At 32.2% G+C, this 143009-nt stretch overlaps 15 protein-coding genes and 4 non-coding genes across 23 annotated transcripts; 12 read left to right on the forward strand and 7 right to left on the reverse strand.

The window, feature by feature from the left end:
• The first annotated feature begins 8473 nt into the window (after positions 1 to 8473).
• LOC109806816 (mitotic phosphoprotein N' end (MPPN) family protein) lies at positions 8474 to 13115 on the forward strand. Its single transcript, XM_020369324.3, has 4 exons — positions 8474 to 8695; positions 9513 to 10119; positions 12248 to 12359; positions 12596 to 13115. The coding sequence occupies exons 2-4, from the start codon at positions 9548 to 9550 to the stop codon at positions 12899 to 12901; spliced, it is 990 nt and encodes a 329-aa protein (XP_020224913.1). The 5' UTR covers positions 8474 to 8695; positions 9513 to 9547; the 3' UTR covers positions 12902 to 13115.
• A 647-nt stretch (positions 13116 to 13762) lies between these two features.
• EMB2083 (AAA-type ATPase family protein) lies at positions 13763 to 19772 on the forward strand. Its single transcript, XM_020370846.3, has 11 exons — positions 13763 to 15266; positions 15542 to 15714; positions 15989 to 16090; positions 16183 to 16347; positions 16485 to 16625; positions 17019 to 17177; positions 17983 to 18068; positions 18319 to 18397; positions 18850 to 18972; positions 19168 to 19224; positions 19342 to 19772. Exons 1-11 carry the CDS (start codon positions 13910 to 13912, stop codon positions 19555 to 19557), a joined length of 2658 nt encoding a protein of 885 aa, XP_020226435.1. The 5' UTR covers positions 13763 to 13909; the 3' UTR covers positions 19558 to 19772.
• A 1328-nt stretch (positions 19773 to 21100) lies between these two features.
• Positions 21101 to 22019, forward strand: LOC109809457 (early nodulin-like protein 7). The gene is made up of 2 exons (XM_029273289.2): positions 21101 to 21421; positions 21534 to 22019. The coding sequence occupies exons 1-2, from the start codon at positions 21247 to 21249 to the stop codon at positions 21911 to 21913; spliced, it is 555 nt and encodes a 184-aa protein (XP_029129122.1). The 5' UTR covers positions 21101 to 21246; the 3' UTR covers positions 21914 to 22019.
• Positions 22020 to 22757: 738 nt separating this feature from the next.
• LOC109809040 (Ankyrin repeat family protein) lies at positions 22758 to 31897 on the reverse strand. The gene is made up of 4 exons (XM_020372261.3): positions 30341 to 31897; positions 29348 to 29763; positions 28359 to 28969; positions 22758 to 23447 (listed from the first exon to the last, which is right to left on the reverse strand). The coding sequence occupies exons 1-4, from the start codon at positions 30792 to 30794 to the stop codon at positions 22997 to 22999; spliced, it is 1932 nt and encodes a 643-aa protein (XP_020227850.1). The 5' UTR covers positions 30795 to 31897; the 3' UTR covers positions 22758 to 22996.
• Positions 31898 to 37380: 5483 nt separating this feature from the next.
• Positions 37381 to 39453, reverse strand: LOC109809327 (dihydroflavonol 4-reductase-like1). Its single transcript, XM_020372597.3, has 6 exons — positions 39296 to 39453; positions 38954 to 39123; positions 38511 to 38699; positions 38197 to 38359; positions 37930 to 38122; positions 37381 to 37688 (listed from the first exon to the last, which is right to left on the reverse strand). The coding sequence occupies exons 1-6, from the start codon at positions 39408 to 39410 to the stop codon at positions 37529 to 37531; spliced, it is 990 nt and encodes a 329-aa protein (XP_020228186.1). The 5' UTR covers positions 39411 to 39453; the 3' UTR covers positions 37381 to 37528.
• Positions 39454 to 44188: 4735 nt separating this feature from the next.
• Positions 44189 to 44261, forward strand: TRNAR-UCU (transfer RNA arginine (anticodon UCU)). Its single transcript has one exon. It is a non-coding gene; the product is annotated as a tRNA-Arg (tRNA).
• Positions 44262 to 45945: 1684 nt separating this feature from the next.
• TRNAR-UCU (transfer RNA arginine (anticodon UCU)) lies at positions 45946 to 46018 on the forward strand. Its single transcript has one exon. It is a non-coding gene; the product is annotated as a tRNA-Arg (tRNA).
• A 7306-nt stretch (positions 46019 to 53324) lies between these two features.
• On the reverse strand, positions 53325 to 54833 carry LOC109809514 (Integrase-type DNA-binding superfamily protein). The gene has a single exon (XM_020372849.3). The coding sequence runs from the start codon at positions 54176 to 54178 to the stop codon at positions 53546 to 53548; it is 633 nt and encodes a 210-aa protein (XP_020228438.1). The 5' UTR covers positions 54179 to 54833; the 3' UTR covers positions 53325 to 53545.
• Positions 54834 to 55822: 989 nt separating this feature from the next.
• On the reverse strand, positions 55823 to 60150 carry LOC109807931 (ENTH/VHS family protein). Its single transcript, XM_020370663.3, has 5 exons — positions 59742 to 60150; positions 58831 to 59607; positions 58523 to 58678; positions 57116 to 58075; positions 55823 to 56205 (listed from the first exon to the last, which is right to left on the reverse strand). The coding sequence occupies exons 1-5, from the start codon at positions 59946 to 59948 to the stop codon at positions 56164 to 56166; spliced, it is 2142 nt and encodes a 713-aa protein (XP_020226252.1). The 5' UTR covers positions 59949 to 60150; the 3' UTR covers positions 55823 to 56163.
• A 138-nt stretch (positions 60151 to 60288) lies between these two features.
• Positions 60289 to 73050, forward strand: LOC109807932 (Putative eukaryotic LigT). Of its 4 annotated transcripts, none has more exons than XM_020370665.3 (14): positions 60289 to 60448; positions 60615 to 60681; positions 61000 to 61144; positions 61490 to 61716; positions 62286 to 62323; positions 68727 to 68806; positions 69294 to 69361; positions 69497 to 69818; positions 70238 to 70350; positions 70431 to 70496; positions 71599 to 71689; positions 71856 to 71923; positions 72407 to 72444; positions 72571 to 73050. In XM_020370665.3, the coding sequence occupies exons 1-14, from the start codon at positions 60423 to 60425 to the stop codon at positions 72755 to 72757; spliced, it is 1536 nt and encodes a 511-aa protein (XP_020226254.1). In that variant the 5' UTR covers positions 60289 to 60422; the 3' UTR covers positions 72758 to 73050. The 4 variants fall into 4 exon arrangements, with proteins under 4 accessions (XP_020226254.1, XP_082921724.1, XP_082921725.1 ...); XM_083065598.1 differs by having other exon boundaries at positions 61523 to 61716; XM_083065599.1 differs by lacking the exon at positions 60289 to 60448 and adding an exon at positions 60460 to 60519.
• A 5090-nt stretch (positions 73051 to 78140) lies between these two features.
• Positions 78141 to 79984, forward strand: DELTA-TIP (delta tonoplast integral protein). Its single transcript, XM_020371739.3, has 3 exons — positions 78141 to 78383; positions 78657 to 78904; positions 79400 to 79984. The coding sequence occupies exons 1-3, from the start codon at positions 78257 to 78259 to the stop codon at positions 79766 to 79768; spliced, it is 744 nt and encodes a 247-aa protein (XP_020227328.1). The 5' UTR covers positions 78141 to 78256; the 3' UTR covers positions 79769 to 79984.
• A 1603-nt stretch (positions 79985 to 81587) lies between these two features.
• Positions 81588 to 83364, reverse strand: PNSB3 (NDH-dependent cyclic electron flow 1). Its single transcript, XM_020372638.3, has 6 exons — positions 83010 to 83364; positions 82787 to 82897; positions 82615 to 82671; positions 82126 to 82188; positions 81933 to 81995; positions 81588 to 81831 (listed from the first exon to the last, which is right to left on the reverse strand). The coding sequence occupies exons 1-6, from the start codon at positions 83214 to 83216 to the stop codon at positions 81742 to 81744; spliced, it is 591 nt and encodes a 196-aa protein (XP_020228227.1). The 5' UTR covers positions 83217 to 83364; the 3' UTR covers positions 81588 to 81741.
• A 210-nt stretch (positions 83365 to 83574) lies between these two features.
• Positions 83575 to 83648, reverse strand: TRNAN-GUU (transfer RNA asparagine (anticodon GUU)). The gene has a single exon. It is a non-coding gene; the product is annotated as a tRNA-Asn (tRNA).
• Positions 83649 to 86470: 2822 nt separating this feature from the next.
• TRZ4 (tRNAse Z4) lies at positions 86471 to 92099 on the forward strand. The gene is made up of 11 exons (XM_020353744.3): positions 86471 to 86863; positions 86950 to 86994; positions 87096 to 87150; positions 87622 to 87665; positions 87747 to 88163; positions 88335 to 88600; positions 88692 to 88839; positions 88942 to 88992; positions 89743 to 90146; positions 90246 to 90900; positions 91551 to 92099. The coding sequence occupies exons 1-11, from the start codon at positions 86516 to 86518 to the stop codon at positions 91869 to 91871; spliced, it is 2754 nt and encodes a 917-aa protein (XP_020209333.1). The 5' UTR covers positions 86471 to 86515; the 3' UTR covers positions 91872 to 92099.
• Positions 92100 to 93385: 1286 nt separating this feature from the next.
• Positions 93386 to 101508, forward strand: LOC109809080 (putative ALA-interacting subunit 4). Of its 2 annotated transcripts, XM_020372303.3 has the most exons (8): positions 93386 to 93611; positions 93932 to 93990; positions 94075 to 94149; positions 94247 to 94363; positions 94491 to 94561; positions 99924 to 100227; positions 100345 to 100634; positions 101156 to 101508. In XM_020372303.3, exons 1-8 carry the CDS (start codon positions 93551 to 93553, stop codon positions 101211 to 101213), a joined length of 1035 nt encoding a protein of 344 aa, XP_020227892.1. In that variant the 5' UTR covers positions 93386 to 93550; the 3' UTR covers positions 101214 to 101508. The 2 variants fall into 2 exon arrangements, with proteins under 2 accessions (XP_020227892.1, XP_029129417.1); XM_029273584.2 differs by lacking the exon at positions 93386 to 93611 and having other exon boundaries at positions 93963 to 93990; positions 94075 to 94159.
• A 2168-nt stretch (positions 101509 to 103676) lies between these two features.
• LOC109809185 (protein JINGUBANG) lies at positions 103677 to 105496 on the forward strand. The gene is made up of 2 exons (XM_020372427.3): positions 103677 to 104514; positions 104678 to 105496. The coding sequence occupies exons 1-2, from the start codon at positions 103927 to 103929 to the stop codon at positions 105422 to 105424; spliced, it is 1335 nt and encodes a 444-aa protein (XP_020228016.1). The 5' UTR covers positions 103677 to 103926; the 3' UTR covers positions 105425 to 105496.
• Positions 105497 to 107601: 2105 nt separating this feature from the next.
• On the forward strand, positions 107602 to 114773 carry LOC109809131 (DNA-directed RNA polymerase subunit beta). The gene is made up of 4 exons (XM_020372363.3): positions 107602 to 108074; positions 109387 to 109831; positions 109935 to 110050; positions 114222 to 114773. The coding sequence occupies exons 1-4, from the start codon at positions 107663 to 107665 to the stop codon at positions 114635 to 114637; spliced, it is 1389 nt and encodes a 462-aa protein (XP_020227952.1). The 5' UTR covers positions 107602 to 107662; the 3' UTR covers positions 114638 to 114773.
• A 3740-nt stretch (positions 114774 to 118513) lies between these two features.
• Positions 118514 to 121110, reverse strand: LOC109808559 (auxin-responsive protein IAA27). Its single transcript, XM_020371603.3, has 5 exons — positions 120468 to 121110; positions 119723 to 119952; positions 119271 to 119412; positions 119080 to 119141; positions 118514 to 118841 (listed from the first exon to the last, which is right to left on the reverse strand). Exons 1-5 carry the CDS (start codon positions 120872 to 120874, stop codon positions 118804 to 118806), a joined length of 879 nt encoding a protein of 292 aa, XP_020227192.1. The 5' UTR covers positions 120875 to 121110; the 3' UTR covers positions 118514 to 118803.
• Positions 121111 to 129526: 8416 nt separating this feature from the next.
• Positions 129527 to 129608, forward strand: TRNAS-CGA (transfer RNA serine (anticodon CGA)). Its single transcript has one exon. It is a non-coding gene; the product is annotated as a tRNA-Ser (tRNA).
• Positions 129609 to 143009: the final 13401 nt, after the last annotated feature.

Here is a 143009-nt window from a genome sequence, read left to right on the forward strand (position 1 = left end):
TACCAAATAACCACATAAATATACATTGCATCATGTTATCAAGATGATGAGTTTTAAGAAAATCTTGAATCCACAGAACATGATGAAAACACATATAATAAAATCTTCCAATGATCGCAAATAATTGGTTTAATAACCTTCCTCAACTAAATCATCTTTTTCCTTATGGGACTCTGTCTTTTCCTACAAGAATTTGTTTCTTGATTGGTGTATTGGATCATAATCATGTCTTAAGTTTTAAAGTATTAGGATTTTCATTATCTCTTAATGTGTAAAGTTAGTTTTTGCTCATTAAGCTAATATCAAAATTTTCTTAACAATACAATTGACTCACTAAATTATATTACTTTATATTTAACCAATTTAAATATAAATAACTAATATAATACGTAATTCGCGTTAATTGATTAAGGATTATAAAATTTCTAATAACATTCTCTTACTTAATATATATATATATATATATATATATATATATATATATTTAATGTCTGTGAAAAAAAATCAAATTTTGATAAACCCAACCTCTAACACGAGTAAGATTCGTTAAATCAGGTACAAAATCTATAAAATTTGTATTTTTTAAAATAAAATTTCATCATTAATAATGAGTGTTGGAGAGAGATTCATGGATAAAAAGAAGTGCGGCAAAGTAGGAATTCAACGTAGAAATCTGCAATTCATAATGTGTTATTAATAAATATTTTTCATTTCTTGTGAAAAAATCTATCATCAATGAATGATAACAGATTATACACATCCAGGTATGCATTAACGTGTTTTTACCAGTATTTTTATTGGTTAAGTGTAATTGATAAAACTACTTTAATATAGTAGGCCAAAAACTAGTTCACATAATTGCAAAAAGAAAATATTTTGTTGCAAATCAACAAGATATTAAAGAATTGTTTATACGTAAAATTATAATTATTAATATAAACATTTTTCATATAAAAAGATAATTTTTGTTATAATAAAAGCAAAAATAATATTAATTATTTAAAAATCGAAGTTAATTTACTTTATAAAAAGAGTATATTAATGAAAAATGGTTTCACGGTTATAATTCAAATTTTGAATTAATTTAATAAAAAAAATTATTTTTTTTATTATTATACAGGATTTTTTTTCTATTTTTGAATTTCTTTTTTAATTTATTTAAAAAAATTAGTCTGGCACACTGTCTCCACACTACTTTTAAACTAATTACAGGTTATTTGGCCTATTTTCATCGTACAAGCCTTAAAATAAGTTACGATAAGCATTATGTCTACTTAATTGCACAATTCAACTATATACAAGTTCATATAAAAAAAACCCAAATCTCTAACAAAAACTCTATGCAATATTTTAGATAAACACGAATTTTGGTACCACCACCATAAAACCTTCATTTTGATCATCTTAGTCATTTAAGCTAAGTTATACCTTTCAAATAAGTTGTCTTAAAATTTGCTCCTAGACTCAATTATGTAATTATAAACTATGGAAATCTACCAAATATTTCGCTTCCTAAAGTTTTGCTTGATCCGTTTCAATTCCTAAATCTCCAAATCGTATTAAAAAATTTAAATAGGTAAATTTCACATTTAGATATATATTTTATATTAATATTTTTTTATAACATAATAAGTTTAGATTATAACAAAATATAATTTAAAACAGTGTTAGAACTAATTATCAGCTTCTTTAAGAATTTTTGGTAGAATTACAAATTTTATATTAATATTTAATTTAATTTAAAACTTAAGTTTTTTCAAATTTTTTAGTCTTATAAATTATGTATTTTCTTTAGTTCTACAAATTATATATATACACTTATAATCCTGTATTATTTTTCTTTTATTTTAGTCGCGTAATTTGTTTATGTTTGGCAAAACACCTAATTTGGTCCCTTATAATAATTAATAGTTTCAATTTTGTCCTTCTATAATTTTTTGTTTCAATTTGGTCCCCAATAATTTAAAAAATATCAATGTGAGACTTTTCGTCCAAATTTCACAAACGGTGTTAAATGTAGATAACGTGAATGCCACGTAGATACATAGGTAGCAAGGTCTCATACTCCTTCTTTAATGCAGTTGGAACGGCCGTTCTGAAACCATAACGACTTGTTCTGATCCCACTCGTTGTGTGTTATTTTTGTATCTGAAACGGGATGTTCCAGATGCAAATGTAACACACAACGAGTGCATAAGAACAGGTCGTTCTGGTTTCAGAACGGGCCGTTCCAGGACGCCAACCAGGATTTATATTTAAATTTAAATTTAAGTGTTACATTAAAGGAGCATCGAGCGATGTTTAAATTTAAGTGTTACATTAAAGGAGCATCGAGCGATGTTTAAATTTAAGTGTTACATTTCAACAAAATACAACAATGTGGTTCAAAGATTAAAAACAAAAATTCATAACATAACAAATTCAAATATTAAAATATGCACCAGAGTTGATTTTTTTATCTCTATTTTTTTATCATTGTCCATATAAACCATAAGTTAGTTAAGCATACTTTACTATCTGAGCCGCTACGACCTGAATAATAGATGCAATAAACTTATGCATAATTCTAATGACAGAGCGACGAAATGTAAATGAATTACATTTACCAGCCTCCCATTGTGTGTGACCTGTTACAATCCCCAAAACATGTATGAATTAAATGATCTTGAGTTGTCTTTTCCCTATGGTTTGAAATCCAAAGATACCATTGAATTTCTTCAAATTCAGACGATACTCTATATTAAAAAGTCTAAAGAAAATCAATCCTGGTTCACAATTTGCCTCGGTCAAAATTTTAATAGAGAGAACTAAGAAATCAAGAACAATCATTGGATCTGGAATGGCCCGTTCTGAAACCAGAACGACCCGTTCTGCCTGCATTATTTATGTGTTAATTTTGCATCTGGAACGAGCCATTTCCAGATGCAAAATTAACACACAAAGAATGCAAGCGGAACAGGTCGTTCTAATTTCAGAACGGGTCGTTCCATATCATTAAAAAAGGAAGTGAGGAGACATGTCACCTATACATTTACATGACATTTACGTCATCACATTTAACACCGTTTGTAAAATTTGGACGAAAAATCCTAAATTGACATTTTTTAAATTATTAATAATTAAATTAAAACAAAAATTTATAAAAAAACAAAATTAAAACTATTAATTATTATAAAAGATCAAATTAAATATTTTGATTTTATGTTTTTAATGAAGAGACATTTGATTATTTCTTTTAAAACCATGATTAGACATTTTTTTAATGCACATGACGATGATATGGTATATTATTAACTTTGACATTTGTTGACGTCATGACTTGGAACTTGTTACTGTGAGCAACCATTGGCCACACCAACGAAATTTAACGATTTTTTTTTTAAAATAATATTTTTAAAAAAAATTATAAAAAAATATTTATTATACATTATTTATCCAAATAGAATTCTTTCTTATTCACATTCAGAATTTCACTATGGAAGGAAGTACGTGTCTCACTGTAATATAAAATTAAATATTAGATTGTTGAAAAACTTGAATAACAATTTTCATTCTCACCCTCACTTTATCCAAGGAATCCTATATGATCTATAGCTGAAAATATTGTAAAACTATAAGAGGCAAATCCCTTAATGTTAGCTCCCAGATATTTATAACTAGAAACAAACATCACAAACCAAAAAGAGAAGAAAATGAGGAAAAGATAAAATAAGGTTATATTGAACTTTAATTGGTCTTATATTATAATAAATTAGTTGAAACAATTATTAAAATAAAAACAACAACACAACATCTATTAATATATGAAAACTATAATTTTTTAATTAATGTTTTAAAATTTCATGTATTTACCTTAAACTAATTATATTAGATTGAGACTAAATAAAAATACAATAATCTAATACATTACAAGTGACAAAAACAAAACAAGCATAACTTATAATACATAATTATTTTATCACAATGTCAAAATCTTTGTATATTTTTTGATCAACAAAAGAATTAAAACAATGTTAAATGAGAATAATAATACTCTCAAACTTGTTGCAATGACTTTATAAACATAGCTTTATTAAAATTTTGTGTGACTAAGCATGGTTATATTTCAATCATTGATACCACAAAACATGATTATACATAATTTTTATTTATTTATAAAACTATCAAAACAATACTAATTGATGTTATAAATGCTCTAGAGCGTGCAACAACTTTATCAACAAAAAATCATTAAAAAATAAATAATTATAATAAATATAAATTAATCTATGTATAATTATTTTTAATTAATTAAACATCTTAATTTCATGTTGTCTTTTCTCAATCATGATTTTCTAGTTTCAATATGTATACTAATGAACTTATAAGAAAACTGATAATACAACATCATTAATTAGGGATGATAAATATACCCGTATCCGCGGGTAATACCGAACCCGTCTCGACTTTGACGGGAAATACCCGATTTGACTGGGTACAGGTACGGGTAAAACCCGATATATTAAATCGGATATGGGTACAGGTACGAGTATGTACTTACCCACCCCGTACCCGTACCCGTACCCGTCCCTGTTCCCATTTTTAATTTAATATCCACTTTCAATTTAATTATATTAAAGAATTTTAATATTTTTTTCATGTGTAATTATTTATTATAATATGAGATAAAAAAATAACCTAATTATAACTATAATATAATTAAAAAAACAATTTAAAAATATTATATTTTTAAAAAAAAATAAATAATAAAAAATTTGACAGGTACGGGTACGAGTACAGGTATACCCGATACCCGACGGGGACAGGGATGAGGATAAAAATCACATACCCGACGGGTACGGGTACGGGGACGGGGATGAGTTTGGCTTGCGGGGACAGGGACGGGTATCATGAAACTCGTACCCGCCTCGCCCCGTTGCCATCCCTATCATTAATCATGTGATTCATGTTATAAATAAATATTGATTCTTATTAATTATAATGATAAGTATAAATTAATTTTTAATTATCAATTTTAAAATATCGTATAAATTATGTCTATAAAAAATAATTTATTATTACGTCATGAATAACAAATTTCAAATGTTGATATATATATATATATATTTTAATATAATAGGTTCATAATAACATAATAAATTGATTTAAGGAATCTTATTTTTTAAAAATATTATATTTAATAGAATAAACAGTTTTTTGCGTTTTCTGCTTTTTAAGTGTGTTTGTCTAAACCGTATATTTTTATTTTACGTGTTTCATTTAAAAAACAATTTTTAAAAATCATTTTTATATAAATTAAAAGTTATAAATCAACCATTATTTATAATTAATTTTAGAATGAAATTAATCTTATTAATAATTAGTTTTTAACCTTTATTTTGAATATACAAATTTTTTGTTATTTTCTATTTGGACGAATCTCAGTATTAACACCTTAATATATATAATAAGATAATACTTATTTTGAGTCAACAAAAATTTCTTCCGTTATTCTCCATTTGGCCAAAAAAATTTTGAGAAAAAATTATTTCAAATATTAACAACTTTTATATAATAAGATGAGATAATTCTTATTTTGAGTGATTTTTTAATCATTATTTGTCATTTTTTTAATGAGAAAAAAATACTCTAAATGTTAACATTCTTAGAGCAACTCCGATGGGAGTTGCTTGTCTTATGAAAGAATTCAAGTCCCGATTTTTTGCTATTGGAGGATTCTGACGTGACAACATGAGTTGCTTGAAGAAGAGAAATAGTTATTTCCTCAAACAACCGTTCCTTACCAGATTTCAAGTAGATCTTATTGAACATATTTGGGAATGTTTCGGAAATAATAATGATGAAAATTAATTTCGTATAATATTTATATATTTACTATTGCTTTATTTTATTTTTAATATCTATTTATTGTGTATTTTTTTCTCGTAATTTATTTTCTTTCATTATAGTTTTTAATAAAAATTTAAATTTGGTTCATAAATGATTAAATTTTTTTTCCAAAAGTTAAATTTCTTAAAGTTTTTTATCATTGGAGTAAATTTGTGTTTGAGTTGCTTAATACTGACATGGCACACTAAAGATCACTTTTTTCATTTTTCAATACATGAAGCAACTAAAATAAGTTGTTTTCATTGGAGATGCTTTAAGATTTATATGTATAATAAAAAGAGAAATGTTAGCAACACATTATTTATTACACTCTTTCAAACATATTTTCTCTCATTGGTTAAAAGTTTAAAAAAATATAAAATTTGATGAATTTCACGTATCATTTAATGACTCACTTTCCTAATTTTATAATTTTTAATAAATTATAATTATTAAAAACAAGTAGTGCATTTCTAACATTCCTTACACACAAAAAAAAGAAGATAAAAGTTACACATAATTTAAATTCTTAATTGGAAAAGCCGACGAGTCATAAATTTAATCTTTAGTTATATTATATTAAGGGGGGTGTATTGGATTAGGATTTTAAAGGACTTTTTTAGTTTAAAAAAATCCTGCGGGTTTTAAAAGACTTTGCAGGATTTTCATGACTTTTAAGATTTTGCAGGATTCTACAAGACTTAAAATCAGGATTTTAATGGATTCTGCAAGACTTTTAAATCAGGATTTTAATGGATTCTGTGAGATTTTATGGAGTTTTGACATTTGATAAGATTTTTTTAAAAAAATCATACATTTAAATTTAAAAAGAGTCAAAGACAAAAATAATAATAAAAAAAATAATGTCTAGATAAATAATAATAATAATTATTCATAATATCCTATATTCTTTTTATAGCATCCACTATCAATTGTAACAATTCATCGGAATCCTCCTTGGTCCAAGCTTCATAGTTTTCTTTCTCTTTTCCTTTTTCTTTATTATTTCCTTGTGAATCTCCCATTTGAATTACTAAAACAATATATGTTGAAAACTAGTTATATAAATAATTATGGATAAGAGACAAAATCAATAAAATTATATTATTTTTAGAAGCACACCAATCATAAAAGACCGAATATATCTTAGCTATCCAAATGGATCAAATACCTCAGTCATTATAAAAAAAACATGTAAAAATGGAAATATAGAAACATAAGATAATTTTTTATATAAAAAAAATCAGTATATTCGATACTGAGAAAATATTTAGATATATAATTTTTTTTATATAAACAGAAGTATTTAAATATAGAGAATATATATCTTATATATATATATATATATATATATATTATTTTAGTTATATATTGTATGATAATTTTTAACGATATTTATAAATGTAAATTATTCTAACAAATATTTTAACAATATTTCTTTTTTTAAAAAATAAGCTAATGAAAGCATAAATCCTAAACCCTAAAAAATTAGATACTACAATGTCTTATGTTAATTTTTTTTTAAATATAAAAAAATCTTAATTTCACAATATATAAATAAAAAGAAAAATTCATAGTAAAAAAATAAAATAATTTTTAAGTCATAAAAGGATAAGGAATAAGAGTAACAAATTCAAGGGAAGGAGAGAGTTCGCAATTTTTATGCTAAGAGGGTTCTTCCCCCAATTAAGATCCATTTTCATCTCATTCTACTCATAGAAACCCTAACAAATTCATCTTTTATATATATATATATATTGTAGAGATTGTGATATTAATTTCATCTTTCACCTTTTTCTTTTTTGACGTGTGTTATAAAAAAAATTATCACTTAAAAGTTGAAATTTCAAGTATTTTTTTGTGTTATATAAAGGAACAAATTCAACTACATAGAATAAAATAAAGCAAGTCAATTAAAGATAACGAACAGAAAAATAAAACAAGTTAATGACACTATTATTTACATATTAGAGTTTCACAAAATAGGAGAATGAGATGAGAATAATACTACAATATTATATATGAGCAATGAACAATAGTGTGGTATTATTAGTAGAGAAAAAATGGAGAAGACAGGAGCATAGAAAAAAAAAGATGAAAAAATCACTTGAAAATTCTTGAAACACTTGAAAAATCACTTCAAACAATCCTTCAAAATCCGATGGGTTTGGATGAGATTGTTTTATGAATCTGGTATTTATAGATAACACTATAAAGTCCTTCGAAATCCCTCTCACACAACAATCCTTTAAAATCCTTATATTTTTGAATACCAATAGATTATTTTTAAGTTGTAAAAAATCTCAAATGAATACCAGTGGATTTTAATGGACTCTTTAAAAAATCTTGAAAATCCAGATCGAATACCACTAGATTGTTTTTAAGTGACATAAAATTTTGATTGAATATCAATGGACTTTTTTGCTCAAAAAAAGTCTTTTAAAATCCTACGAAATCCTAAACCAATACACCCCCTAAATTTAATTTTAATACATATACATTGATAGTATAAATATTTTTATATTTTATATTTTCAACTAATAAATATTATAAGATCAATATTAAATAAATCGGCGAGTTTCGAAATTCAAACGCGGCGTTAACAAAAGAAGAGAGAGAGAAAATGAGAATTAGGGTTTTGAAATGTAAAATTTAAATAGAAGCAAAAGTGTTTCGTATTACAAATACAATTCACATTTTCCCCTTCGGCGCGGTGGTCTATTTTCTCAGCGTTCTGGTTTGGGAGGGAAAATTGTAAAAGCCCAAAAATTGAGTCTGAATCGATCACATTCACAACTCAACCTTCAATTCCACCCACCAGGATCAGGTACTCTCTCTCTGTTTCAATTTCTGCTCCCCAATCAGGAATTCAGAACCGTTTGTTTATTTATTTGTTGAGAATGAGAAAACTCGTCATACGATTAATTTATTAATTTTTTTATTTAGTTTCAAGTATTATTGTAGTATCGTGCTTCTATATGCTAATAGCTCATAGGCATGTTCTTCATCCTCCAGTGCTTTGGCCGGGCCATATTCAATTGAATTCTCGGTTATTCTCTAATTTCTCACATTTTCTAGAACAACTTGACTGACTATCTTACCTGGAGATCTTAATTGGCCGATTCCCTATTTTATATACGAAGTTCGTCATTGTTTTAATATGTTGTTTGTTGACGGATTAATAGTACTATCTGCTGTTTGCCTTGTTAATTTTTTGGATCCAGCTTGCTCACTTTAGTGGCGTAAAGTAATCTCAATTGTTGGTGAGAAAATTAGCTGTCGATATTATGTGTACATCCATAAAAAATCATGCGTGTGTTGGAATATTAATCATTAATTTTCTTTTCAATGACTGAGATTACTTTATCTTTACTCCTTTCAGAGAATCAAGTCCTACTGTTTCTTTTTCCTTGATTTAAGTTGCAGGAGAAAATGAAAAATGAATTGCATTAGTAGATAGATTTCATAGGTTCCGAAATGTGCCAATATTCAGCTCAAGGAACTACTTTGTAATCTTATTAGTGAGCTTATGTCTGTGTTAACTGTACTTATTGCTCAATACCGAGGGACCCAACTCCTTTGTCTTAGCTCAGCTCTTTCAGCCAATTTTATTTTAATATATATGTTATTGGTTTGGTTTGCAGATATTAGTTCCAGTCCCTTAAATAGAGAATATAATATGAGTACTACAGTGCAAAGAACTCCAAGATCCGGTAGGCAGTCTTTATTTTTCCAGGATTTAGCTTCACCTGTTTCTGCCTGTAGAGGAAAGTTTTCAAGTCCTGGTCAGGCAGCAGCAGTATCTGCACTATGGCGTGAGAACACTTCCGACCTTCCTCCACCTCCTGTTTTCACCCTGGAGGACAGATCAGACTTTTCTCCTGAATCAGGCATACTAGATTACCAAATGTCCCCCGAGCCTAAGTCAGACAATAAAACTCCCATTCAAACATCAAATAGGGAATTCTCAACTCCAGTGAAAAGCAAATCTGAGGCCAGCACATCTTATGCTTTGAGAGGGTTACAACAAAACCAACAGGGCTCGCCAGGTTTGAGTTGGTGGTCACCTACAACTGCAAAGAGTGGTGGGGACAGAGATGAGAAGGGAAGAAGTTCGCCAGTTGAGGGTGTGGTTCAGCCTGGTGCTTTGATAACTCTTCCTCCACCACTGGAAGTGGCAAGGCCAGAGGTTCAGAGAAATTCTCTGCCAGCAGGGAATCTCAACGAGGAAGAATGGGTAACTGTATACGGGTATGTCTTAAGTCTGCTTTAGCATTGGTGTTTTTCTAATGCTGAGGAGTACATGTGATGTATTCCACTAAAAATCTAATTATAAACAGTTGTTCTTTTAATTCTGCACATTTTCCTACAAACATACCTAGAAAAGTGAATAAAATATCAGCATCGATTTTTACTTCTTTACTCCTAAAAAATCAAGAGAAGTTGCTCCAAACACTTGAGAGCTAATCCATGTTTCCTAAAGAATAAAAAGAGCTTATTCCAAATGGAAAGACTGCTGGGCAATGTAAGAATTAAGAGCAAATTTATAGCTATTTCTGAGTAACAATGGCAACTCATGTTGCATAATTGTGCATATTACTGGGGAGAAAAATCTGTCAATTCAATTTTGTAATATTTCATTGGTATTAATTAGACTATTAGTTTATATAATGATAATTATCTTAAAGGCTTCAAATGGATTGCCAAGTGTCTATGTAATAGGCATATAGGTGTAATAGCCATAAGACGACCACTTGGACAGTATGGTGGTGTTTGAATGGAACATTCACATGGGATTCATGGGAATACCAACGTGGGGGGAGGATTGAGGAAGGTGGGAATTTTGTTAGAGAAATTACTGCAAGGAGAGAGTGGGAGGGTAGACAAAAAGTGGAATTGGGGCCCTTTAGACGGTGAGCAAGTTTGCATCTCAAAGAGCTATTCTAGTGGCTGTTATTTTCCATTTTGTTTCTTTAATTTTTGGGTTAGATTCCCTGTTTTATGTAATAAAAAGAAGTTCCTATTAGTATGTTATTTTCAGTAAGTACCTTGGGAGATACAGCGATTCCTGATTTTAAGGGGTGAACAATACCTAAAAGATTAAGAGTGGTTGTGGCAGTTTCATAAAAGTACGTGAATGGTGTTTTAATGTGAAGAGAGGTGTGGAAGTTTTGGTTTAAAAATAACGAGAGATTGAAATGTGACATTGTTGACAAGGTGCAGATGGCGTCCTATCACAACTGTAATTATTTTATTTATGCAAGCTTTTTTAGGGTGGGATATACATTACATATATTTTACTTGTCTGATTTCATTATAAGACCCAAAATATACTCACTCTTTTGACGATACTTGACCCTTGATGCTTTATTTTTTATACATCCTTTTTTTTTCCCACTTCTATGATCTTCAATTATCTATTTCAATCTTTTGATTGTTTGTTGTTTTAAGCTTTAAGTCTTAAAAGATAAGTACAAAGGATATAATTTGAGTTCCTAGTCTCTCAAGATTTGACATGTTTATGGTTTTAGTCAAGTGTTGAATGTTGTGTTTGATGATAATTATCAAGATTTATTTCTTTTTTTGTGATGTAACTCTGTTTTTGTGTTTTAAATTTATGTCATCTTTTGTCTTTGTATTTTGTAATATTTTATTATTATCATTTTATAGTACTATCATCTTGAATGGATTAAATAAGTTATTTTTTTTTAAAAGTTGTATGACATTCTTTTTTCTACAAAATATAAATGTGCTATTAACAACTAAGGACTGATTTGTTAATAGTATAATTCTTCTTGCCTAGCTGACGAACAGTGTGTATTTTGGGATTTTCTAAGGTGTGGTTTTTCCTTTAAATGTATTTTTTTTTAAGCTTGGAGGATATGGTCTTAAATATTTTTGAGACCTGTAGAGTTTTTTGTTTCTTTTTTTAGATGTCATACGAGTGTCAAGTCCTAAAATCAGCCTCTCCATCTTGTGGGCAAGGTTGTGCATGTCTACCCTCCCGACCTCCTCTCTAGGTGGGAGCTATTTTGATTAGGGATATCAATAAACTGAAGTACTGTTTGTATTGAGAAAGTGTTTGGTTTTCATTATCTATTTTTTTTCACTAATAGACTAATAGTTACAAAATTATTACTTTGTTCTTACTTTTTTTTTTTATTGTTTTAAAAACAAAATATGAAATAATGAAAATAATATTGTGTTTTCACTGTTTGCTAAAAAATCTTTTAAAATAGAAAACAAAGTGACTTTTTATTATTATTTATAATTATCAGTGAAAACAAAAAACTACTTTAATCAAATGGGCCTTATAAGTTAAACTTTGTATTTTCTACATACCAATATACATTCTTCTAACAATGCTCTTTCCGTGCAGATTTTCTCCAGGAGATACTAACATGGTTTTAAGGGAGTTTGAAAAATGTGGTGAAATTTTAAAACATGTTCCTGGTCCTAGAGATGCTAACTGGATGCACATTTTATACCAGGTTCGCAACCTTTTGCTTGCTTGAATGTAATGGTTAATTTTTTTCTTTACGAGGCATTAGTTTTGTTCTATTCCAAGACTATCCATGGTACTTGTCATTTTATCAATATGTATCGGGAAATTATTCCTTTATTTGGTGTCTGCCTGTACATTGCTTAACAAAATTAAATTTCTAGTGTTTTTCAACCAATTTGGTGTCTGCCTGTACATCGCTTAACAAAATTATTGCTGATACAGAATCGTTCTGATGCACAAAAAGCTCTAAACAAGAATGGAATTCAAATTAATGGAGTACTAATTGTTGGTGTGAAACTGTTGGATCCCATGCAACGTCAAGCTTTAAATGAAAGGCTTAACAATCAAGGATTCATGCCCTTACCTCTACCCTCTACTAGAAACTCAGAAGTGAGCACACTGAAAGCTCCTTCTCGACCTTACTATCTGCAGAATGGAAACTCAACTGCACGGCAGACTGGAGGAGCCATTGCTTCCCCAACAAAATCATTAGTGTCCAAGATCATGGACTTGATGTTTGGAGTCTAAATTAGATGTTCTGCTGAATCAAACTAATATTGTTCTGTTTGTTGTAAGCAATGAGTTTACTCGGTTATTCATACACTATGTAAGAAGTTCGGCATGTCTTGTTCATTGGGTTGAGTTGGAATGTTTACTCTGGATTTCAATTGTCAGAATTTATGGCATTTTAACATTGCAATCATATGGATGACTATACAATAAATCAGTACTTGTTAGCGTATGTTTTGAGAAGTGAGAACATAATAATATATAACTACATGATGTAAATCTGATCATTGTCCAGGCAGTAGAGATTTTGGATAAGAGCAGAATGACGTTTATGTTATGCAACCTGATATCGTGTAATGGAATAAGGTTTAGGTTGCGTTATTCTAGGCCCGAGTCTAGCGGGAAGAGACTGACTGATCTTCTACAATGTGGTAAACTCCGGTTTGAATATTGCCGAAATAGGTGTTTATATTTAGTATCTAATTGTGTTTTATGATTTTTGAAGTATGAGTAACAAAAAAATAACAACACTCAAAGTAGATGGAAGTTACATTATTTTGAATCCTTTGATTCATAAGTTGATTGGATGAGTGTTTTTGAACATTGCAACTTGTTTAAATCAAATGCCACAACCGGACGATTACTGCTCTTTAAAAAAATTTCCTTCAACAGAGCATCAAACACGGAAAACGATAAGTGGCTAGAAGTGTAATTAGCAGAAAGACAAATTAATGGTGACGCATGCAAAAAGAATGGGAATATGAGATTTTCCATCATTATTGAATATACAATCACTTATTGTCATGATAAATACTTGAATTTTTATAATAAAATAAAATAATTTTTCTTGGGTTATTAGTTAATAGCTACAGCACCCCTGGTTCCTAAAACATCCAGAGTTAAAACGAAGTACGCAAAGGCACTTACTTATCCGAATACGAAGAGAAGAGAAGAGAAGGAAGTTGGTCTTCGTCACCAATGGCTGCACCAACAAACCCATAGCCGAGAATGTAACAGCAGCATTCCATGGCCTCACATTGCTTCCTTCGTTATCCTTCCCCTAACCCCAAATTCAAAACCCTTCCCAAACCCCCTTACCACCCTTCCGTCTCCTCGCGAATTCAAACCCCACAACCCGACAACGACAACGACAACGACGCCACCAATCCCCAAAACGACAACCGCTTTGACTTCCTCAAACTCACCGTAACCCTCACCATCATCTCCGCCTCCCTCCCCCAACCCGCGGCCGCTGCTGCCGCCACCAGGGGAAAGAAACGGCCGCCGCGAAAACAATCCTCCAAAAAACTCGAAGCTCTCTCGCCGGAGGAGCTCCGGACATGGACTCAGGGCCTCCCCGTGGTCTCCGATCGCCTTCCCTACAGCGAAATCCTGGACTTGAGAAAAAACGGGAAGCTGAAGCACATAATTAAGCCTAGTTCCGCGAACTTGAGGCTAAGGGGTGAAGCAGTTCTCGTGGTTTTGGACGATTCGAGAGTGTTGAGGACAGTGCTGCCTTCGTTTGAGAGCCATAGCATGTTTTGGGATTCATGGGATGAGTTGAAGATTGATTCATTGTGTGTGAATGCGTACACGCCACCCATTAAGAGGCCAGAGTGGCCCCCTTCTCTTTTGTCCATGATTTGGGTGCCCCCTTTTGTGAAGAATTTCTTTGTTAACATTTTTGAAGATAGGGAGAGAAAGCCCAAGAAGGAGTCCAGGAAGATCGCAGAGTATAGGCAAATGAGGATGGATTTGAAGAGGGAGAAGGAAGAAGAGATGAGGAGGTTGAGGGAAGAGAGGGAGACCATGGAGAGGAACATGAGGATTCAGAAGAAGGAGGAGGAGAGGAAAAGGAAGAAGGAGATGAGGAAGCGGAAGTACCAGGAATCGTTGCGCCAGGCGAGTGAGCGTTACGAGAGAATGGCGTATTTTTGGTCGGATTTGGCCAACAATAGCAATGTGGCTAATGCACTTGGGGTGCTTTTCTTCTACATTTTTTATAGGACTGTGGTGCTTAGTTATAGGAAGCAGAAGAAGGACTACGAGGATAGGCTCAAGATTGAGAGGGCTGAGGCTGAAGAGAGGAGGAAGATGAGGGAGTTGGAGAGGGAGATGGAGGGGATTGAAGGTGATGATGAGGAGAGTGAGCAGGGGAAAGGGGAGGAGAATGCTTATTTGAAAATGGCAAAGCAGTTTATGAAATCGGGAGCGCGTGTGAGGAGAGCGCAGAACAAAAGGCTTCCTCAGTATCTAGAGAGAGGAGTGGATGTCAAGTTTAGTGATGTTGCTGGGCTGGGTAAAATTCGACTTGAACTCGAGGAGATTGTCAAGTTCTTTACTCATGGAGAGATGTACCGAAGGAGGGGAGTGAAAATTCCAGGTCTCGTTTACTTCAACTATGATAACCTCTTAACAGAATAATTTGAATGAACTAACTTATTCTTGAGAAAAAATTAATTTTAAAGGACAGTTTTCATGAACTGGCTATCATATTTTGGCAATGTTGTACTTGCATAAATATTTTATTATCTTGTTGTATTTACTTAGTATTTCATTTATCTCATAAAAAAATATAGAAAGGAAGAAACATTTGATTTTGCAGTGCTTTACACTTGACTTGCCTAAGGTTAGAATTTAAATTCGTCACTTAACCAGGTGGCATACTTCTTTGTGGCCCCCCTGGAGTGGGAAAGACATTGCTGGCAAAAGCAGTGGCTGGCGAGGCAGGGGTTAATTTCTTCTCTATTTCTGCTTCACAGTTTGTGGAGATATATGTCGGTGTTGGGGCTTCTCGTGTTCGAGCACTTTACCAAGAAGCCAGGGAAAATGTATGTGATATTTTTTTTAGCCTTTTCGCTGTTCTCTTTACAAATTTTGTTATTTGTTGAAAGTCAAATTATAGGAGTTTGGTTTTTTCCACTGATTTCCACTAATAGTTTTTCTTGTTAATTGCCATATAAACTTGACCATCCTGTTATTACTTAATCCTCATTATATTTGCTTCAAGCTGACTGGAATCCTTTCTTTTTGATCATATACCTATTTCTCCAGCATCAGTGTTTTCATCTAATTGGCTTCCATTTTTTGTATTATATTTTTCAGGCTCCATCTGTTGTCTTCATTGATGAGCTGGATGCTGTGGGAAGGGAGCGTGGCTTGATTAAAGGTTCAGGTGGACAGGAACGTGATGCTACTCTTAATCAGGTTAAGCTGGCAGTGTTATACTTCCCAACTGCTTTTCTTAAGTAAAGTTGTGTCTATATTGGTTGATGTTTCCTGTTGACTGAATGCTCCAGCTCCTGGTGTGCTTAGATGGGTTTGAAGGAAGGGGAGAGGTGATCACTATTGCATCCACTAACCGACCAGACATTCTGGATCCTGCACTAGTGAGACCTGGCAGGTTTGATCGGAAAATATATATTCCCAAACCTGGCCTCATTGGCCGCATAGAAATTCTAAAGGTAGTAGCTCCTCTAACTATTTCACCTGCATGTAGCATTTAAGATTCTGTTATTTTTAAACAGAATTAATAGTTGTTGATTTGTGACAATGGCACATCACGTAGTTTGCTTACTCAATTTGCCCCCTGGTGCCATAGGTCCATGCTCGTAAAAAGCCAATGGCTGAAGATGTTGATTACATGGCTGTAGCTAGTATGACTGATGGAATGGTTGGTGCAGAGTTAGCCAACATAGTTGAGGTTGCTGCAATCAATATGATGCGTGACTCAAGGACCGAGGTAATAGCATCGATATACAATTTTGTCTGATAGTTATTGTTAATGTATTTCCTTAGGCAATTTATATATTCTTTGCTGCATCGAGTATGGCATGACACAGTCAACTCCTTAACATTTTCCAAAATCAAGCATGCAAATAGAAGTATTTATCTGACTACAAGGGCATGCTTCATCGAAAAATGTATTCATTACTTTGTAGTTCTTAAAGGATGATAGATGATATCAACAGTTTCTGTGTCTACACAATAAGTCTCTAAATTGTGGCACAAGAAAGGTTTCATACATATGTACAAAAAGGGAAAAAGGTCAAAGGAGGAAGTGATGAAAAAATGATTAACTATTTGCAGAACATGGTAGCTGGCAGTTATTAATTTCTTCTTCTCACTATTGCAGATTACTACTGATGACTTATTGCAAGCTGCACAAATGGAAGAAAGAGGAATGCTAGATAGAAAGGAGAGAAGCAGAGAGACATGGAAGCAAGTCGCCATAAATGAAGCTGCAATGGCTGTTGTGGCTGTGAACTTTCCTGATCTTAAAAATATAGAGTTTGTATGGGCTTTACACTATCCATTTTGTTTTCTGATTGGGCATATTCTCTCATATTTGAAATCAGGAATTCTGTTAGAATTGAATTGTATTATTTGTTGAAGACCCCAAATCTTTCTCTCCCGAATAGTTCTTGCAAATGTTTCCATTTGCAAATCCCATCTGCATGCAATATTTCCTGATGATTATTTCTGAGCATATTAGATACGAAAAATTAGCCAAAAGCTTATTTTATTACAAAAAATAGATAAGATTGAAGTGAATTTGAAAGAAACCAAGTTGAGGGAAAAAGGAACCAAACAAGATTCGGCTTGTACATCTTAAAAATAATTATTTTTCCTGCCTTTTTCATTTCTATTTCTTGAATATTATATTGTGCCATGCCATTTGTGCTTGAATCATATAATGTGGTACCCGTGGATGATATCTGAAGCTGGCAATATTACAGTAAAAATGTAATGCTAAATAGAATATGTAGACCAAAACATACATTGACTCTTTAACTCTTTTCTTATATTGAATGGAATATTGCTGCATCTAAGGACAATAGAATGCAAAAGTCAAGGTTGTCCTTTTGTTTATCTGGTTATCTGTATGCATCCACAATGCTCTAGAATAGACATTAAATTCATGCAATTCAGGAAGTTGACCTTCAGAGTTTGGTCTTTTGTTCAATATGTTTTTGAAATTTACCTGTAATTGGGTTTATTCACATAAAAACAAACTTTTCTGTGTTATATGAATACTCGTTATCTGACTGTTACTGACAAGAAACATGATGTTTTAGCTTTTTGTTGATTTGGTGTAGGTCACAATTGCCCCTAGAGCTGGTAGGGAATTGGGTTATGTTCGAGTGAAGATGGATTCAGTAAAATTTAATGAAGGAATGCTCACGTATGGATTCTTTAATTAAACCTTTACTCCTTAAAAATATATATTTAGCTATTGGAGAAGGCTCTCCAAATGAAATGCTGTCTGTTATTACTAGCATCAATCGATATTAATGTTTTCAAAGGCTATATATATTGTCTGCATTATGCATTTGATTTAAATTATTTTTGCTTGATCAAATTGCTTCTAATAACTTCGTTTAGTGCCTCCCATATTATTTTCCTCTTAATTGGTAACTGCTAATATCGTGCAGTCGACAATCCCTTCTTGATCATATTACTGTTCAACTAGCTCCCCGTGCGGCTGATGAACTTTGGTTTGGGAGTGATCAGGTAATAGAATAATTTTACATGCTTCCTTTATTTTTGTATTTGTGAAAAAGGAAAACACAGTAGCAGGACAAACAAATAATGCAATGAACAAAATTTATTTCTAGATTTCTAATTCTGTGAGTGGGATTAGAAACACGTGTCCATAAAATCTGTTGGAGAGATCAAAAGGCAAATAAAAAACAAGGGCAAACAATTTATGGACCTCAGATTTTCTGTATGGCAAGAGAAAATGAGAAATGGCTTTTTCTAAGTTCTTTGATTTTGTTAGTTATGATTTATCGCATTATTTTTTTGTTCCATTTTAAAATTACAGTTTTATATCAGTATTATTGTGTACACAAGTTATTTATTTTAAATGTTTAGTTTATGGGTCCCTTTTATTTTGCTTATATCAGATCATGGATACAGTTTAGACATGTAGAAATATTTTAACTTAATTTTCAATCTTTCAGTTGAGTACAATATGGGCTGAAACTGCAGACAATGCTAGATCTGCAGCAAGGACATTTGTTCTTGGTGGGCTTTCCGAGAAGTATCATGGAATATCCAATTTCTGGGTGTCAGACCGAATTAATGTATGGATTCTGTCCCATGTTTTGTTTTCTTATGATGTTTCTTATTTGCAGCTTTGGCGTCAGTTACAATTGCAACTATAAGTTGAAACAAGAATTCCTTGCAATTTATCTTGAATAAACGAGTGTAACGACTGTAGACCAGTGTATCTTGATAACATTTGGCCTAGTTACGATTTCATTATGTTTGATTATTAGGACATTGATTCGGAAGCAATGAGGATTGTCAACTCGTGTTATGAACGTGCAAAAGAGGTATGTTATAATGGAAATAAGGAGAAGGATTAAAGAACTTCATGCCTCTCTTGATTGAGTAAAAAGTCTCAACCTCATTATTCATGACTGTTTTTTCACTTTTGTTTTGCATATTAGATCCTGGAGCAAAACAGAACGCTGATGGATGCTGTGGTGAATGAACTTGTTGAGAAGAAAAGCTTAACCAAGCAAGAATTCTTCCGTCTAGTAGAGTTGCATGGCTCCCTAAAACCAATGCCTCCAAGCATACTTGACTTACGAGTTGCCAAGTGTAGCGAATTCCAAAAATTGATTAATAGTGAAAAGGAAACAAGTTTGAGGAGCCATGCATGAGAAATTGCAGGGGCAAATGCCCCATCAATTTTGAGGAATAATTCTACTATAGGCATATTTACTGCACCTTATTGATGTATTATGTTATATTCTTTACCGCAACTCTGATGGACGCTGTTCCTTGTTTTTCTTCGTTTTGGTGGAAGGCCATGTTAGAACCTGAATTATAAAAAAAAAAAAAATGATGCATTGGAATGCTCGACTTTTATAGTTAACTATTCGTGACTCGTCATATAAAAATAAAATAGAACTGATGAAATTAAAAAAGTGTTCAGTGGACTTAAATAGTGAAATAATTAAATAAATTAGTTGTGGAGTAAGAAGATAATTAAGCAAATTAGTTAAGAAATAAAAAGGTAAAAAGAAAATATGGAAACCAAATCAGAGTATCTCTCTTATTAATGTAATAGATTATAGATAATTAAAAAATGACACTGATAATTTTAATGTAATCAATGTTTTGGTAAATATTAGTTTTTAATAAAGTTGATAGATATTTTTTTTCAATATTATGATAAAAAAAATATAGATAATTAATGATCCACTAAAATGATGATTACAGAAAAAGTAGGTTATTATCCCAGTTTAACAAAATTTGCCTTCGCACTAGTGTTAACTCTCTTGATATGCATTTTTGTCAGAAAATCTACTAGTAAAAATCAATTTAAATTCTTCTTTGTCATCGCATTTAAGAAAGTCTTGATATTTTTATCTCTGTCGGTCATTATAGCGAAGACATCTCATTTAATAATGTCATGTGAAATTTACTATATTATTTTAATTAAATTTTTGCTATTTGTTAATAAATCTTTGTAAATTAAATATTAAGTAATTTTTAATTTTTAATTATATTCTAGACTAGCCACATTACTTCAGGGATTTTATAATTATCTTAGGCATAACGATAACTCAAATATAACTTAGGTTTAATCTCCATTCATGCAATTATTAATTACCTGTAAAAAGAAAATTTCCAACGATTGAAACTTTTCAGGCATTGAATCTGTGACTTTTAGGAATTATAGAGTTAAACAATGATCTCATAGCACGGAGATTTACCTTAAAAAGATAAATTTGAAAATTAAGAACCTTTTGCAAATGTAAGTTAATGTTTTTTATTTTTAGACAATTTTTTTTCTTATAACTACCTCTTAAACCACTTTTTTTCTACTAACAAAAAAAAGGCACTTCATACTTATTTTGTATAAAAAAAATAATTATTTTTGTGCATAATTATTGTAGTTTTAAAGTTTTTTAAAAAAAAAAGAAGAAAGAAAGAAAGAGAGAGATAGAAGTTACTTACAGGAAAAAATAATTTTAGAAAGTTTAAAAAAAATAAGGGAGAAAATAGTCCTTATAAAAATGAAAAATATAATGGTATCGATATAATGTAGTTTTTATAATTTTTAAAAATGTTTTAAAGTGAAAAATTCCACGTGATCGTGAACACCAATTTATAAGTGCACTCAATTGGTCTCATGAAGTGACGTTAGTTACTTAGTAGATACCAATTCAGCAATATACATACATGCATGCCAACATGAACGTGTAACCGCCAATACTGCTCCCACGTTGTCACCACAACTACCCACTTCACTCTCAATATTTCATGTGCTCTTATATATATACTCCCAATCATATTGGTTTATCACCATTTTTCGCTTAAATATTCTTTGCTGAAACACAACCATGGCATCCCTTTTGGTCGTCCTATGTACTTGTGTGATCGTTTTCATGGCTGCCACGAATAGTGTTGAAGCTAGCGTGCAATTCAAAGTTGGTTGGCATGTACCTGCCCCCAACAATACTGAATTTTATATCAAATGGGCTGAAAAGAACAGATTTCAAATTGGTGATGCTCTTGGTAAGCTTGTTGAATCCTTCACACTGCATGATTTTTCTTTGCCCCTTTAGCATATAATTTTTCCAACAAAAAATAGATGGACATGTAACTCTTAATGTTCTTGTTTATGCAGTTTTTGAGTACCAGAATGACTCGGTTCTTAGTGTGGAGAAATGGGATTACATTAACTGTGACGCAAGTAACCCCATCACTGCTTTTGACAATGGAAAGAGCACTTTCAATCTTGATAGGCCTGGAGACTTCTACTTCATCAGTGGAACCGATTATCACTGCAATAATGGGCAAAAACTTGTAGTGGATGTGATGCACCCTCATCCTATTCCCAAATCTCCACCACCCATTTCGCTTCCACCACAAAGCTTTCCACCAATGGCTCCTCCACCATCGGATGATAGCTCAGAGGTTCCATCATCAGCCTCCACGCTTCTTACTACAATTGTTATGTCTTCTTTGGTCACATTTGTTAGTGTCATGATGCTGTTAGCACCCTGAAATAGTTGGTTTTCTTTTCTTGATTAATTGCTTCTGGAATACCAGTTGTTTAGGTTAGGTATTAATTAATTATCATTCCAACTTTTTTTTTTTTTTTTTCTTTCTTCATTCTCTACCAGTTACTTTCATATCATTGTGGTTTTTGTATTGTATTTATGGACATGGCTTCACTTTGTCTAATGTGACCTTTTGATTTTGGGTTAAAGCATTTGTATTAGTTTACTGCATTGTTTAAGGCCATTTGACTTCGAACTTTTCTACTTATAATCGCAGGATTTCACACTCCGTGAGGAATATGCAATACAACTATAAATAATTCAACATTCAAAGTGAATTAGTCATGCTCTAGAATCTGACAAAAAAAGTATTTAGTAAATGATTATGATGACTAGGAAAAGTAAAAACTAGAACCAAACGCGTCATTGCTTTAATTTATTTACCGTTCCTTTTTTTTTTTCTAATCGCAAGGTTTTCCACTCCACGAGCTATATATACAATTAAATAATTCAACGTTCCTAGTGTGCAAAATTCACGCTCTAGAATCTTTTACAAGTTTTCATTTTTTTTTGGTATAGTACATATCACAAGTTTGAGTTTTTCATTTTTTTTTTTCTTTTCGAAAGAGTTAAATTTAGTAAATCTCTAGTTATCTTCAAGTTTAAAGACTCACTCCACCTCAAATTGCGGCATCATCTCTTTTACTATAAGTTTATTTATATCGGAAACAATTCACAAGTAAGGTTAGGGATAAACATTCAAGAGAAAGATGAAGTAAAAATAATTTTCTAATATGGCTTTGACGTGCAAAATTAAGCGCCTTCCAAATTCAAGACAAAAAGTGGTATTTACTCGCAAAATTAAATCGTTTGACATTGATAAAGTTATATTTATACTGCATATCATTTTCCAATATGATTACCCTAGTCTCTGTTTTATATTTTGTTCTGTACTTCTATCTGACTCTGGCTTGTGAAATAGTTTAAGAAAATATTTATGAACAAATACATCACGAACAATCTTGTATAAGTGGTAGTATGCACATTATTTTTACACGTAACATGTTCATTTTGGGAGCCAAATTAATCAGTATGAATGATAACCCTGTAAATAAGAGCTCTCAAAATCTGAATTTTCACTTTCCTTTTCGTAGCTTGCAGCTCCATCCCCACTTTCATTCCTAGTCTTTCTCCATTTTGATTTTCTGAGCCAGTGCTCAAGCAGCATGACACTGAGACCAATGAAGATTGTGGCCAGAGAGCCACCTCCTAGTGCTAGTAGCACAACAGATAGCCACTGCATCCCTTGACTATGTGGCAAGATCACCCATGTGGCTGCAACATAGCCAGTTGCCATAAATGCCACAGCCACCCACATGACCTTGTGAGCGATTGTCAATAGTATTGTGTGTGGTTTTCTTCTAAATGGAATGATACTAACAAGCACAATGACTATGGACAGAGATGTGAATAGTGCTATGTTGTTGCTTATTGCAAAGACCTTGAAGGCTGTTGTTTTTCCCGCAATTGACTTACCTCTCATTTGTTGAATATGGTGTGGCAAATTTAGTCCCACATCGAATAAGTTTTTTTTGATGTGGCCAAATTAGTCCCACATTGGATAAATTTGGGAATGTGTAGTGCCTTAGGTTCTATATATAGAAACCCTTCCCTTCACTTTGAAATCATCCCAACTACAAGTTCATTTGTAACTTCTAAGGCTTGTAGTTTTCTCTTCTCTCTCTATTGTAATATTTCTTAGTGAAATATATTTGGTAGTGTCCGAGGAAGTAGGCATAATTGGCTGAACCTCGTTAAATTCTTGGTGTTCTTTCTTTCTTGTTTTGCTTTTGGTTTAAAATTTGCTAGACGTTTCCGCAACAATTGGTATCAAGAGCCAGGTTATTTTAAGGAAAAAACACTATGCTCTGTGCGCTGTAGGTATTCTATAGTCGGCACATCAGAAAATTTTTCCTTAATCCTGGACCTATTTTTATTATTTGACATTTAGCAAATTTTAAACCTCTGTTCAAATTGAGCTGAGATGGCAAACGAAGAAAATCCACTTAGAATTACATCATCAACTTTGAATGCTTCTTCAAGCATTTTGCAAAGAGCTATTGGTGGGAATCCAAGGTTGATGGTAGAGATTTTCGATGGCAGCGGTCATTTCGGCATGTGGCAAAGTGAGGTTCTAGATGCTCTTTTTCAGCAAGGTCTAGACATTACAATTGAAGGAAAGAAACCAGAAAGTATGGGAGAGGAAGATTGGAAGACCCTCAATCGATTGGCATGTGGTACAATAAGGTCATGCTTATCAAGAGAGCAGAAGTATGCATTTTGCAAAGAGACCTCTGCTAGTAAGTTGATGACGGAGTTGGAGGAAAAGTTCTTGAAGAAAAGCAGTCAGAATAAACTTCACATGAAGAAAAGGCTGTTTCGGTTCACTTACATTCCTGGTACCACATTGAATGATCACATCACCAGTTTTAATCAGCTTGTTGCTGATTTGTTAAACTTGGACGTGACTTTTGAAGATGAGGATCTGGCCCTAATGTTGTTGGGATCACTTCCTGAAGAGTTTGAGTTTCTTGAAACAACTCTACTCCATGGGAAGGTTGCTGTGTCTCTAAATGAAGTTTGTGGAGCCCTATACAGCTATGAACTGAGGAGAAAAGACAAAAAAGATAGCTCAGAGAAGGCTAATGAAGCTTTGGTTGCAAGAGGACGTCCGGTGATCCAGGCGAAAGGAAAGAAGAAGCGATCGAAGTCGAAGGCTAAAGTTGGGAAAGATGAGTGTGCCTTTTGTCGAGAAAAGGGGCATTGGAAGAAAGATTGTCCTAAACTAAAAAACAAAGGTCAATCTAAAACTGTTGCAGATTCAAATGTAGCTGAGTATGTTGATGACTCAGATTGTTCACTTGCTGTTTCTGGTTCAACCAGCTCTTCTAGTGCTTGGCTTCTTGATTCGGGATGCAGCAATCATATGTGTCCTAATCGAGAATGGTTCTATGATTTCAGAGAACTAGAAGAAGGAGTTGTTTATACAGCAAATGATGTTCCTCTTACCACACATGGGATTGGTTCTATTCGATTGAAGAATCGTGATGGAGCAATCAGAACTTTGAAGGATGTTCGTTTTGTCCCGAGTTTATCAAGAAATCTCATTTCTGTGGGAGCCTTAGAAGAGAAGGGTTTCACGGTGCACGCAGAAGGTGGAGTAATGAAGATAATCTCTGGAGCTCTGGTGGTAATGAAAGGAGTTCGGAAAAATAATAGGTTGTACTATTACCAAGGTACTACTATTATTGGAACTGCAGCAGTGGCATCCAGTGACGAGAAGGAGTTGGAGTCGGCCAAGTTATGGCATATGCGGCTGGGACACGCTGGTGAAAGATCCTTGAATTTACTCATGAAACAAGGATTGTTGAAAAATATTCAGGCTTGCAAATTGGACTTTTGTGAGCATTGTGTCAAAGGGAAGAAGACAAGGGTGAAATTTGGAACAGCTATCCATGATACTAAAGGTATTTTGGATTATGTTCATTCTGATGTGTGGGGACCTTCAAAAACAGCATCATTGGCAGGAAACCACTACTATGTCACCTTTGTTGATGATTTTTCCCGGAGAATTTGGGTGTATGCAATGAAGACTAAGGATGAGGTGCTTGGAATTTTCCTTAAATGGAAAAAGAGGATGGAAACCCAAACTGGGCGAAAGATCAAGCATTTTCGAACAGACAATGGTGGGGAGTACACGAGTGATCCATTTAAGAAGGCTTGCGAAGAAAGCGGCATTGTCAGACACTTCACAGTCAAGCACACACCACAACAAAATGGAGTGGCAGAACGCATGAATCGAACGTTGCTGGAGAAAGTTCGGTGTATGTTGTCCAATGCTGGATTGGGCAAACAGTTTTGGGCTGAAGCTGTTGTATATGCGAGTCATCTTATCAATCGCCTACCATCAAGTGCAATTGGTGGCAAAACACCACTAGAGAAATGGTTCGGAAAACCTGCTACAGATTATGATTCCTTACATGTATTTGGCTGCACTGCTTATTATCATGTTAAGGAGTCAAAATTGGATCCTCGTGCAAAGAAAGCAATTTTCATGGGGATTGCATCTGGTGTAAAAGGATATCGTCTTTGGTGCCTAGAGACCAAGAAGACAATCATTAGCAGGGATGTCACCTTTGATGAATCTACCATGTTGGGAAAGGTGACAACAGAACAAAAGAAGAATGGTACTCCAAAACAGGTGGAGTTTGAAAGGAAGATTGTTTTTCCAGCAAATGATGAAGAAAAAACTCCTATGGTAGATGAGGAGTCAGATGAAGAAGAGGTTCATATCCAAGAACCTCCACAGCAACTTGAATCAATTGCATTAAGAAAGCCAAAGAGGACAACCATAATGCCTGCTCGTTATGTTGATATGGTGTCCTATGCATCTCCAGTTGCAAGTGATGACATTCCTACCACTTATATTGAAGCAGTCAAAGGTTCAGAAGAAGATAAGTGGAGAAGTGCCATGTCCGAAGAAATGGAGTCCCTTAGAAGGAACCAGACTTGGAAGTTAGCAAATCTTCCAAAGGGAAAGAAAGCAATTGGGTGCAAATGGGTATATGCAAAGAAAGATGGATTTCCTGACAAGTCAGAAGTGCGCTACAAAGCAAGGTTAGTAGCCAAAGGTTATGCTCAGAAGGAAGGAATTGACTACAATGAGGTGTTTTCTCCAGTTGTAAAACACTCTTCCATCCGTGTTCTGTTGGCTTTGGTGGCACAATTGGATATGGAACTGGTTCAAATGGATGTAAAGACGGCATTTTTACATGGAGACTTGGAGGAGGAAATCTATATGACTCAGCCTGAAGGGTTCAAGGTTGCTGGAAAAGAAAATATGTTTTGTAAACTTGAAAAATCGTTGTACGGATTGAAGCAATCACCAAGACAATGGTACAAACGATTTGACAAGTTTATGTTGAGGCAAAAGTACACAAGGAGCAAGTACGATCACTGTGTGTATTTGCGCAAGCTGCATGATGGATCTTTTATATATCTTCTTCTTTATGTTGATGATATGTTGATTGCTTCCAAGAACAAAGAGGAAATTGAGAAGTTAAAAACTCAATTAAATGGTGAATTTGAAATGAAGGATCTTGGTGAAGCAAAGAAGATTCTTGGCATGGAGATAAGTAGAGACAGAAAATTGGGAAGACTTTGTTTAACTCAGAAAGAGTATTTGAAAAGGGTACTAAAACGTTTTGGCATATCTGATGAATCCAAACCTGTTAGTACACCACTTGCTTCTCATTTTAAACTCAGTGCAAATTTATCTCCAAGAGATGCAGCAGAGAAAGCCTACATGTCTAAAGTTCCATATGCTAGCGCTGTTGGAAGCTTAATGTATGCTATGGTGTGTACAAGGCCTGACATTTCATATGCAGTAGGGGTTGTGAGCAGGTACATGCATAATCCAGGAAAAGAGCATTGGCAAGCTGTGAAATGGATTCTACGGTACATTCTGAACACTGTAGATGTTGGTTTGGTATTTCAGCAGGAACAAGATGGTCAAAATGTGGTTGGATATTGTGATTCCAACTATGCTGGAGATCTGGATAATCGTCGATCAACTACTGGCTATGTTTTTACTTTGGCAAAAGCACCGGTATGTTGGAGGTCTACTTTACAGTCAACTGTAGCTTTGTCTACAACAGAGGCAGAGTATATGGCTTTGACAGAGGCTGTGAAGGAAGCAATTTGGCTTCAAGGGTTGCTTGGTGAATTAGGAATTCTACAAAAGCATGTGAAGGTGCATTGTGATAGTCAAAGTGCAATCATGTTGGCAAAGAATCAAACTTACCATGCAAGGACGAAGCATATTGATGTTCGTTACCACTTCATAAGAGAGATTATCGAAGAAGGTGGAGTGGCTATCCAGAAGATAAGGACCACAGAGAATCCAGCTGATATGTTGACAAAGGTAGTAGATTCAATCAAGTTCCAACACTGTTTGGACTTGATTAATATTATCAAAATTTGAAGACTGCATTGGTGGACACTATCAAAGATGAGAGATTTGAAAATATGAAATTTGCCAAGGTGGAGATTTGTTGAATATGGTGTGGCAAATTTAGTCCCACATCGAATAAGTTTTTTTTGATGTGGCCAAATTAGTCCCACATTGGATAAGTTTGGGAATGTGTAGTGCCTTAGGTTCTATATATAGAAACCCTTCCCTTCACTTTGAAATCATCCCAACTACAAGTTCATTTGTAACTTCTAAGGCTTGTAGTTTTCTCTTCTCTCTCTATTGTAATATTTCTTAGTGAAATATATTTGGTAGTGTCCGAGGAAGTAGGCATAATTGGCTGAACCTCGTTAAATTCTTGGTGTTCTTTCTTTCTTGTTTTGCTTTTGGTTTAAAATTTGCTAGACGTTTCCGCAACATCATTGGTCCCTCTTGGTACACACCACCAGGGGGACTAATGCCAGCAGCAAAAGTGACGGTGGCAATCAAAACAGCAACTATTACAATCGTATTCCTGGCATTTAGCATTGCCTCTTTGTGCATCTCATAGTGCTTATTCCTCTCAGTATAGCAAGTTTGATCTAGATTTTCCTTTTTTTTTTTGTTCTGATGCTTGTGTTTCCCTAACTTTGTTGAGAAGTAATATGGTCTATAGGTTCCATTCTCAATTCTATCACTCACATGAGGCTGAGAAGGTGATCTAGAATGAGTGCTTCTGCCAACTTGTGCTGGACTAGTACAATCATAAGAAATCATTTCATTTGACACTTCCACTACTGGATTAGGTGTATAACTCCTTGACAGAGAAAGGCTAGATGCTACAGGAGACACAGAATTGGTCTTGTCTAGTTCCTGTGAAAAGAGAGAAGATTGGATGGCTCTTCTACCACCAGCTCTGATAAACGTGGCTTGTAAGTGTCTGTTTTCTGCACTATCCTTAGCCTGGTCAAGGATGTCAAGTGCTGTGATACCTTCCCGGTTCCGCGCATTGATATCCACCTTGGTCTTGTTGATCAAGAACTCTGCCATCTACAATCATTATCATAAATGGGACTATAAGCACCACTACAGACATATGGATTCACATTCTAAATCAATAGGCTATTAATTTTGATTGGCCAGGACACACATTAATTGTTAGAACCCCTTGTTGTATATTAGAGTATGTTTGGATTCAAATCAATTTTGATTGGATGTAGATCGGTGGAAGCAACAATTAGTTGTTTTTGGATCACTTTTGATATGATTCTTGTCTAAACATGGATGACGGATGTGGAACCAATCATGCACTTAATTGACGCCAGTTCAATTTAAGGATTAAAGTCCGAGCAATATTTCATCACAAAATCAGCATAATCCTACTAAAGCCATATACACCAATAGATCTGTATGACACTAATTCCTCACCTTATGGCGCCAGCCTTTAACGGCAAGGTGTAAGACTGTGTTGCAATATCGATCTCGACAATTCAATAGACTGGTCCCATTGGTGACATGTACCAAGAATTCCAAAGCATCATAGCATCCATGTCTCACAGCTAAATGGAATACTGTCTCTTCTTCTCTAGTGACTTGGTGAAATGATGCCGCATTGGATGACACAAAATCTTCAAGGATTGAGACTTTCCCTTTCATTACTGCAAGGTGCAATGGTGTATAGCCATTGTTGTTGTATCGTAAAGCAAAATTCGGATCACGTCTTAGTAGGATCCATGCAATCTCTCCGTGTCCTCCATTACAAGCATGATGCAATGGTGAGTTCCCATCATCGTCGATCACTTGAGTAAGCTCTGACCACTTATTCAACAATTCTCTAACAACATCTGCACAGAAAATTTAAAATTTCTTAGATCAATTATTTAAAATTGTTATATCTAATGACAAATTATTGATCTGAGTAGAACTGAGATCAGTTCCTTTGAACAAGGTCTTGAGTTCAAGTTTGTAGACGGAAAAACGTAAAAAAACAGTTTCCATGGATATGATCTACATAGTGTTTCAAAGTTGATAAACAAAAGTTAATCTACACTTATGTCATAGCTTTCACTAACCAAACAATCAAGCATTATTTTAACACCGATAAAAATCGATCTTAAGAACACCAAGTTGACTCTCCTATCTTAAGACAAACCTTATAACCATATTTCAAAAGATTTGTTAGAGGATGAGAGAGATGGAAATGATATGCATATGCCAGACAGAGAGAACAAGTCTAAGAAGGTAACATATTGATAGATAAGAGATGATAAAATAAATTAAACATACTACAATATATAGCTGAACCTATTAGTCAAACTATATGTAACTAACTAACTTCATGATCAACTAACTAATCATATACTCTATTAAATAAGTTCAAAAAACATTCAAACTTAATGGAGTAAACTATTTTATGGTCACCTGTGTGCCCCCTTGATGCAGCAATATGGATACAAGTTTGATCAAACCCTGCTTCCTCTGGCCCCACCATATCAGATAGATTGAGCAGGAGATTCACCATGTCAAGATGACCATGGCTGCAAGCTAGAAAACAAGCGCTTTTACCATTCTGATTAAGCTTACAAACAGCTGTGGAATTGGCATGAAGCAGCAACTTTAAGACCCCAACATTCTCTTGTCGGCAAGCCTCGTGAATTGGAGTCTCCAGGTTTTTATTCTCAGCAGATACCATGTCAGGGCACAACCTCACAATCTCAGACACTATTTCAGTGCAACCGTACCTGGAAGCAACGTGTAATGGGGTGTTCAGGATATCAGCAGTTCTCTGGTGGAGAATTTCTTCATTCTCTTTAACTAGGCTTGAAAATGTGGTTAGGTCATTAGTCCTAACTGCATCATAAAACTTTGGATCCATGTTCCTCAGCTTGAAAATGCTTGAGGAAGTAAGAACCTAAATAGGGAAAAAAAAAAACTAAATTATTCTTTTCTTTATAATCCGAAATATTTACGCAGATAACATAAAGATTAAAGAGAATTGACTTTTGAGGAATTGAGCGTGTGGTTTTGGAAAAATTTGTGAACCTCACACTTGAACATTTTCAAGGAAAATTCGGGTTGCTTATTAAGCGTCACAAAGAAGCTTCTTGGCATGCAATCACCCATGTCATAGGGGCCAACATGCACTATTATACTCCTATACGCTTAGTCAGATAAAATAAGTCCCATATCTATTTTATATTTCTGCAGGTAACTAAATACTAATCACCAATTTTATAAATATTTATCGATATTTATGAATTTTATCATTCCTACATACAATTCATGTGAAAAGTTAAGTGTTTCTTTCCCTATATTATTTAGTTTAGTGGATGCAGATTCTAGAAAGTAATTTTTATCACTCTAATGATTGAAGTAAAAGATGCAATGGTTAGAGCTCTAAAATGTGACAAATAGAGAACTTAAAGACAGTGAAAATGAAATCAAGCAGTATTACTATTACCCTTCTAAAAAAATCACGCACTTTCAACAAAATGATTCTTTTATTGTCTAACAAAAAGTGAAGAGACAAGTAGCATTAAATTCAGCTTGCAATTTATGAGAAAAGAGGGTAACTTGAACATTATGATAAAATTCGAGGAAGCTACGCAACAATGTACACGAATTTTGCACGGGACAACATCAATTCTTTGGGCTTAATTACATTGTCAAAACTCAATATTTCGGTGTGATAGTTATGCCACACACCATTATTTTATTTTATTTTTTCCCATGAGCGGGACCACAAGTGTATTTAGGAAGAAATTTCAAGAATTTATCTTATTTTGAATAAAATAAATTTATTAATACAAAAAATTATAGTTTATTTTCATAAGTTAATTTAAGTAGTTTATAAGTTTAACCTTTTTTCTTTGATTTTTTTTTAATCTTTGGTAATTTACTTGAAATATTTTTTTATTTTTTATTTGAAAATTATTTTGTCTATCTTATCATTTTCTCACTCTCATTATAAGAATTATTTTTTGTCATGTTATATTTATTAGTTAATCTTATAAAATATTTTCAATTCAATCAATTAATTTATTGTTGTTTATGGATGTTGAGAACACGAAAGGATCTGAACTTGTGAGGCGTGCAATGCATTGTCTTAAAGAACTTATATGCAAACTCTCATGCAAGTCTCTCATAATACAATAGGATTTTCCTAATGAATTTGAACTCCTGAGCCATCGTGCTCAGTCCAAACTCCTAGAGGGATCAGTTGTGTCTATAATTAATCACGATAATTAAAACTAATTAATTTTGAAACATTTGATAATTAAAACTATAATGACTAAGTTATTATATCTCATTAAAATTGATATTAATTAGGTTAATATAAGTAATTAATTAAACAATTATTTTGAATTTAAATTTAAAATAATTTCACAAATTAGTTAATCTTTTGAAATATCTCAAAATATACAACACTTATAACTTTATAGATTTTTAACTCTTAACTTATGACTTATAAATTTTCAACTAGCTTATAAACTAGTTTTATTTTCAAACACACCCTTTATGTTTCGACATTAAAACTTATAATAGACTCAAAATAAAGAAAATATATATACAAATAAGATATCAAACAACGTGAAAAAGAAATTGAATAAAGAAACTCTCGAACACTTAAGGATTTTAGATATGTTGGTATCAATAGTAACTCCTTATCTATATATTCATAATATAAAAGTTGAGCTACTCTTTGTTTTGTTGACACGCCAATCTAAAATATATCTAAAATATCAACAAAAATACTTATATGTCATTCTGTACCTGTCTTGAGGGTACACCAAGTCTTCTCGTATTCTGAAGGCCGAACGAGTACTCCGATCCAACGCGAATGAGGGGTTGGTACCTGCAAAAAGGCACTCCAACGCTCAAGTCAGGACAAGCACCAATATCGAGAGTAATTAATGAACAGTGACGTTACCTTTTGACCTGAGCTATTTATACTGACATTTATGGGCCTTGGACCTTATGGGCCGTATACCATATTAGGTAATACACCTTAATTAAGTAATTATCCCTTAAGCATAGATTAACTATCGAGTGATGGACTTATTCAGGTGACCGATTGGCGATCGGCCACCTGACTCTGCCATTCGTTGGCCGATAGAGATATGGCCGAATGCCCCTACCTGTACACTGCCCCCCAGCCTTAATGGAAGGTGAGGCTTCCTTTGAGGGTAACAAAAGACAAGTGTTGGAGGAATGTGAGCGGGTGCACTACTGTAACCGTTGGATCTGAAGGATCTAACGGTTACATATAATTTAAAACTTCAAATTTTCCCGCCTTTTTGAGCTTATAAATAGGTGGTGTGGTAGGGCCAGTCACACGCGTTGCTCTCCGCCGAATTGTGATAGCTAAAGATTTCCTAAGCCGATCCAACAAACGATTGTGTTATTCCGAGCAAATTGGTAAGTTTTTTGTAGCCATGGTTACTACTTCTTTATCCTCTTCGGCAAGCAGCTCTCGGTCGTCGTCATCCGGGGGGTCCTCGTCCAGTGATTCGAGTTCTAAAGCATCGTCGTCTCCTGTGAATGCCGAAAGGCCAAATCGGAGTGGTTCTGCTTCGGGAGAGGCATCTACCAGTGGGAGTGAAGAGATTGAGAAAAAACCAAAGCGAGTATCGAATCGCCAGCGATACGGTCCCTCCGAAATACCTGGATACGAATGGGTAAACGGGGAGGTTACTTCCTACTACTCCCGATACCGAGATACAGATATGATTACGAGACTATTGGACTACACCAACTGTCTGAACTTTGATGCTACTGAGAACCCATACCCGATTGGCGTTCGATCATGTCGGAACAATGCGTCCCCGAATCCCGACCTGGTTTGCCTTGATCAAAGCGGTGCTAGAATGGAGTCATTTTACATGTATGACTGCCTTCTTCGGGATCTTAAAGTGAAACTGCCGTTTGATGAGTTTACCATGGGAGTATTAAGGATATTGAATGTTGCACCGACGCAGTTGCATCCGAACAGTTGGGCACAGTTACAAGGTTTCAAACACTTGTGTAAGTGTGTCGGTATTAAGCTTTCTCCAATTCTTTTTCTGTATTTCTATTCGTCTCGGCCTACCATATTAGCGAAGTGGCACTCTCTGAGCCGAGTGAGTGATCGCTTATTATTGGATAGCTTCACTTCTTCATACAAAAATTTCAAGGCCGGATTTTTCCGAGTAACCATCAGGCCGAATGGGAGACGGTTTTTCTTTGATAAGGACGAAAAGCCTTTATTTCCATTGTACTGGACGCGTACCCCTCGGCCTTATGACGTCGTTCCGAAGAAAATGCTGACAACCGAAGAGCGAACAGATCTTAAGTTATTGCTTCGTCTACCCCGGCGTTTGCCAACTAGGTCTTTGATCAACGTGGTTGAATCCCCCCGTTGGTGGAATGACTTGATAGGTATATTATTTGTCCGAATTAACCTGTAAACTTAATTCCTATTGATATTTTACATAACCTTTTTGCAGGAATCATGGTTACCAGTGGTGCTAATGAGCTGGATAAACATATATGTATATTCAAGAAATTGAAAGAGTTGATATACATGTACGAAGTATTTTTTTCTCTCACTATACTCTTAAATTATTTCCTCTCACATATTTTGACAAATGAAATAATATTCTTATATGAGGAGGGATTCGTTTATTCCAGGAATAAGTCTACCACTCTACCTAGACTTATTTCGCTTAATAATTCATATTTTATATCAAATTTCAATGATCTAACTGTTGAATTTAAAGTTCTTAATACATAGATTAATTCTGCAAATTTTTAAAAAAATTGAAAATTATTTAGTACTTCATTTCATTATTTCAAATTGACGGATAATCATAAAAGTATTTTATACGTGAATTTGAATTAATGAAATGAAATATCAAATAGCTTTCAAAAATTTTAAAATTTTGTAAACTTGATCTATACATTAAAAATTTTAAATCTCTCCTTTTCTTATATTGTGAAATCAATTTTATTTTATTTTTTGTTTTATTTTGATTGCCATATGAGTCTTTTTTCTCACACTTTTCCACGATGCATGTTTCATGAAATTTTGGAACTGAGAGTAACTAAAGTGATTTTTTTTCTATTTTGTTTTCATTGATCTAAAAGAAAATCAAATGTGATTGAATGTGAATGAATTCTTAAAATTTCTATCAAACTTATTTTTTTTAATATATTTTTTATCAAAACACATTTTGTAAAGCCCGATTCTAACGCCCAATTCATATAATAATAATTATATATTTTCTTATATAATATTTTCACAATTATATCGTTAACAATACTTTTTTTTTTTAATAAAGATAAAGATAAAGAACAATCATATTTTGTGAATTTAATACATGATATATCGTTCTAAAATATTTACAATAATGTATTATTTTACACAATATATTTTTCTTTCACTCTTTCCTTTCTTACTTTCTTACTCTGATTTCGTTCACTCCTTCCTATTTATAGCTGAATGAGAATACGGATTTGGGATAACATTCTTATCCCCGTAATAATTTCGTATCCTTACAGCTCATCATGTATCCAGTATATACGTAATAGAGTGAGGTAATTCTGATCTGTGTGTATTTATTGCAGCCAGGTGTATTCATTTGATTGCATATTGCTAGCATGTGTATATATTGACGAAAAAATGCCATTAATAATAAAATTACAAAAATACCCTTATTCCTTTATTAAAATTACAAAATGCCATTAATTACAAAAGTACCTTTTTAAAAAAATTGGGGTGTTACACATTTAAGTTTCACAATCTTTATTTATATATGTGTATTTTTTAGTTAATCAAAAGTTGAATTTTTACAAAATTATAATTGTGATAACTGTGTTAAATAGTATTTTCGTAACTAATTAGTATTAAATAAATGATTTTTGAAAATTATATTTAATTAGTAATTATATATATTTTTGATTATATTAATTTTAAATTAAGAGACTAAACTTAATTAAAATATCATTCATAAAAAATAATAAAAAGCAAATGGATATTATTAATTATAAACAAAAAAGAAAATAATATGTAATTTTTTTCATTTTAATTTATTCCAAAATTTTAATGTTCGTTACAATAAGAACTGAATAATTTGAAACTGTATTAAATGTGTGTGAATAATTTGAAATAAATATCTATTTATATTTATAAATTATAAGTTATGAAGCAAAAATATTATTATAACATTATTATGATATTTATTGGTACATAATATTATTTATTCAATTTTTATGATAAAAGAATTAATTGTAACACTTCATTTAATTTTTTTTTTAAAAGTTAAAAAGTTCCATTATAGCTAAAATCATTTATTAAATAATTAATTTTGTGAAACGAATTTGATTTTAGAGAAATGATTAAAAGTAAGTTTGATGGCTAATAATATCTTTTATTATAATTGCTTCTTCTCTATATTTTTTTACTTTTATTTTACAAGTTAATTTAGAAAAGATCATCAATTTTTACACACAAAATATATAATAAAGTTTGAATTAAATAATTTTAATAAGTGTGCAAAAAAAATATTATATTATATAATTTTTATCTTTTAACTAAATTATTTATAAATTGATTTAAAAATAGAATTACACAATTGTAAAATAAAAATTAATATATATTTTCTGGCTTCTAAATTTTATGACATTATTCTAAGCATATATTTATAGTTTATTTTTCACTTATAACATCATTTATTATTTTTATATTTTTAATTTTAATTATCCTTCGAATCAATTTATAATTGAGTCATATTTTTTGAACTCAAAAAATAAAAATCATAACAAAATTTAATATTTTATTAATTTTTTCTCTTAATTTATCACAAATATAGGATCTTACATATAATTATTATATATTTGTTATTTCAATTTTTTAAAAATTTATTAAATATAATTTAATATAATTTTAATCTCTTTAAAATATAATATGTACATTTCTTTACCGTGCGTTGGGTTAACGTCTAGTTTTAATAGATAATAAGTAGCTTTCCTTATATTAATTATTTCACATTACACTTTTTTCAGAATAGTTATTTTTACCTATCTCGAGATAATACTTAAATTAGACTCCCCTGACCATAAGGTCAAATATATTGGAAAATCTTCATCTAAGAAAATATAGTTAATAAATAGTGAGTTTCTTAATTATATCATGATTTTAATTGTTGGCTGTGTATATAAAGAAATTTTGTTTGGCTGTGTGTATAAAGAAAATTTTGTTGACAGAGACAATAGTTTTCAAATATTGATTAGTATAAATAAAAATTGAAATATTAACTCATAAAAAGAGAGTTTATATTTTAAAATTAGATAAGAGAATATAATTTAAATATCTTTTAAAATAGAAAATTATAATTTAGTCTTTTTTATTTTTAACGAGTACTTTTTTTCTTTTTTTGGGTCATTTGATCTTTTTACCGAGCATTATTGTAAATGAGAGGAACTTTTGAGGGAAAGAAAAATCGGTATTTCCAAGTCTTTCTCAATATAGGGTCTCCCAACAGGGTTCTTGGAAGTAAGAACCATAAACTTAAAAGTTATTGATCATTTGGATTGAGAGTACATTCTCAACTAACAACTTATGGATGTTCTTTAAATTGGACCATGGCCTTGGTGAAGAGTGAGATGGCCTTGCTTCACAAATGACGCAATGCAATCATCAAACATTTCTTCAATAGACTTAAACTTGAATCCTAGACTCCTCAGCTTTCCAGTGTTCAGTTCGTAATGTGGTCTATCTAGTTTCTCGAACCTGAAAGTCAAATAAAAGATAAAAAGCTGCAATTATAAACATTTTTTTTTCTTTCATATTTGTGTTTAGTGTCTATGATTCCGAATGGAACGTAATACTCAACCCAATATAAATAAATCGAAGATATCATGTGTACGATACAAACAGATAATTTAAACGAAATAAGATTCAGATAATTTGAAACTAAAAATATTGGTGATAAGACAAAAAAATATAGTGCAAAGAGAAGGCATTAACCAACCTTGTGGAAATGGGGAGGGTAGGATAACGGTTGGCAAGCAATGCAGCCAAATCATGTTCATCCATAATGGTAGAGCTACAAAGGTATCGACCATGAGAGGCTTCATTTTCATAAACAAGGATGTGGCAAAGTGCAACATCATCGATGTGAACATATCCCATCCTTCCAAGCAGTTTGAATCTCTTGGTTTCCCCTGTTAATTACAATAACCAACCATTATTCAAACAATATTAATTACCAATCCTAGAAGCCATGCAATGCATGTACCTTTGAGCAAGCCTAGCACATCAGATGCAGTTGAACACAAATTTGGTGGCAAGCTGGGTCCAATGATGAATGATGGCAGAACTGTCACCAAATTTATTCCATTCTCTTTGCAATACTCCCACGCTGCTCTTTCTGCCTGTGTCTTTGACATCGCATACCATGCCTTCAATACATGCTACAACTTAGGACCACGTTTTCTTATAAAGCCCAAAAAACATAAATTAACATATACCAAGCTCTAGCTAGGATGGACATAACATAAACATGTTTTTATATATAATATGATTGATTAATTAAGGTTAAGCAATACCTACCTGGAATTTCTCGCAACATTCCAAGGAGCTCCAGGATGATTCATCCAGTGGTATGTTTGGATCAAAATCATCTCTTAACCTAAGTGTTGAAGATGACGAGGTTAACACCACACGTCTAAGGGCTGTGTTCTTTCGACAAGACCGCAACACATTCAGCGTGCCTTTCACTGCCGGTTCCAATATTTCTGACTATTTTGGACAAATTTGATAACCAAATTAAAATAAATGTTATTACCATAAATGTTATTAAGAAACTCAGCTATTTACCAATTGTATAGAACCTTCAATTATATGCTATCATGTATCACATAATTAAGAACATATAAACATAACATAAAAGAGAATTTTACTGCCAGGCCTATGTTGTTGGAACGTGATTGTTTTTGATAGAAAATACATATGATCTGGACGAAATAAACTAGATGGTGACATATTATAAATACCTTGGGATCAGATATAGTACTGAGTACAGGAGAGGCTACATGGAAGACTCCTTTACATCCCTTGATTGCATTGTCAAAGCTGCTTTCTTCCATTAAATCAGCTTGGACTAGTTGGAGTCTCTCTGTTGCTCCTTCTAGACTCCATAAATATTCATACTTCTTCTGATTCCCTGTATGCACCAGTACCATACAATACATAAATGTTTATTTTAATACAATTAAGATATGCTACTATTCTGTGCAAGAAAAAACGAAAACATCTTAGGACACAACACACATCATCTAACAGATGTTGTAATTAGTTAAGTGACAAACTTGTGTAAGAGAGAGTGAGAAAGAAACCTAAATCTCTGACAGTTCCAGTGACATGATAGCCAGACAAAAGAAGTCTCTTAATGAGGCAAGAAGCCAGAAAGCCTGAAGCCCCCGTGACACATACTCTGCCTCCGTGTTCCATATCACAAGCCAAAGCGATTCTACGATGGATTTCCCTACAAGATTATTCGTGAATATATGATATGATTATGAAGCCTCTTTAGTCCTCACAGGGATAGCATGACCAAACTAATTAGCTTACTCAATTAATTCCGACTCTGTGGCCAAAGAAGCATGATCTACCTAATCTAAATTTGTTCAACTCCAAATAAAACTGGAACTGGTATCCAGATTAACATATTTTTGCATGCCTTCTATTTGGGAGCAATGAATTTTATTTTTTCTGGAATTGAGAATTTTGATAGTGACAGTTAATTAACATGTATGAGCTACTTCATTAAGAATCTTAACGTACTTGATTATAACTTCCAGGGTAAGTACGGCTTGATTTGGCAGTGTTTGTCTTTACTACACTGCACTTCAGGGGGACCACAGCCTAGAGTCCAATGTGACTATTTATTTGTGCACATAATGAATAATAAAGGAATAGCATAATCATCTTTTGAAAATTCAAACTACTTACCACATGAGAAGGAAAAAGGGAAAAATACAAATATAAATGTAATGTGATAAAAAAATAAAAAGGAATAAAACGGATATACAAATTGGAATGAGAAAATCATGATGTGTTTAGGAAAGATTTTGTCTCTCTTAATTTTCAGTTGTATTTATGAAAAATATAAATAAAATTACTTGTTAAATAAGTTGGTTATTTGAGATACTAATTTAAATTTATAAACATTTTTTCTTAAAATAAATTATTTTATTAAATCTAAAAATTTGAAATTTTTTTTTTTAATAATTGTTTTCTTTTATATTTAATTTATTATATTAAAACTGATTTTTATTATACTCAAATAAAATTAAATATTTCAAAATTAACTTTCAACAAACTTATCAAAACAAAAATTTATTCTATTTATAATCCATCATAACAACAAATTGATCAGACATAATCGTTTATTCATAACTGATGCAAACATACTTTATATGTCCAAATTAGATGGAAGAAGGAAAATATATTTGTTTAATATGGGTACTGTAGTTCAATTTATTTGATATATACATAGACAGATAATTATTTAATGAATATTTACTGTTAGTATAAAATAATTAAAAATCATACTCCGTCTGACCCTTTATATAAATAATTAACAAATGAGTATATTTTTTATTTTAATTTTAACTATAAGAAATAAATATCTACTTTAAGAATGTTGTAAAAAAAATTATTTACTTTAAGATGTATTAATTTTTAATTTTTTTTATTATAATTTCATGTAAGTACGTACATTTATTAATTCATTAACAAGTTAGTAAACTAATCGGTGGAAAAAATCATCTTTTGAATTAGGTTACTATTATTTAAATCAATCAATTCAAAGAATATTTTTAAAATAAAATTTAATTATATGAACAAAACTTAAAAATAATCAAAATATTCATATTTTAGTGTATTTTGAAATGAATATATTATGTCAATTTTGTTTTATAAAAATGAAATATTAATTCATCTTGGATTAATATAAAATTTTGTATGTATGATCTAAGAGATATGAACTTTCAATCTAACGATTGGATTTACAAAATTCATATTTAATATAAAGTTATTTAACAGTGTAATAGTTAGTAAAAGTTACACCGGTATTATTATAACCCCACTATATATATATATATAAATTTTATTTTAAAATAAAATAATAATAAAAAAATTATAAAAAATAAATATATCAAAATAATTAATACCATAATAACTAATAAAAAAAACCATAGGTTTCACCTCTAATTAATAAATAAGTTATAATGTAAATGATAAATTAGATAAAATAAACCAATAAAATTGAATAAAAATAATAATAGATTTTATGTCAATAAATAAAATAATTAAATATTTAAAAAAAATTCACAAAAGCAACTAAATTAAAATAATTGAAATCTATGATATTAATCAAAATAATTTTTTAAAAACATATTTGTTAAATTAAATTATTCTCCTAAATCATATTTTAAAAAGTATTTAAAAAATTCATGTAAAATATTTATATTAATTTTAAATATTTAACTGAAAAATTTACAATATGTAAAATTTTAAAATACAAATAATTTAATTTCTAAATAAATATGAAATATTAATTTAAAAATAAAAATAGTTTAAATTTTTTACATAAAATAAAAAATATTAATTTCAAACATATTTCCTTCAAAATTTACTTTAAAAAAATCAAATATTTACAAAAATCATATATATATATATATAATTAAAATTATTATTATATATAATGATAATAATAACACATTAATATAGAAAATTTTAACAATGTTATAAATTAAAGATTAATTTCATTAATTATTATAATTTTAAATTAATTATAAATAAAAACGAATCATATAATTTGATTGAAATCACATATTGTGTTAAACTTCATGTAAAATATTTATACTAATTATTAATATTTGACATAATTTTTTTATTATTGAAAATAATGTTATAGATAGTTTAAAATACAAGTAATTTAATTACTAAAAATTTATAATGTAAATGATAAATTAGACAAAATTAATGAATAAAGTTGAATACAAGTAATTATAGATTTATGAAAATAAATAAAAACTTAACTATTTTAAAAAAAATCTACTGAAACAATTAAATTAAATTAAAATAAATCTATAATATTAATCAAATTAATTTCTTAAAATATATTTGTTAAACCAAATTATCCTCTTACAGTATACTTTTAAAAAATAAATTAAAATTCATTTAAAATATTTATACTAATTATTTTAACAGAAAAAAATTATTGAAAAATAATATTATGTATTGATATATTATTTTTGAAAAATTTTCATCAAATTTTTTATAAAACTCACATAAAATATATAACAAATTATTGATATAAAAAATTATAATAACATGACATAATAAATAATTAGTTATAATAATTAGCTATAATGAAAAATTAATTATATTAATTAATAATTATTGAAGGGTTTAAAATAAATTAAAATTATAAAATTTTATCAAAGTTATCTTAAAAAATTTTTGTTCCAAGACGATATTTATACACATGTTTATATTTAATTGCAACTAATTATATATGTTAAATTTGGATGATAATTATTATATCATTTAATTAAATTATTAAAATTTATTATTTTTAATTTTGTTAAAATCATAGTTAGACACAAATAATATTGATTTTATATTTTAAAGAGATTAAAAAAATATATTTTTATTGAACTAAAATAAAAATTTACACATTTTAAAAAAATAAAAAATATATTATAAAGACTAAAATTAATGTTTACTAATTTTAGAAAAATTAAAATTAAAAAAAAAACTTTCAAGAATCAAAATTGAATGTCACTTATTTTATAGAGATTAAAAATATATTTAAAAATTAATTATATTAAAAAATTAAAAAAAATGTTTAAAACTCATTTATTTTATAAATACTAAAATATATTAAGATTAGTTATATTATTATTTACAAGCATAACACAAATACAATTACTGATTTTTATTAATTTTGATAAATCAGTCAACTCTTTCTTATGCACAGGAGAGAGCATTTGATATGACTTGTAGTGTAAAAATATTTTATATCATGGTTTTTGTTTTAGGGATAATGACAATTAATATAAAAATATCTTATACTGCGATTTGTGATTACATGTCATATATTAATTACTATTAAATAAAAATATTATATATATATATATATATATATATATATATTTTATTAGTATAAATAGTATCGTTGATTAATTAATTAATAATATTATTGGTATATTACTTTATGAATCAAAACTTAAATAAATATAAATATATCAATATAGATATTAATATATTAGAACTTATAAGGTTAATTAAAAACATATGGTAGAATATTTAATTCACTAACATTTATATTTCAAATTAACATTCTCTCAATATAAATATAATTTCCAATATACTTATATTTTCTAAAATTATTATATTATATTATATATATATATATATATTAAATTATCTAAAAACATACTAATAATATTATTAATGTTATTATAAAGAATGTCATTGATACTAATATTATATATAAATTTTGTTTGTTTTGTAGTGATAAATATATATTCTTTGACACATGAAATAAAATTATAATATATATACATATAATATAAATTAAATAAATAATTATAAAATATTTGTAGGTATATGACAGTTATGGAAGGCTCGAAATGAGAATATTTTCAAAGACAAACTCTTTAAGGTGGAAGAGATCGTGAAAATGTTGTACGGCTGCTAGAATGGTGTCTTCTTCTTTTCTATAATGGTTGATGAACCATTTATCTTGTACAAGTGTCTCTTAAGTTTGTTTTTTCATCTTGTTTTTAATTATGACTTGCACTTCTTGTGCACAATTTTCTTAGGATTAATAAATTCTTGACTTATAAAAAAAATAATTTTAAAATATTATAAAAATAATAATATATTATTATTTATTAATACAATAATGATATTAATATCAAATTATAATAATAATATTATTATTATTTTACTTCCTATCAGGTGGAAGTCACCATGACATTTTACATTTTATGTCAAAATCTTTTACATCATTAATTAATTACACTTAATAAAATTACCCATTAAATAAAAATTCAGATTTCTAAATATAAATATATATATATAATACTAAATAAATTTTAATAATAACTATTAAAAAAATGTTTAATAAAATGGTCTGATACATAGTTGAATAATTTCCAGGCTTATAATGAGGCGACAGTGAGTTATACTTTGGTAGATGGATTTATGCACAAGCGCCTATGGCCTAATGGATAAGGCGCCTGACTTCTAATCAGGCGATTGTGGGTTCGAGTCCCACTGGGCGTGTTAAAGATTTTAGATTTTATATTATTACTTTCAAATATCTCTATTATTGTTTTGCCTTAATTGCATTTTTATCTCTCAAGTATTGTAATTGTATAATTTTGACCCTTAAAATTTTAATTAGATAATTTTAGTCCTTAAAGAATTCTAATTGTGCAATTTTGGTCATTCAATTTTTAATTAAACAATTTTAATCCCTCAAATATCATAATTGTGTGATTTTAGTATTTTTCATTAAAAATGTAATAATTTTAATATATATATATATATATATAATATTTTAAAATTATACAATTATTTGTCTATTCAAATTAACGTATATTATAATTTTTTTCAATGTATCAAATGATATATATTTATTATTAATAAGTAAATAAAATTTATATATTATTATTTTTATAATATTACTGATAAATTAATATTAATAATATTATTAGTATATTTATAGATAAATTAATAATTTGATATTAATAATATTACTGATAAATATAATTTATTATCTATAAATATACTAATAATATTATTGATATTAATTTATCAGTAATATTATAAAAATAATAATATATAAAATTTATTTATTTATTAATAATAAATATATATCATTTAATACATTGAAGAAAACTATAATATACATTAACTTGAATAGACAAATAATTGTATAATTTAAAAATATTGTATATATATTTATATTAAAATTATTAAATTTTTAATGAGAGAGACTAAAATCGCACAATTATGATATTTGAGGGATTAAAATTGTTCAATTAAAAATTGAATGACCAAAATCTCACAATTGCAATCCTTTAGGAATTAAAATTACCCAATTAAAACTTTAGAGATCAAAATTGTACCATTACAATACTTGAGGGATCAAAAACACAATTAAACCTATTGCTTTTATACTTTCTTCTTACTAATAATAGAATTATACAACTTAATATAAGTAGTTATATAAAAATTGTAAAAATACTTTGTAAATCACCAATTTTTTCTAGATAGTATCTTATAATAAGACATAGTATTATTGAATTGAATTGTTTGATAATTATATAAGATTTTTTTATGTAGTTTAATTTATATAAAATAAATAAATAAATATTTATTATTATTATAAAAGAAAAACTTTATTAATAATACATTCAAATAATATATTTTTAATTTGAGTTTGCGGACAAAAATGTGGTTGAGATATTATATATACATTTTTTTTCTCCTTATTTTCTATTGTGTATTTCCCTTCCTTCTAATAGTTATTGAATATTGATGCACGGTTACTCAATGATTTACTACTTTTATAATTTAGTTATATCTATGCTGTTTTTGTTATTTTAATAATCTACCCGTACCCTCTTTTTGTATGAAGTGATCTAGTTCAAATAAGTGATGAAATTTTAACTTTTTTTTACCGTAGTTCTATTAGACTCAAATATAATTATTTTATACAGAAAATATATGTATTTATAATAAAATATAATTAAAATAAAATAAAATAATATATATAAAGATAATTTCCAACATACATAATTAAAATAATATTTATCAGTATATATGTAAATTATGGATTTTATATTATTATTGATTATTATAATTTTAATCATTTAAATTTATTTTATCTTTTTATTTATATTTTTGTTGATTTATAATTTATTAGTAATATATAAAAACTATTTTAACACTGTCATAAGCAGCGCCCATGGCCTAATGGATAAGGCGCCTGACTTCTAATCAGGCGATTGTGGGTTCGAGTCCCACTGGGCGTGTTAATTTTTTGCCGCCTATTATTTTTAATTAATTTCTATCTAATGATATTTTATTTTAATAATCAAGAAAGATAAATAATGAGTAAAGCTACATCTATTATTTTTAATTAATTTCTCAAATATCTAATGGTATTTTATTTTAATAATCAAGAAAGATAAATAATGAGTAAAGCTACATCTTTACAGAAAAATTGTGCGAATAATCCTCCGAAACCTAAAATATTAATATTTTTTAATAAATTTATTATAAAATAATTATTTAATTTAATATTTTATAATTTAAATTATTATTTTTTATATTTGGACAGATTTTTGGACAAATTTTCGGAGGATCTATCATTTTTCATAAATAATATATCTCTTAAATGCTTATTGTGGTATTAAGTATTGATTTTTTTCAAAATTTTAATTTTGTAATTTGTCTCTATCCCAACATGTTAATTAATTTTATAATGAATATTTTCTTCCATCGTTTATTTAAGAAATAAATAACTAATTTATCAAAATTAATATTTAAAGAATAAATAACTAATTTATCAAAATTAATATAAATAATTAAGATTATTAATTTTTATTAATAATATTAAAGAATTAATTTGCCTTTCTCATAATCGTCCTTTCAATTGATTTGATTAAGTAATAGTTTGACTAAATGATAGTGCACTTAATTAAAAATATAATTTTTTTTTATTAATGAATGTATTCTCATATAGGAGGGTATAAAAAAAATTAACTAAATATATTTTATAGTTGTATTTATTTTTATAATTATGACCAAAAAGAATGTACCCTTTCATTTCTTGTATAAAAGACTTGAGGGAGTATTAGATAAACAATAAAAGGAATCAATATGGGGAAAAACTGTATTATGGAAACAATCTTAACACATGAGAATTACTTGGGTGGGCCTGGTGATGATGATAATTGTGTTAGCAACGACATTGATGGGTGATTGTAGTTTTAAAGACAAGTAAGCATTTATAATTACGTTTTAATATCAATCATTATTTAATTTTTAAAAAAATTATTTTAATCCTTTAAATCTCTACTAATATAATTGATATTAACAAATTGAAACAACTATATTATATTAATTAGATTTAATATAATATTTTTATTAATAAAGATATTAGTAAATGAATTTTATATAATAATATTTAATAGATTCACTACTAAAATTTGAGTAAAAAGATTAAAATTAGATTTTTTTCTTTCAAATTATAGGAATTAAAAATCAATGGAAGACAAATTTAATTCATTTTTAAGAGACTAAACACCCAGAGAGAGCGAGTCCTAAATCAATCATGCACCTTTTGTAAACTTAAATCAAGTTTGATTGCTTCATGAAAACAAAAGGTATCCATAATTAATAATTGCCAACTTAAGTATATCAATTAAGTTGGGAGGACAATAAGTCATCCTTGATGCTTGTTCGCTGGAGAAAAAAAAGTAACAAAGATTTTCAACACGATGTAACTTGCCAAGATGGACACTTATGGATTTTTCTGATCATGATGCTATTTGTTGTTTTGGATCTCATGATTTTGTGGTGTGCTTTCTATGATTGGTGTCCTGTATTTGTACTTGTCGAAAGATAAAATAGGATATTATTACTTAATAAGAACTTAAACTCTTTATGGTTAATGCTATTTATCATTTCAAAATAGTTAAGAAAAAAATTAACCGAAGGGTGGTTACTAAGAAACAAGCTTTTTAGTGACAATAGCTTTATAGCCCATCAAAGAATTGAAGCCAAAAGAAGAGAATTGGGGTATCTATCTCAGCTTTCAAAAGCACTGCGAAAAGAAATAAAAAATTTCAAGACATAGTGTATGATTACCTAAAAATAAATAAATTATGTATTTTGGACGAGCCTTCTAATTATCATGAAAGTAATTGTAATGTTGTGAAGCAGTAGGTTCTTATAATGATATACACATTTGCATTTTATTAGTTGTATTTCTTTTAATAATTTTCCAAATTACCATTCATTTTTGAAGAAGAAACACAAGTATGTTTGCATTGAGAAATTATGATTACCTAAAAAGTAAAAACATGCCATGTCAATCATCTTTAAAAGGCACTTCTTATGATAACTAAAAAACAAATGTTGGCATGTGTTTCAAAAGCGTATTAGCTGTATATGCCAACTATGATTATGCAGTTACTTAATTCTCAATCACACAAAATTTAGAGTCATTTCGTATGATAATAATTTAAAGTTTAAAGGGGCAATCGATTCCTTTTGAACGGTGGGTTCTACCTTAATAATTGTAGTCTCAAAAGTTTCCGTTTTTCCATTTTCGCCCTTTCCGGGTGGGTGTCAAGGAAGTACACAACAACTATAATTTCAGTTTCTCACTTTAAAATCTGAGGAAAAAAATAAATGAAGAAAATCTGTTTAGGTAAGTTGTATTAATGTTAAAACTAACAAATAATTATAATTGCTTTCAACAGAATTAATTGTTCATTCGTTAATTAACAAAAAGTGACGAAGAAGATGGGGGAAGAAATGCAAAAATACTACAAATAATGATGAGTTAATAGTTAAGCAGACACATGCAGAGTGTTAAGCTAATCTTGCAAATATAAATAAAGAAATAAAGAAGAAGCAAGGGGTCCAACTTGAGTGCTAAACAGCGACAGAACTATCTTAAGCACCAAGTTCCATCGGTTTCATTTTACTGTACTTTCATGGATGACACAGATTTGGACTGTCCCTTCACTAATGTCTAGACACCATTTTGCTTCCCCGTATACATGCTTAGCTAACAAGTATATATATACAATATTAACTCATCTGCTATACTTCAATGATTTTCTTATCATACATATCTAAGTAGGCTCAATCACAGATCTAAAATGAATTTTTAATAATGTAAAAAGTAAATTTAACTTATGTAACTTAATAAAATTATTTAATTACTAATATAAAATACTTTTTTTAAGGAGTCCTAAAATAAAAGTTTTATTGACTTTGGAGTTGGGTCTACTTTGATCCCAAACAAATCATAAGATGAACATGCTGGATTTTTTTCAATGGAAGAAAAATTTTGCTTCATTTATTTATTTGCACTAAAGTTGAAGTTAGTTTTATTTTAAATATTTAGGCTTAATTAAGTGGAGTTGTGTAACTGTTAAAAAGTTTTTTTATTCATAAAAATTATAATAAATTAAAGTTAATTTATCTAACTATTATAATATAAAAGTTGAGTTATTTTATATTATGATAACTCGTCATTTTAAAATAAAAATTAGATATTATTATGTAAAAAAAATATTGATATGTCATCATATAATTTCTTTTTTTTTAATATATATTTTTTTATCTACGTAAACTTAGCCATAAATTCACTTTTAAAAATTTAACCTCCTCTACCCCTACCAAATAGATTAACAGTTCCACTACTGTCATTGAGTGTCGATCTAATATATTGACTATGACACACTCATCCTCCTCTTCTTCATTATCTTTATCATTTTCAAGGCGACACTAACATCAATCTCTCCCTCTAAGCGACGTCTTTGACCTTGTGGTCCAGGCTAAGATTGTGCTTAAGCTTGCATGCCCTAATATTGTCTCTACTATTGTGCTAATATTCTCCCCGTCATCATTGTGACCTTCTTACTATGTTCGATAGTTCATTCTATTTTGTATGTCTTGACCAACATGATAACCACTCTTTGTTGAAAGAAAAATACACATTAGAAAAAGAATTGAATAATGTATATCAAAAACTCGTACTTTGCAGTAAAATAGTAAAAACATTAACCTTATAAATTAAACATTGGATAGAGAAAATCAAGGATTTGAAAAAATGTTTTTTATTTTAAAATTTTAAAATTTCAAAAACAATTTAATTTCTTAATATCTAATTTTAGAAAAGAAAAATATTCAACATGTATTTGGTTTAACTATAAAATATTTTTGATAAAGTTTAAAATTTTAAAAATAAATAATAATAATAATATTCTTAATAATTAACTCTAAAAAAATTTAAAATAATTGAAGAATATCAATATCACAATGAAGATAATTATAAATAGTATATATCGCATATTAATATTATAATTATAATATTTATGATTATAATTGAAATATATATATATATATAATATTCAAATTTGCGGAAATTTTATTTAATTTTATATTCTTTTAATTTTAGAACCGTGTCTAGCAAATACTTTAGATTTAATTTTGTTTTAACCTTTTTATCAAACAATTAACCTATTCAAGCAATTAATTTTACATCACATTGGAATAAGTTAAAGTTGAAAAAGAAAATATCACTGGGGCATGACTCAAGCATAAGAAGAGAGAGAGAGAGGAAGATTTGGTGTCTCATGCACTACATCTATTAATGGTAAAAGCAACATTACAAACCAGAAGAAAAAAAATTCCATGTAAATAACCTTCATAATATAAATTCAAAAGTTATAAAAAAGAATAGGCAAGGAGCATAAAATCATGCAAAACACAAGTAAAATTTTTCTTCTACAAAGACTATAAAATAATCATATTTTGAAAATAAAAGAACAAATAAATATCAATAAAATTATACCACATGCTACCGTTTTTTTTTTCCCGTTTCAAAATTGAAAACAATTTTATTTTAATTTTACATTTTAGTTGATTTGTAAAATACATGCTTTCTAAAATGTAACCATACATATTTTCATTTTCTAATTTTTATGAAAATGAAAACAAAAAAAAATGTTCGAAGCAAACAAGGCCTTATAATTTATGCATAGGACTTCCCTCCATCCCTATGGTATCGGTTAGAAAACAAGTTTCTTTCAACTATATATCACACCACTATCTTATAGTTTCTATTGCAAAAGGCTCAATCATTTACCACACCATAGTATAAAACTAAAAATCTCTTCTCCAACTATCATTTAATTATATTGACAGGAAGTCTCTTGTCACCTATTCATACATATTACCAAGCACACCTGAATATAACATCCTATGTTTATTAGGATGTTAATTTTCTCTACTCAAAGTAGTCTTAAATAATGTACATCAAAAATGTTATTATTTTTCTTTGACTTAAAATAATCTTTTTTTTCAAATATTTTGCAAGTTCTAATATAAATATTAAATTATTTATATAATTCATTATCTTCACAATATAACTTATGCATTTCTTAACTCGTGCAACGTGTTAATTAATGTCTAGTCTTGTTCTAAATCTTGAGGCTTAATTAAGTAGAGTTATGTCATTGTTAAAATCTTAGTATTAATAAAAATTAATCCAATTGATTATAAACGTACTCTTATCTTAAAAGGATTTAAGTTTGATTTTTGCTGCTAATGTGTAGAGTTTGTTAACGACTAATTAGTAATTTGTAAATAGTGTTCATATAATTTTGAGGTGTGTTGTAATAATTTTAGTGAGTTTGGAAATCTAACTCACCTAACTCTTTCATTAAAAAAAAAAAAAAAAGAAAAGAAAAGAAAAGAAAAAGAAAAAGAAAAAGAAAAGCAATGAAAGAGCACCAACTACTGCCGCGCGTTTAGTGTCCGTTGTCCTTTTCAAATTTATAATTAAATGTTGGCGACATAAGGGTCCCAAAATAAAAATCGCACAAAAGTTTGCTTCCTCATAACGAACTATTCAACCATTTATCCTATCGACAATTTATTTAAATGTCCCGTGAGAAAAAAATTGAGGGTATTACTATTTATTATAATTAAAGTAAAAAATTTACATTTTAAAGTCAAGAAACATCTTTTTAGTAATCTTAACTATTTACATTGAAAATGATGTTAAAAAACTCGTACGATAAAATTATTTGCAATGGTTCAAACTTCAAAGATCAAGGTTCCATGCACTCACGAGGATAAAGCAAGGAATTGAGAATATATTTGTAAAGTGGCTTCCTGTTAACAACGCAAGCTTAAAAATCGTATTAATAAACTTTATAATACACTTAATTATATTTTTAATTTTTTTTATTATAGTCACCGTGGAGGATGCATCGAGGGAGATTATTTTTTATATAAGAATAAGAAAAGTAGATATACTATCAAATAAGTTTAAAATAGAGGTAAAATATAATAGATGGTAATGGTTGACAATTATACAATTTATTTATACATAAAAATAAAAAAGAACATAATTTGACAAAATTGAGAAGAATGTTTTTAGATAGTTGTAAAAACAATGTGTAAAACTCAAATTCAAATAAAAAAAGAAGATAATATTAAGATATCTAATTGAGATAATGAAAATAACTAAACTAAAATAAATTAGTGGGACAATATCATACTCTTTTCGTTTTTTTTCATAGTCATTTTGTCAGATTTTGTTATTTTTTTCATTGTTACTTTTCTAAAACTAATGATTAATTAATTTTCTTTTTCATTTTTATCCTTGATAATTAATGCATGTTTACTGAACAATGTGTCTATTCATTTTCTAATGTATCTATTTCTTCTCTAACCACGTAAAGAGTATAATAGGAAAATATGTAATAATATTTTAAAAAATTAAAATATCAATTATTGTCTTAATTCTTGTGCATAACTTTAAAGACAATGAAACAAAAAATGGAGGAAGTATTATATTTATTTTATTATACTAGTATTTTAGCTACAAATTAAATATTTATTATACATAACTAAAATTTATAATAAATTATATATAAATAAATATTATATTTTAATATATAAATTAGATTTAAAATTTGAATAAATCACATATTTAAAATATATAAATTATGTTTTAGATTTATGATAAATAATTTATATTATAGTTGAATATTATTTTTATATATTGATGATTTTTTAAAAAATATTAAAATTTAATTTATAAATAATTATAAAAAAATAAAAATTGAATTAAATAAGATGTAAATGTTGTAGAAGAAAAATTTATGCAAAGCTCTCGTGCAAATGATGTAAAAAAAAAAAATGTACACTGGAATACATTTCAATTAAATTAAAAAGTTATATAACATCCTCTAAACAGCATATAACTTTTTGGATTCAATTTTAATTATTTATAAAAGATGAATGTGCATTATTTCTTTCATTTTAGTGTAAAAGCTGATCTTGCCTGCCTTTTACACCGTATCTAATTATATATCTTAATTAATAGTAAAAAAACTAAATAATCATTAGAATGAATCTTGTTCTTCCCAAGTTCTTTTTATATGCAAAGCAGAAATTGATTTTTTTATTAATGTTTAAAAAAAAAGTCAGTTATTTATGAATTATATTCAATTTTGCTAGTGTATTATCAATAATTGATATATAGATAAAACAATTTAAATCTTAATTGGACTTGGAGCTGAAAGGTAAATAAAAGAAAGTTGGAAGTGTTATATATGATGGTGAATGAAAAGATTATAGAAGGAGCAAGAGTTAAAGTAACAGTAAATGTGAAATATATAGTGTATTATGTGCATATAACATGTTACATATTAAAGTGAGGGAAGCAACGAAAGAGCGAAACAACCTTTGAAATTGAGGAGGGAAGGCATGTTTGGTAAAGGAACATGAGATGTGTTTATTGGTGATCAGTCCCAAAGATAGTGAGAGGTTTCCAAGATAAAACTAGCTTCTCCAAACATCATCTCACAAATGCTCATTGGAGGAGGAAACACCCAACTATCCACCGAGTCAACAAACGCGAACTCACTTCTCGACTCAACCGAGTCCAACCTCTCTTCGATGTTGGGCAGTTCCACAATCTGACTCAGCTCTTCCGAGTCCGACTCCGAGCCCTCGCGGTCGAACTCCACCATGGCGGCGGCTTCGGCGGCGGCGGCTTGGACGTCACGCGGGGCGCACGTGAGGGGTCTCGGAAGCATGTTGGCTAAGTGGGGGAAGTTGAGAATGGCGGCGTGGCCTTTTATGCTCAGAGCCGCAACATCGTGCGCACGTGCCGCCATTTGGGGCGTGGCGAAAGTGCCGAGCCAGATTCGTGATTTCTTGCGAGGCTCGCGAATTTCGGACACCCATTTGCCCCAATTGCGCATTCGCACGCCGTGGTAAACCGGGTGCTTGCTCTGCTCTCTGTTTCTCTTTGCCTTGCTTTGTTTTGAGGTCTCTGTTTCTTTAGTTTTCTCGGGTTTTGAAGTGGAGTTGTTGTTGCTGCTGCTGCTGCTGCTGCTGCTGCTAGGAGTTTCGTGACATGTTGCTCGGGTCATTGTTGTTCAGAAGGGGAATGTTTGTGCATAGAGGGGTGAGTACTAGGATGTAGGTAGGGAGAGATAACATAGAGCAGAGGAGAAACAGAGCATATGGGTTGGCTTTTTTGTAGCCAAGGGCAAGGATAGATAAAGCGACGCTTAACCTACCAATAATATATTTCGTGACAATGCTTACTGTAGTGTGTCATGTTTAGGTTTACTAGTATAATGGGAAAGAAGAAAAAAAGAGGGGAATTTATGGGTAATAAAACTAACACGGTTAAATAATAGAAGGAAAGGATTGAATTTTTTGCCTTTCTTGCGAATGATTTATTTGGTTAAGTATAAGGAAGAAGGATCAAAGCACAAGGGTACGTGGGGCCCACCCAGGTATCGTATTTTTGTTATAGATACGTGTTTAGTGCAACGTAACATTATCCTGGCTTAGTCTCATCCCATGTGTCAAAATCGCACCTTTCTTGTGCCCCTTGGGGTCGACTTGTCTGATGCATTGTGCAATTCCTATTATTCTCCATTTGTTTAAAGAAATTCACAACCATATAGTGGTGTCTTCCTCACTCTTCCGCACTTCGCTTATTGGCATAGACAATGTCTATTGTCTACAGACACCACTAGCCCTTGTTCTGGTTTTCCTTATTTATTTTTTGGATAAGGACTTCTGACGTTGATTGGTATGCAAGAAAATGAAGCATCGTTTGTAAGAAAAGAGGATCAATAATCCCTTCTTCCATTTGGACGTTAAGGTTTAGAGAGTCTAATATTCCATTTAGGTCATAATCATCCTGTGTAAAGATAATATCTCTATCCTAGGATGCTTTGATATCGTTGTGTGCAGTGCTGATTCAAAAGCATTCCGAATTTCCGATGTTCTAGAGAAAAGGGGGCAACTCTTGCTGTGGATTATTTAGAAGCTAACCTTATCCAAGTTACCAAGACGTGACACTTCAAAATGGGACTATAATTGGCTTGTTACTATTATTTCCCTCCAACAATGTTGAAAAGTAAAGAGAGATGTACAAACTTTTTTTATTATTATTTTTTTTAACATAGATATTTATCTGAGTAATTAAGAGAAGCCTCAATTATTACCTTTCATAAATTATGTTAGTTTCCGGTCAAAATTGGGTTTCTTTGCCCTTTCCCCTCATATTCATTTCATCAACCAACCATATAAAAAAATAGTATTTAGACCAAGTCACCTCATGGGAACCTTAAACATGGGTGTACACATACTTATACTGGAATGCCTAGCTACTTGCGTACTATACCTTACATGTATTCATTAATTTTTCTCGAGCGTGTTTAAAAAAGCTGTGAAAATTAAATTATATTAATAATATAATCAATTATATGAATAATCAATAATCTATTGATATCATCGATTATAATTAAAATATCTTTTTTTTAATACATTTGCTAATAAACAATTTTAAAATGTTTAATTACGTTTTATACAACAAAATAATCTATTCTTATGCAGTAAATCAGCTAAAAAAGCTGAATCCGATTGAACAATTGAACCAAGTATGAATTATGTTTCTAAGGTGTGCTAAATTTATACTGGACATTAAGGAGAAGGGACCATTTTCTATTGAGAAAAAATTGTAAAAGAAAGGGTAAAACAGAACTCATACGCATTGCTGCAGGAAAAAAACAAGACATTGCGCCGGATGCACCCACATGGTATTGCTAAATACTAATGGTGCCTGGAATACAGATCGAAAATCTCAACTACGTACAAAAAGAATTAAAAGAAAGAAAAAAAAGGCAACATTCTAATATTCATTTCCTTTCGAAATATAGAAATCATTTCCTCTTCTTCCAAGTGCAAGAACTTTCCTCATATATTTTGTTGTTGACATGGACGAATCAAATAACATCTAAAATGCTCCATCATGACAAAGAAAATCATCTTTCTTCATTGAAAATTATAAACCACTTTGATTTAGTCGTGTGAAATTCATAACAGCATCGTTGAAATCTTAAATCATTCTCCTTGAATCATATCCAGTAGCAAGATGATCCTGCAAGCACGAAACAACATGATCGAGTGCCTCTACCAAAAACTGGACAAAGTATTCTGAAAACTATAACTTGAAATATGATGAAAAATGATTTTTTTTTATTTTTTTTATTTTTATAATTGAAAACTGTACAATGAAGGATACAATATATAAATACTGCTTTGATAATAGATGCTAGCCTGGAATTATGGACGGAAAATCTGGTCTGATTCTACAAATAAGGAAATCAGTACTAATTGCATATAATGATAATAATATATGAGCCACAACACAATAATATGAAGAAAAAAAAACAGTTCATCAAACTCAAGCAGTAATTTCCATCAAGCAAATACCATGACCTGACAGGGTAAATTGTTCATCCCGGCAGCTATTATTTAATATTCAAGTTGTGTTTGGGAGAGGTTATAATCTCTCATTTAAGTTTTTTTTTTTTTGAAAAAAAGCTATACTTGGAACAACAATTTAAATTTGTAAACAACTTTTTCCTCTAAAAAAGTTGTTTTAGTGAAGCTAAAAAAATTTGAAGCTTATGATTATTTCTCATCAATTGGTTGCTAAGCTGATTTACTATATAATTTTTTTTTTGTTTTATTCAAACAAAATTAAACATTTCAAAATTGCTTTTCCACAAACTTATTCAAACAAAATTTCAATTTGATTATAATCAATTATAACAGTAAATTTCACAACTTTTCCAAACACATTCAAAGTGTTCAATGAATTTCTAATGACATGTGAAATTCCACATAAATGGCTTGTACAACAAAGTAATTCAAATGATTGAATTCAAGTAAAGCTGTAAACCTATACTGAACAAGTTTGGATTCTACAAAGCAGATAATTCATTGCAGATCATACCTAAAGTAAATCACTGGAAGGTAAATAAATGATTTACTCCCAGACTTACCGAGATAAAATCAAATGCTTTAGTTTCTTCTTTCTTTGAGCTGTTGACCATCGAGCTAGGAGTTTGAGCTGAAAATTTTGATTGGAATATGTCCGGAAGAGGTGTTCTTCCATTGCGTTCAGCATTTTGATCAGTGCTACCATCATGCTTGTTGACATTATTAAGATGTTGGAAATTAGCCATTGTTGCCAGAAATTGCTGCTGAGCCAAGAGATTTCCCAAGGCACCATAATTATGTGGCTGAGAAGAATATGGTTGGTTCAACATAACACCAGGCTGAGTGGTGTAAGGTGGATGCCCAGGAGGAAATATAGAATTTACATTGATGCCAACTGCTTGAGAGCCCAACATGCTACCTAAACCATTGTCAGGTCCCAGATGGCTAACATGATTACTTAAGCCAGAAAATAAAGATTCAGATTGCATGGCAGGAGATGTTGCTTTCGGTTTTGTGCTAGAGGTATTTTCATCAATGGACAAGCCAGCAAATAAATCATCAACAAACTCTCCATTATTTCCATGCCTGGAATTAGAGGCAAAATTGTCAGTACTTTCAGTTTCAGGTTTACTTCTATTCCCCAGACCATGACTCACATGATGACCCAGTTTATGATCACCAACAGTCATCCTTGAAAAGATATCGACATGTTCTTTGTTGTCATTAGAATGAAATGAGACATCCGCAAAGGGGTCATCATCATTTTTTAGTTCATTACTAGCTACCCCAGAGTTAAAATTTACAAATAAATCATCAGCCAGAGTCGGAGGTGTTGATGACGTCAAATTAGCTACATTTTGATCATTTGTACTCTTTATAGTATCACCTGTTCCATGATAGTCATTCAAATCACCAGTGTCAATCAAGTTGGGTAACTCAGCAACAGCAGCACTATCTGTCTTCACAGCCTTCTCTGAATTAATAGCACCATTTAGTTGGCTTCCACCTAAAAGACCAAGAACCTGTCCATGAAAGGGCCAAGTGCTAAATTTAATTACAAAGTATTAATCTTGCACTCAAAAGGCTGCTTTTAAACTTATTTTCTTCCTACTAAGCAATTTGGTATAGGGTGATTCCTTTTGTCCAGGTAATTTGATGATTAAATAGAAAAAGAACTGCACAATATTTTGCTGAGTTCTGAGATATAACTGAAATGCTCTACCAGTATCAATACTTTCATAGTAACTACGATATAATCGCTATCAGGGTTGTTTCTATAACTCAATATAGAACTTCCAGTTACATGCCTATCTCTAATAATCCAATTTTATCTAATTAATTACAGTTCAATAGCTCTGATTAAAAATCACTTTATGCTTAAAACTCAAATCAAAAGAAATAAAAGTAATTAAGAAACAATGAACTGATATAAGAAAATGTGAAATGAATGAGAGGTTGAAATGGAATACCTTATTCGCCTTTTCCCTTAAAGAAGCTTGGGGGGACTCAGAGCATCTCAGCACCAGATCCTTATTTTCAGTGAAGTAAGATGCCATACATGAAAAATGATCATCATCTTTCTTTCTAAGGATGGACTCTAAGACACATACAGCTTTAACCCGAACCTGAAAATATTGTTCCCAAAAGAAGTCAAAATGGGATTACAAATACATCAATATGCACAAATATCAAGTGCAGGTTTGTTAATTAACACGGGCATGCTCTAATGCATTTGTATTTTCACTGAAATGTCAAGTTGTCAACACAACACACGTGCCTGCCACATCGGAGATTGGAGCTTTCGTTCAATTGCATGGCACAAAGCCATCGCATCCAACTTTGCAGCCTCTGTCAAGAAAACTTGAATGGCTTCTCGAGTGGGCTGCAGGCGCACGCCTCCGGAACTTGCAACTGTCTCCATCAATCTATCCTCTCGTGTCTTACTCTCCACATAACTAGCATCAGTTTTCCCATTCGATATTTCTATCCTAGTTGGACCTGTATCCTGATTCCAAGGGCCACCAGATTGATTCCTTGAGAGTCCAGAAGCCGTTTGCGTTTCCCTACGATACGCAACGGGTTCATATCTATCCCCACGTTGTTCTGTTTCTGCATTGAACGAGCTATGAAGATTGGGGCCATCGTAGTTTCCAGTCCCAGCTTCATTCTTGATGAGAGAAGAATGCCCCTGTGTGAAGGCACTGAGTCCTTGCTTAATGGTTGCACTTCCAAGATCAACTACCTCACTGAGAAACGATTTCTTACCCTGAGGAGGCGCTTGAAAGTTGGTGTTCCCAAACCCTTGTATCCGGCGGTTGAGATCAGCAGCAGCAGGAGCTGAAGACGGTGGCTTATTGTTCTCATCTGAAGAAAAAATGGCAGCAATAGCCTCTTGTGCAGTGTCTCTCACAGCCTTGTTGAGTGCATCACCTTTCATAGGATCCAATTGACCCTTGTAGTGTAACAACTGACGAATGGCCACCGAATGTCTCTGCATTTCCCTTCTAAACTCCGCACCACACTTTCCAACCGCATATTTGATCAATCTTAAAGCCTGTCCATGCAACCACAACACAATGATCTCAATCTATCTGATTTCAACATTTTTCATTCCTATTCTAGGTCTCAATTTAAGGAAGGAATAAAAATAGTAACAATAATAATGATGATGATAATTGAGACGCGTACCTTGTGTTTGACGATGGGGCTCTTATTGTCGAAGCGTTTAAGGATGAATTCTGAGAGCTCCTTTACAATGTTAGGGTGCGACGAGCGAAGGAGTTCGCAGATTTCTTCGAGTTTGTAGACAGGTGTGACTTTGTCTTCATCGGATGTAGCTGAATCGATCAACCGCCACCTCCAGTATGATTCCACCGCTCTTCGACTCGATTCCATTCTCTTTTACAATATTTATTTATTTATATTAATATTATTATTATTATTACAATTCTCAACTCCGCTCTATCCGAAAGAACCCGTGGAATTTGTATAACGCTATTCTCTAATTTGAATGCTTGGAGTTTGAGATTTGGAATGGAACTGAGATTCTGAGAGAGAGAGCGATGAACGAAATTGATGAAAGAGACAGAGAGAGGAAGGGCCTTTTTGCCACCAAAACCGAAAATTCAGCGAGGAGGTGCCACGTCATTTGCTGACTCACCCACGCCGAGTGGAAACTTCGTTCTACGCCCACTTGCGCACGTTAGCGGCTAATCATAGCACCGTGTTTGGATGATGGCAACCAAACTCCATCACTTCACCCGAAATCTTTTTCCTAAAAAGAAAAAAAGAATCGAACTTACCAAACAGGCCTTACCCACACAGTACAGTCTACACTAGACTAGAGTCATTGTTATTGATTCGTCGGGAATGATAGGTTGCAGGTCTCTCATCAGGTTCGTCGAACAAACTATTCAATTTCCTCACAAAATAAATACAAATTTTATATCTCAATATCTATCTTAGGGTCTGCAATTTCAAAACTGTGTTTTGTTTTTGAGAGTACAAACTTCAATTAATGTTTTGATTCCATTCTATTGCTTACTTTCCTTGCATTTGCAGAGTGGACCGAGTTCTCAAGTTTACCAATTCATATGTTGCATCAAGGTCTACACGTTATTACTTTCAGGTTCCTGGCTTCCACTACCGTGATTTATTTATTTATTTTTCACTTTTTTTAATTTAATCTTTTTGTAATAATCACTGTTTTTAATTTCGTCCTTTTTCTTTAGCATGTGTTTATAGTGAAATTGTAGTAACATTGCTAATTGAAAATATGGAATATAACTAGTGATAGGGATTGGGTCACCAGGAGCGAATTTTGCTGGCACTCACTTTTACACACACAAAAAATATTGTTTAACATGCGTTGCGTCTACTTTTACATGCAATACTGTGCTGCAACAAGATGATGTCTCAGCTTCAGGTAATATCACTTTTGCAACAGGGGCAGAGCGCTTATCATTCTTTAAGCTACAATTTTATAATGAGTGGTAGAAAGAAGAAAATATGTCTCGACGACCATAGCAAGAAACAGAAAAATACGAATTTTATCTGGAGACCAGTTGCCACTAATGCCAGTTCTTGTGAAGGTTTGGCTTCTTTTTTTTTTTTTTTTCCTCTGGACATTGCGGTATTTAACTCCCGATGGTACCAACGACTTTGCATTACGCTTATGATTTTCTGGTTTCTTTTTCGAAAATGTAATACAATAGATGAACTAATTACTTTTATCTGATCTATATATGGTGTAGCTCCTACACGTTCCTAGATCAAAATGAGTATTTTGGTATTTTATATATTTCCTGCTATATAAAGGTACTTAACAAGCACTTGATGCCATGGGGTGGTGTAATTTTCCAAAAGCATGATATTTGTTACTTCTTAGGAGAGACTGCAGAGAGGGTTTCTTTATATTAAATGATGTGGTTTGGCAGAAAGCTTGACTAAGGATGCAATTCTTGAATCAGAGGATGGAGGCAAAGTTCAAGAAACGGGCTGTAGCACTATTTCAAATGACTATCTCATGAAGGTAGCTGCTGACACTATGAATGAAATTGCTAAATCAGCTACTAGTGCAAGCCAGTTGCAGGAGAATGTTGAAAACAGAGTGTTAGAAGGAGATTCATCTGTCTCCCCTGAAAAGCATTCAGTTTCTATGCAGGCAAGCTTATAATTTTTCTTCTTTTTCCTTTTTCTTTGAATAGGTAGTTTATACAAAGATACCAACCGATATTTGTTTATTTCATCTGTTACATGCTAGAAATCACAATATATCTTTTAGTTGGTCCTTTTTTATTATGTTAAGGTTTCATGTAGTGTTTAGCTGTTCAATCTACATTAGGTTAGCAGAGTGCTAGAATTAATCAGTTAGTTATCAGCTATCGGATGTCAGGACTTCATCAAAATATGAAAGGATTTCATAAAAAGACTTACACGAAAGGCTATGTTGCTGATGTGTTTTCTCCTTTTCTTTTACTGAGCATAGTTTTTATTGTTTATTGTTCGATCTTCTCATTTTTTTCGTCACTAATTTACAATGGAAAGTAATGTTATCACTTGTTGCTTTTCTTAAAAATGATTGTACTATCTTTCTGCCTCCTTGATTTTGGTCTCTAGTTCTTCTTGTTTTAAGAAAGAATTATACTTTCATTTGGTTCTCTTTTCTGATTATGAATTGAACAGTCATAAGCTTCAGCCTTTTCATCTCTGTTTTAACTTTTTTTTGTGCAGGTTGGTGCTTCTCTATTTCGTTTTGTTAAAGGAAAAGGGTAAAAACTAGTTTTTAGTTTCTGTTTGATATTATTAACAAATTTGCTTAGCCAACTTGAAGTAGATAAGTTTCAGATAAGGAGAGGCTCAGTCAGGGAAACAATCTGAAAATGTAGACTTTTATTGCAAGAACAGATTCCTCAGATGTGAAGGAGAAAGAATTATAATCATAGAATGTAGAAGCCTCTCTGGATTACGCTAGAATCCTGTCCTCTCAAGATTGTATAAATTTTGCCTCTGTTTTCTAAAGTTTCCCGATACCCCTCTGTTAGGCAACAGGAACAACAAGATACAAATAGGAAGTTAAAAGTGTATTATAGGAAGAAGGGTACAAATAAGAATTAAACTTATTTTATCCTTTGACCTATTAGTTAGGTTTTCGGTAACATTTAGTTAGTTTAGATCCTCTTTAAATAGCCCCTGTTTAGGCGGGGGGAGGGGATATTCATTTTTGGTTTAGTTTCTTAACTGGACAGATTCCAGTGTGAAAGGAGTAGTCTCCTTTGTGTACTCATTTTCCTTACAATCAATAAAATTCCAGGGAAGAATAATTCCCTTTCTCTCTCAGTCCTCTTCGGAGCTCTAACAATTGGTCCGACCTGCCGCTTCTCCCTTGATCACGATGGATACACGTATGCAGATAGCAGAAAACAAGATCAAAGATCAAGGAGTTCAATTGGCAAAATTGCAGAAAGATGTTGCTTACATCAAAGAAAACATGCTGGATTTAAGCCAAATTCGTGGCCTCATTATGGAATGTCTCACTACGAAACCTACCCATGATGATGATGGACACTCCAGCACCACCAAACCAAGTTTCACCGACGATGATGGCCAAGATGGGGTTGCCACAACCCATTCTTGGTTAAAGAAAGTCGTTCTTCCCGCGTTTGAAGGGAGCGACCCCTTAGGATGGCTTGCTCGCGCAGAAAAATTCTTCGAAGTGCACTAGGTTCAGTCATCGGAACGGCTCGGCGTCGCTTTTATCAGTATGGAAGGTAAGGCTTGCCATTGGTTTCAATATTGGCGTAATCAAGCCAAACATCCATCTTGGGAAGATTTCACGCGAGCTTTGCTGAAGAGATATGGCGAGAATGGTCGTGGTACTGTATACGAACGGCTAGCAGCCCTCAGACAGACCGGGAACGTGGAAGACTATGTCCAAGAATTCGAGCTATTGATTGCCCAGGCCAAACCCAGTTCAGAGGAACAAGTCTTGGGATACTTCTTGGCGGGATTACGTTCTGACATCAGAGGCCAAGTCCGTCCCCATGACCCAAAAGAGTTAAATCGTGCTATGGAGATTGCGCGCGACATTGAAGAAGCCATGCAGGAGGTTCACAATTATGGAAATTTACAGGGAAGAAACTCCACACCAGGATTTAGATTTCAAGGGAACAACGGGATCGTTTCTCGGATAGAAACCCCCAACAACATCACAGGGACCAACAATAACAACCGGGGATCCCAAGGAGGCACCTGTCCCAATAACACCTCGATAGGAATGAATTCAGGAGGTCTCAATCGAAATCGTGGCACGAGAAGCCTACGTTATCAAGAATACATCAAGCGACGAGAAGATAATAGAATAGATGCTTTCATTGCGGGCTAGCGTTCGCTCCAGGTCACCGCTGTCCAGAGAAGAATTTACAAGTCATTATATTGGCTGATGATGACTATGGGGAATCAGAAAATCCAAGTGCAGAAGAAGATAATCTCATCAACTCAGATTGTAATTGGTTAGATTTATCCATATGTTCAGCAGGAGGACTCACTACCCCACAGACGATGAAACTCAAAGGCCAACTACTAGATCAAAGTATTTTGGTGTTAATTGACAGTGGTGCCAGCCACAACTTTATATCGCACAAGTTAGTGGAACGGTTAGGCCTTAAAGTGGATCAAACAACACCATCTATTGTAAGGCTAGGGGATGGAAACCGCAAGCAAACTCAGGGCAGTTGTAACAATGTGCAAATCAAACTGGGTGAATACACCATGACAGGAGAATTTTTTCTCTTTGAACTCGGAGGCGTTGACATTATTTTGGGGGTGGCTTGGTTGATGACTCTGGGAGAGGTTAAAGTAAATTGGGGAAGCCTTCAAATGAATTTTATGCACCAAGGGAAGGGAACAACATAACAATCCAGGGGGACCGAAGTCTGTCCAAAGAAATGATCACCACCAAAGCCTTGAGAAAACTGCACCAACGTTCTGTGGAATCCATGGCCATACTCTGGATAGGGGAAAACCACCTTGATACACCACACCAGCTCACAATCAGTCAAGAAGAACAATTGCAGCAAATTTTGAGGGAATTTCATGTAGTTTTTTCAATACCACAAACACTACCTCCACACAGAGATGCTGACCATAAGATCTCCATTAAAGCGGGGGTAGATCCGATCAATGTGCGACCTTACAGATATCCTTACCTGCAGAAGAACGAAATAGAAAAACAGGTGGATGAAATGTTGACTGTCGGGTTGATCAGGCCAAGTAACAGCCCATACTCGAGCCCCGTTATTTTGGTAAAAAAGAAGGATGGAAGCTGGAGATTTTGTGTGGATTATCGCGCTCTGAATAAAGCCACAATCCCAGACAAATTCCTTATTCCTATGATTGAAGAATTGCTGGATGAACTCAAGGGAGCTACCTATTTTTCAAAAATCGATTTGCGCGCGGGATATCACCAAATTCGAATGCATGAACCTGACATTCCAAAGACAGCATTCCGCACTCATCAAGGACACTATGAATCCTTGGTCATGCCCTTTGGCTTGACCAATGCACCAGCTACCTTTCAAAAGGTCATGAACTCCACTTTAAAACCTTTTCTTCGTAGGTTCGTTTTAGTATTTTTTGACGACATTTTGATTTATAGTAGCACCTGGGAAGAACATTTACAACACTTGAGAGAGGTTTTAACCAAGCTGCAGGAACAATGTTTGTTTGCTAATAAAAACAAATGCAGCTTTGGCCAAACAAAGGTGGCATACCTGGGTCACATTATTGCCAAGGACGGGGTATCCATGGATCCTCAAAAGATTGACTCCATATTACAATGGCCCCTTCCAAAATCTGTCAAAGCTCTCAGAGGTTTTTTGGGTCTTACAGGCTATTATCGACGCTTCATTCGTGACTATGGCAAGATTGCTAGGCCTTTGACAGAATTATTAAAGAAGGGAAATTTTGATTGGGTTGAGCAAAGTATTGTAGCATTCAAACAATTACAGAGAGCTGTTACTGAAGCACCTGTTTTAGCAATGCCAGATTTCTCGAAACACTTCGAAATTGAGTGCGATGCATCAGGGAAGGGCGTCGGGGCAGTATTAACTCAAGAGAAAAAACCCATTGCCTTTTTCAGCAAAGGGTTCGCTGATTCCAACCTCACGAAATCCATATATGAGAAGGAATTAATGGCCCTGGTGTTAGCAATTCAGCATTGGCGGCCGTATCTTTTAGGAAGGAAATTCACGGTTTTCACTGATCAAAGGAGCTTGCGATACCTATTGGAACAACGGATTACGACTCAAAACCAACAAAATTGGTTAGCCAAGTTGCTCGGGTATGATTTTGACATTGTTTATAAAGTGGGAGCTTCAAACAAAGTTGCTGATGCGTTATCTAGACTGGAGGAGGAAAAGGAATTACAGGGGATTTCTAAACCTTTTTGGCAAGATATAGTGGAAATTGATGAGGAGGTTCACAGCGATCCAGAATTAGCAAAAATAAAAACAGCGTTGCTACACGACTCAAATTCTTATAAACACTACACCTTGGAAAATGATAGACTGCACTACAAGGGTAGGTTAGTGTTATCGGCTACATCCGCATGGATCCCCAAATTATTACATGAATTTCACGTTACTCCTACAGGAGGACACTCCGGAATTTATAGAACATATCGACGAGTGGCTCAATCCCTTTATTGGCTTGGCATGAAGAACACCATAACACAATATGTTGTAGCATGTCCTGTGTGTCAACGCAGCAAGTATCTAGCTTCTTCTCCAGCAGGTTTATTGCAACCACTACCCATTCCTAATGCTATCTGGGAAGAAATCAGCATGGATTTCATAGTGGGCCTACCTCGTTCAAAAGGGTTTGATGCTATCATGGTGGTGGTGGATCGATTAAGTAAGTATGGGCATTTTATATTGATCAAACACCCTTACTCTGCTAAATCCATTGCTGACCTGTTTGTGAAAGAGATTATTCGGTTACATGGGATTCCTATTTCGATTATTAGTGATAGGGACCCTATTTTTATGAGCCATTTTTGGCAAGAATTATTCACACGACAAGGTACCCACCTAAAAATGTCAACAACATACCATCCGGAAACTGATGGCCAAACAGAGGTTTTAAATAGAACACTTGAGACTTATCTAAGGTGTTTTAGTTCCGAACAACCGAAGGTGTGGGCAGAGTTTATTCCGTGGGCAGAATATTGGTATAATACAAGCTTTCATGCATCTGCACATTGTTCGCCTTTTGAAGTTGTTTACGGTAGATCCCCTCCTTCCTTGGTACGATTTATTCCAGGAGAAACACTTGTCGAGGCGGTGGCACAAGACCTCAAAGACAGGGATGAAGCTCTGACACAACTGAAATTTCATTTAACACGAGCTCAGGATCAGATGACGCAATATGCTAATGTACATAGGAAATCGGTGGAGTTCCAAGTCGGAGATTATGTCTATTTAAAGATCAGACCACATGGCCAAACATCCATGCCTCGCAAATTACACCCCAAATTGTCAGCTAGGTATTATGGTCCATACCAAATACAAAAAAAAATTGGCGTGGTGGCATATCAATTACAGCTGCCAACAGATGCTTGAATACATCCGGTGTTTCATGTCTCTCAACTTAAGAAGGCTGTTGGGAACCACACGGTGGAAGCAACCTTACCAGCAGAGTTACAAGTTCCACCGGAGTCCTATCATCCTAATGAGGTGAGGGGTACCAGAGTAATCACCCACAATGGGACTCAAATACCTCAAGTTCTCATTTGCTGGCAAGGAAGAACGCCTGAAGACGCGACATGGGAAGATGTAGCCACCATTCGGACGCAGTTTCCAGATTTCCACCTTGAGGACAAGGTTGTTTTAGAGAGGGGAGGTATTGTTAGGCAACAGGAACAACAAGATACAAATAGGAAGTTAAAAGTGTATTATAGGAAGAAGGGTACAAATAAGAATTAAACTTATTTTATCCTTTGATTTATTAGTTAGGTTTTCAGTAACATTTAGTTAGTTTAGATCCTCTTTAAATAGCCCCTGTTTAGGCTGGGGGAGGGGATATTCATTTTTGGTTTAGTTTCTTAACTGGACAGATTCCAGTGTGAAAGGAGTAGTCTCCTTTGTGTACTCATTTTCCTTACAATCAATAAAATTCCAGGGACGAATAATTCCCTTTCTCTCTCAGTCCTCTTCGGAGCTCTAACACCCTCACTGACTCTCAGTCTCCCACTACCTTCATACAACCTTCACTCCATATCTGTTATAACAGAATATTCCCCTTAGACAGTTAGACCATCCTTTTCTTCCTATTATACACATTTCTAATAGGAGGTCTAACAAGCAGGGAAAGAATCTCAAAGTGTAGACTTCTATTGCAAGAACAAGCTCCTCCAATGTGAAAGACAGAGAATTACAATTCTAGCATGTATAAACCTCTCATGATTATGTAAGAATCCTGCCCTCTCAGGATTGTATAAATCTTGCCTCTATTTTCTGAATTCCCTGATACCCCTCACTGACTCTCTTTACCTTTATTTATATAAACCTTCTCTTATTATAGAGTATTCCCCCTTAGACCCTCCTGAAAGTGTAAACTTTTTATTACAAGAACAGGATCCCCAATGTGAAGGAGAAAGAATTACAATCCTAGAATGTATAAGCCTCTCAGGATTATGTAAGAATCCTGTCCTCTTGATATTGTATAAATCTTGCTTCTATTTTCTAAAATCCCCTGGTACTCCTCACCAACTCCTTTTATCATTATTTATATACAACCTTCCTTCCAATCCTATTATTATAACAGTATCAAAATATTCCCATTTAGAGCCTCCTTTTCTTCCCACTATACACATTTTTAATAGGTCTATCAGACATGGGTGAAAGTGATAAAGAAAAATAACCTTTTTATAGTTGTAAAAGGACAAGAGATAAATCTGTGCTCGATATTATTGTCTAAAAAGGAAAATTATGCACGTTAGGAATAGTATATAGTTGAGTTGACTTGAGATACATGTTGCCAACACCATGTGGGATACAATTACATAAGTCTTGTTGCTATTGTTATTATTGGGGGGAAAGGGTAGAAAATTGTGCTTATGATATGTAAATTAGATTATATACTTCTTAGTTCTTACTATACTAAATACTGTTTCAGGGGATCCACACAGAAAATGATAGAAGAGGAGATGGGGGTTAAAATCATAATACCTACTTCAAAAGAAGAGGATTTTGTTAGTAAGTTTTGGGTTTACCTAATCTGCTGTCTATATCTTGTGTGGGCAGCTTTGAAATAGTTATTCTTATATTGTATTTGTGTTTTAATTTTTAATGTTGATTATTGTTATTCTTTGAGATATTTAAGTTATGGCTGATTGATTTGACATGTATATAATTGTTCTCTTTCATTCAAAAGAATATATTGAGTGTATTGACAATCATAAATTCATAATGATGTTATAGGTCTTTGGTTCATGTGGTGTTTCTTAACTCTATACAAACAAAAGTCTAATCCCTTTGAAAGGCCAGAACATAAATGTTAGAAAGGAACATGAGTCTTGTATTGGCCGAGTGTGAGATATAGAAACTTCATTTTAAAGCAGAGGTTCTCCCCTCCTTAATAGCCTAGCTTTTTTGGAATGGGATCTCTAAATCATTATTACTCTCATAAGAGTGGATAACAAAATTTGATATCTGAATTACTTGGTATAAATATCTTTTGCAGCAATTGAAGGCATGTCAATCAAAAGCGTGAATTCAGCTTCAGAGAAGATACAGGCTATAATTGATGAGGTTTGTTGCCTGTCCATGCAGTCTCTCATACTCTAACGATCTTTGGTTATATTCATCTCCTTTTACCAATTTGTTCCTTGTTGTAGTTCATATTCACAGGTTAACATTCACATATTTTCTTGTGTTTGGTAACAGACAGTTAAGAGTCGAAATCTTGATTATTCTCACTTCATATCCCTTCCATTGGCCATTCATCCAGAGTTAGTTAATAAACTCATCAATTTTCAAAACTCGGTTTTGGGAAATGGTTCTTCCATGGATGAGAATACTGATACTGATTCCAATGAGGATGAAGATACTACTGACAACAAAGAAGAGGATCAATTGTCAAAGGAAAAGGCTGATGTTGCAGTTGAACTAAAAGTTGATGATAACAGTGAAATGGTTAAAGTTAATCTTTCTAACATACCTATTGTCAGTTACACGCCTAAAGCATCCAAGTCGTCTTCTCCATCTGGTATCAAAACAATCTGATTTGATATGTTTCACATACTTCTTACGGAATTTGAATCAAGAGTGAAATTATGTACATGTGTTGTCATCTCAGCTGCATAAATATTCTCAAGTATGTCTTGAGATGTGTTTTGTTGTATCTACTGTTCTTCATCATTTTCCACTGATGGAGCCTGAACTCTGAATTCTTGTTAAATCATTTATGGATGTTATGATTATGTTTCCAAACCTGAAGACGTGTTCATATTACCTAGTAATCAGTCATTTTCAATTTTTCACAGCTTATGAATTACTGTCATATAGAAACTTAACAAGGATCAAATGTTTATGCTTTACTTCAAATAACGTGTTCTGTTAATCTTTTTGCTTCTTCCATAGTCCTTATTCATATGAAATTTGCTGATTCATGTTGCATTTTTGCAGACCTGGGTATTGACAAATCTATATTCATCAAGCCTAAAACATTTCACCTTACGGTACTCATGCTTAAGCTGTGGAACAAAGACCGAGTTAAAACAGCCACTGAGGTCTTACAGGTAAATTTTATTATAACCAACATAATAATCAATTATGAGAATTAGATTCTTCCCTTGTATTTATGTTTGTAGCTGTGTAGAGTATCTCCTCAAAAGTTTTGGAAGCCTTGGATAATCAGCCTGTCTCCATAAGATTGAAGGGACTGGTATGTATGTATTTTGAGCTCCATTTCACTGATACATTATTCATATTAATTTGTCTAAATTATAATTTTAGTCTTTTATCTTATTTGTTAGATTCATTTTTCTATCTTTTAAAATATAAATATTCGTTATGGTTCTTTCTCTCTTAAATTTAGACTAATTTGGTTCTTTTAAAATAATGATTGTTTTCAATTTTGAGACATGATTTTGAATTATTTTTTAACTGATTCAAGACTTGAAATTCGTCTTATTAGATTCATTTATATCAAAATTGTGGAACGCAACTAAAGTTCATTTAAAAAAGTATCACAAATATGGTGAAAATTGCATAAAAATAAGTCCACAAGGAAATTGGAAATTCAAAAACTATAATTTCATATTATTTTTTAATTGCTTATTAGACATATTTTTCACACGATTTTCTTTGTGTCATAGCTCTTATGGATTCAAATGTCAATTGATTTTTATAGTTTTTATATAGTTGAATCTATTGTTACAAGTTCCATGTTTCGAATAAGTAAAAAATTGATTTAAAATTGTGTAGCGAAATTAAAAATTATTGTTTTAAAAGGACTAAATTGATTCAAATATAAAAAATCAAAAATCAAAATGAACATTTTAATAGATAAAAGACTAAAATGAATATAAAAAATAAGATAAAAGACCAAAAGTATAATTTAGTCTATTAATTCCTAATTGCTACTTATGTTTCGAAAAGATATAAAATGGCATTTGAAGTCTAGTACATCCGCAAAATCAATGGATAGTGAACAACAATATAAAAGTGAAAGAGTTTATACCTGCAGAATCACAGATTTTTTGTTTGTGTTAACGAAATTTAAATTTTCCTGTTGAAAGCCCATAGGTAAGATGTTCATTATTTTTCGCATGGCATCATGAGATGTTAATCCTAACACTTATGTAAACTTAGTGTTCTTTAAAAGATTTCCTAAAGCACCGTGTATGTCTGATAGAAACTTTCTTTTTTTCTATTACTTTCAAATTTGACCTCTGTGATTCACGTAAAAAAAAAAATAAAAAAAAAAAAAGACCCATGATTTGTTTGATATCTTTAATGAGGGAAACATATGTTTAATCTTGTAGGAATGCATGAAAGGTTCTTTGGCAAAAGCCCGTGTTCTGTATGCTCCTGTGGAAGAAATTGGCAGTGAGGGCCGTCTTATGCGGGCCTGTCGTATCCATATACGTGTTTTTCTTTTTTTGGTCTCGGGGGAGTGGGGTTAATTAAGGATTTGTTTTTTAGTTCTATAAATTTCAGATAATAATGGATCAGTATGGGTACCTAGTTTTGAATATATATTGCTTTCAAAGAAAGAATTGAGTTTTCTAAGCTTTTTTAGAGGTCATTATTGATGCATATGTTGAAGCTGGACTTGTCTTGGAGAATGATGCTAAACAGAGTCTAAAGGTAAATTAAATTTATCAGATTCGTTATGCCTATCTTTTGCTTTTAGATAAATAATAATAGATAAATGTGTGTTTTAACCTACATTCAATTAAATTACTTGGTTTAAAGGTTATTTTTATGGTATTAATCTACTATTTATTATGTCAGTTTTTTATTAAAGATAGTAAATAAATTCTAGCAGAATGTCTCATATTTATGTTAAATCGATGTTAATGCAGTGTCAGCTCATGTTTTGACATAAATCAATCATGATAGCATTTGTATATTCTGTACAAATTCCCCTGTTGCAAGTGCTATTTATGCATTACTTTTAGCAAAATGATAACTTTATCCAGCATTAAATTATAAAATTTTAGAAATACTACTTAAATGGAAGGAGAAAAAAAAGGAAAGAAATGTACTTAATTTCCGGGCCATGCTGTGGATTATGCTTGTAGTATGGTAATTATCGATGATCATCTAGATTCTTCTCTTGTTTTGCAGTTACATGCCACCGTGATGAACTCAAGGCATAGGAAAAGGTGCTAGTACACCCATCTTTCTTTTTTTAGAACTCCTTAGTTTTGCAGCTCAACAATCTCCCTTGCTTTGTAAAAGTTTAGATAATTTTTCAGTTTAAATAGTTGATATTTGCTGCTGGTGTTCAGGAAGAAGCGGACAAGAAAGGTTGATTCCTTTGATGCAAGGGGCATATTCAAGCAGTATGGTTCAGAGGACTGGGGGCAGTATCTTATTCGTGAAGCTCATCTTTCGCAGAGATTTTCTTTTGACGAAAATGGATACTATCATTGTTGTGCTTCAATACCTTTTCCTGAAAATATGCTGGAGGAATGATTGATGTCTGACTTTCTTCTGTGTTGAATAAGTAGCCAGCAAGGACAAGGAATGAGTAGTTGTTGACATCTGCAACATCCAAACTGAACTTCCCATATTCTCGGTCCAAACAGAACAAAATGCGATTCAAATGTGTGTTTAAATTAATCTCAATTATTGATTTTACTTAGAAATGTGTCATAAGTGTAACAAAATTGATTCTCGTAGTCTTTCAAACATGAATATATTTGTAGGAGTGTCCTTTAATCATTAAAAGAATAAAAAGAACACTTTCATATCTCGATTAACAATGATATTTATGGACTTCTCTTGTTCTATTTACTTGAATAGTAAAACCCTTTTTTTTCTCTTATTCCTATAACCAGGGAAGCAACAAAACGAAGAACAAAAGGGCCAAAGGCCCAAGCAAAGATATAGCAAATTAGCAATGGCCCACTCAATTAAACGAATGACCCTGGGCAAAAGATCAAATGATAACATGGACCCCCACGTTCCTCCAAAAACAAAAAAAGGATGAGATAACAATTAACAACCTGGCATGATCTCCGAACCACACAATACAAGCAAAGCAAGACACAAATTATCCCCATTTAAAAAGAATAATCTTTTGTAGACATTAATGTTAATCTACACTTTGAGAAAGAAAGAAATAGAAAGGATAAAAGTGATAATGTAATATGATGTAATAAAAAAAGAGATAAGAAATGAGATATATCAAATAGGTGTTTATGATGGTAAACTTTTCATGTATCATTGTTGTATAAAAACTTAAAAAAACCCATGCATTAATTTTCCTATTTCTTTCTTAATTATTAATGAAGAAATATAAAATATTTTCAAAATATCAAATATATTATATTTTTCATTCAATACTTTTATATTTTTGTAAAATATTATAAAATTTAAGAATGACCAAAATGTTGAATGAATTCTAAAATCTCCATAAAATAATATTTGACCTGACTTCTGCACTATTTAAATTACCTTCTCATGTTTTTATTTTCATATATAAATTTGAATTTCATTGTACATACTTTATTATTATTATTAATTTTAGGTTCAGCTGAATGAAAAATTGATCCGATCAAAAACTCACGAACTCATTACTTAACTCAATAATACTTTTTGAGTAAAAATACAATAATAATTTTAGTCAATTGAAATATGTCTAACTTGATCCAATTCAATCCACTGAAATGTACTTGAGTTTAGATCGAATGGCTTCGTGGATTGGTTTCTATTCTCCTACTATTATTATTTATACTAGTGGAAGTTAAATATAACTTCTAGCTATTATAAGTTTAAGGGTAAAAAAAAGACATAAGTTTTTGTTATGGCACAAACACATGCACCCCGTGCTTTACAAATTGATCCAAAGATTTGAAAGTGGAGCATCTAATAGAATAACTTTTGGTCCAAACTAGAGGGACCACTGTCCCTAATCATCATAGCTTAATTAGTTACTAATTGGAATATGCTACAGAACTGGTCGCCACGGACTACATGAACCCTTTGCTGTCATTGCTCATTTTGTTTCCTACTTCTATGCCCATAATTGCGCTGGCAATGTCATTGCATAAAATCTTACTCATAAAATTAAATTATGTATATTAAATATTAAAATAAAACAATTCAAAACCCTTATTTAGATGATATATTGCAGGACCTGCAATTTGCCTTTATAATGCAGGGAATCCTGGTCCATGCAAAATGAAATATTGCAGTACGAGAGAGAAGTCCAACTTTGTCAATATGTTTGGTTCAATTTTAAATTCTTTAATTGAACTTGGGCTATTCAAATTATGAAAGGATACCAAGTATTAATGAAGATAATGTTATAAATTAAACAAGTAGTCGATGCTTATTTTGTAGCTTCATGCATGGCTCTATCTTGATGAACAGTTGGCAGATAAGGATTCCTATTAATTAGTAGCTTACCACCTATCAACCATGAGACAAAACATCATGTGCCATTGCAGTGACTTTGCTACTTAGTGCCAGAATTAGACTGTCTTAATAGTCAAAAAATAAAGTACTTCTCTAGAATAATCCGCACCAAAGCACATTAACTTTTTGATAAATAAATTAGTATTAAGTTGTTAGTTTGAGTGGTATTAAATTTAATTTCTTTAAACAAGTTTTCGAGTTGAAGTATTACACATATATAAGAAAAATGTGATTGAGAGTAACTTTAAGTAGTTTATTACAAAACTTGTTTGATTGGATAGCTGAATGAAATTCTGGAAAAATTATATGTACAAAGAGGAAAGGAATTGTTTTTTTTGCTGCTTTGAACTAAGCAATTTTAAGCTCCATTTCAAAGAAACAATCGAGCTCCCATCGCTAATTAAGCAGACATTTCATGTTCAAGTGTGGCCTATGCCAGGAGAGGACAAAAGAATCACATGCAGAATAATGGCGTATCCAAAATACTAAAAAAATTAATATCAATATATACTTGAATAGGTTAGTCATCTAAAGGCTTTTTGAGTGGCCTCAAGTATTAATTTTTTAATTAGTAGATTTTTTCTCTGGCCATATTCTTTTAATGGATCGGAACAATTTTTTAGAAGTCTTAACCTGGTTTCTTTCTAAAAAAAAAAAAAGAAGAAGAGCTAATCTAGCTTGACTTGATTTGATATAAGTTAGTTTATAAATTTATGTCGAGTTGTCTAACTTATTTATAAATCTAATTACAAAAAATCAAAATTGATTAGTCTTTAGACATAGACTAAAGGGTAATGGCCTCAGACTCGATGTTTAGAGGGGCCAAAAAATTAATTCTAGACATTGTGCAATAAACTTACTTTCTATATTTTTAAAGTTATTTTCATAAATGAATTAAATTTAATAATAATAAAGTTATTATTCTCTTGGTTGTTAGTTCCCCCCACCCCTCCCCGAAATATGTTACGTTCATAATATATCAAATGAATTTCCAACTTATTACGACATGCAATAAACTTATGATAATGAACAAATTTAAAGTATTTACTTATTTTAGAAATATAAGAAACACAAATCATAACTTAAATTATAAAATAATTAAAACAAAATATATCTTTAAATTGGAACATGGTTTAAAATATAAATTAAAATAAGAAATATATATAACTGTCACAGAGATATATTTAAAGGAATAATTAAATGAATATAAGTAAATTTTAATATAAAAAGTTTAAACATTTTATTTCTAACATTTCAACAAATTTTTAAAATCTGGTTACAGTAACATCTTTAATTTTGACAAAAAAATATCTTAATAATTTTACTTTTGCAGTATATTTATCGGTAAAAAATGAATGAGAAAAGTAAACAAAAATTATTAATATTTCTTAATTATTTTACAAGTATAAATAACAGTAGATTCTGTTTTTTTTTTTTTTGGTACAGAGTAGATTCTGTTATTAACCACGTACAATTAATATGGCTATAAAAATTATTTTAATAAATTAAAGACAATAAGCAGTGGCAATAGATACTTAATTCCAACTTTACTTTTGAGGATTTCAATTAATGAAAATGACTTAAAAAGAGAAAATAAATTACTAATTTTTATATTTTAGTTAAAAAAGTAAGGAAAAAACATGTAATGAGACAAATAGTTTGAATCTGGTTTCATGATGACATAATCATAATTAACCAAACCATTTTAAAAAAGTAGTTTCAAGATGCATTATTTAGCTCCAATTTGCCGACTACTTTTTTTTTTATTTTCTTTTTTTATAATCATCGACCATTATGTCACTTATTAACATGCACAAATTTTATTTTATTTTTTTAACGGTATTTTCTAGAGAGTTAGAGACTAATCTTTTAAAAGATCAACTTTTTCTAACAATGCACTTCCATAATGAGGAACATGGATTAGACATTATGCAATCAGAGATTGTGATGAGTATTTATTTAATGAGAAACTTGAGTTTGATTTTTGTTATGTGTAATAATTTATCAAATTATGAGCAATAATTACAATAATAAATAAAATTAGTTTCTAGTTGAATTTCAATAAATCGAGAATATCTGTCACAAAAAAAATAAATATGAATATGAAAATTATATCTTAAATATTTAATTTATTGGAGAATTTTTACATTAGGGAGCACTCTATACAGTAAGTAGTGAATAAGTCACACAAATAAGCTTGACATCACAATATAATCTAAAACCTTAAGATATTAGTTAGATAAATTTTTCTCATTTATATATTACTTAACATGTTCAACTCTAACCAATATAAGACTTTGCTTTACACTTGAATTCCAACATATTCAAGTAACAAACTATATATATTATATCATGTAGGGCCCGATAGTCCACCTGTTACTCCACCATAGTATGATATTGTCTGCTTTGGGCTAGGCCCGCACGGTTTTGTTTTTGGACTCCTTCCCAAAAGACCTCATCTGTAAAATGAAGGAATATTGACTAGTTTATAAGGGTGTCCACCATTCCATATAGTATGACGTCTTTTGGGAAGGAGCCCAAAAATAAAACCGTGTGGGCCTAGCCCAAAGTGGACAATATCATACTATGGTGGAGAAACAGGTGGACTATCGGGCCCTACAAGTGATATCAGAGCTAACGGTTCGGCTGGGTTTGATGCGGGAAGACCCTCAATGTTGTGCCTCGCGATGGAGAAGAGATCCGAACTTGGTGCCTTGTGTCGAAAGTCTTCCTGATATTGTGATGTTCAGGCAGCGTGTCCCACATCTGTAAAATGAAGGAACATTGACTAGTTTATAAGAGTGTTCACCGTTCTATATAGTATGAAGCCTTTTGGAAAGGAGTCCAAAAACAAAATCGTGCGGACCTAACCCAAAGCGGACAATATCATACTATCGGGCCTTACATATCATGATAGTAACATGTAAGAATTTTTGTGTTGATGCATTTTGAATTCCAGAGAGCACAGTCCCTGGCGATCTTTAGAGAATGGACGGTGGAACTTGTGGCCCAAATTTGATTCATGCTCAGTAGTCCATCCATCCCTTTTGTTTTATGACATTAATTGTACCCCACCAAACACCACTTCTACTCCACTTTCTACAATACTCACATGATGGAATCATTTATCAGCTTCCGGACATTTCTAATGAATCACGCCACTGCCAGCTAAGATTGCCACAAAAAGACCTCATTGGATATGCATTCATATAATGCACATAACCACATTCCCTTTTTATCTTTCAAACATACCATACCTATACTATCCACCCTTATATCCCAACCTCAAGTCTATTTTAAAATAAATACATCTCTTTTTGATAAAAACTTTTTTACTTGTCATACTAGTTTATCTTAAAGTAATTTCTTTCTTAATAATATTGATAATAAAGCAACCCGTCGTGAACTTATTTAATAATAAGCCTTGATAACTTGACAATTTCTAGTATATATATTGGTCTCTATAGAAGCCTTTTGTGCTATATTTCTAACTCCCAACACTTCCTTATCTTATCTTCTCCATCTTTGAGGTTCTCATAGAAGCTTCTGGAGATGGCTGGCATAGCATTCGGACGTTTCGATGATTCTTTCAGTTTGAGCTCCATCAAGGCCTATATTGCTGAGTTCATCTCAACCTTGCTCTTTGTTTTTGCTGGTGTTGGTTCAGCCATAGCCTATGGTTAGTCGTCCTCTTTTACTACAATGCCACTTCGATCTTTATCACTAGAGTCACATCCAAGTAGCACATTTTTTTTGTTTATCATTGCAAAAAATAACTCGTAAATATAAATGAAAAGTAATAAACGAAAAGTGCATATGTGAGGGTTCTTGTAACAAAGTTTATTGAATTATATGTACCTATACATGCAGAAGTTTGCAAATCAAACGTTTAAGAACGTTGTGTTTTCTTAATATGAACAAGACTTTGACTTTTCTTCTGATTGTTTTGCAGCTAAGTTGACATCAGATGCAGCTCTTGATCCTGCTGGGTTGGTAGCTGTTGCTATTTGCCACGGTTTTGCTCTCTTCGTCGCTGTTTCTGTCGGAGCCAACATTTCTGGTGGCCACGTCAACCCTGCTGTGACCTTTGGCTTGGCTCTTGGGGGCCAAATCACCATCCTCACTGGTATCTTCTACGTGATTGCACAGCTTCTTGGCTCCATAGTTGCATGCTTACTCCTCAAGTTTATCACTGGTTTTGTAAGTTCAAACTTCACCCATTTTTGCACATGATTTCAACTATATGTGTCACAAACATGGCATATTTGTCATTCATGCATGCATAAGAAGAGCCATATCTTCCCTTTGGCTATTCATCACATTAATTAGTGGACATTGAGTATTACAATTCTGATGAATATATTTTTCACATTTTTTTATTATAAGTTAGAAAAATGTTACCGATACTCTCTTTATTGTAAATTGAAAAGTACAAATTTAGGTGGTTCCACCATTAAATCAGGAGAAAAACTCAATAAATGAGATGATAAACTCAAAAAGTTCATGATTTTTAATAAATTTCACTCTAATAAAAAAAGTGTTAGAAAAAGAATAATAGTGTGTCACTAGTATGAAAAGGTGCCAATAAATGAGATGTTAACCTACTTATGTTTTTAGAATTCCAAATTCTGAGAATAAAACAAGTTTTATTTATGTTAAAAAAGAAACTAATAAGTGGTTGTTATTTGTTATCAGACTACTCCTATCCACAGTGTTGCTGCTGGAGTTGGAGCTGGTGAAGGAGTTGTTACAGAGATTATCATCACATTTGGATTAGTATACACTGTGTATGCCACAGCAGCTGACCCCAAAAAGGGTTCATTGGGAACAATTGCACCCATTGCCATAGGTTTCATTGTTGGTGCGAACATCTTAGCAGCAGGACCATTCTCTGGCGGATCAATGAACCCTGCACGCTCCTTTGGCCCTGCAGTGGTTAGTGGTGACTTCCATGACAACTGGATCTACTGGGTTGGACCTCTTGTTGGTGGTGGCTTGGCTGGTCTTATCTACACCTATGCCTTCATCCCTACCCAGCATGCACCTCTTGCCACTGAATTTTGATTCATTAATCATTGCATGTTTTAATTAATTTCTCTGTAATAAAGGAGGATAAGTAACTCTTGCTTTTCCTTCTTTTCTTCTCAGCTTTATCCCTTTGTTTTTGCATTTATTGTAAAGTTGGGAGTCATTGTTTTGTTGTAAGAATTCATGAGGTTGCTAATGTAGTTTTTTTTTCCCTTAAAAAAGAAATATATCTCATTTATGGCTTTTCTTTAATTGAAGGCACGAATCAACATGCTTTTCATAGAAACAGGTAACTTATGCGGTAAATTAGGAAAATGAAAGTGGGCAAACAAACATAAAGCAGATACAAAAGAAAAACACGTTACGTTTCATTGTATTCTGTTGGAATTATCAGTAGGTATAATTTGTCGTTGACTTGTGTACCCAAAAAAAAAGGTGCAATTGTGCAATAGAAAAGGTTTGTCTGTAGGCTTTTATTATGTAGGGTAAAAACACATTGATCGAAAATGATTAATGATTAAGCAATGGAACTGCATGGTGAGTGCATTTGATATGGGTATGGCCAAAAGGAAGTGTAACAGATATTAGTAGTGTGAATGGGGCCAGGAAAAGTGGGAGTTATTAATTTAAAAAAGTTAAGAGTGGAAGGAATCCAAGCAATAGAGTACAAGGTAGTAAAAACAAGCATTGGGTCACATCCAGTGGAAACATTTAGGTAGAAAGGGCCATGCGTCCCCTGGGCCGGGATGGCAAAAAGTTGCATTGGGCTACTGTTAAGTGTTCAACACTTCCACCATTGCACTCTTACAGCCTGTAATTGCAATGTGTAATAGTCTTTGTATTTGTTTTATTATAAGAGACTACGAGTGCCTTCGATAAAGAGAAAACAAATAAGTAATAAATAAAATGTAGAAAAATAAATGAGTAAAAATTTGATGGTTTAGTTTGAGAGAAATAGGAAATAAAATTTGATGGTTTATTTTTTATATTTCTGTATGCTATTTTTAATTAGAATTTTACTTCAATATTCAAATTGTGAACACGTTAAAGTATAACAATTAAAAAATAATAAAAGAGGACTACAACCAATGCTTCCCTAGCTTCCTCTAAACTTTTTGAAAGTCCCTAAAAACTAAAGAACATTCATCCGTGTGATTTCTTCGTCACCATACAATGACTCAACAATTTTCATCTTCTCTGTTCTTCTCGAATTCTGATATCCTATTCTTTCATTTTGAAGCTTACCTAAAAACAAAACTGGGTTTTAGTACTTAGAAGTATTTACTTGTTTTTTTTTTTTTTTTTATATATATATATAGATATTGAGGAAAGTAGATAAAAAAAAATCTTTGCTTCCTTTTCTTTCTTTTTTCACTTTTTTTTTATTTTTCATAAATCAAACATATCATTACGATCTTTTACCCGGAACAATACACACAAAAAAAAAACATAAATCATGAAATATAAAATGGAGATAGATGAAACGAAAAAGTTGATCACATAAATATTAGTTTTGAGAAGAAACAAATGGATATCAATAATTGTATTATATACATGACAATGGTGCCTATAAACATGACTTGCAACATAATATCAATACGTTAATTAATTTGTGTCCAACTTTTTGTTATTGTAATAATGATATTTATTTTTTTAATTTTTTTATTCATAAGAGTATAAGACTTACAATAACGGATAATAAAATTTAAATATAAATTTATGTGCACATTCTCACTATTAAGTATACTCCAGTTTTTCTTCTTAAATTTCTTCTAATGATATTTATTTTGATTTTTTTTTCTACAAACACAGTATTAACTTTTTTACTAAACAATTTAGTGGATCCCACTAAAAATTAAGGAATGTAAAAATGCGAACGAGATTTACTATATTTTCTTGGTTGAAGTTCCTCTTGGGTCTAAACAACAGAATATTATATCCTAAGTCCTAATTGCAATGAAAAGCAAAACAAAAATGGCATACGAAGAATTCGTTTTATATTATTCCTTTTATGGAGATTCTGACTCCCAGTCCGACTCTCCAGGCTTTGCATATTTCCATTCATGCCCTTTCCACTCTGGTAATTGTTGAATCAAAACCTGCATCAAATCAAAATCAATATATACTTCTGCTTCATTTTCATACATATTAACAGTACAACTTTTTTTTTATTAAGGTTCAAGAGTGAAGAATCACGAACCGCCCCTCTAGAATCTGCTTTACCAACAGTTGTTTGACATGCTAATCTCCAATTCTTTGGTTTCTGTATATAGGAAGAAAACAAAAAGATAACAAAGCCGTAATTCTCTTCCCGGGGACAAGCATAGTTCATAGTAAAAGAATGCTGGACAAAATTTTCATTTTGACTATCAAGTTTACATTCGGTTTATTACCTTCTTTAGTATTTTTTTCTCTTTATCTGTGCGAGGGCTTAGAATCTCATTGCCTTCAAGAACCTAACAAGTGCAAAATAGAATTAGTAGTGTACATTATTTGATTTGATCTCTAACTATGATACTATATAATATATACTAAAACAAGTGCCTTAATTTCAATGGGGGAAAATGATCCGTTTTCTCTGAAACGTTACCCAGTAAAAGATGAGTTTCGTTGTTATAGATTGTTTAACAAAGGTGCCTTAAGAATCAGGCTTTTCAAAAATCATAAATATTCATGACAATGTTAAGGATGTATTTGGTATGTTTAAAAGATTTGTACAATATTATCATGACTCATGAGTGTGACTATAATTTTACAGATTCTCACTTTTCCCATAAGAATACTCTATTAGGAAATATAGCTTCTTTTTTTTTTTTTTAACAAGAATTCCCCCCATCAAACACGCCTTAAAACTTAAAAGGTTATTATTATACATAACTCACCTCCACCATACATGTGCCACAAGTTCCACCCCCTGCACAATTTAACAAAGGCCTGGCCTGGAAAAAGTAACATATTGGCAAAAACATATAAACTGGTTCACACAATGAAATAGTTGTTACAGAGCAAATAAAAAGGTTGAAAGCAAAAATGTTAAGAAGGTGGGGTTATTACATAGGGTCCATAGAGCTCAATATTGGAATCCAGCATTATGTCCCTAAGCTTCTGGCCACCAGGGGCAGAACGAAAGTGCGTATCTGGTGTTCCATCTGGTAGCAACACAGACTGACCAAACCCACCAAAAGCATTATTAGAGATTAATTTCAACTACGAAAAGGTAAGTTAACTAATGCAGCTAGCTAGGATTACATTACATGTTCATAATTGTTGAACTTACACTAACAAATACAAACCCAACATATGGTGGCTCATCAGGGTCAGTGGTCTCAGAGCCTGAGTCCCTCTCGGGGACTGTGCCAACTGCTCTAATTTTAGTTCTCACAAAGCTGAGACGCTTAGAGGGTTTGTTGGGTCTGAAATTATGGAATGATGGAGAGATAGAACACAATGCATGGGAAGTGAGTTGGAGTTGGAGGAGTGACATCACTGATATTTCTAAGCTTTTTTTGTTATGTGTTGTGTTGTTTTGAGATGAGGATATTTTGCATTCAATTTGAGCCTTTTAGAATGGCTCTGTCGTTTGTGGTTGTTCTTGTGATGATCTTATCTTATTCGGTTTGCATAGGTGCAACCTTCAATAACAAATTAACAATAGATTATATTTATATTCGTATTGAGAAAGAAAGAAATGAATTAATAAACGGATAAACTACGGGCAATTGGGCAAACAAATGATTGTGGTTGATTTGGGCCTTGTGGGCCTGAATAAGGAATTTGGTTGGACATTTGGAACGGCTCGTGTAGGAAGAGAATCAAGTGATGGACAAAAAATCGGGAAAAGACGCTAGAAGAAGGGCTTGAACCTTCGACCTTGTGGTTAACAGCCACACGCTCTAACCAACTGAGCTATTCCAGCTTAGTATAAATGGGTCACTTAAACATCAAAAATCCCTGCGTATTTATTTTAAAGAACCAAGATTTAAAAAATAAATTATGACAAATTCATTTTAATAACTTTTACAAAGATGAAACTAAAATAGGATAATGCAACGACAGTAACCTATAAATATTATAAGTACTCACAAAATGTTCAAAGAAAAATATTATTTGCATTAACACGTCTTTCTCATGTTACCCTGATCAACTTCAAAAATTGTATTAAAAAATATGTAATGTATTTTTGAAGTCTTGGTTTTCATATATGTATGCATTAATAATAAACATCGATGTATTTTTGTTTTTTTACGCATGGTAACAAATTAAGCTCACATGCTTAAGAATAACTGTCTATTGATTTTGACGATCTTTATTGATACTTGATAAAAACATTTTCTAATTTGTAAAGAATTCGTTTCACTTTTTTGAGCTTTTGCAACAAAAAAAAGTAATTTTGTATTATTATGTTATAAATTTAAGTATTTTATATATACAGAGATTGTTGAAACTTAATTAATATTTTTAAATTTGAGTCCTAAATATGTAATTTTATTAAATATTTAGAAGAGAAAATTTATAATGATGGTATTTGATTTGAAAATAATTATCTCTAATAAAAGATATATACCTTATAATTATAAAATCTTTCACACTCAATTTTATTTGTATAAGGTAGTCACTATTTTATAATGTGTTCATTTTATACAGGTGTTTTATTGTTTTTTGTCTATGGTTATGAATTAAACATCCATCAACACATGCTTAAGAATTTAATTATCTTAATTTTGACCAATTTTATTGATACTAGATAAAATATTTACGAACTTGTCAATAATTTTTTCACATTCTTTAACTTTTGCAAAAGAAAAAAAAAAGTACTTTTATAATATATTTTTCCAAGCATATGGTTCGGCGATAGGAGTTGATCCACACTTAAGTAAGGTCAAGAGTTCGCATCCTACCTTGTGTATGCAGTCGCGTTAAATCTTGGAGCCAGCTATCCCACTCTTTGAGTTGCCTCCAACATAGGGATGACAAATAAACCCGTACCAGCGGGTAATACCCGAATACCCGATTTGACCGGGTACGGGTACAGATACGGGTAAAATCCGATATGTCAAACCGGGTATTGGTACGGGTACAGGTATATACATACCCGCCCCGTCCCCGTACCCGTCCCAATTGAATTATGTTAAAAAAATTTAATATTTTATTATGTGTAATTATTTATTATAATGTGAAATATTTATAGTTGTTTAATTATTAAGAAATTTTTTGATTAAAATATGAGATAGAGAAATAATTTAATTATAATTATAATATAATGAAAAAATAATTTAAAAATATTATATATTTTTTTTGTAAAAAAAAAATAATAATTTTTTACGGTTACGGGTATACCTGATACCCAACGGGGACGGGGACAGAAATTACATACTTGACGGGTATGGGTACGGGTACAAAGATAAGTTTGAGTCGCAGAGACGGGGACGAGTATCATGAAATCCGTACCCGACCCACCCCTTTGCCATCCCTATTCCAAAGTAGCGAGGAGATTAGTCACTATTATCGGCGATGGATACTCCAGGGACGAACAAAAATAAAATTAAACTCTTTGACATATACTTAAAGTAATAAGATTTTTATAAGGAAGTGTCTGTTTTATAATAATAAAAAATACTATTCAAGTAGTTAGAGATTTTTTTTTTTTATACTGAATGTCAATAGAAGAAGAGAAAAAGAAAAAGATAAGAATAAAGGGAAAGCCACACTAATCCCGTAACACGGGGAGACCCATGGCATCAGCAAAGAGCTGAGCTTCTAACCCAGGCGGAGGATCTTCGAGCTCCAAAAGTGCAATTCTAGAATTAGACCCCATTTTAGCAAGCATGTCCGCACACATATTTCCTTCTCTCAAAGAATGGATTAGACTAAGAGTCCATGGTTTGACCATTAACTCTTTAATGTGACAGAGGAGCCCCGTATACCTGTGAGTATGTTGAATTGGTTGCTTGACTAACTCCAAAGTCATTTTTGAGTCTGAAACCAAGAGAACAGACAGATACCTTCGAGTCCAACATAATTGAAGACCATGTAAAATAGCTAACAATTCAGCTTTAAGGCTAGTAGCCATTCTAATATCTCCCTTAAATCCCCACAACCACTTGCCATCAGAATTTCGAACTAATCCCACAAAACCTGCAGGTCCTGCATTCCCAAGAGAGCTTCCATCAACATGAACTAATAAATTTTAAGTTAAACATACAATTTAGTTTTTATATATATTGTGAATCATCAATTTATTCCATATACGTAAAAACTATTAAATTGCTACTACGTGCATAAATATTATTTATTTGATGTTTTTTTTATTGGTAATCTTTTACACATTTTTAATTTAATTTTTATACATATAAGACTTTTTAAATTTGATCTCTTTATTTGTAATGTATTTTTAATTTAATTTTTACATATAAAAATAAAATTAATAATGTTTAATATATTTAGAGATCAAATTAAAAATGTTTAAGAAAGTAGAGAATAAATAAATGATGATAAAGACCAAATTAATATATATTAATTATATATAGAGAGACTAATTTAATATTTTTTTACGTATAAAGAAGAAATTGAGAATAAAAAACTCATAAAGAAACTATATTATAAGTTAAACCTTTGTTTTACATGGATGTGTTAGTTTAGTATAATTTTATTTAAAAAATATAAAAATGTAGAAAAGAAGAAGTTGGAAAAGAAAAAATGTTAAGGAGAGGAGTAGTAGGAAAGGAAGGGTTTTATTTTAAGGTGGCTTAAACCCTCTTCAGAATTCAGATAAAGGCCGAGTCCATGGCCCAACTTTCAAAGTTTCGTCACTGTCTCTTCCCTTCTCTCTCTTCTCCCTTCTTCTCCAAACCCTCCCTCCAATTCCACTCTCTCATAACCGCCTCCGCCAAACCACACCGTTACAACCTCCGCACTAAAACCACCACGCCGATGGACCCCACCTTCAACAAGCGAAGGGCCCAAGGCAGAGACGCCTCCAAGAAGGACCTGCCCCTCAAAGTTCGCAAGCTTAACCCTATCAATACCATATCCTACCTTCAGATATTGGGGACTGGAATGGATACTCAAGACACCTCTCCTTCCGTTCTGCTTTTCTTCGACAATCAGAGGTTTATATTTAATGCTGGCGAGGTAACTTTTCCCTCTCAATATTCAATATTCAATATTCTAACCATATTTTTATCTGCTTATCTCAATTTATATAATGTTCAATTCAGGGATTGCAAAGGTTTTGCACGGAGCATAAGATTAAGTTATCAAAGGTGTCTGCGATATATCGTCAACTTTAATCCCTTTTTTTTTTCTCCGAATGTGAATTGCCTAGTTTGTTACAATTGTCTTACTATTGTTCATCTTTCTTCAGATAGATCACATTTTTCTTTCTCGTGTATGTTCTGAGACCGCGGGCGGCCTTCCAGGTCTGTATAGGATTGTTAATAACCTTAATGTTTTAGGGTCTGTGTGGATAAACTTCTCTATAATCACTCCATAGGCACTTATAGAAGAAGAAAATAAGGAGAAATTAAATAATCTTCTCCAAAAGCTAAAATTAGCTTATTCAGAAATTAATTTGGAGAACTCTCATATTAACTTCTTCAAGTTATGGTTCTTAATTTATGTATAAGCTATAATTTTAGCTTATGAAGCAGCTAATATATATATATATATATATTTTTTTTTTTCTCCCATAAGTGCTTATGGAGAAATTTATCTGATTAGACCCTTAGTCATGATCCATATGTTGCAGAAAATAGCATTTATTTTCTTTAACAATGTACCAATTACTAAAATTTGATATGTATATTGTTTCTTCTTTACTGGTTAGACTGGTGATTCATCTAGAACTGACGGGCCTTGAAATACTCATAATTTTTTTTCCCAACTTGCAGGTTTACTGCTTACTTTGGCTGGCATGGGAGAAGAGGGGATGTCTGTAAGTAGCATTTAACTTCATATAGTCTTCCATCTTCATCATATATGTTGACTATAAATGATAGTTTATTCTAATTTGCAGGTTAATATATGGGGCCCATCAGATTTTAAGTATTTAGTAGATGCCATGAGATCTTTTATTCCCAATGCTGCCATGGTTCACACAAAGAGCTTTGGTCCCATCTTCAACACTGATGAACCCACTGTGCCACATCAAAGCAAGCTTTTGGACCCCATTGTTCTCATTGATGATGAGGTGGTCAAAATATCAGCCACTATCCTACAACCAAACTGCATTGAAACCCTTGACTCCCCCAATGGCAAAAAGAAACCTGTTGCCAAACCCGGTGATATGTCTGTAGTATATGTTTGTGAACTGCCTGAAATCAAGGGAAAATTTGATCCAGAGAAAGCTAAAGCCCTTGGTCTCAGACCTGGGCCAAAGTATCGTGAACTGCAACTTGGAAACTCGGTGAAATCTGATCACCAGAATATCATGGTTAGTCTCAAAACTCAACATTATTTACCCAAAGCAGAGTAGAAGGAAATTTTGGAAAGGAAACAGAATTTTAGACACTCAGTTCAATCTCAATTACACATGCTTTAGTTTATTTTAATTTGATGTTGGGCTTTCATACGTTATAAAGTAACTGTTTGTCTGCTACAATAGGTTCATCCAAGTGATGTCTTGGGTCCTTCTGTTCCTGGTCCCATTGTACTCCTTGTGGATTGCCCAACAGAATCCCATTTGGAAGCATTATTGTCTGTACAATCACTTAATAGCTATTGTGATCAACTGGACAACCTACCAGAGGGTGGTAAGGTTGTCACTTGTGTAATTCACCTAACTCCTGCATCTGTTGTGAGTTGTTCAAATTACCAAAAATGGATGAGGAAATTCGGTTCTGCACAACATATCATGGCTGGACATGAAAAGTAAAGTTTATGTCTCTCTGCATTTTCCTTTTTCTCGTTCTCCTACCTGCTTTATTAGTGATTACACCTGGTTTGCTCATGCTGTTTGCAGGAAGAATGTAGAGATTCCTATTTTGAAAGCTAGTGCAAGAATTGCAACGCGGCTTAATTACTTGTGTCCTCAGTTCTTTCCAGCTCCAGGATTTTGGTCTCTTCCTAATCATAATAGCTCAAAAATTGGCTCTCTTGCTTCAAGTGAGGTTTGTCACAATGTGATAGAAGATGAAATTTGTTTTCCTAGACAAAGGTAGTCAAGTCATAAATGAGTCTAATTAAATTTGTTTAATTTGGCTACTTTGCAGGGTTCTTTCTCAGAAATTTCTGAAGTCATTTCTGCTGAAAATCTTCTTAAGGTATGGAAGATTGATGTGGCCTGGCCATTAACTTATTTGTTCTTTGTAGAACTCAAATAAAATCTTTGGAGTCAGACTGTCTGAGCAGCTTTTTATTGTGACAATGCATGCCTATTTTGGATTCCATATATCTAATTACATGACTGTTGATGGCATTTTTTTTTAATAAGAGCCTATTATTTTTGACAACTTAAAGCACTGTGCTTATACCTAATAATTTACAAGTTTAAATAACTTCATCTGATTTTCAAATAAACATATCTATTCAGGTTGTTAACTTTTTGTCTTTGAACAAATTAAAATTTAAAATTTATTGGATTCAATGAATCACTAAGAAAGAATATAATAATGGATTTTTCTTGTCAAGTCCTTGGAGAGTGATTTTCTCCTGGACCTGGTATGCCAAAATTTTATAATAAATGTATTGAAGCAGCATTTATGACCCCCCTTTTTTTTTCCTGTAGAAGTAAAACCATGTAGAGTATGTACTTTTCTTAGGCTCTCATCTATCCTTTTTAATCAAGTGATCTTCCATTTGATATACTTTCTCACTGGAGCTTCTATTAATCTTCTGACATGATCAAATTACCTTACAAGAGTTGCTATCATCTTTTGCTTTTAGTGCTGCTCCAATTATTTCCCAGATATATTTGTCATTAGTCACCTTAGGACTATATTTTCTCTTAATTGATCTGTATCTCTTGCTTTCATCAAGTTCATATATTGATAGATATATTACTCTCTATGCAGTTTACTTTGCGTCCTTTTGCTCATCTTGGGTTGGATAGATCTTATATTCCTACTACGGTGGCTACCTCAGAAATCATTGATGAGTTACTGTCAGAGATTCCTGAGGTTTCAGAAGCAGTTAAGCATGTGAGTCAGCTCTGGCAAGAATCTAGTCAGACAAAGGAGGATTTAACTCCTGTGGTGGATCGTAAGATGATGATTGAGGAACCTTGGCTATGTGCAAATGGTATTCCTGCTTGTTTGGAAAATATAAGGAGAGATGACTTAGAGATAGTTCTTCTTGGAACTGGTTCATCCCAGCCATCAAAATACCGAAATGTGAGCTCAATATATATAAATCTTTTCTCAAAAGGAGGTTTACTCTTGGATTGTGGTGAAGGAACCTTGGGACAACTTAAAAGAAGGCAATTCTATCATATCCTTAACATTCATTCAATGTTTATATACTTCACTTGACTGCTCTTTTAATATGAACTGTTAGTTGATGTATCCCTTTGAAACAGATATGGTGTTACTGGTGCTGATGATGCTGTGAGAACTTTAAGGTGCATTTGGATTTCACATATTCATGCTGATCATCATACAGGCTTGGCCAGGATTCTTGCTCGGCGCTGTGATTTGCTGAGGGGGGTGCCTCATGAACCAGTGCTTGTTATAGGACCAAGGCAGCTTAAGAGATATTTAGATGCATACCAAAGACTTGAAGATTTAGATATGCTGTTTCTCGACTGCAAGCATACCACAGCAGCTTCATTGGATGCTTTTGAGGATGATTTCCAAGGAAACTTGGCTAGTTCTCAGAACCTGAACAATAATAATGGGGACTCAAATGCATCAAAAGTTGATTCAACTTTGTTTGCTAAAGGATCTCGTATGCAAAGCTATTTTAAAAGACCAGGTAGTCCTGTTGACAAAGATGCAGTCTCTCCTATCCTAAAGAAATTCAAGGAGGTAATCCAGGAAGCTGGTCTGAAGGCCTTGATTAGTTTTCCCGTTGTACATTGCCCACAGGCATTTGGTGTAGTTTTAAAGGCAGAAGAGAGGACTAATAGTGTCGGAAAAGTGATACCAGGCTGGAAGATTGTATATTCTGGTGACACAAGGCCCTGCCCAGAGCTAATAGAAGCATCTCGTGGTGCAACAGTTCTTATACATGAGGCAAGTAATCTCTTGATGTTGTTTGAGCTTTTAACGATTTTGCATTTGCTGAAAATGTCTTAAACGGGTATAGAATGAGATCAGTATAGCATGTACGCAGTCTTAAGTATTCTAGTCTTGTCTTTGAGGGTCGGTTGGGGTGAGGTGGGTTGGAGTCGATTTCAAACATTAGCGATCCTAGTTACATTTCAGATCCAGCGATGATAAACAAGCCTCAAATCTGGAAGTTTTTTGTTCAATAGGTAAATCTTTTGCAAAACTAGCCGTCTTCCACATTAATTAACTTCTGTCCTGTAGCTTCAACATATTTTGCCTCTCGCTCTGTTTCTCAAAGCTTCGATACTTCTCCCTCATTATAGAATTTTGTGTCTTCGATGACGCCTTTGCTTTAAATTACATAATTATTTTTTATCGACATGTTTCTTTGATTTATATATAAAAAAGGGTAGTCTTATTTATGATTTTTTTTTTACTTCAATTCCTTGAGCAATGAATGCTTTAATTTCAAAATATATATTATCGTCCATGTTGATGTATTCCTTCAACAATGTCTATATGAACTAAATCCAACTCTAGAGAGCTTTGCTGGTTGCTCAATGCCATAACTAACGTGGCTGCTGTTAACTTTAGACTTGCCAATTGTGATACAGGCAACTTTTGAGGATGCTATGGTAGAGGAGGCTATAGCAAGAAATCACAGCACCACAAACGAAGCCATAGAAATGGGAGACTCTGCTAATGTATATCGAACCGTACTGACCCATTTCAGCCAAAGATACCCTAAAATTCCTGTATTCGATGAAACGCACATGCATAAAACATGTATTGCATTTGACATGATGAGTATCAATGTAGCTGATTTGCAAGTGCTTCCCAAGGTTCTTCCTTATTTGAAATTGCTTTTCAAAAATGAAATGATGGTTGACGAGTCAGATGATGTGGTAGAAGCTGCTGTGACTTCAGCTTCTTGATACAATGACCCCATTGTATTATTAATTTTTATTTTTTAAATTATGATTATATGCTGTACAATATGGTAGCGTTCTTTGTTAGATTGCCCTTGCAGTTCGCCCAACTTCATTTTTTTAGGGGTTATTACGTTCTGACCGCTGTTGAATCATTTGTTAAGGCATGTACCAAACACAACACTATTTGTCGAAGTTAATTTAGCATTGTATTTAATGATTTTTTCAGATACATTTTTCTGTGTTCCGGCAATGAAAAATCATCTCATTCGATCTCTCTCTCTCTCACACACACAGATACTTTCTAGTAATTAACATTTCATAGTAAATTGTGCAATACAATACATGAGAGTTAAAGGAATCAATATTCTATATAACTAAAATAAAACATGAAGCTGACTACAAAATAGTATTATTCGATTTGGACAAAATTATAGTGTTCAAAGTTTTTATTCGGTTTTGAGTTTAATTTCTAAATTGAAATGAACCAGAAGAATAAAAATTAATAAAAATTGTAAGACCCAAAGTTAATATTGCTATAATTTATAGAGATTAAAAATATATTTAAGAAAAAAGGAATATATATATATATATATATATATATATACATATATATTTATCTATACCTAATATAAAGTGGATATATTTTGATAATCATCCTCTTGGTCTCCACTTTTTAGTGGACTATTATACTCTTTTTTTTTGTTCGTTCCTGGAGTATCTAGGGTCGATAACAGTGACTAATATCCTCACTACGTTGGAGGTACCTCAAAGGGTGAGATAACTGACCCTAAGATTTAACGCGACAACATACACAAGGCATGATTCGAACCCTTGACCTTGCTTAAGCGTGTGTCAACCCCTACCGCTGAACCACACGCTTGGGGTTGTACTATTATACTCCTTAAAATGTAAAAAAAAATCTTATATTTTTTCTAAATAATTATCTATAATTTTTAATATTTATCTATGTGTAATTATTAGAAGCACGAAATGTCTTGACCCGTACTAATATATAAAAGAGATATCTTGAGATATCTTTTTCAGTTGATCTCCACATTTGTTTTACCATTATACTTTTTTATTTTAAAAAATTAAAATAATATATTTTTAAAAAATTTAAAAACTTAAAATTAATAGATTAATCATAACATCAATTAGATCAATATACTTTTATTATTTTATTTTATTTTTAATAGTGGCACGAAGTGCCTCAATAGAAAGAAGTTATTTATATATGTGAATATATATGAAAAAGCAATTTTTGTAAGTAAAAAAAGAAGTGTTATGAATTTTGAAAGTATTATAATATTGATGGATATAAATGATAAAATCTATTGTCTCTTAACTAAGTTGTTATTTTGTGTGTATTTACAGTTTTTTTGCAAAAGTTAATAAGTTATGTTAGAAAAAAAAAATCTATATTGTATATATCGAATCTCTTGAGTATTGATACTATACTTCAAAAAAAAAAAAAGATATAAATAAAAAAATAGGAGATATTAGGGGGGCGAGCGGTAGTTCCGCTGGTGAAATGGTCCAATTCAACATTGTCATTCTGCGGTTCACGGACGTTGTAAACTGCTTTGTCTTCAAACCTTAACCATAACTCCATTGCATTACACTTTCTCTCTCTCTATCTCTCTCACTTATCTTCGATCACCTTTATTCGTCTTTTATTAACCATGGATATCAAAGACGAAGAATCTGCTCCCTCTTCCAAGAAAGCCTCCAAGAAACCTATATGTCTGTTCTTCACTTTGTTACATAAATCTCCTCTTTCCTTTAATTTCTTCTCATTAACATGCCCTCTTTCTATGTCTTAACAAAGTTACGTAAATCTCATGTGGCAACTTGAAAACAATTGTTCATTCCAATAGATAAATAAATAACCATCTGTTTCTTTCAATAATCAATAAGCATCCAACTTTTTTCGGTGCTTTGTTTAACTATTTGTAAGGCCAATTGCTCAAATGCTACATTTGCACTAAAATCTGAAGGACTTGAGGTCATTTCATGCACAAACTTGTGTTTGAATTATTGCTCATTTATTTTTTTAATTGTAGATACACAATTTTCACAGCAAGACCTTCCTGCATGGAAACCAATTCTAACACCTGGATGGGTATAGCGTTCAGCACACATACCTCATTTGGTTTTGCAACGTTCTAACAGTTGACCAGTGATTATTTTCCCTTTGTTTTCGCAGGTCATTGCCACATTTTCTGTCGTCGGAATCCTCTACATCCCTATTGGTCTTCTAACATTGTTTGCATCAGAGAGTGTAACATCTCGTATACATACTTACACAGTGTCAAATGAGATTTTGTGCTGAAGCTGAACGTTTCATCAATAAATAAAGAAATACTGATGCATTTCAGGTGGAGGAAGCTATATTCCGATATGATGATAGATGCCTTCCTCCCTCATATGCTCACAATGCAAATTCATATATTCAAAGCGATGACACCAACAAGACCTGCACCATCAAATGGACTGTTAGTACAACTCCTCTGAAATAAGACGTGTTGATTTTTGTTTTGAACAAGAGTCTTGTTTTTTCCATTTGCATTTCCTTGTTGTATACCTGATTGAAACCAAACAATTTTGTTGCAAACTTCACAGGTTGAGCATGAAATGGAAGCTCCTATTTATATCTATTATCAGCTTGACAACTACTACCAGAACCATCGCAGGTATGTACACTTTGCAGAAAATCTTCCTTATTTCTGCCAACTTGAAACTGCTAGAAACTCGTATGTAAGTACACTCATCAATTCGCTGTGCTGGCTTTCCTTTATTTAATTCGTTATCTCATTTCCATCATCATTGCAAGCTTTCACAAGTTAAAATTTTGAAGATTAAGAAGCATGAATTCATAGGGATAGGACTTACTATGAACTTTCAAATTTGATGTCCTTATTCACTTGCAGTCTAACATCTAACAGAAAATTATGTAGTAATTTGACACTAGAAAGTTTTTGCAGCAGTATTAGCAATGTATAGTCATGTCACTTTCAGTGTTAACAACAAGAGTTGAACTTAACTAAAATCACGAGAAAGAATATAAAATTGACAGTTTTCTTGTATTGCAAGTAAAACTTAAAATAAAAGCAACCATTGAGATTGCCAAAATATCAAGAGACCAGAAAATATTTTACAATATGACAAGAGCTTTTGTTTTGAATAATTGATTTGCTTTCTCCGGCTTCTCTTTCTTAAATAGACAGCAAGATATATGCTTTTACAAGAATGTGAGAGATTACAGGAGTTATACAAGAAAGGGAGAGATTATAAGAAATTTCCTAACAGTTAGGATATATGCCACATATAAAATAATACAACTATAATCCTATTAAAACATGTAATAAATTACATTAAATATATATTAACATCCCCCTCAAATTGATTTCGGTAAGTCAACCAGCAACAATTTACCAACAAGAAACTAATAGCGTTGTCTAGTCATAACTTTGGTAAAGATATCAGTCACTTGTAGATCTATGGAGATGTAAGGGAGATAGATGACTTTACTGGTCAAGGCTTCCCTGATTTAGTCACAATCAACCTCGATATGTTTGGTACGTTCGTGGAACAAGGTATTTGCAACAATTTAAATAGTACTTGTATTATTAGCATGAAGAGGGGTAGAGTCAGGCCGTGAAAATTCAAGCTCCTCTAAAAGACTGCGTAACCACACAATTTTAGAACAAGAAGAAGACATTGAACGATATTCAACCTCAGTAGAAGATTTAGAAACACGATCTTGCTTCTTACATTTCCAAGAAATGAAGACACCGCCGAGAAACATACACCAACCTGTAGTAGACCGACGAGTATACAGACACCTTGCAGCATCACTATATGCCAGAAGCTGTAAGGGTGAGCCTCTAGGAAAGAATAACCCACGTGTAAGGGACCCTATAAGATAGCAGATAATGCGACGAACAACAACAAAATGAAGATGTCGAGGAGAAGACATAAACTGGTTGACTTGGTGAACAACATACGAAATGTCAGGTTGAGTTGTCGTTAGGTAGATAAAACTTCCTACCGAACGCCGATAGATAGTTGGATCAGCCAAAAGATCCCCTTCATCTTTCCTGTATTTGACATTTACTTCCATAGGAGTATTAATTGAAGTAGTTCCTTCTAAACCAACCAAAGTGATCAAATCTTGGATGTCCTTATGTTGGTTTAAATATATGCCATTGGATCGATGATGTACCTCCAATCCCAAAAGATATGTTAGTTGGCCAAGATCTTTCATGCAAAATGTTGCATGTAACACTGCTTGAAGCTTAGTAATCAACCCATTATCAGTTCCCGTAATGATTAGATCATCCACATAAACCAAGATGAGAACTATACCCGTGGGAGACTTGTGGAAGAAAAAAGAATAATCATATTGACTTTGTGTGAAGGAGAAATTAAGAAGCGTAGTAAGAAACTTCTCAAATCAAGCCCGATGAGCTTGTTTAAGCCCATACAAAGAACGACGTAGTTTACAAACATCATTAGGAGAGGAGGCAGTCATACCAAAGGGAAGCTTCATGTAGATTTCTTCTTTTAGATCACCGTGAAGAAAAACATTCTTCACATCCATTTGATGTAGTGGCCAAGATTTAGAAGCAACAATGGCTAGGATGGTCCAAACTGTAGTCATCTTGGCAACAGGAGCAAATGTCTCCTCATAATCAACCCCATATTCCTATTTATTACCAAGGGCGACTAATCGAGCTTTGTAGCGATCCAAAGAGCTATCAGAATGAAGCTTTATACAGAAAACCCATTTACTTCCAATAGGTTTGACAATGGGAGGACAAGGAACAATGTCCCAAGTGTAATTTTCTTGAAGTGCTTGCAGTTCTTCTTGCATTGCTTATTTCCAACATTCATGTTTCATAGCTTGTGTGTAACAAGATGGAATGCAAATAGAAGACAAGGTAGTTGATAGAGATACATGTGTATAAAAACCATATTAGTCAGGGGGTTTAGACGGTCGAGTGGATCGATGATGAAGAGGTATGACAAGAGTGACAAGATCTAGTGTCAGGGCAGAATCATAAGAGAACTGGGATCAACTTGACGACGTCTTTCATACACAAAACTAGGCTTGAACTGTTCCACAATTGTTGAAGAATCTGCAAAGTGTGACATAAGAGATAAAAAGGAAGATGGTGGTTCAATAAACGAAGAAAAAAAATATTGATTTTCAAAGAAAACCACATTCCTAGAAATTCTAATATGATGGGACTGTGGATCATAACAAGCATACCTTTTTTGAGTAATATCATATCCTAAAAAAGCACACTTAACAGATTGGGCAGTAAATTTGTTACGTCATGAGCAGGAAGATGTACAAAACAAACACAAGAAAAAATACGAAGATCAGAGTATGAAGGAAAATGCCCAAACAACTTAAAAAAAGGAGAAACATTTTGTAATGTTGGAGAAGGTAACCAATTTATTAAATAAACAGCAGTAGAAAGTGCTTCACACCAAAAGCGAGGAGGAACAGATGATTCAAGAAAAAGTATTCTTACTACATCAAGAAGATGATGATTCTTTCTTTCGGCAACACCATTTTGTTGCAGTGTGGATGGACAAGAACACTGAGATATGATTCCTTGATTTTGAAGAAAACTTTGAAATTCATGAGACATATATTCTTCCCAAGAATCAAATCTTAAGATTTTTATGTGGGTAGAGAATTGAGTTTCAAGAAGTGAGACAAAACGTTGAAAACCAGAGAAAACTTCTACCTTAGACCGAAGAAAGTATACCCAAGTAAATCAACTATAGTCATCTATAAAAGTGACAAAATACTTATAACATGCATGAGAAGCAACAAGTGAAATCCCCCAAATATCGCTATGAATAATGTCAAAACAATGGGTTGCACGAGATGCATTATTTGGGAAGGGTAAAACTTTACTTTTGCCAAGTTTGCATGTAGTACAATCAAAAAGAACAGAAAAATCTTTATTGCCCAATGAACCAGATTTCAACAAGGTACTAAGTACATGAGAATTTGGGTACCCTAAACGATTATGCCACATTTTATTTATTTGTCTATCATCAATACAGACTAAAGAAAGTAAAGGAAAGGTAGGACAAATTTTGGAAGAAGATAAGTGTAGTGGAAAGAGTCGTCCCACTTTAGGTCCCTTAAGGATTATCTTCCCGGACACTAGATCCTGCACAGCACAACCAGAACGAGAAAATTGAACATTATAATCATGATCAACCAATTGACCAACAGAAATAAGATTTGTTGAAAGACTATGAGACACAAAAACATCAATCAAGGAGGGGGAAATTATCACCAATAGCACTGATAGGCAAAGAGTTGCCATCAGCTGTGTGAATTTTCTGATTTCCATCATACTTTTGCACATTGGAAAGAGAAACAGAGGTACCAAGGTTTAGAAGAAAAATTAGGATTACCTAAGAGTCCAAAGGCAGAAAATGCAGAAAGAATCATCTATTGTACCATTTCAAGAGTAAGTGTGTTTGCAGGACGTGTAGGAACAGAAGTTGAAACAGGCAATGTAGTAGAACTAGAGGTACCAATAGAGGCATGATAAACAACTCCTTGCTTTCTTTTAGGTGGAATCGGATAGGTTGTGATGATATGCCCTTGCTGCTTGCAGTAGTTACAAAATTTTTGTGGGCAATCCTTCGCAATATGACCAAATCCTTTACAATTGTAGCATTGGACATAACGCATATCTCTGCTCTTATTTCTTCCTTATGCTGCATAGGCCACATTAGCAGGAGCACTAGAATTGGTTTTGTGTTCCATGGTTGCTTAAGTTGCCATGCGTTGTTCCTCTCGAAGAATTTCACTGAAGCAAGCATCCAAAGCTAGTACTGGGTCACGATTCAGCAGATTAGAACGAGTGACTTCAAAGTCAGAGTGCAACTTCATTAAGAATTGGTCTCTCTTGCTAGTTTCGTGCACTTTTTGGACAGCAGAGAGGGCTTCGTCAGAGATACCAACATAAATAATGTTTGAATATTCAGCCCAAAGATTTTGAAAACCAGAAAAATATTCCTCAATTGAAAGATTCCCTTGTGTGAAATTAGCCATCTCATACTCCAATTGAAACCTCCTAGCTATGTTTTCTTGATTATAAACCTTTTTCAAATAATCTCACATTTCCTTAGCAGTTTTATAAGGCCTCAGATTAAGAATAAAGTGAGGCTCAACTGAGCTAAGTATCCAGGTCATGATTTGGGCATCTTTAATTTCCCATTTTGCCAAATTCTTTGGACTTGTAGCTGCTGGTGTTTTTCCATCAATATGACCCCATAAATCTTTCCCTTTGACAAATAATTTGAATTGAAACTCCCAAGCAAAATAATTTTTTCCATTAAAATGAACAAGAAAGGAATCGGACTTATCATAAGACATAATGAAGTAATAAGGATCAACAATTGAACACAACAACAAAATCATAAACCTAGGAAAATGCACAAATAGAAGGCACAAACTTTGAAACAAAACCTGATTGCAAATCACTTTGCTTGCTCCAGATCACCCAGGAAGATAAGTCACGAAGACACCCACGAGATCACAAGACAAGAATAACGTTTTCTATGGACCAGAACACAAGAATTGACCACGGTTTAGAGTTGTGGCTCTGATACCATGTCAAAATATCAAGAGACCAAAAAATATTTTATAGTATGACAAGAGTTTTTGTTTTGAATAATTGATTTGCCTTCTGCGGCCTCTCTTTCTTAAATAGACAACAAGATATATGCTTTTACAAGAATGTGATGGATTACAGGAGTTATACAAGAAAGAGTGAGATTATAGGAGATTTCTTAACAACTAGGTTATATGCCACGTATAAAATAATACAACTATAATCCTATTAAAACAGGTAATAAATTACATTAAATATATATTAAAAGATAAAGTGAATAGTTGAACATAACGAAAATAAGTAATATTGAATTTTACAAAGTAATTCCCTGTGCAACCACTTCTTATTGCCCCCATTTTATGCTGATTAATGCTGACACAACATTGGCTGATTCTTGCAGATATGTTAAGAGTAGAAACGACATGCAACTGCGGAATAAGGCAGCTGAAGGAGATTTAGGCAATTGTTTTCCCGAAGACAAGACCACAGATACTAATCAGCCAATTGTTCCCTGTGGCCTCATTGCATGGAGTCTCTTCAATGACACATACAGATTTTTAACCAGCAACAAAGACTTGACAGTCAACAAAAAGAACATTGCATGGGGGAGTGACCAAAGGTCCAAATTTGGCTCTAATGTTTATCCCAAAAATTTTCAGAGCAGAGATTTGATTGGCGGTGCAAAACTCAATGAGAGTATACCCGTAATTTATATACTTCATTTTATTACCTTCTTTTGCATATATTTTTTTTGTGTGTGAGAAAATACATTACTATACTATATAAAAAGAAGAAATAACGTGTGTTATGGCATGCACCAGTTGAGTCAGCAAGAGGATCTTATCGTTTGGATGCGATCGGCAGCACTACCCACATTCAGAAAACTGTATGGGAAGATAGAGACTGACCTTGAAATGAATGATGAGATAGAAATAGTAATAGAAAATAATTATAACACATACTTGTTTGGAGGCAGAAAGAGGCTGGTTTTTTCAACCACAACTTTGATTGGAGGAAAAAATCCCTTCGTAGGGACGGCATACCTTATCGTTGGAGGCCTATCCTTGTTCTGTGCTATAACTTTCATACTTCTGTATGTCATCAAGCCAAGGTGAAGGAAACATTAATATGCCCTCACCCTTTATAGTTAGTTATATGGATCTACCATTACTTTTAATTATGGGCAAAGAAAAAGTCGGCAAAGATCATGGTTTTGCACTGGCAGTTTCCAATTATACCACACAAACTTCTGAATTTTAAACTTAATTTGGTGCATATTAATTACCTCCATCTCCAATTCCCCAAAAAAGTTGATATCCCTTGTTTTCCTCACCATGTTTTCCATCTTAAAATTTAGCATTTGGTCTACAATATCCTCTCAACAACATTAAGATATGGGGTAGATATAGTAGAGAGAAGCTGATAAATATTTTGGATTATATTCTTTATTTACTTAGAGCCTGTTTATATAAAAGTTTATAAGAGTTTTGTTTAGAGTTTCTCAATGGGAAAAAACTAGTCATTTTCAATAAAGAAGCTCTTAAAAATTCTATTTAAGTTGTATCCAAACATAGTCTTATTTAGTACATGGTATTTGTGAGCTGACATTGCTTATGATTGCTCTACGTGCAGACCTCTTGGGGATCCGTCTTACTTGTCTTGGAACAGAAATCCGGGTGGAATCAAATGACAAGTATGATTCCCGCCTTTTGAATTTGACAATTCTCTATCTTCCACTTCTTCGTGTGGCAAGGCTTGTTTTGTTGCTCTTGACTACCGGAACAACTTGAAACTCGAGTATAGATAAACGTTTCTCTTTCTTTTTATAATTTGGTTCTGTTCCTCTTCCTCTTGTTGAAAACCAGAGTTACAGATAAACAAGATTTGGGTAATAAGCACGGCTCCTGAAACAAGTTTTTTCTTCACAAATATATTCGGTATAGAGTCATACGAAAAATGAATAAAATGTGAAGAAGTTGCTTTTATGAGACGAGGGTAGCAGAGAACCACTGGCCAGGTTTACAAATTACAAGTGCATGCATTTTATTAATTAGTTACATTACAAATTAATTATATTTATGAATTTAACTGCATGAATATATATATATATATATATATATATATATATATATATATATATATATATATATAAATGAATTAAATTATTCACAAGAATGTCTATCTAAATATATGAAGTTATTTTTTTAAAGAATTTTTAACATTTATATAATATAGACCAATTTATATACAGAAAAGATAGATCATCCGAAAAGTGTTCCGCAAATTATTCCAAATAAATAAAATATTACTTTAAATTATAAAATATTAAATTAAATAATTATTTTATAATAAATTTATTATAAAATATTAATATTTTATCATTTCGGAACATATTCAGAATCTGTTAAGCGCGACTCATTTATATATGAATCTCACTTGGGGTGTCAACCAAGCGAGACAGATACAGGTAGTAAGCTTCTACTATCTATCTCATCAAATAAATACTCATCTCGTATCTGTCTTTATATTTATATGCAGATATTTGTTAAGTGAGTATTCATATATTTTTTAATACATATAAATACTCGAAAATATTTATTTAAAAAATTTCAAAAACATTTTAATAATATTTTTATTTATTCTAATAATTTATTTAAAATATTAATTTCAAAGTCAAAACATAAATATTTAAATATTATATGTAATTTTATTAATAAAAAAATTTTAATATAAAAATTAAACTTAATTGTCAAATTATTTTATTCTCATAAATTTTAAAAATTTAATATCTAATTATTTAATTGAATATTAACAAATACTTGTAAGTGGGAATACGATACTATAACAAATATATCCATTCATTAACATGCGAATTTAAAAAAATATTCATATTCATTATTCACGGATATTTATTTTATCTATAGATAATTTTTTTTTTCTGCAGATATCTATATTTAGTGTTTTTTTTTACCTTGCTAATCTCAACTAAACAATAATTTTTTTAAAACTTGCCATAAATGAATTGTCCAAGAGAAAATGAAAAGTTAACAGCTTCGTGATCATTGCACACTCCCAATTAACAGGTTAAAGTTTCAGGTCAACGTGGATACCTGTGTAGTAGTGAATTTCATGTCAGTAGCAGTAGGTGAATTTTCAGCTGGTCGGTTTTCGAATTTTCCGGACTGTACTATAAGCTTCCACAACCACTGCCATTTATTTGTGTTTCTACTCATTTATGTACCCTTAGTAATTTTCAAACCAAATTTAAGCGAAAATTATAATGCCAAATTCCAGACCGTTTGGTGAGCATTTTATTATTGGAACTTGAAGGAATTCCTATAATAGAAATTGCAATTAATGCCATAGGTGACTCGAGAAAAAGTTGAGAACCATCTCATTTACCATCATCTAATTTTAGTAAAAGCCTAATTCACAAGAAACTCGCATTTACCTCAAATGACACCCACTTTATGCAATTGATTTTCTCATATATAATCTTCCCTTTGATGCAAGTCAATCCTTCATTAATGATATTCACACGTTTATATCTAAAATTTGAATACAGAAAAATGAGAAATTAGAGATCAGTTGAGATGAGAATATAGACATAATTTCATTCTATAATAATTTTTCCTCAAACAATAAGATAGCTGGTCTTAAGATTTAACGCGGCTGCATATACAAGGTAAGATTCGAACCCCTAACCTTGTTTAAACATAGATCAACCTCTACCGCTGAACCACACGCTTAGAATTATTTTACTTAATAATTTAATTCAAGAATAAATCTTTTCATCAACATCTCAACATCACTTTCAAGTATTCTCCACATATATCCTTAAAAGAATTTTGTTTTTCACATCAACTTAAGAAAATATATATCAACTTAACTCAATTTTTCAAAATCGTGAAATCAATTTATAAAGACGATAATTTAATAAATTTAATAACAATCAATAATTATAATATCATATTAAAAAATAGATTGAAATGTAATTCAATTTTATAAAAATTAATTTATAAAATAAAAATTAATTTTAAATATGTAGATGTGATATCTCCTATACATCTCTTATATACTAATATACAGTATCAAAAGAAATAGACAATTTAGGCACCGCCATAGACAGGGAGGTGGAGTAAAGTAGCAACTAATGCTGCATCTAACAAGATATACGTCCATTGCCTGCAAAAACGTACCAAAGCTCCTCATTTCTTTAATGCATAAACGTGCACTAAATACTGTTCATTTTCAACCATTCCAATAAACCAAGTTATAGCCAACAGCTACCACTACCATCCCAATTCACCCCACACTCACACCAACTTCATTCACAAATCATAAACCACCCCTGTTGTTCCTTTTGGTGTTGAAGAAGACAAGACCAATGGTCTACCCTATCGATGGACGACCCCAACTCACCCGATCTCACTGCATCCTTTGCTTTTAGATCCACAACCACAACCCCATCTCAGAACATCTTCTTGAGAAGCCATTCCACAAAAGAAACACCTTTCTCTAACTTTCTGCTCTCCCCACCACGCCTCTCTTGTCCCACACTTTCTCGAAGCCTCCAAAACTCTCCCATTTCTTCCCCTATCCACCGTCAGTTCTCATCACCTTCTCCCACAAAACTCTCTGATTCTGACCCTCAAACAACCTACCACTGCGCCTCTTCTGTCCTCAGAAACGATGGCCAGATCCTCTCCATTGCCTTGTCATCCAACGGTTTGGTCTACACCGGTTCCGACTCCAACCTCGTGAGGGTGTGGAAGCTCCCCGAGTTCACCGAATGTGGACAACTCAGGACCAAGGCTTGTAGAGTGGTGGCTCTGGAAGTGTCCAATGACACGGTTTATGCAGCCTATGGGGATGGGAAAATAAGGGTGTGGAGAAGAACGTGGGATAAGGTGTTGAAGCATGTTCGGTTGTTCACCATCCCCAAGACACTTGGCTATGTCCGTAGCTACATCGCCGGCAAAGACAAGACAGTAAGTATCTGTTAAGTTTGTGTCAGTACGTGTTTTAATTGGCCACGTGCATCTGCCTCAACTAAAATAATAATAACTTAAGATTTGATATTTGTGTGTTTATGGAGAGGGTGTGATTATAAATTTATAATACGTGGATTGTGTTGAGATGATGAATTAACAGATGCACAAGGGGATAATAACGTCCATGGCAATTAACACAGCAGAAGACATTCTATACACAGCATCCGTAGACAAAACGGTGAAAGTGTGGCGAATCTCAGACCTCAAGTGCATAGAGACCATCAAGGCTCACCCGGAGGCAATCAACGGGATGATAGTGGCAGATGACGGGGTTCTATACACAGCCTCAGACGACGCGACAGTGAAAGTGTGGCGTCGAAACTTCTGCAGCCACGACCAGCCTCACTCGCTCACAGTAACCCTCCACGCCAAATACTCCCCAGTCAAGGCCCTAACGCTCACCCCAGACGCAGGAATCCTCTACGGCGGCTGCACCGATGGCTACATACACTTCTGGCTCAAGGGCTGGTTCGCCGGACAGTTACAGTACGGAGGGTCCATCCAGGGGCACACGCATGCAGTCATGTGCTTAGCCAGCGTCGCCAAATACCTCGTCAGTGGCTCCGCTGACTCCACCAGTAGGGTTTGGGCCAGAGAGCAGGATGGCACCCACACCTGTGTGGCTGTTCTCGTGGGCCACAGAGGGCCCATTAGGTGTGTCACAGCCTTCACCGGAGGAGGCAGGTTGCCTCATGCTGAGGATAATGAAGATAGTTGCACCATTTGCACTGGCAGCCTTGACGGGGTCTTGAAGGTTTGGCGTGTCACTCATAAGAATGCAAATTCTAATTGCTCTTCCCCTCCTTCCCATGCCCCCAAGTATTTTGAACTCTACAAGGGACTTTGATTGCATTGCATTCTCACTTTCCAATTTTTGTACATTCATTCATCCTATCTATCACCACCTTTTCATCTACAATTCACAAATTCATTTTAATTAGTATTAAAATTATTTATAATATAATCTTCGAAGAAGAGTCTTAAAATTAAACAATCATTTTCCATAAATTATATTTATTTATTTATTTCGTTTGTGCTGCGTCTAAGTGTTGCCTTATTCTAACAAAAATTATGACAATCAATAATTGAATAGCGTGCATTGGCGTGAGAGAGACAAATAGTAGGGGAATGTGTTAGGTTTTATGATATAATAATTATTATTATAACAGAGACTTATTAGCTGGGTAGTGCAAATTTAATATGCAATCAAATAATTAAAACTAGCATAGAAAATGACATGGAGTTATTGACACCTTTCTTTTATTATTTCAAACTACAATTTTATATATATAAAAGATAAAAAACATGATTTATGGTTTAAAAATAAAATAAAATTGGTTATACTCAATACGATTATTGTGTCGCAGAAAAGTATATAAAACTGTGTTAGTTGTTAAACTTGTAGTTATTATTATTACTTATTATGGCCTTCCTAAACGAGGTACCTTTCATAACTTTGCTAAACTAAACAGACAACTAAAGTTTCATTAATTCATGATGTTGAAGGGAGAAATGCATAACGGAGATTAGTCTTGATTCTGAGTTCTAAAATACATCGCGTGCCATGTCGAGGAAAAACAAAATAAAAATTTAGAAATGCATTCTGCGAAGAAGATCGATCATCTTTGTTAGACGTACAATTAATAAGAAATACACGTCCCCTTTCCCACTAAAAGAGAAGGGTAGAGAAGGTGGTGTTGAATGCGTTATTTTGCAGAGCACTTGGTAGAAGAAAAGAATGTATATATACATTATTAAGCATGGCTTGTAATTGTATTCTGTGATTGCATTTCTAAGGCAGCGTTTGGATTATGACCTCTCCACCTCTTTAGTAACCTTGCAAGGCCATAACATAGCAGACGTATGACGCAGAGAATTGATATGGAGATGAAAGCAGAGAGAATATAGGCTAGGATGGAATTGGAACGCTTGCATCCAAACAGAGCTCCCAGACACACCATGGCAATGGCATAATTGGAATGGAACATATATGCATGCATGCTACTTATATTAATTGTTATGGATAGTTTCTGCAAGACTCTATTCTTGCCTTTTTCTTTTCGTCCCTTCTTTATCAAATAACGAATAACTCGCACTACTACGCTTTAAGCTATTCGTATTCGTATTCCTACACATTCTTCTCTATTCAAATTCAAAATAGGGACACATATATATGCTACCAACTTATATTAAATATAATCTATAATTAATTTTCTCACACACATGTATATATAATTTTTAATATCTTATAATAAATATTCTTTAATAATGTTAAATTAAATTAAATAAATTATTTATATTAATGTAAATTTAAATATGTTTTAAATCCTTACAAATATTAATGTCTTATTTTAGTCATTGCAAAACAAAATTTATCAATTTTAGACCCTTAATATTCTCATAGTGTATGGTGTCAAAAAGAAAAATTTCTCACTGTTATTTTTTAATTCTTATCGTTAACTCTAAATTTTTTGAGGAAAATAAAAAAAAAAAGTAAAAAAAAAATGCGAAAAAACTACGTAGTGCTAGTATACATATTGTCTTGTATGCTACGTACCGCATCCTTTTTGCTTTTCTTATTATAATTAAAAAGAGGTTAATTAATATTCTTTATTTTAATCATTTAAACATTAAATTAAATAGAGTTATTAATAAAAACTAAAACATAATATTAAGAATTTAAAAATGACAACAAAGTTTCCAAGAACTAAAACAAGATAAACAATATTTGTAATGATTTAAAACATATTTAAACATTTAATATAAGAAGATAATATAATGTTTATATAAGATAAAAAGATATAATTTATTTTATATTTTAATACATGAATAGAAAAAGAGCAATAATTATATTTCTCATTAAAGAAGAATGTAATTCAGTAAACGTTGAATTAAATAATTTAATTTTATGAAACCAAATAATTCATGTTAATAAGTATAAAAGAAAATGCGAGGGATTTGCTAAAGTATATGAATAATTTGAAAATAATGTTGTAAGATGCATAAATAGATATAGATATAGATGTAGAGTGTGTGATGAGATGATTGAAAGAGGGAATAAATGAAAGAATAAGAAGAAGAAAGGATGTCATCTCCTAGACCAACCTCACAGGCACAGAGCAGCACCCCGACACACCGCCATCCGAACCACTCGGCGCCTTCAATGTTGGAGCGCTCACTCTCCTCCCGCCGCGTCAACTCCTACGCCGATGCCGAAGCCGACGCCGACGCCGACGAATCCAAGATCAAGAAGCACCAACACCTCCTCTTCCGCATCACCACCAGAGCCTCCAATTACCTTTCCCGAATCGCCGGCTCCGGCTCCTTCTACCTCCCCTGCGTCACCCTCTCCCTCTTCCTCTTCCTCGCTTTCTCCTTCCTCTTCACATCTCGCGGCTTCGTCTGCATCTCCTCCTCCTACAGCCCCGTCTCCCGCGCCGGCTTCTTCGGCTTCGACGGCCTCGACTCCGATTTCGGAGCCCTAGGCGTGCCCTGGTGTAAGCCTCTTTGCGCTGATCTCATCTCTTTTTCTCGCTTTCTAATTCCTTGGATCGACGTATAAACAATGCAATGCAATGCTACATTCAATTTACTCTTTCCGGATCCTGAAATTGAATCTGTTGTTCCCTAATTGGTTGTTCCTGGACGGTTGGCATTATCTGAGAGTGTGTGTTAAACCAGCCAGCTGTTCAAATCTTGCAATGTGGCTCAGTTATAATTTAATTGTCAATTTTGCTAACCTTTGTTCTTAAATGTTTATGGTTAAGAAATCAATGAATCGACAGTTTTTTTGTTAAAAGTAAACGTTATAATTTGTTTGATTGCTTTTTATTATTATTATTATTATTATTATTATTATGGAGTAATTTACATCTTTAGAATTTGGATTTGTGCTTGACTCAACCTCGAATGTTAACTCATGAACCTAGGCTTACTCCTTTATATACATCTATTTAACCATATCACTAGTAAATATGCAATCTCTAACACACTCCTGACTAGACATAAGTGATATGATAATGACCGGATAATAGGTGGTTTAATAAGTTCAACATCAGCCCCTATGGTAGGCTTTAATACCATTTTAAAATTTCAGTTTAGGATGAATTCAACCTCAAAGTTAACTCATGATGTGAGGGTTGTTTTCACTTACATACATTGTTTTGGCTACATCGTCGATGTATCATCTCCAACATATCTTCCTACAAATCTTTCTATAAATTTTCCGAAAGTATTAAATGAGAGAATAAATGCTTTTAATGTATTGAAAATATGAAAACATTCAATATTTGTCATACAAAGTGAGGTGTTAAAATAATGTTAACCACTTGCTCAAGCAAGTGGACGTCCAAGCCCATATCTAGAATGAATCTTAGCCAATCCAAGCTCAATAAGATCAATATGACTTTATTTACTCGCATCTCTCCTAAACTACTAATTACACCCTCAAAATAAAATCACATTCCACGAGTGAAGATTAGTTATTAGTTGTTAACTTTGGAATATTGTGTGGATCATGTCTATTGATAAAAATAAAAAAAAATACAAAGCGAGGTGGAGGATTAGTAGGATAGTGATGTAGGGGGTTTGGAATCATTCTAATATTATTAGCAACAAAAATGTATGAGGTGTTTGTGGACAAACTAATATTTTATGAACGAGCTTGTCATTTTAAACACTCTGGAATTGGGAGTAAAATGTTGATTTTTAATTTTAACACTTGTTTCACATCCTTACTCTTACTTTTGAAATCAATAAGTCATGCAGTTGAATTGTCTTTGGATACTTATAATCTTATCCTTGGTAAAGGCAGATCGAAACATGGTAAAACTGTGGAATGGACATCAAAAGATTTACTCAAGGGGTTAGAAGAGTTTGTTCCTATATACGAAACCCGCCCGATCAAAAACAACATGTATGGGATGGGTTTCGACCACAGCTTTGGGCTTTGGTTTATTGCCCGCTGGCTGAAGCCAGATCTGATGATCGAGAGTGGTGCTTTCAAGGGACATTCAACTTGGGTTTTGCGACAGGCTATGCCAGACACGCCGATTATTTCTCTTTCGCCCAGGCATCCAGAAAAGTATCTGAAAAAGGGACCAGCCTATGTTGATGGTAACTGCACATATTATGCTGGGAAGGATTTTGTTGACTTTGGGAGTGTTGAATGGCCCAAAGTGATGAAGAAACATGGCATTTTGGACCTTAGTCGGGTTCTTATATTTTTTGATGACCATCAGAATGAATTGAAAAGGTGACTTGCAAGATCTCTGAGATGCAAGATTCGATAGTTGAGCACTTATAATGAAACTGTTGTTGATTATTACTGTTATTATTTCTTATGTCATTATAAGCAGAGTTGAACAAGCTTTGAAAGCTGGGTTCCGGCATCTTGTCTTTGAGGATAACTATGACACTGGAACCGGTGACCATTATTCATTGAGGCAGATATGTGATCAATCTTACATTAGAGGTATGTGAACTCTCACTTTCTAGAATTATTAGATTTTACTGAATTTTCTATATGTTTCAATGAGGATTGCATGTAACTCTCATGTTATAGATATTCATCAGTGCAGGACTGTGTTTAGGAAATTTGAGGCCTTTGGCAAATTTTGTGAGTCATACTCCTTTTTGGTAAATTTTTCGGTAAACTACGATATTCCTTAGCTAAAAGCTAAAGACAAATTTCTCGGGTATTGAGATTTATATAAAGGATTGACCTCTCTTAATAAATGTTTTTCATATACACCGACCAAAAATCAAACTCTTGACCACATACTTAAGGAACAAAATTATCTACCAAAGATGTCATGCATTGCTGGTTATGTTATGAGTCACACTCTAATATAATTCATCATATTTATTTTATTATTCTAAACTTTTGGACTACAAATCTAATTATTAAGGTTTAATAATCAAATAATTTTAACATTTTATTTAATGGCAATTTATTTGATCATTCTATGGTAACATATATAATTTATCTCAAATAAATAAAATAAAAATTTAAAATTGTTTTGACAATAACAATAATTTCAAATATTTTTAATACTATTTTATAAACATTACATGCATGTAAAAAGAATCATTTTAATATAGTTTAATATTTTAAATAAGACATTAATTTGTTTTGTTAGCATTTATTTTAATATTTTCAATATAGAAAACAATTCAATACTATTAATATTGGATTAATATTCACTAAAACTTAAATTTATTTCAAATTTAATATAATATTTTATTTTTCAATTTATTCTTTTTTAAATGTTCATTTACTGGATTGATTTAAAAAAATCAAATTCGTTTCATATTTTTATATTTGTTCTAAATAAGCTAAGTATAAGAAAACAAATTAATTTAATATATAAAATGTATCGTTTAATAATTTAAATTAAAATTATTTTTTTAAATATATATAAAAAAATATTGAAGGGACCTAAGGTAGTGGGTTTGTAACATCTTCTATCCCTCTAGCCAACATATATAATTATTCATAAAGAAGTAAAATAAAAATTGAATAAAGCTTCGTTCATAAGCATTACAAAAGGTTCGGAAGAGCACCTCCAAGGGTAGAAGACTCACTGCTTTGCGAACTTTAACAAGTTCTTGGAAAGGTAACTAATACGAAAACCAAAACAACATAAAGTCAAGTGGCTACCCAAAAGTCATAACAAAACTCCAAAAGATTAACAAGTTTTTTAAAAATAGTTAGACAAAACAACAAAATAATATTAAACATAACTCTAAACCTTTAATGTCACATTCTATTAGAGCTTGACCTATAAGCATATCACAATGCCTAAATCTTATCATTGACATCATTATCAAGGTGATCCTCACTTGCAAAATATACATAGAACACAACAAACAACAAGGGAATGAAAAATGTCTCACTCTGGCTACCGGTGTGAGATAGAGCCAAATAGCCACACAAATAACAACATAACATAAATATACATATAATAGTTCAATATAATATTCATTACAATTGTAACTTAAAGAACTATTACAATGAACATCAAATAGCCACAATACTCATGATCACACAAATGCAATGGACACAAACTTGAATAGGTTATATGCATGTGACACCAAAGGATCTCATAACACTTGGCCCGAAGGCTAATACTCATGGCTCGAAGGCGAAATCTCATGCTCATGATGCATGTTTCACATATAAGACTGCACAATTCTCATCATATCATCATCACAAGTACATGTCACATCGCTTTATCACAAGCTTGAGTCATTCACATGTCATATCATCATCGTGTCAATCTCATGCACACACATCATCATCATGTTAATCTCAGGAATACACATCATTATCATGTCAATCTCATGCATACACCATCATCATGTCAATCCCATATCACACATTATCATCTCCTAAAACATACTTGGCTCAATCAAGCATATAGTTCACAAGCACAAACATCTCAAATGCACATAACAACTCATAGTACAATAGTTTATCACACCACATCTCAAACACATGGCTTTAGCCCTTAATACTTCTCATATACACATTATAATTACCCTTTAAACTTTCATAAAACAAGTCATAAGACCAAGTCCCTCTCAGTTTGCTCATGCTTCTAATAATTACCATTATAACTCACAAATTATCTCTTCTTATATTAAGTTTCTACAACATTGTGGTGTCTAAATGTGATATCCAAAGTTATACTTATAATATTAAGTTGGTCTAAATTTTATTTGAAAGATAAGACCATTATCTACAACTTCTATGTTTACATCAAGGGTTAGTTTTAACATCTATTTTTAAAAAATACAAAATGGCAATGTTTAAGCCTAAATTTGACAACTTGACCTTTGCTCATTAATTTGATTATATTTTGAGTTGTAGACCTCCTTTTAAGTTGATTTCAACACCATTGAAAAGATAACATCTAAGACTACAACTCTTATGAGATCACAAAATTTAATTCGTCCATTTAAGTCTCCTCATAAGGCTTACAACATATGTAGATTACATTTCACGCACAAAACATAAGACTCATCTTTTAACTTACATAAATCGATCATTTCTTAACGTTTTTATGTGATTTTTTAGTCTAAACTACAGTCCCAAATGTCTATTTTTTAACTCAACAAACAAAACTCAATTTAGTTAATCACATAGAGAGAAATCATGGAAATATTGAGGTATATTCATACAAAAATTTCAGATAACAAGCATAACTCACCACAACTCAAAAACTCCAATCCAATATGTAGAAATCATGATTAACTTAAAACTACTCTATTGTGCCATCAAGTATTCAAATTCAACATCATTTTCACAAAGATCATTAATTAAACATCAATCTTCAACCTGCTCTATAAATTATGGAAGCTACAAAATCTCAAAGATTCACAATTAATTCAATCCAAGGGCAATTCATGTCATATAACACATATCAATCACAGAACAAGTAGAAATCATACGAAGTGCCAATTCTCTTTATACATATTGAATCAGGATTTCCCTTATAGAGCACAAAAAAGCAACCAATGGGATTGGGTGTTAATCCTGCTACCCCACAGAGAATGAGATTACTCACTCTTTCTTACCTCAATTTACGCTAGATGAAAGAGAGATCTCTAAGAGCATCTGCAATGGGGGTTGTTTATAAGCAACTCCCTGTGCCACATCAGTGCCATGTCAGCCCTGACCCACTTTATGGGTTGCTTAAATTTTAGCGGAGTTGCTTGAGCAACTCCGCTAAAATTTAAGCAACCCATAAAGTGGGTCAGGGCTGACATGGCACTGATGTGGCACAGGGAGTTGCTTATAAGCAACTCCCATTGCAAACGCTCTAACATGCGTCCTGGCCTCTACATTCTCCTCAAGGACTTTCATGTTTGGGAGAAAAGAGAGATGAAAGAAACATAAAAGAATTTGTAGCCCTAACTCTTTTTTACAACCAACCTTTTTTATTTTAATTAAAATGAATATAATTAAAATAAATATAAAACACATATTTCTCCAAATAATTTACATAATATCATATAATTTCACAAAAATTTCCCTAATTAAATAAAAACAGACTTAATTATTTTAAAGCCATCATATTATTTATAAAACACATTTTATTAATTAAAAAAACATCCTTTATTATTTTTAGAAAACTTAGGGTACTTGCCTTGCCATGGCCCTACTTCAGTGTTGCATTTCCTCTTGACATAGTTGCACTGGCTTGATATGTTTCAATTATCAATTCTTGATTGGCTTTGGCTATACTAATTATATATTTGAATTGAAGGACTGTGTTATAATAGACAAATTGAGGGCTTAGAAACTATAGACAAAATTTGGGAAAGCAGCAGGCCAAATTGTGTCTGATTTATGCTCTAACCAACGTCAAAAGTGATTCATTCAATGCTAGAAAAGTTTCTCATTTTGTGGTTTTTGGTTACAAAAATATTGTGATAACATTTTGATGGGCATTGTTGCCATAAAGTGCAGCATCCAGTTGGAAAATATTTGGTTGGTTTAAGACAACTGTTGACAATCCTTACAGCAGTGTGGAGTTAATTCTCTCTATTTTAAAATTTTAATATATCATTTTATTAGCATTAGGAGTATTTTGGATAAGGAAATTCACTTCAAAATTTTGTCCTCTTGTTGATCAAAGGTGGGGGTCACAGTTGCTTTAAAGACAGCGATGAAGCTAGGATCAGGTCAAGGAGGAAGAAATTCTGGGAGAAAGCAGTTGATATTGAAGAACTTTGTGGACCAGGTGAAGTATGGTGGGGAGTTAGGGGCTATATGCGTGATAACTTCAATCATAGTAATAAGCCAATATCTTATGCCCAACATTTCCAGAATAGCCGGCTTGTTGAATCTATTCTTGATGTTTACTGGGAACTCCCTCCAGTTGCTGGTCCTTCCCTCACCCATCAAACAAGGTATGATCCTGCTCGTGCACCAAGTCCTATTGTTGAAGATGGGCGGTATGGTTTGTTCAAAAGGCTAGGTTTGGCCAACCTTGACATTTCTGTATTTAATGGTTACACTCAAATGGTTTATTTACAGATATCTGGACAATAATTTAGAGTTTCTTAGACAAGGGGATGATGTAGTAGAAGGAAGTTTTGTACCTGTATTATGTATGAATTGTTTCTTCTGCCTGATTTGGCTTAAGATGTAGTAGCTTTTTTTTTTTTTTTTTTTTTTTTTTTTTTTTTTTTTTTAATTCTTGGCCGTTTCCTTTTGAAATTCAAGTTAAGTTATCTTCACTCAATATTGAATTCGTTATAAATTGGTTTTATTACATGTTCACATAACTTGATTGCCAATGTTCTCGTGTGTCAGTACTTTCTTTACCCGTTTCTGCACTTTGCGCCGCAATCGTTCAAAATCATTTGAAATGGAATGGTCGCTAGAGTTTTAAAACATTTGCAAGACTTAATTTTTGTTTATGCGTATCTTGTAGGGCGAAAAATGCATTTCTTCAATTTATGAACAAAGGGTAAAAAATGGTCATAATCGAAAATAAATACAGAAATTTTGAAACATAACGAAAGTGTTTTTATACTCGGAAATGTGAATTTTGTCAAAAGAAAAATGTCCATAACATATTTAAATACATTTTTTTTGTCATTATGAATCCTCCATGAGGGTTTCGTTAAATGGTGCAGGTTTCATCTCTTAATAGGTTTTGTTTTATTGAATAGACCCCTGAAGGAGTGAAGGTTACGGGGTTCTTCCAAGACATCTCACATCTTATGATGTGTTGGCGGTGCACATAACACAATTAGGCACTGTCGGAGTCCTTGTTTAGTTTCGACTTTGGAATCGAAACTGCTAGCTCCAAGTTTCAGTGCAATTTTGCTCCAAATTTCGACCATTAAAATTAAAACTAATCCAATATAGACACTGCATTCATTTCATCTTTCTACCTTCGAAATTCTACTTTCATTTCTGTTCCGGCCAAGGGATGGACTAGGATTTCTACTTAGGTCAAGCCTCAAAGTCAGAACATTTAAAAGTGTAATCTGTCCGCTTAGCTCTAGGGTTTTAGGTCTTATACTTTCTTGTTCATGGGCCTCATGGGCCCCGTGAGCGCAGAGATTTTCATAACCGTTAATATTTGGAAAATATTTTGTCATTAAAGATGAGATTTTGTCCCTGATATCATATCAGTATCTATGTGAGAGGGTCAAATCGGATTTTGGCCGAGTTACCCCTGTAGAGCAGACAGGTCGGATTCTGATCGAGTACACCCATGTAGAGGGGTCAGATCGGATTCTGACCGGGAAGGTACACTTGCCTTCCAGCCCCGAGCCTGTAAGGCGTAGGGGCTCAACTAGCCATGGAATCGGGAAAATACCTATTGAGGGGTCAGATCGGATTCTAATTAGGAAGGTACACTCAAAATGTTCCGGCCAAGGGATGGACTAGGATTTCTACCTAGGTCAAGCCTCAAAGCCAGAGCATTCAAAAGTGTAATCTGTCCGCTTAGCTCTAGGGTTTTAGGTCTTATACTTTCTTGTTCATGGGCCTCATGGGCCCCGTGAGCGCAGAGATTTTCATAACCGTTAATATTTGGAAAATATTTTGTCATTAAAGATGAGATTTTGTCCCTGATATCATATCAGTATCTATGTGAGAGGGTCAAATCGGATTTTAACCGAGTTACCCCTGTAGAGCAGACAAGTCGGATTCTGACCGAGTGCACCCATGTAGAGGGGTCAGATCGGATTATGACCGGGAAGGTACACTTGTCTTCCAGCCCCGAGCCTGTAAGGCGTAGGAGCTCAACTAGCCATGGAATCGGGAAAATACCTATTGAGGGGTCAGATTGGATTCTGATCAGGTAGGTACAATTTCCCTTCTTTAGTTCAAATTAATTGTAATTTTAGCTAGCGCCAAAGCCAAATATTGTATATACATGTGTGTATGTTTTTATAAAGTTAGAGACAGGAGTGGAATTGGTTGAGTTACATTGGTGCTAATAACATCAAAAGTCAACAACAATTGAGGTTTACCGCGAAACTCGCTTATGCGCTGTGGTCTATGGACATAAAAAATTGGGTAAAATATTAGCGATATGAAAGAGTTTGACGTTTAACAGACGGCTCATTATATATACAATTTTATTTTAATTTAAGTACACCTTTTTTTTTAAATAAATAAATTTTTAAAATATCTTTAATCTTTTTTTATTCTTTAATTTTTTAATTTTATACTTCAAATATTCAATTTAATACTTTTTCTTTTCTTTTCTATACACCTCCTTTTGTCCACTTTCTTACATTCTTCTCATTCTCCACTTATTTTAAGAGTCAGTTTTAATTCTTTTAATTTTTATATTATTTTTTTCTCATATTTTTACAGTTTTCACACTGTTACTCTGCCTCTCCTCTTTCAATTTTCACATCCACCCGAAATAGGAAACTGATTCATGACAATATTGTAGGTATGTACAACTTCTTCAACAGTGTCGGAGTTGCAAGTGAAATGTATGTTTTTTCTTCAAACACTTATTTTTCTTTTACCTTCCTAAAAAGCATAACACTAAATTTAGAGTTACAAAAAATACTTTTCTAAACATTAATTTTAGTGTTTTGAAAAGTATTAGCAACAATAATCGATTTATTGTTCCAAAAATAACTTTCTAAAATTATGTAAAACAACACATTCCCAAATAGTACTTTTTAAAACACTAATTTTTTGAAAAATATTTTTTAAAAGTGTTATTTTACATAATTATAGAAAATTCTTTTCGAAATAATAAATTTAGTATTATGAAAATTACTTTTTGAAAGTACGTAAAAAATACAATTTCAAAAAAATATTTTCCAAAACAACAATTTTACTATTTTGGAAAGTAATTTCTAAAATATTGAAATTAATGTTCTAGGAAGTATTTTCTAGAATACTCAATTTAATGTTGAGGCTTCTAAAAATGTGAAAGGGAGCAAGTGTTTAAAGAAAAAATGTACATCTTCAACATTGTGGAGGAAACTACATGCCTATAATATTGTTGTGCACCAATTCAGTTGCATGTGAAAATTGAAAGAAAAGACGAGAAAAGAGAGTAATATGAAAATTTGAAATAATTAAAATTATCTTTTGAAGTGAGTGTGAAGTGGGAAAAATGTATAAGATTGCATATAAAAATTGAAAGAGAGAAGAAATGAGCTGTGTAAAGAAGAAAAAATTATTAAATTAAAATTTAAAAGTATAAAATTAAAAAATTAGAGAAAAAAAAAATAAAAATATTTTAGAATTTTTTTTAAAAAAAGAAAAAAAAGTGTACTTATAAATTAAAGGTGTATATACCGCTTTAACAGACGTGAGTTGGGTCCATCGTAGAGTTCAGTCCATCTCCTATTCTGGACTGAAATTATGGGAATGCCCAGTCTTGAATTCAATGATGGATCATTTGCCTGGAATAGAATCACACTTGGATTTTTTTTTATTTTTTTTATTTTTTTTTTATTTTTTTGCCTTTAAATCCCGATTGTTACATGCTACAAACACATGATACAACAGGCAATAATTATTTTTTAGGTTTAGATGGTACATTTTAAGTTCGTGAAATTTACTTTGATTTTAGTTTTGGTCTCTATAGTATAAAAGTTTAATTTTTAATAATAAAACTGTATTCAACTCTTAGTCTGTAGTGTTTGTTTCCAGTGATTTATTGTTTACGATTTGAGATTTCCAATTAAATTGAATTTCAGTTCGAGTTTTCCAATTAAATTGTCATGCTTAAGCATTTGGGCATGTTCTGTTCTTTTTAAACAGGTGATAAATTTTTTTGAATTGAGAGCAACCGTTGAAATATAAAAATAATGACAGTTTAAACACATCACAAACAGCACAACTTGTAAATTTCCTCTGGAAACTCGCATTAAAAGCCAAAGAGATGTGGTTATTACCATTTTAATAACAAAATGCAAATGTTCAGTATGTATATTAAAACAAATACATGAAGAAAATTTATAGAAGCACGACAAGCAATTCTTTTATACAGAAACTAAAATCCAGATACACAAAATAGAGAAACAAACAAAATATGTGTATATATATCTGTCTGGATGTCTCCAGTTGAATTCTAATAACTTGTCAGACTATTAATGCACAAAAACTGAGACACTGAATAACATAAGTTTTTGATTTTGAACAGAATCATAAACTCAAACGCCCTTGTAAATCTTTATATGCTTCAGTGAATAGCCCGTTTTGGTGTAACGGGTTTTTCTGCATTAGTTTTGGCTTCTACATTTTTCCATGGCTCTTGGAGCTGCAACCAAGACAATTAGGAACATATTTTTAAGCAATCTTCCATTTCAATATAAAACTAGTTATCCATATCAAAATAATCAAATATTATGATGAAAGATGATATTTGCAATGGAGTGATTCTAGACAACTAATCAAAAACTCAAGATAACATTAAAATAACTCAAGAATATAATTCATGTACTATTTTCAATGGTTGTGGCTCATAACCATAAGCAAGAAATCATGCTTAGACATACCTAGCCCAATTGCTTCAGAGCCTTTCATTATCCTTAGTCTCCGACATGAATCAGTGAACATTCTGCATTTAACAAAGGATTTGAGCTAACTAGTTCAACCATTGAACTATCATAATTTAAAAGTGACATTATACCAAAGCATGATCTTAATATTATGAATTGTAATCAGGACAAGAGGAGAAATAACTTACTCCCATGGAACATCACCCACAAGCATCCAATCTCCATCTTTATCTTCATATGTAAGAACATACTCAGATCCGTGGAGAAGATCCCTCAAAGAGCTCTCACTTAGTCCATCTTTCCCAGGAAGTCCAGGAGAATTGCATTGACCTGATTTTATGTATAGGAAAAAGTTATGGGTGCAGAATTTCAAAAGGAAAATACTATAGCTTAGGCTCTTTCTTGCCAAGTGAATCTACACGGATGTTAAATTCCAATTTTTAAATTCACCAAAGACAAATTTGAACTTGCACAAGAAGTTTCAACATTAAACAATTGGTGAATTGGTAATATGCCTTTGAAAGTCAAACCGAGAAGCTTATGGAAAAAGGCACATAATTAATTTTACAGCTGACAAAAAATGGTCGGTCAAAAATTAAAATAAGTAAAAATGAAAGAAAATTGAAGGTAGAAGTAGTACCAATGGTGAAGCAGCTGAACATCTTCTCAAGAGCTGAAGAAAGCTCCATATAGTTGTAATAGGTTTTGAGATCAACCTTTCTAAGATAAGGGGCACCATCCATACTGACTTTCACATAAAGACAACCAAACCCAGGTTTTCCCTCAGCTTCTTCATTGTTCTTTGTCAAATTAGAGGCCATCGTGTTCTTTCGGAAAGATCGAATTGGTGGCCATCCCACAACCTGTGCTCTGTCGCAAAATTTTAATTTTCATTACTCAAAAAAGAAGAAAAAATTCGTTAGTCACTTCACTTTTTACATTAGAAACAATATCTAACAGAAAAACCCGGATTAAAAATATGAATGTCAATTTTTAATCACACAATTTCATATTTGTTTACTCAAGCTTTACCAACCTAATTCAACATGTTATTTTAATTAAGGCATCACATCTGGCAGAGACAGAGTTTAATATTTTTGTTTATCCTAGGTATGAGAAACACAATAAACATAATACCATATTCCAAAAGGTTAATTTGGCGTTCATGGTCACCAATTCAAAGCCCCCATGAGAAAAAGTCATCCATGGACAGCAAATCAGATGCTAGTTTCATGAATTGCTATATCTCAACAAAAACAATACATCTAACTGAAACTCTTTTAATCATCTGTTCCTTTATTCATCTTGATTATAGCATATGAATAAGAAAAACAACACGTGGATTAGTAATCAGAACAGAAAACAAAGAAATAGTAAAATCTTACTTAGCAGCAGGAGCAGTGGCATGGCCATTTGTTGCAGCAACCTGATCATTCTTTTCCTGAACCGGTTTGGCAAGGTCTTTGTTGGTGTTAGTTTGAGTGTCTAAAGCAACAAGAGTTTTGTCAACATTGGGAGAGAAGAAAGAAGGTCCTTGTCCTTGAGATCCATCAGTGACAATAGCATCAGAGAAGCCCCTCTTAGCCCCAGCCTTCAAAACATTATGCAACTCCTTCCCAAAAAGACACACTCCTCCACCACCTGATTTTCTCTCGCTACCAGGGAGGCCAAGCCTCAGCTCTGTCTCCTTCAAGGTTTTACCATCTTCAGAAGAAGACAGTTTGTCAGAGCTTCCATCCATTGACGGATTCTCTGCCAACCCTATGTAATCATGTTTCAAAGATCTCGACATCAAAACCACAAGATCAAAGGATCCAACACAAGTCCAGTATATACTATAATATAATAGTACTATATAGTATTTGTATGTGTCATAAATTTAATTCACAAAACTTTGAACCGCAAGCTAGTCTGAAAGCAGAGGTTCAACAGCAGTTATGTTGTGATACTGACAGGGAAGCTAAGACCTTGTTTTGTTGATGCATAAAACAACCTTCTCTGCCCTTTCTTTAGTATAGTAAACCTTTTCCTCTCCAATGCAACAATAAAAAGGAAAATAAACTTTTTTTTTTAATAACACTTGGTTATAGTATTCATGTACAATGTATTACAAATCTTTTAGTTTTTATTTTAATAACTAAATTTAGAATTTTCCATGTTAACCTCCCTAATAAAAACCAACATCAAATATTTACTAATGACTAATATTCACCTGATAATCTAACTTACATTTTTAATAAATTTTTTCTTTTATATTATATTTTTTATCTATAAAACTTAATTCGAGAAATAAAGTGAAGTTAAAGACTTATTTTATAATTAGAGTAATTTAAAATATATTTAAGAATAAGGGTAATGGGTGTAATAATATATGAAAAGAATGTGTGTAGTGTATAAAGATATTGTTTAGTAGCAGTAAGGTGTTGTTAATGGGGGCATCGAAGATGAGTAAATTGTGATTGGAGTGGATTTGGATACATAGTATAAGCATTAGTTGCAAGTTAGAATTATATTATGAGAAACAGTGTGTATGGGTGTGGCGGTGCACAGCAGATTCATCCACGCCCGTATCGTAGCGTAATAATTGTGATGATGAGATCGAACGGTGTAGGGTGGTTAGGGGACCAAACGGCGTTCAGTTGCTGGCGTTGAGTTTGACAGGGTAAAACCCTCATGATATCATAAATTAAAATGTCTTGTCATGTCTACTTCACTTCATTCCCTAATACTAATACTAATCTTCTGCATTTACCCCTTTAATCATTGCTCTTCCTCCCTCCCTTTGACCAAAACTCACCCAATTTCTTAAATCAAATTACTTTTATTCAGATCCCATGAAACAACTTGAAGAAAGAAAAAAAAACACCTTCAACTTCAATCGAAAAGTATACACGAACCAACTAACCAGATCTATTTATATTTACAATTTTAAAAATTAATTAATTTCTTATAATAAAAAATAGAGAGAATATATGTTAAGGAAAAAGTTGATTGTATCAATTTTATGATATAATAATTTGATTAAAATATTTTTATTTATTATAGGAACAATTAGATAGTAAATAAGACTAATTAATATATTATAGATTAAAAATTTAAATATCAACAAATGGAAGTATTGTTGAAGAAAAAAAAAACAGGTACTTAATATTCTAAAGTGATCACAAATAAATAGAATCAGAGAAATATTCTAAACCTAACAAATAAAATGTGATGAATATAATATTCAGGATAAATTATATTTTTAAGTAATTTATCTTATTTTTTTAAAAGATTTATTTTGATATTTTATCTTAAAATATATTTTTTAATCTTTTATTTTTAATATTTGAGTCAATTTAGTCTTTTAAAATAATAATTATTTTCAGTTTTACAACATAATTTTGAATCAATTTTGACTAATTAAAACTTATAATATTAGATTTATTTATATGAAAACTATAATAAACCTTTAAGTTTAAAAGGATTATAAATATAGTGAAAATCATATAAAAATATATCTTATATTTGTTGTATATAAAGACACTTTGACCATTTCATGTCTCAGGTAACATTTTTATATTTATATATTTGATCAAAAATAAAAGAAAAACTTATAAAAGTAGAATAGGCATCATTTGAATAATTGGTTGTCCAAAATTGAGGCTGATACTGACCTCCAGACCCAACATAGGTCTAAAATTGTTTTAGAAACCTAACAAGTTGTTTGTGCAAACTGAGGTTGGCAAAAGCAGAAAGAGGCAGCTGTTATGAACATTTACTTTCCACCAATTATTAGTTTCCACGATTCAAAGTGTTGTTTTTTCTTCTTTTCCTTAAATTAGTTGAATTGAGGACTGGGTACATTGCATCGACATGGATTGTGCCCCCACTATGATTCATATATATTATAATGAATTGTTGGTAGTTCGTATAGTTGTATATGTCTTTCATATATTCTTTCTGCTAAATGGGGCTGCTCGATCATCAATCATCAATGCTGTTTTCCCCTCTTCAACTAAACTCCATCTCTTATCATACATTACTAACATTCTTCAACCTTAAATGTTTAATGTACTATTACAAACATGTTGCTCTATGTAATCCGATAAAAAATAATTTAACTTATTAACATATATTAAAAAACCATTTATTATATTAAAATTATTAACACACATAATTTATGGCAATTGGTAGTATACTTTTCTTTCTCTCTTTTTCTCTTCGTTTGTTTAAAAAAGAAAAGGAGTCTTTGCAGCAATATGTGATATTTTACTATTTGTTTACTGATATGTTATAATTGTTAAATTTTGTGAGTAAATATATGTTTATGTATTCCTTTTGTTTCTATGTATACTTCTTCTATGGGAAAAATAACTGTATTTATTTATTCTTTTAAAAATCAAAAACTAACATTGATTATTGTATTTTTTATCATATCCTTATTTTTACATATTTTTTTAAACATATATACTAGGGGTTAAAAAAAATTTTAATATCAAACAAATAAAACAATTACATTTCACAATTTATATAGGATAAAATATATTTTTTAATTAGTCCTCAAAAAAATTCAAAATTGAATTTTGATTTCTCAAAAAAGAAAATCTTGCACTATATTTTGTTTTTCAAATATGAAAATATATCACTTTAGATCCTCAAAGTGATTTATGAATCATTTAAAAATGATTATAAAAATATAATCTAAACCACTTTAAAAACAAAAATAATGTGTTTTCAAAATAGAGGACGAAATATAGGTAAAAAAAAATTTTAGGAATAAAAATATATTTTAAAATGAATAAATATAAAGGTACTGTTTGGTTATATAAGATATATGGCAACTCATATATTTTAACAAATTCTTTATTATAATTAAGTTGAAATTTGCTATAAAATTATGTGTATGGCTCATTAATTAAATTGGAATTTAAATCATATATAGTTTTACTAATATCATTAAATTCATCAATAATAAATAATATATTAAAAAAATATGTTATTGACATTTTTCACATATGTACCTTTTTACCTCACATAACGGTTAGGTTTCCTTAGCAAACAAATAACTCATTTCATTTTTTTTCTTCATTTGTTTACTTCTTTAACAAATTTTATTTCTATTTATCAATTTAGTTAAAAGTTCAAAATCAGGACCAAAAATATATGTATGACGGGTAAAAAAAAAGTTAAAAGTTCAAGGTTATATTTTTTCAATTATATTCTTATATAAACCTATTTCTTAAATATTTTATATATACAATTAGTGGAAATAATAATAATAAAGATTATATTCGTAAGTTAATAATAACTTTAATATAAATAAATATATTAATTACATGTTTTTTAGCTTATACGTTGCTTTCCAAATTAAATAGACAGATAAAGAAGGAATTATATTATTTCTACAACACATTTATAAACTATCTTTTATAACACTTTTTTTTCCCTTCTTCTTTCTAACACTGTATATCAATGATCTAATCTACTACTTTTCTTTCTTCTCTTTCTGTCTCTTATCTTTTTATAAAAAAGTATATTTGTTTTCCTCAAAAATAAAAAGGGTTGAAATGAAGATGAGAACTTACAAAGAACATATGAAAAAGCGTTGTGAATAATTTAATTAGGGGCATGCTTGGTGGGTTACAATTACAATCAAATAGTGTAGTTTAGAAATGTTTAATGAGGTTTTGTGTGTTTTGGTGGAATGATGGATTATGATGACAATAAGCGGTTAATGACTTTAACATGCATGATGCATGATGCATGATGCATGGACCATGGTGTCCCATATGCTCCCCACGCCTTGTTTAAAGCACTGCGCTTTAATTAATTGCTATAACACAATGCAACCACCTTAATGGATAACTCATTCAATCAATCCATCTCATTCTCATCTATATAAACAACCATCTCATGTCTCTTTCACAATATAATAACAATAAGACTACTATATTAGGATATGTGCAACTTCTACTCTATAGGATATACATTGCAATAACTCTAACGATCCAGCTAACTACTCATTTCACACATAGCTTTCTAATAACTTTACCAAAATGACAAATGACAAGCATTACTGCAAATTAATATTATACTGTCTTTTACAAGTAATTCAAAGTCTTGTTGGAGTTTTCTCTCATCGGGCGTTATGAAATCTTAGACATCATTCAGCTAGAAACTCATCTTAAACAACATCAATCACAGCTTTAAAGCCAGAAATCCTACCTTGAACGATTCATCCCAAAACTTGCCACATTTTGTGTTACTCTCTAATCTCTATGACTATTTTTAGCAAACAATCCTTCTATAAATGAGTGAAATGTCAATTTCTTTCTGGAGCAAAATCACAAACGATCGACCGTGTTTTAATTAATTTGGATTCTAAAAGTGACATCAACTCATCCTGATTGGATATATCTAACATTATCAAAAGTTAATGTAGTCATTAAATTTAATAATTATCATGTATTTTAGTCTTTGACTACAATTAGGAACTAACTTGAGGGGTACTTGTCAAGATCATAAATTAATTTACTTTACAACAAAGGTCAAATGCATTGATAATTACCAAAATAAAAATCTATTTTTTCATAATATTTGTAATTAATTTGATATTTACATTAACCTATGATTATGAACTGATTAACTTATTTACTATTTAAAACCTCTAAATTGAAGTTAGAAAAAAAATGTCAATATATATATATATATATATATATATATATGTATTAAAGATTATTGTTTTTAGAAAAGGAAGGAAAATTTTAACCAAAAAACTGTTCACTCGACAAAAAAATTATTAGGTAATTAAAGAGTGCTAAGTAAAAGATTAAATAGAAAACATATGGTTGATGATAGATTATCTACTAAATTTCTCACAGCTAGCCGTTTTATTTGACTCTGTAGTATATGAATTCAGGTAATGCAGTAAAATTGAAGGCTCTTCTCTTCTGCTCAGCCAAAAGGAGAATATTACTTCAATGCGGCAAATTGTTGAGCAGCTCCGGTCTTCATTGTCTCTTAACTTTTTCTTCCTTTAAGGGCTTCGGAGGGAACTCATATTTCATATTTATATTATCGACTTGCTTTCGTTTCAAACTTGAATTTTGTGACACTTTAAAAAAGTTATTGCACATGAAAGTCATTGTTCAAAGTCACGTAGTTTTGGTCACAATTAAGCAGCATTTTAGAGACCACTCCTCTCCTTCAGTCCTTGTCTACTTGCTGATTTTTCATGATAGAATAATTGCAAGTTGATTATGAGCAATGAGATTCAGATTAGGACTTGAATGATGATACTTCGACCCACAGTCATGTTGGGAACTGAAAATTTACACACATATTTACGTTGGTATAATTTTATCTACTTGGAACTTAAATTCTAATAAATATACTTTTGTTCATCACCAAACAAGTGTCTATCAATGGATATATATATTAGACTACTATTTGCACCCTAACAAGTTATGGGAAGAAAACCGTGCATGCGTTGACTGAGTCATCACTCCTGGTCCTGTAGATGAACAGGGAATTTTGGTTCTGGTATTATCAGCATACCACACCACAAACTTCTCATGTATGCCAATGTCTCCATAAAACAATAATAATGTAGCATTTTTATTATCCCACGGAATAACCCTGTTAAAATAAAATTAAAATCAAGTGCACATCTTAAAGAGAAAGAACAGGTACAGTCCATTATTGAGTCGTAAGAAAACTAATTTCCTAGGAAACTTCAAATCATTACTACCTTCTTCAATCTTGTGGAGATAGACTTTCATGCACAATAACTTCATAAGATTCATATTCTTGAATTGACAAGACTTAATCCCAAATTTTAATAGTAACATGACTACTCATCATGTTAGTGGTGGTTTCTTTTACAATTTTCAAATAACGAATTTACATTTTTTTTTATTAATTACAATCCCAAACATGTTGAGCATATGCTGCATTATATGTGAGGTCATAGTCACTAGTCACTACTCAAGAGTAATCTTGATCCTGGTATGGTAGGACCCTGGTTAGATATAAAGCACATTTTTTGCAGTGAATGATGGGTATTAATTAATTTGATGAAGGCTAATTCAACGGCCGGCCAGGCTGGGATAAAGAGCTGCAAAAGAAAGGAAAAGGAAAGACCATTACTTGCTACATGTAAGTGTGAGGGTCCTGAGTAAGAACGTTCAAGTTCAACAATGTACAAAGTGAATATGACTTAACGTTTTAAGATTTTTTTATTAGATATATATACGTGAAAATTATGAATTGTTGCCACGTTTTCCACTTCCCTCACGTCCCAAACTTTTGTTTCTAGCTTAGAGAAATGTTAATTTTGCACTTTAATTTCACTATAATGGATCACTTTTAATTTTTTCTTTCCTAACTCTAATCCATTACTTTGTTTTGGTGCAAAGAATCTGCCCCTTAGCTTACTGGTTTGTGATAGAAACAGTTTTTGCAATCCACAAGACAAGAGCATGCATGATGGAGTATTATGTAGAGTCTCTTTCGCAACACAATTAAGCGCACTCAAGAAAATAGCCTCTTGGGAAGTAAGGACAGAGATGAGTTCTATATTCGCAACGACAACCAGATATCTGAGTGGAACTTATGTGTTTGGAATCTTTCCAAGTTAAAAAGAATTTCAAAAGTTGCAATGATGTTCATGGACAGCATTTAGACTTCGTCAATGCATTATACATCTTTTTCAGTGATCAAATGTCAATCCTACACAACATGCCAATTTACATCCCCTGTTTATATTTTTAGTCGTTGAAACGGTTCTTCTTCTTCTTCTTCTTCTTTTTCTTCTTCTTATTCTGCTCCTCCTTACCTAATTTGATCATGTTGTACTCTTTATTTAGATGATGTTACCAATGATTGTACATGAACGGTTAAACATGTGTTGGAGATGCTTTCAAGTCTACGAAGTTCTAAGATCATGCCTCTCTTACAATTGCTCTTGTTATGTCTATGATTACTCTTGTTAAAGAAGAATAAACAAAATAATATTAAACACATTTAAGAGTTGTCGATGAATAATCCATCACAAAGAATAACACATTTAATAACTCATATAGGACTATTTATAACACAGTTTAAATATGGACACTACTATAGTTTACTTTTATTTATAGTAACAAAATTAATTTAATTCAAGAATAATTTGTGTCATGATATAAGGTGGAATGAAACTACAATTCTTAAGATTAACATTGAACTCTAAATCCTTAACTAACTTATGGACTACGGAGTTAGATTGTCTTTATGTAAAATTGACATTACAAAATATTATTTAATTATGTATAAATATTATTAATTTACTTTTATGATATATTATCAAATGTTATATATAGTCCATATTATTAAATATTTTTAATAATAATTTTATATAATTAAATAAATTTTTTTAAATATTATCAAAGTGGTATTTTTATAATATTTTAATAATGTAGTTAAGTTTTATAAAATAATAATTATTTTAATATAGAAGTTACTATTAATTATACTTTATGACACCCAACCTCTTATAAATTCTTTAAGGTTAAAGACATTTTTAGTTATTCACACTCAAATCTATATCAAATATCAAAGCAAAGTTTATTTATCTTAAGTATAATTCTATAATTATATATACTCTTTATGTGTCATTCATTTACTCAACGTGAGAATTTGATTTTGGGAAATAAGTAAAGATTGGAGAGGTGTACTTTTTATGTGACATTTTTTTACTCGATATAATACTTTAATTTTGAAAATAATTAAAAAAATAATTTTTGAGATAAAAATGTTACTCTATCTATAGTAACATTTTTTAGGAAAAAATGTTGCAAAATAATCTATTTACTAAATCTATAATATTTTAATAAATGCAAGTAAATAAATGTTGCTCAAAAAATAAAATGTAGTTCTTACTCTTCTAAAAGTCCTATCACTTTTGTAATAATTATTCTAAAAGTTTTATTAATTATTTTTTAATTTGGAATAAAAAAATTTATACCGATAATGTGTAAAATTAAATTCCTTAATTATTAAACATAAAAGAACATCATGGGATGTAGGAAAATGCGGTTAAAATGTCATAATCCTAGACCATTAGTATTAGTGTCACTAAATGTGCCAATGACTGTAATATAATACTAGTAATTAAAGTAAACAGAATGGGTATCCACTATCCAGTCAACATGAAAAAGGTGAGAAAGGGGTCCAAGGTTCTATTGAACAATGCACAACTAGCCCGGTACTATTCGATTGTATGGGCTTGGGCTTGGGCATGGGCTTGGCACTTTCAGATTATATGTATTAAACACACTCTACAAGTGGGCCTCTCAAGCTTAATTTAACGATACCAAATCCAAGGTAATTTTAAATCCCATCCATGCCGAAGCTCGCAGTCATAAAGTAATCTTTGATCCCACAAAAATGCGATTTAATTTAAACTTTAAGCGATCATCAAATGGTCGATATGTCCGAGTGGTTAAGGAGACAGACTCGAAATCTGTTGGGCTTTGCCTGCGCAGGTTCGAATCCTGCTGTCGACGCTTTTTTTTACTTTCTACAAATGTTTAAAAATTTTAAAAGATGGATTCCTCATTCTTGGTATAATTTCAATTGATTCTCCTATCTAATATCTTATATTATTTAATGATATAATTTTGTAAAAAAATATATGTTAAAATTAAATTAATATAATAACAAAAATGTGTGTTATTAGTGTCGAATTATACATGTTATATATTTGATATTTATTAAATCATTATATGAATATTAATAATTTTTTTAGGCCAATTTCGAGAGTAAAAATCTCTTAAAAGATCGAATAAAAATCACATGAGTAAGAAATAGAAATTATATCAATTTAAGCATATAACACAAAAAAGGTAAAAGAACATAAAAAATTCTTAAATTCTTATTAAGAGACATTTTAAAAGGAGTTAAACTATCTACTACTTGGTTTGTTTCACACGGTGCATGAGACCACTCCATATTACCACAAGCTGCCAGAATGGATAAAATATTTTGAAGCATTTGAGAGCAAGAGCAATGATGAGGACAACCATTCCGAAGTAATGAAATTGCATTAAGAAAGTCTGTCTCAACAATAAAATCCATGTACCTTCTATCCCAAGCAATATAAATCGCTATAAAGATAACCCACGACTCAACATATAACACTATAATATCCAATATTTGCAAGGAAAGAGAAGAGTATGACATTGTTATGATTACGAAAAGCACCACCTGCTACTAACTTTAATGACTCTAAACTCACTGCTACATCACAAATCAAATTCAAATATTCAAGAATTGAATGATGTCCACAAATATTATTTGAAACGCTTACAAATCTCAAAATGTAGATCTCCTCTGTCTTTCAACCAACTTCTCATAACTTATTATCACATATCATCACTTAACCATAAAGCTTAATTTCAAAGACTAATTAATAACAAAAAAATTAGTAGAAAATTAAAAATTGACAAAAAAAAATAGAGATCAAACAATTAAATTCTTAAAAAGTTAAAGGATATAAAAAACTTATTTCACCTATAATAATATTATAACATGTGATATATATATATATATATATATATATATATATATATATATATATATATTAAGCATGACAATCTAACCCATCCCCGTGGGTACCCTCCCGAACCCGCCCCGATTTGATGGAAAAAATCTGTGTTTATCGAGTTCGGATTTGAGTTTTTCCCGATTGATAAAATCAGGGGTGGGGAGGGGACGGGGATGTTAATACCCACCCCGCCCCCACTTCCATACCCGCCCTCGCCCCCACCTCATACCCGCCCCCGTTCCCGTCCCGCTTAATAATATAATTAAAAAATTATTTATATATGTATATAAACCAAAATTAGAAATATTTATATGTAAAAATTTATATTATTTTACTTTTTTTTTATTTTTTTTTAAATTGTTCATATTTATTTAAAAGAAAAAAAGAAGAAAAAAAATAAGAGGGATATATATATATATATATATATAATATAATATAATATAATATAATGTTAATTGATATATTATATCAACTAATATCAAGCTTAGTTTAAATAAAATTGGATTTCGCTCTCTTAAATAAGGTCATTATAGATAAAAAAAATTATTTAAAAGAAAAAATTCCACAAAAGTGATATAGTATAATTCTTAAAAAAAGTTAATCATCAACACATACTTAACATCAATAATATAATTAAAAGTATACTATATCAACAATTCAGGTTCGACCTTAATTCATAAGACTAACAATTAACAAATAAGTTAATTTAAGAAATCAAACTCTAATTTATTTATTTAATGATCGGATCGAAATTTAATACATATAAAAAGTTATTAACTGAATTATTTCTATTGATGTTACATTTTTTGTGTGTACAAAAGTGATAAGGATTAATCCGTAGAACTTGATCTCTCTATTTATTTATTTCATTATTTGTTATCACGTTATTTGTAAGGTGCAAATAAAAGCATAAAGACATTTATAAAATTATATAGTATATAGTAATCAAAAAGTAAGTACAAATACCACGTGCTAGTATCGATCTAAAACTTGCTCTTTGGCGTTTGGGAATTGTAATTTTGTTTTTGTAGCATCTTCTGCATTCTTTTCCTGCTTTTGGATCATAGTGTAATGCAAACTGTCCATGAACCTCAAATTATACCTCATGGAATATTTTTTCTAATAATCTAATCATCTATACATATTATAACTATATATATATATATATATATATATATATATATATATATCATTCAGTAACTATCTATTTAATTTTTACTTTTTTATCAGACATTTTTATCTCCACACATTTTACAATTCTTAAAACTTCTCATTATTTATCTATATGTATATCTATATATATTATAAATGAGATACCATTTAGTTATTATTTATTTGGTATCTATTTTTTTATTAAACACTTTTATTTCTACACACTTTATAATTCTTAAAACTTCTTATACTACTTACAATAAAAAAAATAGCTATTTTTAAATCTTAATATATATATATATATATATATATTTATTTATTTATTGTAACTATCTTCCATCAAAACCCCGACAAAAATAAATAAGTAGAAACACAAAAGCGTCCATCTCTCCTACTAGCTAGTATATATAAATTAAATATTTTTTATTATTTTTTATAAGCACACGGAATATATATTTTTATATATAAATTACAGTTATTTTATTATAATAGATAAAATTAAATATAAAATTAAAAAAGTAATATTTATATTTCGTTTAAATTTTAAATTATTATTATTATTTTCAATATAATATTTTAAGTTAATAGAATCTATTTGAACTTAAAATAAAATAGGATTTAATTTGAAGATAATAAAATACTCACACTAATATTTATTAATTTGATTTAATTTAAATTTAAAAGTGATAATATTTTTTATAATGTACAATAAAATATTATTTAATTTAAATTCAAATTAATAAAATACCCATAATTGTTTAATTTGAAAAAAAAATGTAAACTTAAAAAAATCTCACCCTTATAAATTGTGTGTGGATAGATAAGAAATGAAAAGAGATAGATTATAACAATACATGTATTAGAAATGAGTGTTTTCCAAGTACTAGGTATCTTTGTTAGCTAGCACAGAGACCACAACACTTTTAGAAAATGACTTTTATTATGTTTCCTTTTTATGAGCCAATAATAACATTGAACAAGGACGGGAATTAGAAAACAAGTGAAGAGGAGACCAAAAATTGAACAACTTTAATTTACACTATAAAATTTGGTCCATGAAAGGTAAGATTAGGGGTCAACACCTATCTCAACGAGAACTTACGGTAATTTTTTTTTTTACCATCAATAAGTAACGTGGTAAAGGAAATAATTTATACCTTGTTAAGTCTCAATTTTACCTCTTTTTGGATGAGACTTATTGAACAAATTCCACTCATCCTTTGAACCATTGCAATATAATTGTTCTCTTTTTTGGTTCATTTTGTGTGCAGATATAACTAACCCAAATTCATCTAATAATACCTTAATCCACCTCATTTTTTGTGCAGGTATTGAGGAAGAGTGGAAAGTTGAAGACTCTTAGGATTGGAAATCTAAGAAGCTAAGGAGCAGAGAAGAGGTTCTGCGCCGGGCGCAAGGTGATCCGCGCCAGGCGAGCAAAACAGAGTATCTCACCTCTGGGAGCCATTGCGCCGGGCGTAATGTGAATTGCGCCGGGCTTGTCCTAAGGTAGAGAGTATCTGGAAGGCCCCGCGCCGGGCGCGAAGACTTATGCGCCGGGCGCGAAACCCTAATCTGACTCCCCAAGCTCGTATTTGAAGCCATTTTCGGGGGAGAAACCCCCATTCACACATTGGGCGCGTTTTGGGAGCTGTGGAAGGGATTCCCGGAGCTTGGAGCCGTTCGTGTGTGGGTCTTTCCTTCGGTTCTTCATTTCTCCCTTCATCTCTATTTTGTATTTACCCTCTTTGTTGAGTGGTTTCACCCATTTTTGTGGGGTTAGATGTAACCAACGAATTCTATTGTAATCCTTACGGTTTTTATGATATATATACATGTTGTTTCATTCATTGTTGTTTATGTTTCTATTCTTAATGCTTGCTTTGGATTTAATCTCATTGCATGATATAGGTTCCATTGGGTATTGGAAAATAACCCTTGAAACTAGCTCTGAAACAAATGCCTAGTGGGAAATGTATCTAGGAATGGAGCTTAGCCCATTAGTAGTCTTAAACCCTAGCCCGTAATGCGGATGTAGATATTGGGTACTCAAGGGATTGATATTCAATATCCACATCTAGGCTCTTGCTCTAAGGGATTAGGTTTGAGTAAACTATTGGGTTGACTAAGCAATGAATTTAACAAGAGATTAAGGATTCATTAGTTTGACGTTTGGTGAAATCTGACCCCACAATCTCACAAAACCATAAAATCATTTCTACCCTTTCCACTCACAAACCAATATTTATTTACAGCTTTCATTCCAATAGTCTTAACTTTGAATTCACATGACAAATTATGAAATTGGAATTATTTTTTAGTCACGAATAGTCAATAAATGCTTATTTTACCTTCTAATCCCTGTGGATACGATATTTTTACTACTTGAACGGCCGGTATACTTGCCGTGTTTGAGACCGTTGATAGAATTAAACTAAATTTCAATTATAACAAAAGTACTTCAACGGAAATCTCAACAAGTTTTTGGCGCCGTTGCCGGGGGTTAGAATGGCGATTTAGTATTTGTAGCTATTTGTGACTTATTCTTTGTTTTTATTGTTATTTTTATTTGTGTGTTGGTAATGAATTGTTGAAGCTAACCTGTGCGCTCTAGTCCTCTGCTTTCTCTTGTATGCAAGGAACTGTGAAGTAGATTGACCAATTCCTCTGAGCAGTTGCTGAGCAATCCTCAGATTGAGCACAAAGCAAGGAGGAACAAGAGCAACAGGAGGAGAAGGAGAGTAGAGCACTTCAAGTTGGTCACTGTCAGGCTCGGGACAGTAAACAAGCGCTTCCTGGGAGGCAACCCAGAGATCTGACTTTGTTTATGTGTTTGTCCTTTCATTCTGTTGTAGATTTTAGTGTTAATGTTTGTTATGCATGATTGTTTTGTGTACACGTTGTTTGTGTTATATGTTGGTTTGTGGCATGTATTATTTTGTGTTAGATGTTGATTGTTAGAATCATGCTTGAGTGGGTAAATATAGGGTACATCTTGTTGGGAGTGTGAGGAAGAGGTAACTCTGTATCTAGGTGGAAATCAGGCCTTATCTCAAAGTAAATTTAGGCAAAACTGACCATATCAGGGTTATGCGCCCGGCGCGCTTCACCTCGCGCCCAGCGCAAGACTCGAATTGTGGTCTCTGGAACCCACCACGCCGGGCGCGTTTAACGCACGCCCGGCGCGATATCAGATTTTGAAACCTCATTGATTTTTACTGATATTAAGCCCGGCGCATCTGTGTTAAGCCCGGCGCACCACATTCCTGACAGCCCATATTTATCTGTTTTCAATCATGTTTCTTTATGTTCTGTTGTATGTTGTATGTTTGTGTGCTTTATGTTGCATTGTTATAGTTCATTTCCGTGTGCATGCATGTTGTGCTTAATTTTGGTCTAAGGATATTCTCCATTTTTGCTATATTTGCTTGGTCATCACTGTGTATAAATTTTGTGCTCACCATGTTCTTTCATGAGTACACTCTGCAATCACTTCTGGTTACCAGGACTTTCAGGCGTATACTGGTTGGCCTGGGGACCAGGCTCCTAAGTTTGGGGGAGTGGAGCTGCTGAGGTTGATGGAGTTGATGATGGTGGAGCAGCTCTTGGAGATGATGATGACCAGACCCCATAGATGGAAGCAGACGGAGCCTACCTTAGTTTACCTTTGTTATTGCAATTTACTTTTCTGTCTTTTATTTTCAGTATTTAACTGTTTTTATATATAGTTTTTTTGATGATTACTCTGTTGGTTCTTTTTGTGAATAGTCTGCCTTAGCATGGTTTTTAATCTTGTTGATACTTGTTTTGCTTGTGGTCGATTCTGGATTATAGTTTGCTTGATGTTTATGGTGTGTGTACCTTAGACATTTTCAAGTCACATTAGATCTTTAGTTCATGACTAGTTGCATACGGGTTTCAATGTTGATCATAGAACTGAGCTGAGTTTGATAGTTTGTGGATGCATAGCCGGGTGAGGTTTGAGCCTAAATACCTATGAGTGAACTACGCTTAGGTTGCATGATAGACTTTGCTTGAGTTTCCCTGGTGGTTTGCTTATGTTGTGCACTTATATGATCAAGGCATTTACATTTCCATATTTTGTTAATCATCTAAGCCAAAAAGCCATATCCACTTTCCACTTGACCCATACCTTCCTAAGCCTAAACACCACACCTTCCACTTGTCCCAAACCATGAAAAATTAACCATAACCTTTGCCTTGGTTAAGAGAGCAAAATGATGACATCAAATAAGTTTGGGAGAGTTAAAGAATGAGGAAATTTGGGAAGAAGAAAGTATGTGGTCAGCCATTAAAAAAAAAAAACAAAAAAAAAAAAAACAAAAAGCAAAACAAAAACAATAAGGCTAATGGCTTGGATCCGGTTAGGGGCATGTGCTTAATTGTTGTAATGGGGTATGGAGAGGGACATCATTGTAAAATCTTATTTGCTCTCTTAAGCTATAGCACCTTCAATCTTTGAAAAACCATAAAACTGCTACCGCTTGACCCTACTTGACCCAGATTGCCCTAATAAAGACCTTGTGATAAGTGTCTGCATTTGTTTTACCACTGGTTTCATTTGGAAACGAAGAGCAAAGTTGAATTATGTGGCGTGAGTAGTAGACTAGAGAGAAACACTCACCCTGATACACTAGTGTGCATAGAGAGAAACATTTTCCTAGTGAGGATGCATACACAGATAGTCATTACTCTTCTCAGCTCTTTGATCTCTTTTGAAACCTTTGTTTGCACCTTGTCATGTTCTATTGCAATAATTGTGATTGGAAATTCATCTGAGGTTCATGCTTGCGAAAAGAAGATACAAGTAAACTAGGATGTAGAAATTGACTCACTTGCATTGCTTGTTATCTGCTAGATTAATTACCTTTTGCTTGAGGACAAGCAAGGTTCTAAGTTTGGGGGAGTTGTTAAGTCTCAATTTTACCTCTTTTTGGATGAGACTTATTGAACAAATTCCACTCATCCTTTGAACCATTGCAATATAATTGTTCTCTTTTTTGGTTCATTTTGTGTGCAGATATAACTAACCCAAATTCATCTAATAATACCTTAATCCACCTCATTTTTTGTGCAGGTATTGAGGAAGAGTGGAAAGTTGAAGACTCTTAGGATTGGAAATCTAAGAAGCTAAGGAGCAGAGAAGAGGTTCTGCGCCGGGCGCAAGGTGATCCGCGCCAGGCGAGCAAAACAGAGTATCTCACCTCTGGGAGCCATTGCGCCGGGCGTAATGTGAATTGCGCCGGGCTTGTCCTAAGGTAGAGAGTATCTGGAAGGCCCCGCGCCGGGCGCGAAGACTTATGCGCCGGGCGCGAAACCCTAATCTGACTCCCCAAGCTCGTATTTGAAGCCATTTTCGGGGGAGAAACCCCCATTCACACATTGGGCGCGTTTTGGGAGCTGTGGAAGGGATTCCCGGAGCTTGGAGCCGTTCGTGTGTGGGTCTTTCCTTCGGTTCTTCATTTCTCCCTTCATCTCTATTTTGTATTTACCCTCTTTGTTGAGTGGTTTCACCCATTTTTGTGGGGTTAGATGTAACCAACGAATTCTATTGTAATCCTTACGGTTTTTATGATATATATACATGTTGTTTCATTCATTGTTGTTTATGTTTCTATTCTTAATGCTTGCTTTGGATTTAATCTCATTGCATGATATAGGTTCCATTGGGTATTGGAAAATAACCCTTGAAACTAGCTCTGAAACAAATGCCTAGTGGGAAATGTATCTAGGAATGGAGCTTAGCCCATTAGTAGTCTTAAACCCTAGCCCGTAATGCGGATGTAGATATTGGGTACTCAAGGGATTGATATTCAATATCCACATCTAGGCTCTTGCTCTAAGGGATTAGGTTTGAGTAAACTATTGGGTTGACTAAGCAATGAATTTAACAAGAGATTAAGGATTCATTAGTTTGACGTTTGGTGAAATCTGACCCCACAATCTCACAAAACCATAAAATCATTTCTACCCTTTCCACTCACAAACCAATATTTATTTACAGCTTTCATTCCAATAGTCTTAACTTTGAATTCACATGACAAATTATGAAATTGGAATTATTTTTTAGTCACGAATAGTCAATAAATGCTTATTTTACCTTCTAATCCCTGTGGATACGATATTTTTACTACTTGAACGGCCGGTATACTTGCCGTGTTTGAGACCGTTGATAGAATTAAACTAAATTTCAATTATAACAAAAGTACTTCAACGGAAATCTCAACAAGTTTTTGGCGCCGTTGCCGGGGGTTAGAATGGCGATTTAGTATTTGTAGCTATTTGTGACTTATTCTTTGTTTTTATTGTTATTTTTATTTGTGTGTTGGTAATGAATTGTTGAAGCTAACCTGTGCGCTCTAGTCCTCTGCTTTCTCTTGTATGCAAGGAACTGTGAAGTAGATTGACCAATTCCTCTGAGCAGTTGCTGAGCAATCCTCAGATTGAGCACAAAGCAAGGAGGAACAAGAGCAACAGGAGGAGAAGGAGAGTAGAGCACTTCAAGTTGGTCACTGTCAGGCTCGGGACAGTAAACAAGCGCTTCCTGGGAGGCAACCCAGAGATCTGACTTTGTTTATGTGTTTGTCCTTTCATTCTGTTGTAGATTTTAGTGTTAATGTTTGTTATGCATGATTGTTTTGTGTACACGTTGTTTGTGTTATATGTTGGTTTGTGGCATGTATTATTTTGTGTTAGATGTTGATTGTTAGAATCATGCTTGAGTGGGTAAATATAGGGTACATCTTGTTGGGAGTGTGAGGAAGAGGTAACTCTGTATCTAGGTGGAAATCAGGCCTTATCTCAAAGTAAATTTAGGCAAAACTGACCATATCAGGGTTATGCGCCCGGCGCGCTTCACCTCGCGCCCAGCGCAAGACTCGAATTGTGGTCTCTGGAACCCACCACGCCGGGCGCGTTTAACGCACGCCCGGCGCGATATCAGATTTTGAAACCTCATTGATTTTTACTGATATTAAGCCCGGCGCATCTGTGTTAAGCCCGGCGCACCACATTCCTGACAGCCCATATTTATCTGTTTTCAATCATGTTTCTTTATGTTCTGTTGTATGTTGTATGTTTGTGTGCTTTATGTTGCATTGTTATAGTTCATTTCCGTGTGCATGCATGTTGTGCTTAATTTTGGTCTAAGGATATTCTCCATTTTTGCTATATTTGCTTGGTCATCACTGTGTATAAATTTTGTGCTCACCATGTTCTTTCATGAGTACACTCTGCAATCACTTCTGGTTACCAGGACTTTCAGGCGTATACTGGTTGGCCTGGGGACCAGGCTCCTAAGTTTGGGGGAGTGGAGCTGCTGAGGTTGATGGAGTTGATGATGGTGGAGCAGCTCTTGGAGATGATGATGACCAGACCCCATAGATGGAAGCAGACGGAGCCTACCTTAGTTTACCTTTGTTATTGCAATTTACTTTTCTGTCTTTTATTTTCAGTATTTAACTGTTTTTATATATAGTTTTTTTGATGATTACTCTGTTGGTTCTTTTTGTGAATAGTCTGCCTTAGCATGGTTTTTAATCTTGTTGATACTTGTTTTGCTTGTGGTCGATTCTGGATTATAGTTTGCTTGATGTTTATGGTGTGTGTACCTTAGACATTTTCAAGTCACATTAGATCTTTAGTTCATGACTAGTTGCATACGGGTTTCAATGTTGATCATAGAACTGAGCTGAGTTTGATAGTTTGTGGATGCATAGCCGGGTGAGGTTTGAGCCTAAATACCTATGAGTGAACTACGCTTAGGTTGCATGATAGACTTTGCTTGAGTTTCCCTGGTGGTTTGCTTATGTTGTGCACTTATATGATCAAGGCATTTACATTTCCATATTTTGTTAATCATCTAAGCCAAAAAGCCATATCCACTTTCCACTTGACCCATACCTTCCTAAGCCTAAACACCACACCTTCCACTTGTCCCAAACCATGAAAAATTAACCATAACCTTTGCCTTGGTTAAGAGAGCAAAATGATGACATCAAATAAGTTTGGGAGAGTTAAAGAATGAGGAAATTTGGGAAGAAGAAAGTATGTGGTCAGCCATTAAAAAAAAAAAACAAAAAAAAAAAAAAAACAAAAAGCAAAACAAAAACAATAAGGCTAATGGCTTGGATCCGGTTAGGGGCATGTGCTTAATTGTTGTAATGGGGTATGGAGAGGGACATCATTGTAAAATCTTATTTGCTCTCTTAAGCTATAGCACCTTCAATCTTTGAAAAACCATAAAACTGCTACCGCTTGACCCTACTTGACCCAGATTGCCCTAATAAAGACCTTGTGATAAGTGTCTGCATTTGTTTTACCACTGGTTTCATTTGGAAACGAAGAGCAAAGTTGAATTATGTGGCGTGAGTAGTAGACTAGAGAGAAACACTCACCCTGATACACTAGTGTGCATAGAGAGAAACATTTTCCTAGTGAGGATGCATACACAGATAGTCATTACTCTTCTCAGCTCTTTGATCTCTTTTGAAACCTTTGTTTGCACCTTGTCATGTTCTATTGCAATAATTGTGATTGGAAATTCATCTGAGGTTCATGCTTGCGAAAAGAAGATACAAGTAAACTAGGATGTAGAAATTGACTCACTTGCATTGCTTGTTATCTGCTAGATTAATTACCTTTTGCTTGAGGACAAGCAAGGTTCTAAGTTTGGGGGAGTTGTTAAGTCTCAATTTTACCTCTTTTTGGATGAGACTTATTGAACAAATTCCACTCATCCTTTGAACCATTGCAATATAATTGTTCTCTTTTTTGGTTCATTTTGTGTGCAGATATAACTAACCCAAATTCATCTAATAATACCTTAATCCGCCTCATTTTTTGTGCAGGTATTGAGGAAGAGTGGAAAGTTGAAGACTCTTAGGATTGGAAATCTAAGAAGCTAAGGAGCAGAGAAGAGGTTCTGCGCCGGGCGCAAGGTGATCCGCGCCAGGCGAGCAAAACAGAGTATCTCACCTCTGGGAGCCATTGCGCCGGGCGTAATGTGAATTGCGCCGGGCTTGTCCTAAGGTAGAGAGTATCTGGAAGGCCCCGCGCCGGGCGCGAAGACTTATGCGCCGGGCGCGAAACCCTAATCTGACTCCCCAAGCTCGTATTTGAAGCCATTTTCGGGGGAGAAACCCCCATTCACACATTGGGCGCGTTTTGGGAGCTGTGGAAGGGATTCCCGGAGCTTGGAGCCGTTCGTGTGTGGGTCTTTCCTTCGGTTCTTCATTTCTCCCTTCATCTCTATTTTGTATTTACCCTCTTTGTTGAGTGGTTTCACCCATTTTTGTGGGGTTAGATGTAACCAACGAATTCTATTGTAATCCTTACGGTTTTTATGATATATATACATGTTGTTTCATTCATTGTTGTTTATGTTTCTATTCTTAATGCTTGCTTTGGATTTAATCTCATTGCATGATATAGGTTCCATTGGGTATTGGAAAATAACCCTTGAAACTAGCTCTGAAACAAATGCCTAGTGGGAAATGTATCTAGGAATGGAGCTTAGCCCATTAGTAGTCTTAAACCCTAGCCCGTAATGCGGATGTAGATATTGGGTACTCAAGGGATTGATATTCAATATCCACATCTAGGCTCTTGCTCTAAGGGATTAGGTTTGAGTAAACTATTGGGTTGACTAAGCAATGAATTTAACAAGAGATTAAGGATTCATTAGTTTGACGTTTGGTGAAATCTGACCCCACAATCTCACAAAACCATAAAATCATTTCTACCCTTTCCACTCACAAACCAATATTTATTTACAGCTTTCATTCCAATAGTCTTAACTTTGAATTCACATGACAAATTATGAAATTGGAATTATTTTTTAGTCACGAATAGTCAATAAATGCTTATTTTACCTTCTAATCCCTGTGGATACGATATTTTTACTACTTGAACGGCCGGTATACTTGCCGTGTTTGAGACCGTTGATAGAATTAAACTAAATTTCAATTATAACAAAAGTACTTCAACGGAAATCTCAACATACCTACAAATATTTTATTTTATTTTAATATATAGATATGATGGCTGTTAGTAAAAAAAAAATTATTTCTACCTATAAATATTTAATGTAGGTAAAACTCAAATATTTGTACTAGTAACTTTTTTTTTTATAATTATATTTTTGGTACAAATTATCTATTGACTTCATTGATAATTAATTTTTATTAAGAAACTTGATTGGTAAACTTTAATAAAGTCTTTTCTTTCACTCACATTTTTTTTTATACATAATTTGAGCTTGAAATCTTATTTAAGGATTATATAACTTGGATTAACGACTTGTTGATACAAATTATAACTATTTGTTGTAGTTAAAAGTTAAAAATTTGTTGCTATAAGCCTTACATAATGAATAAATAAATCATTTCTAGGTTAATATAAAATAGACATTTATTTACAAAAATTTTTATTTTTTAGTGATATTTTTTGTCAAACACCACACGTCAATTTTCTTATAGGGAAAATTGGATAATCAATCCTAAGTCAAAATTAGACTCAACATTATGTAAATGCACACTATCAAGTAACAATAAATAAATAAATAAATATCTATATATATATATATATATATATATATATATATATATATATATATAAAGGGTTTAATAAATATACTTTTTTCTCTCTTTAATATATAAACTTTTTGTTTTTGGTACTTATAATATATTGTTATTTTAAAATGACCCATGTAAAATTTTTCTTTTTTATTCTAGTTCTCGCTATTTTATTTTAGTCCTTATAATATACTTATTATATTCTTTTTTATCCTTGTAATACGTGAATAATTTACTTTTAGTCTTTATTATTTTTTTAAAAAGCAACTAACTAAAAATGAACAAAATATTATAGAATATTAATTTTATTATTTATTAATTTTAAAATAGATTTAATATTAAATAAGAATTTTTAAAAAGTTAACTTAAGTAGTTATAGTGATCATATTATAACTCAAAAAGGTAGATAATCTAGTGGTTTAAATGATAAATTTGATAGTGAGAGTCATAGTTTTTAATCTTATGAAAATATTTTTATTATTTTTAAATTTTATATTTTCTTATTATGCCAGTATCACATTACTAGTCAATGTTAATGACACGTGAGTTATCACGTTATTAGTACTGAAAATATCACATCATCAATAATGAGAGTTTGATAAAAGTTAAATAAA

Source organism: Cajanus cajan, chromosome 10 (genome assembly GCF_000230855.2).
Source record: "Cajanus cajan strain Asha chromosome 10, NIPB_CcT2T_4, whole genome shotgun sequence".
Taxonomy (NCBI): Eukaryota; Viridiplantae; Streptophyta; class Magnoliopsida; order Fabales; family Fabaceae; genus Cajanus; species Cajanus cajan.

Coding starts and splice junctions, on each gene's coding strand:
- LOC109807931 (XM_020370663.3), bottom strand. CDS start 59,948: ATGGAATCGAGTCGAAGAGCGGTGGAATCATACTGGAGGTGGCGGTTG. Junction 58,679..58,830: donor TCCAATCTCCGATGTGGCAG/GCACGTGTGTTG, acceptor CAATATTTTCAG/GTTCGGGTTAAAGCTGTATG. Junction 56,206..57,115: donor AAGCATTTGATTTTATCTCG/GTAAGTCTGGGA, acceptor TCGTGCTTGCAG/GATCATCTTGCTACTGGATA.
- LOC109808559 (XM_020371603.3), bottom strand. CDS start 120,874: ATGTCGAGATCTTTGAAACATGATTACATAGGGTTGGCAGAGAATCCG. Junction 119,953..120,467: donor GCCACTGCTCCTGCTGCTAA/GTAAGATTTTAC, acceptor ATTTTGCGACAG/AGCACAGGTTGTGGGATGGC. Junction 118,842..119,079: donor CTCTGAAGCAATTGGGCTAG/GTATGTCTAAGC, acceptor TCTTGGTTGCAG/CTCCAAGAGCCATGGAAAAA.
- LOC109809185 (XM_020372427.3), top strand. CDS start 103,927: ATGGACGACCCCAACTCACCCGATCTCACTGCATCCTTTGCTTTTAGA. Junction 104,515..104,677: donor TCGCCGGCAAAGACAAGACA/GTAAGTATCTGT, acceptor ATGAATTAACAG/ATGCACAAGGGGATAATAAC.
- DELTA-TIP (XM_020371739.3), top strand. CDS start 78,257: ATGGCTGGCATAGCATTCGGACGTTTCGATGATTCTTTCAGTTTGAGC. Junction 78,384..78,656: donor TGGTTCAGCCATAGCCTATG/GTTAGTCGTCCT, acceptor ATTGTTTTGCAG/CTAAGTTGACATCAGATGCA. Junction 78,905..79,399: donor TCAAGTTTATCACTGGTTTT/GTAAGTTCAAAC, acceptor ATTTGTTATCAG/ACTACTCCTATCCACAGTGT.
- PNSB3 (XM_020372638.3), bottom strand. CDS start 83,216: ATGTCACTCCTCCAACTCCAACTCACTTCCCATGCATTGTGTTCTATC. Junction 82,672..82,786: donor TTGAGCTCTATGGACCCTAT/GTAATAACCCCA, acceptor TACTTTTTCCAG/GCCAGGCCTTTGTTAAATTG. Junction 81,996..82,125: donor AGAAAAAAATACTAAAGAAG/GTAATAAACCGA, acceptor TCCTATATACAG/AAACCAAAGAATTGGAGATT.
- EMB2083 (XM_020370846.3), top strand. CDS start 13,910: ATGGCCTCACATTGCTTCCTTCGTTATCCTTCCCCTAACCCCAAATTC. Junction 15,715..15,988: donor ACCAAGAAGCCAGGGAAAAT/GTATGTGATATT, acceptor TATATTTTTCAG/GCTCCATCTGTTGTCTTCAT. Junction 18,398..18,849: donor TTTGGTTTGGGAGTGATCAG/GTAATAGAATAA, acceptor TCAATCTTTCAG/TTGAGTACAATATGGGCTGA.
- LOC109809080 (XM_020372303.3), top strand. CDS start 93,551: ATGGATATCAAAGACGAAGAATCTGCTCCCTCTTCCAAGAAAGCCTCC. Junction 94,150..94,246: donor CATTGTTTGCATCAGAGAGT/GTAACATCTCGT, acceptor GATGCATTTCAG/GTGGAGGAAGCTATATTCCG. Junction 94,364..94,490: donor CCTGCACCATCAAATGGACT/GTTAGTACAACT, acceptor CAAACTTCACAG/GTTGAGCATGAAATGGAAGC.
- LOC109809457 (XM_029273289.2), top strand. CDS start 21,247: ATGGCATCCCTTTTGGTCGTCCTATGTACTTGTGTGATCGTTTTCATG. Junction 21,422..21,533: donor TCAAATTGGTGATGCTCTTG/GTAAGCTTGTTG, acceptor TTGTTTATGCAG/TTTTTGAGTACCAGAATGAC.
- LOC109809327 (XM_020372597.3), bottom strand. CDS start 39,410: ATGGAACACGGAGGCAGAGTATGTGTCACGGGGGCTTCAGGCTTTCTG. Junction 38,360..38,510: donor AATGTTGCGAGAAATTCCAG/GTAGGTATTGCT, acceptor CATGTATTGAAG/GCATGGTATGCGATGTCAAA. Junction 37,689..37,929: donor ACCCTCCCCATTTCCACAAG/GTTGGTTAATGC, acceptor TTTGACTTTCAG/GTTCGAGAAACTAGATAGAC.
- LOC109809514 (XM_020372849.3), bottom strand. CDS start 54,178: ATGACCCGAGCAACATGTCACGAAACTCCTAGCAGCAGCAGCAGCAGC.
- LOC109807932 (XM_020370665.3), top strand. CDS start 60,423: ATGATAGGTTGCAGGTCTCTCATCAG. Junction 60,449..60,614: donor GGTTGCAGGTCTCTCATCAG/GTTCGTCGAACA, acceptor TTGCATTTGCAG/AGTGGACCGAGTTCTCAAGT. Junction 72,445..72,570: donor AACTCAAGGCATAGGAAAAG/GTGCTAGTACAC, acceptor GCTGGTGTTCAG/GAAGAAGCGGACAAGAAAGG.
- LOC109809040 (XM_020372261.3), bottom strand. CDS start 30,794: ATGGATCCAAAGTTTTATGATGCAGTTAGGACTAATGACCTAACCACA. Junction 29,764..30,340: donor TGCATCAAGGGGGCACACAG/GTGACCATAAAA, acceptor TTTTCTGTGCAG/ATGTTGTTAGAGAATTGTTG. Junction 28,970..29,347: donor TTAAAGGCTGGCGCCATAAG/GTGAGGAATTAG, acceptor TAATGATTGTAG/ATGGCAGAGTTCTTGATCAA.
- TRZ4 (XM_020353744.3), top strand. CDS start 86,516: ATGGCCCAACTTTCAAAGTTTCGTCACTGTCTCTTCCCTTCTCTCTCT. Junction 88,601..88,691: donor ATCATGGCTGGACATGAAAA/GTAAAGTTTATG, acceptor TGCTGTTTGCAG/GAAGAATGTAGAGATTCCTA. Junction 90,901..91,550: donor CAACAGTTCTTATACATGAG/GCAAGTAATCTC, acceptor ATTGTGATACAG/GCAACTTTTGAGGATGCTAT.
- LOC109806816 (XM_020369324.3), top strand. CDS start 9,548: ATGAGTACTACAGTGCAAAGAACTCCAAGATCCGGTAGGCAGTCTTTA. Junction 10,120..12,247: donor GAATGGGTAACTGTATACGG/GTATGTCTTAAG, acceptor CTTTCCGTGCAG/ATTTTCTCCAGGAGATACTA. Junction 12,360..12,595: donor GGATGCACATTTTATACCAG/GTTCGCAACCTT, acceptor TTGCTGATACAG/AATCGTTCTGATGCACAAAA.
- LOC109809131 (XM_020372363.3), top strand. CDS start 107,663: ATGTCATCTCCTAGACCAACCTCACAGGCACAGAGCAGCACCCCGACA. Junction 108,075..109,386: donor AGCCCTAGGCGTGCCCTGGT/GTAAGCCTCTTT, acceptor TCCTTGGTAAAG/GCAGATCGAAACATGGTAAA. Junction 109,832..109,934: donor CATCAGAATGAATTGAAAAG/GTGACTTGCAAG, acceptor CATTATAAGCAG/AGTTGAACAAGCTTTGAAAG.